The sequence below is a fragment of the Polyodon spathula genome, chromosome 19, assembly GCF_017654505.1.
Source record: "Polyodon spathula isolate WHYD16114869_AA chromosome 19, ASM1765450v1, whole genome shotgun sequence".
In the NCBI taxonomy this organism is placed as follows: domain Eukaryota; kingdom Metazoa; phylum Chordata; class Actinopteri; order Acipenseriformes; family Polyodontidae; genus Polyodon; species Polyodon spathula.
In genome coordinates this window covers 30,908,520-31,028,512 of record NC_054552.1, presented here as the reverse complement: position 1 = coordinate 31,028,512, position 119,993 = coordinate 30,908,520, and the positions used below count along the sequence as shown (strand labels likewise).

At 39.4% G+C, this 119,993-nt stretch overlaps 6 protein-coding genes, 1 long non-coding RNA gene and 1 other non-coding gene across 12 annotated transcripts; 5 read left to right on the top strand and 3 right to left on the bottom strand.

The window, feature by feature from the left end:
* The first annotated feature begins 11,581 nt into the window (after nucleotides 1-11,581).
* On the top strand, nucleotides 11,582-16,457 carry LOC121294800. Its single transcript, XM_041218893.1, has 5 exons — nucleotides 11,582-11,830; nucleotides 12,681-12,810; nucleotides 13,472-13,657; nucleotides 14,196-14,366; nucleotides 14,884-16,457. Exons 1-5 carry the CDS (start codon nucleotides 11,684-11,686, stop codon nucleotides 15,378-15,380), a joined length of 1,131 nt encoding a protein of 376 aa, XP_041074827.1. The 5' UTR covers nucleotides 11,582-11,683; the 3' UTR covers nucleotides 15,381-16,457.
* A 14,065-nt stretch (nucleotides 16,458-30,522) lies between these two features.
* On the bottom strand, nucleotides 30,523-33,506 carry LOC121294807 (cocaine- and amphetamine-regulated transcript protein-like). Its single transcript, XM_041218906.1, has 3 exons — nucleotides 33,184-33,506; nucleotides 32,545-32,625; nucleotides 30,523-30,958 (listed from the first exon to the last, which is right to left on the bottom strand). Exons 1-3 carry the CDS (start codon nucleotides 33,319-33,321, stop codon nucleotides 30,851-30,853), a joined length of 327 nt encoding a protein of 108 aa, XP_041074840.1. The 5' UTR covers nucleotides 33,322-33,506; the 3' UTR covers nucleotides 30,523-30,850.
* An 8,790-nt stretch (nucleotides 33,507-42,296) lies between these two features.
* Nucleotides 42,297-48,369, top strand: LOC121294798 (KH homology domain-containing protein 4-like). 4 transcript variants are annotated; one of them, XM_041218889.1, is made up of 14 exons: nucleotides 42,298-42,453; nucleotides 43,324-43,663; nucleotides 44,163-44,276; nucleotides 44,372-44,451; nucleotides 44,605-44,657; nucleotides 44,963-45,102; nucleotides 45,575-45,783; nucleotides 46,046-46,106; nucleotides 46,526-46,583; nucleotides 46,777-47,015; nucleotides 47,276-47,392; nucleotides 47,483-47,583; nucleotides 47,810-47,895; nucleotides 48,235-48,369. In XM_041218889.1, the coding sequence occupies exons 2-14, from the start codon at nucleotides 43,364-43,366 to the stop codon at nucleotides 48,366-48,368; spliced, it is 1,692 nt and encodes a 563-aa protein (XP_041074823.1). In that variant the 5' UTR covers nucleotides 42,298-42,453; nucleotides 43,324-43,363; the 3' UTR covers nucleotide 48,369. The 4 variants fall into 4 exon arrangements, with proteins under 4 accessions (XP_041074820.1, XP_041074823.1, XP_041074824.1 ...); XM_041218886.1 differs by having other exon boundaries at nucleotides 42,297-42,453; nucleotides 47,810-48,369; XM_041218890.1 differs by lacking the exon at nucleotides 48,235-48,369 and having other exon boundaries at nucleotides 42,299-42,453; nucleotides 47,517-47,583; nucleotides 47,810-47,859.
* Nucleotides 43,144-43,280, top strand: LOC121295150. The gene has a single exon (XR_005946870.1).
* A 789-nt stretch (nucleotides 48,370-49,158) lies between the features above and the next one.
* LOC121294550 (fibronectin type III and SPRY domain-containing protein 2-like) lies at nucleotides 49,159-51,051 on the bottom strand. The gene is made up of 4 exons (XM_041218336.1): nucleotides 51,040-51,051; nucleotides 50,305-50,543; nucleotides 49,756-49,932; nucleotides 49,159-49,504 (listed from the first exon to the last, which is right to left on the bottom strand). Exons 1-4 carry the CDS (start codon nucleotides 51,049-51,051, stop codon nucleotides 49,252-49,254), a joined length of 681 nt encoding a protein of 226 aa, XP_041074270.1. The 3' UTR covers nucleotides 49,159-49,251.
* Nucleotides 51,052-59,031: 7,980 nt separating this feature from the next.
* On the top strand, nucleotides 59,032-66,818 carry LOC121294797 (WASP homolog-associated protein with actin, membranes and microtubules-like). Of its 2 annotated transcripts, none has more exons than XM_041218885.1 (10): nucleotides 59,032-59,712; nucleotides 60,154-60,327; nucleotides 60,742-60,892; nucleotides 61,581-61,750; nucleotides 62,056-62,221; nucleotides 62,524-62,711; nucleotides 63,361-63,447; nucleotides 63,544-63,639; nucleotides 64,043-64,394; nucleotides 64,703-66,818. In XM_041218885.1, the coding sequence occupies exons 1-10, from the start codon at nucleotides 59,134-59,136 to the stop codon at nucleotides 65,002-65,004; spliced, it is 2,265 nt and encodes a 754-aa protein (XP_041074819.1). In that variant the 5' UTR covers nucleotides 59,032-59,133; the 3' UTR covers nucleotides 65,005-66,818. The 2 variants fall into 2 exon arrangements, with proteins under 2 accessions (XP_041074819.1, XP_041074818.1); XM_041218884.1 differs by having other exon boundaries at nucleotides 61,581-61,765.
* Nucleotides 66,819-69,193: 2,375 nt separating this feature from the next.
* On the bottom strand, nucleotides 69,194-102,906 carry LOC121294803 (homer protein homolog 2-like). The gene is made up of 9 exons (XM_041218898.1): nucleotides 102,436-102,906; nucleotides 88,641-88,797; nucleotides 80,180-80,311; nucleotides 79,730-79,822; nucleotides 78,158-78,297; nucleotides 77,457-77,613; nucleotides 76,544-76,654; nucleotides 73,597-73,677; nucleotides 69,194-72,024 (listed from the first exon to the last, which is right to left on the bottom strand). The coding sequence occupies exons 1-9, from the start codon at nucleotides 102,438-102,440 to the stop codon at nucleotides 71,836-71,838; spliced, it is 1,065 nt and encodes a 354-aa protein (XP_041074832.1). The 5' UTR covers nucleotides 102,441-102,906; the 3' UTR covers nucleotides 69,194-71,835.
* Nucleotides 102,907-104,074: 1,168 nt separating this feature from the next.
* Nucleotides 104,075-106,815, top strand: LOC121294808. The gene is made up of 3 exons (XR_005946827.1): nucleotides 104,075-104,181; nucleotides 105,502-105,672; nucleotides 105,913-106,815. It is a non-coding gene; the product is annotated as an uncharacterized LOC121294808 (long non-coding RNA).
* Nucleotides 106,816-119,993: the final 13,178 nt, after the last annotated feature.

The following is a 119,993-nucleotide window of genomic DNA, read 5'->3' as shown; positions in this document are numbered from 1 at the left end:
ATAATGTATTTCTAATCCCGCTGGTAATTCTCTAATCTTCGGGCTAAACCGCGAGACGTGCCCAATGTCATTCATTCGAGAATAGGACAAGAAAAATATGAACACCGTAACAACATGGCCTGTTGTTCATGGTTCCAGTTATATATCCTGAGTGATGTTTACATTGAAAACATTCACATGCCTTTGGGAGGTTGTTACCAGATATTGTATTATTGCTTGAAATGTAATTATGTTTTATATTCATTTAAAATAAAACATCACTTACATTAATAATTGAAATGGTATTATTGGAGCCTATTCCCTATTACATGTTGGGTGCAACTAAGGCGTGATTTATCAGTAAAACAGAAAGAAGTCGTAATGTTCGTTAATTGGCTATTTCTGAGTGGCCTAAAGGAAGGTTATGAAAAACAACACATTTGTAAAGTAAACGTATTAGCAAAAGTCGTAGAAACCAATTGTCCTTAATGTACGTTTGCAGTAAGCAATGACTTATCTAATCGGGTAAGTGATTAGCTTACTAGGAGTACGAAAGGATCGTTTGCATTCCCCTGTTTAAAAAGATCATTATATAGCCTGTGCCCAGCCTGGCAAACAGCACTGAAACGAGGAGGATCCGCTTTTACGCACGGAGAGTGTACAAATCACCGTGCATATTGACTTTACAAAACCACTAATGAAGGGGTTTCATATATGACCCACGCCATAAAGATGATTTCTATATCACTGAAATACATAAAGATATTAAGGAAAGATGTATTTACCCTAAAGCGCAATAAGCACCAATGTTGTGAAAGACACACAACGTTTGGGTCTTATAATGTGAGTTCTGGATTTCTTGTGGCTCTTTTTGTTAACACAAACAAATAGATTTTGGAGTGAATCATGAAAAAGCTGCATTTATATATATTTTTTTCTTCTCGGGGCTGTGTGTGTGTGTGTGTGTGTGTGTGTGTGTGTGTGTGTGTGTGTGTGATGGGGGTGTGTGTGTGATGGGGGCGTTTGCGCGCGCCTTATTTCGGATTAGTTTCTTCATGTTCATGTGTGGTGATGCAATATTTTCTGGGCAAATGCTAATTGGAAAAGGTTTTTCGTGCTTCGTATGAGAATTTAAATAAATCAGTAAATAAATTACAACTAGATTTAAAGGCATTGAAACACAGCAGCTTTAATTTAGTTTATTTCTTTGGAGTGATGGATTGAGTCTTTATAAAGAAACATGTGGCAGAAGGATTGCGCGTTAAAGATTCGCCCTAGATTGGTAGTTGAAAGATTTTTTAGCAGGATTTTTAATGCCTGTCTGGTCATCACGCTAGAGCCATTGGACAGGTTATTTTTCCTGACCCGGCAAACGGATTCCGATGTAATTCATCTTACCCTTTCCGCTCGTGAACAGGACAGCTCGCCATGTTATCAACAGCCAGGTTTTCTAATCGCATCTAATGGTAACCGGGCGAGGGAGTCTGCGTATATCTTCAGATAACTGCAGTGAAACACAGTCAATAGCATGTCAGACAATACCAAGCTGATATTAGAACAGTTCATAGGCGACCTGAATAAACATAGCCTACATATTTACTTTTCTCGCAATTTCGTTTTTAAATACATATGTCTTTTACGTCATAGTAATTATTATTACTATTATTATTATTATTATTATTATTATTATTATTATTATTATTATTATTAGTAGTAGTAGTAGCAGTAGTATTTCTGAAAGATTGTGTATTATAATTACATGAAGGTGTTAAGGAAACAGGATGGATTCAGCTCAAAAACATGATTTTCATATTTCAAATGGCGTTTGCAGGCACACACGGAGCGGTGGTGAAGGGTTGGGTTTTGACAGGGCACACTGTCTTCAGGCGGGTCAGAGACGTAGCAATGTATTGCAAGGAATAGTTACTGTTAATGCATTTGCTGTGCTTAACTGCACTTTGTTAGGCTTTTGAGTGGTGTACCGCAGTAAACTTTTTTAATGGTCCCGCCCCTGTCAGTCCTCCAGTCCCCGCTCTGTAACTCACCCAGACCGCCTATCGCACCGCGTCCTTCACTGACAGCACGCCAAGTGTAGGGAACCATAGCGCTGCCTTGGTAACAACAGCTCGGGGACAGAGACAGTTCTATTCATATTTCAAAATGTATTTCAGAGGCTAGAGCAAAAGAACAGTTGAACAAGAACGTAGGAATAATGAAATAAATGACTAGATTACAGTCTGACGTCATGCGGTGCCTTGCTACTTGCATCACAAAACACGAAACTATATAATATATATATATATATATATATATATATATATATATATATATATATATATATATATATATATTCCCAACCCGCCCATCCCCCCCCACCCGCTCACATTCTCTAACAGTGATTCTTGCTTAAATAAGTTCATTCTCTCTCTCTCTCTCTCTCTCTCTCTCTCTCTCTCTCTCTCTCTCTCTCTCTCTCTCTCTCTCTCTCTCTCTCTCTCTCTCTCTCTCTCCCAATGGAAATGTTTGAACTTACATGTGATAATGTGTTACGTGGGCAGCTAACCCCTTTCTCTGATGAATTTCCACTAATAAAAAGAATAATAGCTGACCTCCCATTGTTGCTTACGAATACTGTATTCTTAACCAGGACGCCGTTCATCACTGCAGAATAGTAGAATATTTAACTATTTAATAGAATCACCACAACCTGATCGCTTTATGTACCATTGTGACGAAATTACTTTAAATTTTAATTCAGCGAAGCACAGATACTGATCTCTGATCCCTAAAATGAATAAGAAGTTTCTGTAAGGTAACAGAGATAGTTAGGTATTTTTGTACCCATACACCTCGCCAGGTAAGTAACTCTGCAGTTGGTATCAAGTGCGTTCTCTCAGATCGGATGTCTGCACAGTTGCTCTTAAGGACTACCCACTTCTATTACAAGGTGAACAAGTCCAGACGTGCTCATTATGTTGTCCAGCGTTCAGAGCTGTAAGATATTTCTACAAGAATAATTGAGTTTATAAAAGGAAAGCAACTCCTGAAAAATATGTAATTTACCACATTTGTCATTGTGCCTGGAGGTGTCATGCTATCTTGTTTTTGTTTCCTTTTTAATTTTTGATACTCTTTTTTTCTGTGAATACATACCAAAAATTGATATTTTAATTGAAGAACTCAGCTATGACATATTGAAGCAATTCATTAAAAAAAACAGATTGCTTCTGCAGCAATGTGTGACGATTTATACAGAACAGGCTCTTGAACAGCCACAATGACAGATCTGCACGGCCGTTATTCTATCAACCGTTGATAGGATTCTAACTAGACCCCCACCTAGCATTAATCACTAGACCATACTGAATCCCAGTCTATTAGCTCTTAATGTTTGGCCACACGAATCCCCAGTCCCTCAGCACTAATCAATTGAACATACTAATTCCCAGTCCATTAGCTCTACCACTTAACCAGAAACCTGGTGTGTAAACTCATCATCACTTTTAGATATTACTGAGGCCACCAGGGGTTTAGAGCAAAGAAAAGTAACTGTTATCACAAAACCAGAGTGCTGAAACCATGAGTGCTGCATATACACAGGCACAGACACACACGAACACGCACACGCACACGCTACACGCATACTGAGGTGCGTCAATCAGGGTCTGGCATACCCTTTATCAGGTACTTAAATGTAATGCTGAAACTCGTCCTGTGAGTGAATGGAATTACTTTTTAAAAACACTCCTAGAGCCTGAAATGGAAGAGCCCTATTCCCAAAATCGAATTCTCAAATGGGTTATAAAGCATTTCCCAAATCCGTTTGTCAATAGCTCATCTGAGATAACTTCATGTTTTCAATCTTATGGAACCAACAACCATCTGTAACAGTTTCATGAATGTCAGATCTTTATTTATTCATCCAAATTTTTTGGTGTTTTCATTATTCGCTTTCAAAGTGAGATATATAGGTTGTAGACACAGCAACACACTCTACACATATGTATACAAGTGCACAACTGCAGACATACACACAGGTGCACACATGCACATGCATGCACTCCCAGGAGTGAACTAACACACACCTGTGACTTAGTGGAGTCTCTGTTGCTGGGAGTAGCAGCACACCTAGATGTAAGCACATGTTCATACAATATTCATTTTGTTTTCAGAAAAGCAATCTGTAAAATATATCATTTCCTCTGTGGATGCTTTAAACCTCATCTTATCAACCAGACTTCAATACCTAACCAGCTGGTACTGTTTTCTGTCTCTTCTTATTCTGTCCAGGATGCTGTCTAGCTCTCTCTTTGTCTTGTTTTTTGTTATTTGCACATTCATCCACTTGGATATAGTCACACTTTCACAGTTGAATAAAGCACAGTGATTCCAGTCATTATCCGTGTTTTCTTAAGCCGTTAGCATTCTCTATTATTGGAAACAGATTTTCAGTTGTGTGGCCATAGATGTGGAAATCTGTGCACAAAGGCTATAGAGTTATCTGTGCAGCAGCACAAGCAGAATTAAGATTACTGTTAGAGTCTAGCATCATCACGACCCACAAAACTTGAATAGAACCACGCAGATGCTTAGCTAAACATATGAAAGAAGGAATATATAGTAAATCCTTTGCAAAGAATCTTCAATGCATTGTCCTTTTTTTACGTACCTTTCTTTTACCCTTCTTGATTGCAGCGTTATATTGCTCTAGGGTCTGTATTGTGAAAACATTTCTATTTTAGAAACAGGTACTGTTTTAACTTACTGACTCTATTTGGGATTATCCATAGGGGTTTACATCTATTTATCTCTAAATTTATCTCTCTATCTATTTAAATTTATCTCTAACTGTCAATGTAAACTTTCTTGTTGCCAACCTTTCGATCCAGACCTTTAAAACTGACACATTTTCTTGGAATGTATTCAGAACAGCAGGGAGCCAACTGTTTTTTCTTTCATTTTTTTTTTAAATTGAGGATGATCTCCAACAACAGCAGGAATTGATCCCAAGACCTTCTCTGTAGCAAACAAGAGCCTTACTGCTTGAGTTGAAGGATCAGCCTCCATGATGCAGGTATTCACCTAACTCTGGATCTCCTCAAGGTTAAAATAAAGACACAAACCCAATCTGGAGTTCGAGAGCTTGTCAAAGAGTTATGTGTTCTGTTTAAGAGTTGTCAGCAATGAAATAATCCAAGATCCATTATAAATAATGTATTCTTCAGGAAAAAGCTATTTGTTATTCCAAAGCGTACTGAAGGGTGCATAAGATGGGTATGGAATTAAAAAAAGGAACCGTCGACAATTAACTAGAAAAGTTAAGTTTTAGTTATTGTTATTTATCTATAGTATGTGTTTATTATATCAACAGGGGGGAAGACATTAAGGCTGAAGAGATGATGCAGAGACCCTATTTCCACATTACAATTCACTGCAAATTGTATGGGTTTCTTATGTACATTAACAGATGTTGAAGTCATCAGCCACCTTACTAGGTTGTAAGATGCTCACATAAAATTAAGAAATACATTTTAATTCAATTATACTCCTGCTTGAAAGGCAGTGTGGTGAAGTGGTTAGAGCTGAGGGACTGGGAGGCAGTGTGGTGAAGTGGTTAGAGCTGAGGGACTGGGGGGCAGTGTGGTGAAGTGGTTAGAGCTGAGGGACTGGGAGGCAGTGTGGTGAAGTGGTTAGAGTTGAGAGACTGGGAGGCAGTTTGGTCTAGTAGATCTGAAGGCAATCCTTGTTCACCTGCATACACACTCAGCTTCACAGCTTCATAGATTAATGCTTTTCTTGAGGAGCTGCTGGAGCTTCCCTCAGTTTTGAGTTCGGAAAGCTAGTCAAGTCAGACAGTTGTAATCAATGATGATGCTTGGCTGGGTGAATTGCATCAGTTCCGAGGTAGGGAGGTGTACAGCATCATAGATTTACACTTGAAAGCCATGGGTTTGTAACTCATCTCTCCCAGGGGGGCACTGCTGAGATCCTTGTAATTATTATTGACTCAAGCCAGGACTTCACCTGCCTTAATTAACCTTTGTTTAAGTGTCTGTGCAGCACAAAGAGATGGGAATCCTTATTTTATGACATGGTCCGAAGAGAGACTGGAGAACAACAACCTCATGTAGCAGCAGATCATTTCATGAGTTTGATTCATATCAGGGTCATTTATCAGAAAACTATTAACACTAATTGCACACTACTGACTCCCCCCCCCCCCCCCCCCAAAGTGAAAAAAGAACCCCCCCCCAAAGTGAAAAAATAAGTGTTGCAGGAAGGAACGGTAATGGAGCTGCAGTAACTCACCTGCAGAGTGAGTGCAGTGGTTAGATGAAGTTAAACTGCCACTAAACCAAAGAAGAGATCGCTTTTTAACATCCCTCTAATACAATTGCAGTTGCCTAAGACACTGTAACAGCCTAATAGAAACTCAGAGCTCAGAGTCAAATGCACGATCTTGAAGTTTCACAGCCCTGTAGTCTGATTCTGCCAGATCTCAAAAGCAAAGCAAGGTCAGGCGAAGCTAGTACTTGTATAATGATTAGTTTTCAGAGTACAGTTCCATTTTTAACAGGTAAATCGATGGAACATCTTATTAATGTGGAAGCATCAATTATAATAGGCTTAAAATAATGTTTTTTTAAAAAAAAAGAATTTAGAAAATCCAATCCATACTGGCCATTCCAACACAGTACCCCAACGCCCTCCAAACATGTTTTAACTATCTTGTATAATTATTCAGTTCTGAAATAATGCTCTATTGTCGCTCTTGTACATTGTGGCATACAGTGGCTTATTGAGGACATGGAAAAAAATGCATTGTTATGCCTGGAGCCTGAGACAACTTATCTTGTGATCTCATAACGGTTTGAAATGTCGAGATCCTGAGATCATTTATCTTGTGATCTTATAACAGCATGAAATGTCGAGATCCTGAGATAAGCTTGTGAGCTGCAGGAACGTCTCACTTCCTTTATTAGTAAACCCAGATACTCTTCCCTTGAGTAGCAGCCACTAGACATGTTGTTCATTGGGGTGTTGACATGTGCATGTATTGTGGGGGTTCGATTCAGAGTCTCTGTTTAGCAGTAAAAGAACACCACGCACACACACACACACACACACACACACACACACACACAGCAGCAGAATCCCCTGTCATTTCTGATTGCTTTATTATTTTCACATACATTTCATTGTAAGTGTTGCCGACCACTGCATTGTTTTTTGCAATTAACTTATTTGGTGAAGCACACAATATGAAAGTGGTTTATGGCAGATCTGTTTGTTAATCGTCCCTGGCTTGTAAAGTGTAAAAGCTGCATCTATCTGTCTCAAGTCAATTTCAGTCACAATAAGATAGACAGCAGAGATAACTGCCATTGATACAGGTCAGACAGACAGCTAATCCTGTATTTGTGACAATACAAATCATAGGACAGTTTCCGATTACTTCATGGACCACTGGAGAATTCCTTCCCTAACTTCCCTAAGACAACCATTGAGGGGTGGTCACGTATCATCTCCAGATAAATTAAGTCCCATGGTGGCAATCAGTGCCATCCGACATGATGCACATGGTGCTGCACATTGCAATGTTTTCAAGCCACTCACAGCAGCACAGGCTGTCACATTACCGTATGGCATAACCATACCCAAAGAGTGCGATGGATGTGACATTGTGAGTTTCAGCGGTTGGAGGGATTGAAGTTGTTGTGTGGGAGAGCAGCCCTCCTCCTCCTCTTGTTATTTTACTGATCAGAAGCAGTGTCTTTTTTTCTCCTTCTCTCAGTGTGAAGGTGCTCTCTCAATCAACCCACCTCCCACCCCCTCACCCACCAGTTTTTCAGGGGGGGAGGGTATTAATTCTACTGACGGGTGCAAGAGTTCTTATTGATTCCATGTGGGCATCTGATTGAAGCCCTTTCTCCTCTGATATTTAGACGTTGTTTTCATTCTCCCAGCTCCCAGTAATAAAGGCTGAGCACATATACAAAACAGCAGCATCCAGTTACAGTAATAGCCGTGTATGCGATTGCTACAGATAGAGGTCAGCGGATTGCTGTTTAACGATTCTAAACTTGTCTTTGCAGGTATTAAAACGCAGAGTTCCAATTAGGCACAAGAAGCTCTGCAGATTGTTGAAAGGGGCATAAGCAATGTATCTGCCAATGCCAAAGAAGAAAGTCTAGCCGATATAAATGCATTCACCATTGCAGATAAGCGTGGGGACATCTCTGCATACAACCGCTGCTCAGTATGGCAATGCGGTTGATCAAAATAAAAAAAAAAAAACAAGCTGACTGCTGATTTAATTTCTTCATAAACTTATGCAGTTTGCTGCTGTGTAAATTACCCGACACTAATGTAAGTGTGTACAGCACTGTGCATGAAGAGGGGTTTTTGAGTAAATGTATATTGTAAATAGTGTGTATTTACAGTAATTAATTAATGAAATACCTGACACTCCTGGGAGAGCCTGCCTGCGTGATTACCAGGTGTGGAATCTGATCATCAAGTAGGTGTGTTCCAGCGGGGCGTCAGGTATAAACACGTTCTATTTATTCACCTCAGGGCTGCTGCAAAACCAAAGTCAACTGGGCTAAAGAAGCTGAAAGAAGCTTAGTGTGTGAGTGTGAGAGAGAGAGAGAGAGAGAGAGAGAGAGAGAGAGAGAGAGAGAGAGAGAGAGAGAGAGAGAGAGAGAGAGAGAGAGAGAGAGAGAGAGAGAGAGAGAGAGAGAGAGAGAGAGATATTATTATTGAACAGAGATTGCAGATCCCAGCAAAGTTGTGTTGTATGTGGTCCGTGCACTGTCATTGCTGGTAGTGTCACGTGAGCTGTTCAGTGTGTTGATATGTAAATAAATCCTGTTTGCTTGCAGGGCGTGTTAACTTCAACCTCCTTCTCGCTCTCCTGCCTGTCACCCAGCAGCGAATGCACCCATCCACACGGCTACTCTGTCACAAGCACATGTATCTTTCTGTATCTTTTAAGGGAGCTCCCTAATAAAAGCTGAATCTCAAAACAATAATTGTGTGAATATAGTAATTCTTACAGCTGTGTATAATAGTATTTAAAACAGGATTAATTTGTCTGACTTTTCTGCCCTTTGGTCCCACTGCAGTCAGATACGCGACTGACTACTGTACATGTCCAGCAGGTGGCATTCTTCAGATATTCTTATGGTTAGTTCTGGGTGTAATTGAAGGAGGTGGGGGGGGGTCACTCAAGTCCACAATTTAAATCATTGCCGTACTGCAGGTGTTTTTTTGCATGTGTAGAAAATAGTCTTGCCCCGGGTAAAACAAGAGAAGGTGTTACACTTACCGGTACTAATTAAGAACAGCACCATTAGAGTTCTACTTCACAGCTTATTAAACTGCCATTCTTTATCCCCTCTGTTTTTGAAATGAGTCACATTAATTGCATTTACAGTTGCTGTGAAGCTTGGTAATTTGTTATATGCAGACATGGTGCTTATGTGTTTTTCACGATGGTTATTCTGGGCTCCACAGAGGCAGTCCCATTTGCTTAGTAGAGTGTGTCTGGAACAGCCTTATATAACTCAGTCTAAATTAGAGGTAGGAATAAAACCACAGCTCCCTAATTATAACTTACTCAATTTCCTGGATGCTACCTTTTGATTAATTAGGAATTAGATCAGTGTAATTAGCCGATAATGAATTCCCTCTTCACTTACCGTTGAACATTTTTTTGTTCTACACTCCAGATATTAGTCGGAAACTAATCGGAGGCTTGTTTCCTGTTTTCCATTTATTAAAATCCTTTGCTGAGTTCTATTTGCACCAGGCATGAAAACTCACATACCCTGAGCACTGGAGAAAAGGTCCAGTTGCTTCAGCTGAAACACACTAATGATAAGGGCTGTGCCTGGTACTGTCATGGGTGTAAAGTCAAAACTCCCAGAATAGGGATTTTAAAAAAGAGCTTTGCATTTATCTAAAAGCCTGCATTTCACTGAGTTGCATAAATATTGTGTCTATTGAACAAATCTGTGCAAACACAATTAATTTGCAGGAGAGCCACAATGTTTTCAGGGCTAAATACACTTCTTAAAACAGATAACTGCTGGCTCCTTTACCACAAAATTACCGAGTTCTGAATACAGAACTGAGGAGTCAGGAGATATTTATTTTATTATAAATAATATAACAGCACAAGCTGATGATTCCAGACCCTGAAGTGATTTAGAAAGCAAAAGTATTATAGTTTTTTGTGAAGAGCAATATTTTCTATACTCTGTAGAGGTTCAGTACACTGAACTCAGTACTGGGACTGTGTGAGAGCCGACACTTTCAATGTATGACGCTCAGTACTGGAGATTTCAGAGACTGCACATTTATAATACAGTTCTGACCCATGGACCAAAACATCCAATGCAAAGAATGTCTATAATACGACTTGGCAAGCATTTTCTGTGCCCCATACATAGAAAAATTAAGCAAGCACAGCACAGCAATTAAGCTTGACAGGTGAAGATACCCAATTACACACAATGCATTTCTAAGCAACTAACACAGGTCATAGAAGACTCTGTATCTGTCGTCAATGTGTTAAATAGCATTAACTGTTTAATATGTCTTGCATTTGATTGTCAAGATATTATTAAAAGTGGAAAAAAACACAGACTGCTGCATTTTTTATATATTTTGTAATATTATATTATATTAAACAGTAGTGTGCACATTTATTAGAACACCACATTGCTTCTGTAGTTATCTGCATATGAAATCAAACCACTATCAAACTGAAAATATTGGAATATTGTCAAAATAGGCAAAGGAAATAAATCTAATAAATGTGCACAGTACTGTATTATATCATATGTGTTCATATATTACAGCTCTTTGAAAATAACTTGCAGGTGCCTATACAGCAGTCCAGCTTTCTCCAACCTTCCTGTAATAATGCCTCAATACCTTAACGTGTGTGATTGTATAAGACTCCTTGTGCCGAGGGAGGATTTTCAACAGGGAAGCAGAACTAATGAGAGTATCGGTGTGTTAGCAGAGCTGTAGCTGCCCAGAATCAAAGTCTTCTCTAATAAAGTCTGCTGTTGACACAATATTGAAATTGCTGGTTAATATTAAAACAAATGGAAAGTTAATATTTAAATCAGCCTGAAGTGTAAGTTGATTCATTACCCCCCCCCCCCCCCTTCAAGGCAGTTTTGATTTAGAAGACTCTAGAATTTATTGGGTTATGTAGCTGGGTTAGTGGTTATCCTTATAAAAGTTAACCAATCTACATTTATAATTTGAATGTTTACAGTGCTATTCCCCATGCTAACAGTATATAGTAATCATTTAATAATATTAAAGCACTGTTTTTGCAAGGTTTTGTATAACTGCGCATTAAGTCTAAAACTGCAATTGCCCTGCAGTTCAAAGAGTTAAAGTTGTGTTGCAGTGCAGTAGCTGCAGTTTAACTGTACTTTAGTTACTGTTTGAAATGTATCTCTGCATTCTCACTGCCACGTTTACAATATAGCTGATAGGCCTATCACCCTTATTTGCATGAGCACACATAAATACCTCCAACTTCCTTGTTGTGCTCAGCATTGCTTATCTAACTCACATCAGTGCAGAAACCTGGTTCAGCCTAACAAAGCAATCAGTGCTGACCCCCTGGCTCAACCTAATACAGCAATCAGTACTGACCCTCTGTCTGTGAGGAAACATGGATGTGTCCAAAATACGATGGAGCTCCACAGAATACTCTTTGAAAGAGTTTGTCTACAAATTCCAGGATTCCTTTCCTAAAATTGTCAAGGTGACAGAGGGCTTCTTGGGGAGACAAGAATTGGACAGCATCAGTTCCAGCACAGTAAGTGAGAACAACCCATGGAAATGTGTGTTATTGTACTGTACTAGGAGGCAGTGTGGGACTGGGAGGCAGTGTCGTGTAGAGATAAGAGCTGAGGGACTGGATGACAATCTGGTCATAAGACACTGGAATTTATTCAATAGAATCAGAGTTATATCCCCTTCAGTCACTGCGTGTATAATTGTACCATGTTTAGGGTCTGCCTAGCCCTTTAATTCTTTTTACTCGGGCGCTGTAAGAGAGCCCAATTCACCATTCGAAAGAGCAGACAGAGCTTTAAAACAAGGTCCTGTTCGTGGATTTTCCATGTTCCCTACATGTTGATGTTTCATTATCCACTGTCAGATGTGAGCCAGCCACTCTATAAGAAATGTTATAAACATTAAATATGGTTTTTTTCTAAAAAAAAATCTCTTTTTTTCTGTGGTTTTTGTTGTCTGTACTAAACAGGGCGAGTCTCAGGCTGTTTACCTTTTTGTCTTTATGGAAGCTAGTGTGTGCACATTCATGTCATGTACCTGTAACCTTTTCAGTTGTGAAAACAGTGCTGGAGAGTTTTAACCCATGCTGCATGCAATATTGAAAATAGCAACACAAAAAAAAACATTGCTTTGGACACGTAAATATATTTTTCATTATACATTTTTTTCACTTGTTTTCCATTGCTTTATATAGGGAAACAATGACATTCTCTTATGAGGCTATCATGCATTTGCATCTTCCATACTGTATATCCACATATAAAAACTAGAAGAGGGTTTTCTTTATTTGCCCCCTTTATGAGGTCGCCATGCATGAAAGGGGTAATGCTTTTTTATTAAGATACCAACCATTTGCTCACTTCTGACAGCTGCTGCGAGTGCACGCTCTGTACTCACAGGAAAGAGCTCTGGTGGAGAGCAAATCTGGGAAAGTCCTGTCTCTGCCCACCAAGCTGACCTCTATGACCTTCTTCATCATCAACCACAGTGGTGCCAGAGGTGAGCCAGTCATTTTCTTTGTCAGAGCAGTATGAGAAGGAGCTTCATTCATTTGGAGCTGCTGAAGGTGGCCTTCATACCAAATACAGGGTTGGCCTTATAATACTGAAGGTGGCTTTATCTTGTCGTCAATATGAGTAAATTGGCCTTAATTTTGAGGTGGCCTCATAGCGAGACTTTACTGTATTAATTATAGCCATTCCTGTGGGAATTCAAAGATATGGGTTTCCTATCAACTTCTCTCATTCTTTACAAGAGGAGACCCTTGTGCACTGCACAGCGCTCATTTACATATGAATATAATAAACTGCATGTGACTGGAGGGACTATATTGTCTTCATTGTGAGTTTCAAAGCTAATAGTATAGTTAAATTACATGGGGTATCAGAGGGTTCACAGAAATGTGATTTATGATGGCGTCATCCACGTTGACCTGGTGTTCCACATCTTATTCCTGTTATAGCCATTTATAGAATTCAGTTGTAACCCTATAAAGGGCAAGAAATTCATAATTAGGGCAGTGAGGTTTTGTTTTTCTTTGCTCCAGGGCAAATACAGGGATGAATCAATTTTACACAGATCAATTTTTGACCTATACCCCTCTGGGATGTTCCACAGCTGGGTCTTGCTTTGATCTCTGTTGTGTTTGTGTATCGTACAGAGGGGCCATTCACCCTGCTAGAGATCCTGAAAGCCTTTACCCTGCCAGTCAAGATCCAGCCCACGACTGCCCTCACCTTCCAAGAGTCAAGCAGCCACCACAGTCCTGGGCAGAATCTGGACTCTCTCACCTTCATACAATCCTACCAGGAGTCCTTCCTGCTGGGCCACTGCCTCAACAACAAAGGCAGGTCCTATTTCTGCAAGCACCTTTTTAAAATCTTTATTAAAGATATTTTCTTTATTTATTTATTTAACCAGGAGATTTACCATTGAGACAGAGGCCTTGTTTCCAAAGGGGTCATGGTCATGGTATAGGATTACAATGTATAAAAAGAAATGTACAATGTACAAACAACACTGTTCATGTTCAAACATGTTCAAACTTTATCAGCAGCACACTGATATCAAAGAACAGAGTAAATAATACATACCTATTTGTTAATGTGGACTGAAGGAGAAGCATTGTCAGGACTCCTTTAACATCCTTAACAATAAAGCACTCACAAGAAATGTTTCAACTACACTTCTAGCTGAAATATTTGCCAAAACAATTCTACCAATTTCTCTGCTGTTATTATTTTGAAATAGCCCCAGAAATGACATACCACCTGTAAACATTCTTGCAGCCCTCTGCTCATCAGATATCATTACAATACAAAATGAGTTGAAACAGTCCCAGGGTTTCTGCAGAAACTCTCTCAGCTTTGTGTCGTGCTTTTCAGGGACCCTGCTGGAGCAAGTGCCGCTGGTGCTTCCCATGTACATGAAACAGGTACGACTGGTGCTGGCCAAGGGATTGGAGGGAGAGAACGAGGAGCAGTGGGAAGCAACCTGCAACATTTACAATGACAGGATCAGAGAGCTGGGACACATGGATCACTTCATCTTCCAAGGTGCAGTCAGCGGCAGCGTATTTATCTGTCTGTTGCATAGCATTTAGAAATAATAAATTAAATTTAATAGTAAATGACAAACATTTCGACCACAAGTCTTATAGAAGACACAGAAAAAGACTTCTTGAGCCGTGTAGCTGCAAAAATGCCATCGCCCAAGTGCAGTTAACATGGCTGAGAAAGAATGGAAGTGCATCTTTACTAACTGCAGGGATAATCCACTACTGGCATGTCAAGCAGGGAATCGATAGCAACCAATTACCAGACAAATAGCCCACAGGAATACAGGCAACAACCAGCAATGCTGTCCTGCTAGCCTTTGTTTTATTTTTTAAAAGTAGACAAGTTTCTTGTTTTAGAGTCTTACTGTTTCACTTGGAATTTTGTAGGAGCATTTTACAGCTTCAGGGAATCGAACTGGAGTTCATCAGATTCCTCGATGTAAAATGATCCAAAAAATGATAACAGGGTATACCATTGCTATTCTGTTAAACCAAATCAGGCTGCTTTTTTTCAGGTATTACTCTGCTTGATAATAAGGATTTGATCGCTCCTCAGACCCTGTATGCAGAGATTGAGCCAATTTACATGGACTTGAAAAAGCAGGGTGATGCCTTTAATCTCCACTATTCGCTGGGTGAGCCAGTCTCTCCCCGCCAAGTCCCTGCCTGGCCGCTTACCTTAAAGCCACAGATCCCTGCCAAGCCCCAAGCCCTCCCCAAATCCATCAGCCCGCTCCAGGTACCTCAGTGCCGCACCTACCGCAGCCTGGCGGAGGTGCCTCAGGATCTTCACTCACTCAGCGTAAGGGAGGTGTGTGACTGCCTCCTGCTGTTGAATCTGGGGAGCTACATGCAGGCCTTTCGCCAGGAGCAGATAGATGGTGACTTGCTGTATGAGCTTGACCACATACACATGAGGAACACTCTGGGTATGAGCAGCCTGCACATCACCAAGCTGCTTCGCTTCAGACAGGGCTGGAGGCCCCGGGTGGGGCTGGACACAGATGTTTAAATGACTCACATCCACACTAGAAGCATATCTTTGAGTTTTTTTAGTTAGTGCGCAAATGAAATCACTTGCATGTTCATTTTGACACCCACACACACTGTACTGGTAAGTATCTAGCGCCGTGTATGAGAAGTGATCTTTCACTGTGATCTTTATGGGTGTTGCAGATACTGATTTATTTCCACCTGTCTCTTCTATCTGTAGAGTGGAGTTATCTTTCTTGATAATATCAAGATAATCACAATACAGTGGTAATGAGGCTGCCTATAGGCACAACAACTAATCATTGTTAGTGTGTTACCTGAGCAATTAACCTCTTGTAAGACAGTGCTTATATGTTTCTTTAGTTTGTTTTTCTGTTTTAATCGGTTCTATTTTCATTGTCTTTTGTTGTTTTTATTTGATTTGATAATGCTGTTGTCCGCCCACAAGACTTGCTTACATAAAACAGAACCTACTGGTATGAATAAGTATATGAAATAATACATGAAATAATGGGGATCAGCTGTGGAGCCATTTGTTTAAATTATCCAAAATATTTTTCTTTTTAGAAAAAAATAAATAATTAAAAAATTTAGACATATGTATTTTATACCTAGCCAAACAATTCCCATCGTTGTGTGTCAGATTCTAGTATATTGGTAACATTATGATTATGATAAATAAATACCACTATAGCTTGGCCAACATTGTAATATATAAAATAATAATGTTGATGAAACCTCTCTTTTGCTGTGCCACACGGTCCTTCTCTCCTGATAAGTGAACGTTCTGCCACACTCATCCAAGAGCTTCGGGAGGTGATTTGTCAGCAACTGCCCTGCGATATCGAGTCGTGACGTAGTGTGGGGCAGAATGTACCCTTCCTGAATGGGGCAACTGTAAGATACCCCTGCCCCGCTCCTGATTACGAACCCTGAGGTCATGCCGCACGAGTACAGAGACAACAGTGCGGTGGTGGCCATATGCAGGGCCGGCGTCCCAAACACCTCAAACAGTATCTCCATGGCCTTTACACGGTCCGTGGTGGGCGAGAGCGGGCCGTCTGTCAGCAGAAATGTTTTGCTGTGAGACTACCCTATCCTCAAAGAGCTGAAAAGCCATGCTATTCATGCCCCTTTGATATCTATCTATCTATCTATCTATCTATCTATCTATCTATCTATCTATCTATCTATCTATCTATCTATCTATCTATCTATCAGTATACACACACATATATATATATATATATATATATATATATATATATATATATATATATATATATATATATATATATATGTGATAGATAGATAGATAGATAGATATCAAAGGGGCATGAATAGCATGACTTTTCAGCTCTTTGAGGATAGGGTAGTCTCACAGCAAAACATTTCTGCTTCAAAGGTTCCCTAGGCAGCCCCACAACATTGGCCCAATGAGTGGTGCTCTCTGGGTCCCCCTTACAGACATCTCCACTTCCCAACTTAAGAATGGGGCTAGGGCATCTTTCAATGAAACAAGCACGTATCAAAAGCCTTTGCCTACTTCAAAGGTCTAGCTGCTACTTCTAAATACATTCACTCTTCTGCCCCAGTACAGGGTAGCAGACCTCTTTGGAAATTAGTGCTTTAAATAAACAGCCAGTGCCTGTGAAAGCTGGGCTGTCCCACCAGGTTGGATCATGGTCTTGGCTAGCTCTCCAGGTGTCCCTGTGCGTCATCATGATATAATTACGGGCCATAGAATGCCATCCCTGCCACTGCTGACAACCTTCTGTGCTGCCTCCATTTGTTCGAATGTCACCCACGTGTCTCTTAAAGCTTTAATTGTAATGTAGCGACGCCATAACAGGTTAACAACAACCTTTCTCAAATTACTGATGATGACTGTTTTTGTTTTTTTTCACTGCTGAATGCACGGGAAGCTCCTTGGTTATCTTCATCTCATATTATAGACCTCAGCAGAGCAAAAGGAATTCATGCCCTTGGGACAAACCTTTCTAAGCAAGGATCTGAGTGGAGCCGACAACAGTGATATTTAGAGCAAAGTTCTTTGTTGTTAGCCATGTTAAAATATAATAATAATAATAATAATAATAATAATAATATAATAATAATAATAATAATAATAATAATAATGCACATAAAACTAAATATGTTTGTAATGGGTTTAGACAGCTCTACATTTGAACAAAATGCTGTGGCTGACCTATAAATAAACTTTTAGAAAAAATATATTTGTTGCTTGAATTCTGTGCTCTCACTGCTGCCGTTTGCTCTAAACATCAGACCACTCAGCCTCCCAGTCTCACAGCTCTAACAACTAATCCACTCTACCTCCCAGACTCTCAGCTCTAACAACTAATCCACTCTGCCTCCCAGACCCTCAGCTCTAATAACTAACCCACACTGCCTCCCACTCTCACAGCTCTAACAACTAATCCACAGTGTCTCCCAGACCCTCAGCTCTAATAACTAACCCACACTGCCTCCCAGTCTCACAGCTCTAACAACTAACCCACACTGCCTCCCAGTCCCACATCTCTAACAACTAGATCACACTGCCTACCAGTACCACAGCTCTAACAACTAATCCACACTGCCTCCCAGTCTCACAGCTCTAACAACTAATCCACAGTGTCTCCCAGACCCTCAGCTCTAATAACTAACCCACACTGCCTCCCAGTCTCACAGCTCTAACAACTAATCCACACTGTCTACCAGTCTCACAGCTCTAACAACTAATCCACACTGCCTCCCAGTCTCACAGCTCTAACAACTAGATCACACTGCCTCCCAAACTCAGCTGTAATCATTAGACCATGCGGCCTCCACTAGAAAAATCCATTAGACCCTCATATCTAATCACTAGACCACATTGCTCTCAGTGCCTCAGCCTTAATCACTATATCACAATTCCTCCCATTCCCTCACCTGTAACCACTGGGACACACTGCCTCTCTGTCCTTCAATGGTGCAGTGTTGTTATATATAGGAACTTATATATAGGAAATCCTTGCCCTCAGTCCTTCATCTTCCACAAAGACTAAATTCATCACCGATCTGTAGACACTGAGTACATTTACACAGAAAGATGTTCTTCCACTAGGTTAACCAAAATGTCAGAAGTTGCTGTTTCCAAACGGTAAAAAAACCAAATAGAAGCTAGCAACCGCTGGCTTTAAAAAACTACCTGCACCTGCGATACCAGCTCGTATTTAATAAGACAGAACATTATCCTGACATTTCCATAAACTCGGCATACGATTGTTATTTGTGGAAACTGTAAAAGAGCGTAATTAATTTGGAGAACTGCTTGTACTCAGGATTATTAAAAACAAACAGTTTCAGATCTGTTTTTTTCTGAGGCTGCCCACGAGTGAAGGGAGATCTAATTATTGAAATGTCATTGACATACAGGATGAGAAGAAGAAAAAAAAGTGACGTATTTGTGAGGCTTATTTAATAAATGTTATTTTTAGTTATGCCAGTTTAATTCAGCCCACTAAATATCGGAATCTAGTGCTTAAGGTTGTACGTTTTGCATTGATTTGTGACATTTCAAATGTCACATTTAATATATGCACACTGCTATGAAAAAAAATATGATAACTGTTACAATTTATTTATCATAAGCAGGTACAGTACTCATATAGCATTAGCATTCTAGCTGAAGCATAAGATGGCAATTCATATCTCTATAACCATGTAGAAGTTAACACTGGAAATTTGACAAATAATTCATTAGTTTACTATGCTTTTCCCATGCTTATAACAAGTGTTTACTATCTGCTTGTAAGGGACCATATTTTTAGCATGCTTTACAATAAAAAACATATCAGAGATGTGCCATTGCTTTCAGTCCTTCATTTCTCAATGCTGTTATCAAGGCTATATCCCTTCTGTTTTCTGCTTAGATATAATCTTCATAGAACTAAGTGATGCGTTGCAGAATGCATTTATAAACATGCACATCTGTTATGACTAAATACATTATTTATAATGTAAAGGAGTAAATGGTCTTCATTAATAGTCTCTGGCAATCTTCATCATTCACTGATCTCTGAACTGCTTCTCTGCATGTTGACAGTGTTTGTAGCAGCACAGCTGCATTGAACAGAACTAACTACTTGGTAATTGGTACATTTTAATTAGTATGCATATGTGGTAAATTAGGCATTTGAAACCCAATTGGGAATTGCAGTTAGTTTAATATTAATAAATAGAAATTTGTGGCCACCAATGTGTTTATTATTTATACTAGGCCTGACAAGACTAATGCAGCGGTTATTTCCTTGCGTTAAGTGCATCCTGAGACTGATGTAAGGTTGTCTTATGGAATGCTTTGGTTTTACAACACATTATACTGTACTTGTGTTTGTTTCTCTACTATCTCTACGATGGGGTGAGATGTGATCCTGAGATGATAGTGTGTTGTGTAATAACAGGGACCATTTTTAACAGAAATAAATACGTTTAGACAATCCCCAGATATTGTATGTGACTTGAGGCAGCTGGCACACGTTATGTTTTACCGGAGCAGTCTGACTGGATAAATGATAAGCTCATATATAAGAAAGAAAAAAATAAACGGATTTATTGGGAACGGGATTCCTGTAAAAAAAATAAACAAAATAACAGAATTTTGCCATCGGGTGGCGATATGGACTACGGAATTAAAAAAAAAAAAAAAAAAAACTATTAAGGTAAATTATAACATCTTAAAGGGAAGTGATTTTAACCACAGTGCATCCCAGTATATTTGCAGCAGCTCCACTGCAAGCATCAGGGTTTGTCATGTCTTTGTGTTAGATAAAAATGATTACATTTACCATATAAACTGCATTAAGCCATTATATTCCAAAGCTGGATCGCCCTCTTTGGCAGAATGAATGGGTTAATATTGTATAAGACTGTAACAGAGGAAAGAATTGCTTTTGCACCCTGTTGCACAACCCCTTCTCGATGGTGATATAAATAAAACTCTGTTGGAGCAGAGCTCTCTGTAATCCCATTGAATCTTCCAGATAAGTGGACTTTGTAAAAATGCAGTATGCATATTCAGAGCTGAGGACAACATGAAAGTTTTGATATTGCCAAGGAAACATCCTTACCACTGATACCTGCTTATAGCAGCTGTAAGCAAACCCCAGGTCAGACTAATACCCATGGTGCTGTATAATGCAGTGAGATTTAGTGATATTCAGCTGCAGTAACCAATGTGAAGCTGTGAGGAGAACTGAAAGGGTTTCATTGTCTTATTCTGTTTGTGGTTTTCAGATTACATATATGATGCCTGAAGGTTTAAATAGAAAGGAACAGTAGATCGTTACATCATTAACTATGTAGTACATGGCATCACAAGCACATCAATATATTCCAATAGCAATAAGTGAGGGTAGTTGCCATGGCGTTAACAGCCTATAAGTACCTCCAAGTATGTTAAACATACCGAAATGTTTGGATGTTGGCTCTTTTGTGCAAAAACTATATACCTGTGTGTGTGTGTGTGTGTGTGTCTATATATATATATATATATATATATATATATATATATATATATATATATATATATATATATATATATATACATATTCAGTCTTTTTGTGTTTTATCTAAACTAAAACAAATCAATCCCTTGATTTGATAGTTTGTTAGGGAACAAGTTACCAGGTGGTTTACACTTTAATAATGTCTGGTCAGATAACTTTACGTGGTCGAGGTGTCACTCGTCCAAGGCCGTTAGAACGACGCGGCTGTTATTTTTAACTCCACTCCAACTCTTGCACTCCCACAACTGCTTTTCCAACCATTGATTGGCTTGACCTGACTGAGGCCAGGGGGTGACTGTATAATCGATCATTACTGTGCACTTCTGTTTACATATGTAATGCAGTGCACCACGGTGCTGTAAAAGAACATGCAAGCATGCTTGCAAATTCACTTTCTGGACAGTCACTAATTTACTGTATGTAGGTATTGTAAAGACAAGGCAATGATAGAATTACCCTCTACTGGAGAGTAGCATTGGAGCAATCTCATTTAATTCACCGCTAGGTTTTAATTTGGTAGAATGATCATCTATAACATTTTACTGAATAGTTCAGTTTTGTGATGTAGCATGTTATATCTCACTTTCGCCACAGGGTGGAAGTAGAATCCCATTGTCTTGGGAGATCAGCTTACTGCTCTGATTGAGCTACTGCTAGAAAGCAGCATATCTCTTACCTGTAGTTTTGATATGTTTTCATTCTGAATCAACACCAGATTACACAAAGTGATGGTCTTAACATTACAAACAGTTACGTGATTATGTGTCGGTCTGCAGGGTGAAAGTACAATTCTCTAAATAGATCAGAGGTCAGAGCGCTGGTCTGCAGTGTGGAAGGTAGTGGGTTTGAGTGGTTCATTGGTTAGAGTGCTGGGCTGCAGTGTGGAAGGCAGTGGGTTTGAGTGGCTCAGTGGTTAGAGTGCTGGGCTGCAGTGTGGAAGGCAGTGGGTTTGAGTGGCTCAGTGGTTAGAGTGCTGGGCTGCAGTGTGGAAGGTAGTGGGTTTGAGTGGCTCATTGGTTAGAGTGCTGGGCTGCAGTGTAGAACTCCTTTTACTTATGTAATATTTTCAAACAGTGATAAACCCCCTTATCCCATTCCTTCATTCCTTATGATTTGAGAGCGAGGTATTGTGGGTGGAGGCTTTAAGCATTTGTTCATACATTAAGGAGTTAATTAAAAAAAATGTAATCATTTGCTTCCGTGCCTCTCCCTTTAATCATTTTCACAGGTTACTGAGAGTCAGAATAAATAAAGCAGAGTGGAATTGATTGACTGAGCATCTCTTCATTTGTATTGCAAGAATGGGTCTCTGTATAAACAGAGAATTAACCCTTCGGGACTTGTCTGTTCCTTTTCATATTGGCAGAATCATAGGGAGCTTGGCTCCTGATCACCGCACAGCGTTTTATTATAAGCAGGTAATAAGAAAGCTGACCAAGTGCTTAATGACTTGTGCTTGGTGATCTGGAGCTCATTTGTTAAAGCAGAGGGACTGGGAGGAAGAGGGTCTAGTGGTTAGAGTAGGGGGAGTAGCAGGAAGTATGGACTAGTGGTTAGAGCTGGGCATATGGCTGGTAGTATAATTAAGTGTTTAAAGAAGCATTCACTAGTATTTTTCAGCACTCAAAATGATGTTAGCAGATTTACAAACAAGTCAGTAGCAAGGGAAGCCTGATACAGTAACTCTAAGCTCATCATGGCTTACAAATACAGAGTGGATGTTCCTCTTAATAAAATGAAGACTGCGGCTATGCCAACATTGTCTATTGGGAGTGTTTAGTGTCAGGCCAAAGATCGAGATTAAACTGAAGAACTGAATCAATATCTCAAGTCCTGTGAGCTAAAGAACTGGATTCCTTTCCTTTGCTTCTGCGCAGTAGCAATGTCTTCTGGGAAATGATTCTGCTGACACTTATTCAATCCAGCTGGGGTGGAGGCAGTAGTGGCGTTTTGAGTCATAAGCAATCGTGTGTCTAATTTAATAAACAAGAAGAACAAAAAAAATCAGTTTTCTCTGATAAACGTTCCGGCTTATCAAGTTGACAGATTTAAAATAAAACAGAACAAATTGCACTATAAATTCTATTATTAATTTACTTTTGGGGAGCAGCCTTTGAGAAATCTGAGACTTTGTGAAAGACTGGAATTGGCAAATATCTAATAAACTCTCAGGGGGGGAGTAATTACAGGTGCACACCCCTAGTGGTAATATTTATAGCTATTAAAGGAATTCTACCTTGAAACCCACAAGTAAAACACTCTTGTGACTTTAATCAACATGTCAAAAGTCCACAAGAGCATAAATGATGATAAGAGCACATAACATAACTTAGTAAAGATGCAACAGAATATGATGCAAATTGAAGGTATAAAGCATGCCTTTATACTGTACCCAGTGTACAGCCTCTGCATGAGGCACACTTACTCAGCTCTATGGAGGGAACAGACACAGGGTTTTAATTGAGGCTTCAGCAAATTAGATTGTCGCGGGTCGTGGAAGTAGATTTGTTGGTGAGATCTATAGTGGTCCAAAACTCCATCCAGGAGGCTGGAGGCGGATATTGAATTCATTAATAATTGAAAGACTCAGGAGAAGTGAAAAGTAATCAGTCTCTTTGGTGCAGACAGTCAATAACACCTGGATTAAGTGCAGCTTGTAAATGAGAACACACACAACACAAAGCAGTACCGGTACACGTACTACTGCTTAACTGCAGTGGACAGCAATGGCCAGAAGCTTTGCATCACCTAGAATTTTAGGATTGAGAGATCATTAAAAAAAAAAAAATAACTATACGAAAATAATTCTGATCTTTTGTTTAAAATCATGCAATCAAAGAAACTACAAAATGGTATTACACAAGTCTACCAGAAGCCATAATAGTAGTACGGTATTTCATGTTAGATTTCGAAATGTCACATTTTTCATTTTTTGTCAGTTTTTCAGTAAGTATATGAAAAACTGCAAAGCGGTATGTAATGCAATATGTTAACGTAACATCATTCAACGGGTTTCATTCGACTTTATGAAGCACAATTAGTTCATTCTATAGGGTGATGCCAAACTGTAGGTGCAACTGTACTATATTATCATTGCTGCTATTTCATTCTCAGTAATCAGAGCATAGATTAACAGTATTTGTCCCTGGAGAAACACTTCATACACTATAGCATAAAATCTTTGAAAGTTTGTTTACTTGTTTATAGCTAATCTATAACTGTCTGGGTCCTGCTGCAGCCCCAGATTTATCTGTTTCATTGAGACGGTGGGAGCCTATAGTGTCTCCAGTGGGACAGAACAGAGCTCCATCCATCGTTTTTATTACAGAACACCCCCAACCATCCCCTCTGCTCCCCTTTACATCGGCTCCGTTTCTCAGAGCTGTGTGATTGCATTCTAGAGAGAGAGATCTGGGGAGAGAAGCAGAGAGCAATAAACACTTAGACAGAGAGAGACACATGGGGCATGAGGATTGCATGCAGTGTGTGTGGGTTGGTAAATTGGTACATTCAGACAACAGTCTGTACTGCTCAGTATAACAGCATACAACAGCAAACCAGTCATTTTTCGGTTTACCAGTATGCCCATACTATGTACAGCTGTAGCCAAAAGTTTATCATCACCTAGAATTTTAGGATTGAGACCTAATTGAACATTTAAATAAACTACATAAATATAATTTAGATATTTTATTTAACATCATGGAATCATTGTCTGGTTTCGCTTGACCCTGCCATGTGCTCAGCTCATGGAATGACAGTAGCCAGCACTGTCTGTGCTGTGAGGCAGGCAAGCCGTTAGAGAGAGCAGCAGGGAGGCTGCCTGGCAGCTCCCTTGTGGTTCCACACAGCTCCCTTCGTCTTGAAATGTAACAAGAGCTTGTGTTATGCACGTCTCCTCGCCTCGTCAGGCTTATCCCCACCTCGGTATTCTGTCCAGACTGGGTGAACAGTAACCCAGGACGGTTCTCACCCAGTATTCTGTCCAGACAGAGTGAACTAATTGCTCACAGTGTTACAGTGTGCATGTTGGTAGATTTCTTATGGCAGCTTTTGATACTTTCAGATGTATAATACTCATAATAATAATAATAATAATAATAATAATAATAATAATAATAATAATAATAATAATTAAGGTTTAACCATTTCAACTTTCTTTTCTTCATCACCCACAGTTTGTTATAATCTTTATTGAAGAAAGGTGGGTGCAGTATTCATTATGTTTTTAGCCCATTTACAAAAGACATCAGTAATTATGGGAATGCACTACCGACATGAGACCTCAATTAGAACACAGTATTATACTAGCCTGGCCCTTATGGGTGAAAAGTGTGTTTATGGGCGTGGGTCTTGAATTGGCAATCGAATGTTCAAGCAGCATAAATCTATACAAATACTGTTACGTTAATATCAACACTTGAACCGTGTCTCTCCCGAAATAAGACTTTCATCTCATGAGCCGTAGGGGCAAGAAGGAACCATAAAGTTCAGCAGAGTTATGACATTATTATAGCATAAGCCATTACTATAATAATATATATATAATATATATATATCATATATATTATATATATATATAATATATAGTATGTATATATATGTATACATATATATATATATATATATATATATATGGTATATATATATATATATATATATATATATATATATATATATATATATATATATATATATATATATATACACATACATATATATATATATATATATATATATATATATAAAAATTTTACTATCCCCAATGAGATTTAGTTTGTGTATCATTAATGCCACATAAATGCATTTCTTCATTTGGATTAGCTGACAAAAACAATCTGATTATATTGTATATTATACAGGTTTAAATATCTCTGTAATCCAGCACAGTAATTGTTTGTTTCGTGGAAGAGTTTGAAACTTATGTAGTAAATGCAGCAAAATTTACTATAAAATCTGTAGTCTGAATGAACCGCAACATACCCAACATTTCCCTTACTAAATAACACTAAACCAGCTGCTACTGTACGGCCACAACGTTCAGAAAGGCTTGAATTAAAATCATAGACACTCTATAGCATATCAGTGCAATAGTGGCAAAATCACAAGCATTTCTGCTGTGGTTGTTTTCCATTTCCATTAGGCAGCACATCGGTCTGCTGTGCACAGCAACAGCTCTCTCTGCTCAACGCTAGTTCATCCCTTTTATCTCCCTCCTATGTGGCGCAGAAATGGGATTTTTAAAAGCTAGCAAATGAAAGCGTTGCTACTCTAATAAATAAAAGAGAAAGGCTGCTGATTCCCCCAGGGCTATCTTCCTCAATGATGTATGACTGCTGGCTAACACAAGTGTTCATTGACTTTATAACCCTGGGCCAATGAAAAGGTAAGCACTGTGAAATTAGACAATAAACACATATTTCTATTGATGTTTCATTTATTATATAGTGCCATTTTTGTTCCTGGTAGAAATACAATACGTGAGGCACTTACTCATTGCTGGGAATCTGAGAGACAGCAAAATCAATTCTGTATAGAGCTGGGGATCTGAAAATCATCAAATTAAAAACAAGGACAATTCAGATATTAGAATCAGCAATTTTTATATTGTAGTGAACTCTGTATTACAAAGTTGCTGCCACAAACACAAACATTATTTTTTAATACAGTAATAATAGATTGTATCCTCTGCCCTCAATGGAACTCTCTTTTTGTTTCCCTCTGGAAGGGTATACAGTGACACAGCTATCAATTACATTTCATTAGTTCAATATTTACAATGTTATTGCAGTCGCAGTTCCTGCTGCCTCAAGGACAGTGTTCTAACGAGGGTGGGGGTCGTGTGTCCAGCTCTCAATGAATGCTTCTGTCAGACTGTCCCTGCAGTGTGCAATGGGGGGGTGATTCAGGGTATGATAGTGGTGATTCAGGGTATTGTCTTTACTAAGAACATTAAACATCACATGAACACATAGTGACAGCTCCAGCCTCCACTTGGGCAGATTCAAAGTTCTTCAAATTCCCAAAACTCCTGAAATGTAAAGTGGGATCACAGAAGCCGAGATCGTCAGACTCAGAGTGACTCAGTCTTTGAGCTTGAAGAGTCTACACAGCTGCTCCAATCTTGCTTTGTTTTTATTCACTCTCTAAGAAACATGTTGGCATCATCCAGGCCTTGAGAAAGAAATCAGCTTCATTGTGCTTTTACTGTTCAGGCTGCTTGCACAGTTTTGCAGTGCATTGTCCATAACCATAACTCACTGACCACCATTCGTAACGGAGACCAGGCAATCAGATCTGTTCTTGCTCTCTTAATGAATGTGCTTTTTAGTTTTTTCGTAAACGTACTATTATGTGTAATTAGTTTCAATGCTATTATTATCTGACAGCTGCAGCAGACAATGGTTACAACAAAAGTACAATCCACACAGGTTGAAAGCCATTAAAGACCTTGCTTGCATAATTTCCTTTCTAATTTGCAAATAGCAAAATGCAGGAGATGTAGCAGCATCTATAACATTATAAAAGACTAGATTCTGTACTTTTAAATGAGATCCCCTCCCCCAGTAGGGGACAATGGTGTGGTAATAAGGGACAGACCTTGATGGAACAAATAGCCTTTCCTCATTCCAAAATGTGAAATGTTTTTATACTAACACAGCAACAAGATCTGGATCTTTATACAATACAAATGTCACTATTTTGAAAAAGGTTTTACACAGGCAGGTGTGCTTAAGGAGAGTGCTATACTGTACATTCTAGAACCCTTCAATAATTCTAACCTCAGTGTCCACCCTCACTGCTATAAGCCACATTTTCAACTCAGGTCTAAAGATGGATAGCTCATGGTGGCACATGGAGTTCAGGGCCGCCTGTCAGACTCCCCCAGTTTCCGTACACTTCATTTCCCAGACACCCATGAGAAGTGCATTATTGTTGATGAGCTAGTCTGGTAACTCTACCCTGCGTAGGTTGAAAGGATTGCTGACACTCACTGGCAGGTGATTCAACAAGTGACAGGAAACCAGCCTCCAGAGTGCTGATAGTTCACACCTGCCAGCGACCTGCTCCCGACCCGCACCACCCCTTCAATGAGCTCAGTGTTCAGTTTAAAAGCAAGGTGTCCAGCATCCAATCAGAGCTCTTGCAGCTTAGGAAGAAAGCACAGGCTGAGAGCATTGTGATTGGATGACTAATGCTCTTGGGGTTTATATTTCCTAGTACAGTAGCACAATTAATAAACACTTTCTGAAACTGGTTTTCATCATCTATATGCTTATTTTGTAATGTATTTTTTTTATTGATAACAATGAAGTCCCAGAAGAGGCAATGGTTTGACTCTAGTGTAAAATGATTAGTAATCTTTGGTGGTTTCTTTATAGAAATACATTTTACTTGGTTCAGGCAAGGCTGGTATTTCAAACTAAACTGCAAATAAATGAATGGTACTTCATTAAAAATGAGTTTGCTCTTTGATCACCTGAACAGTATGTATTGTTTAATATTTCATACATTCATGAGGAATCTTGGGTCGAATGTGTATTTATGACTAACATAAGTAGCAATGTACTTGTATAACAAATTACAATTGAATGAATTAATAAAATGTGTATTTCACAAATGCTTATATTAAACCATGATCCGGTTATGAATTCATCATTACTCAATGTTTACTTCATATTAATGTAATATTAATTAAGGGATCAATTAGGAAATTATCTGTTACATTGTTATTGTTGGACTAACGTTATTATATGGTGTTCCATCCTCATAATGACACAATTGTGGGCTAAGTGCATGGTATAAAATAGATATTCTAGGTGGAAGTGATTGTAAATAACAGGGAACGTGCAAAACACAATGCTGGAAAGAACTGAAAAGAGGTGACGTGAGTACAGCTGCTTTAATACAGTGTACAGTTTTAGCACTGTAGCCCCTAAGGAAAAGTCCACATGTTCCTGATCAATACATACTTACCTTTAAGTTTAGTAGGAATTCTACAAACTCGAGATACAGTAAGCTGTTTTTGTAATCTGTAATGTATTGTAAGCCCAGAGCAAGCGCTTTTCACCAGAACTAAAGCATACTATTTATGAAGGAGAACACTCAAAAGAATTCTCCACAGGAAGATGTAACCAGGAGCCACAGCGTGGAACACAATAAGTGTGATCTTTCAGAACACACGTGCCTGCACATTCTAGTTATTGCCGGGGTTGGAGTCAGGCCAGCCCAGTGCATCCACATAGTCTTCAGTTAGCTCAGTTGGAGAAAATAAAGCAGCACTATCAATCAATGTCATGTTGCCCTGAGTCAGTTTCTGGGGCTGTGGAATCAGAATCTCCCAATCATTATAACGGAACGCATATTGCAGGAACTGCTGTCCTTTATAGAAAAGTTAGAAATATACTGAAGCATTCCAGTGGGCACAGGTGTTCCTAAGCAGGCGTGAGGATTGACAGGGCATGAACCTGGAACCCTGTGTATAATGACAGGATTGACAGGGCATGAACCTGGAACCCTGTGTATAATGACAGGATTGACAGGGCATGAACCTGGAACCCTGTGTATAATGACAGGATTGACAGGGCATGAACCTGCTACCGTGTATATTGTGAGGATTGACAGGACATGAACCTGGAACCTTGTGTATAATGACAGGATTGACAGGGCATGAACCTGCTACCGTGTATATTGTGAGGATTGGCAGGACATGAACCTGGAACCTTGTGTATAATGACAGGATTGACAGGGCATGAACCTGCTACCGTGTATATTGTGAGGATTGACAGGACATGAACCAGGAACCCTGTGTATAGCTAACCCAGATTTGTACAAAACAGCCAGACACATTTACTTGAGGTGCATGTCCTCATTTGCAGCACAGTTGTTCTTGTGCCTCTTATCCCAAAAGAAGCATAACGATTATAGGAGCTCAGCATTACCAGCCATGGCAGCGGCAATGGATTTGAAACCAGCATTGAGCACTGACCCTGCAGCACTGCTGCACTGGATTAGGGTTAGGGTTAGGATTTGAGATTCCATTGGGATGTCAAAATATAAATGCTGAATAATTTCAGTTTGAGAACTGTTAAAGAATGTACAATGTATGTTGGTAAACCCTCAATGTTTTTCATTTATACTAGTTCTGCAAGACAGATCCTAAAGCCCCATCTTTAAAACCCATATGATCCATCCCTGGAATTCATTGACTCCAGAAATTACTTCCCTATTAGAGTGCTAGGGATGTGTCACCAAAACAGCCCTTTTATGCACTAGTATTGACAGTTCAGTGGGCATTTGTATGTGTTTAATCATCTATACAGTATTGACACTGAATTAACTTTTGAAGAATATCTATTGGAAACAACTTGACAGGTTTTGATTAAACTACATTTAGGCACTAATTACTGTTGTGTTACTTAGAGACATGTTTTCTGTTATGCTGCTGTTTAAATGTGCAAGATTTCCTTTTCATTACTGTATTACTGTAAAGTCAGTTTTGTTTTTCACTTGCATAAGGTATGATATTTATATCAAATCCCAGTCACTAAAACAATCTTATATTATAAAATGAAACATCAAGATATGACATCATGACATCAAGATGTGAGCTCAACAACACATTTATTTGCCAGATGGTAAATGTACATTCAATTGCAGATGCATACATATATATTTATTATTTTTTGCTATAAAATGCATGTCTGGAATTCGTGTGGATGGTCAATAGCCCCTTTTTCCACTAAACATAAAATACTTCTGGAATGTAAAAGGGGTGCAAGCATTAACACATATCATATTTATCAGAATTGCGGTGTCTAGGTGTTTTATTTGGGACGGGGTGGTGACTGGTGCTGTCCGGCAGTGTGACGGGACACTCTTCGCTGCCCCTCAGCTCTGGTGGCCGATCATAGCTGCCGGGGTGAAGGGGGGGTCTTTAGATGCATTTGAGGAGGAAGGAGTTGCAGGTGCTCCCTCTGGCACAGTCACACAGCTTTCCAATCCTGGGACCCTGCTTCACTGCACACCGGTCTCCCACATCACACTGCAGAGAGAGGAGGAAGAAGATAACCTCCAGAGCAGGTAATGAAACCGGTGTATATCAGGATTCATTATAACATCATATAAAGAGGGGAATCATTTTTATCTGGTCAAAGTTATTACAAGTTACAATGCAGTGTGTAGGTTCCCCTATAAATCAACCAAATTGCATTAAGGAAGGAAAGGAAATGTGCAAATGTTTGGTATCAGAAAGGTGCCCCTTCCCTTTTTGAACAGGTGTGTTTAATTGTGGTCTTTAATTTGCAGATGGTATTGCTTTCCAGAGCACATAGAAGATCGAAGATCCCAACCTCTAACTTTGGAAGAGTGGAAGATGAACATGGCGGCTCAGAGCATTTGCATATAGCTTCACCCATACAGTTTCAACAAATTAACAAGTGTGCTTCTGAGGAGAAGAAACAACTGACACTGTAATTACCATGGTGCCAACCTCTGGCTGTCTCTGAAGCTCGCCTAATTAAGATGGTGCAAGGGGAGACCATGCAGTCATTCTATATTGAGGAGACTGCTCCCTCTAATTAACATTATTATCCATTACATCGCTGCATTACATTGCTGGCTTGACACAGGGCTGCTCGCTCCTGACCTGTAGACTTTAACGAGCGCCATTAATTGGAATCACCAGCCTGCAAGTGCTGTGCTGTGAACTCCCCTGTTCATTGAAGAGGTTTGCTTTCATAATTGCTTGACGCTTATGCCTTGTTCAAATGAACTGAATCCCAAATGAAAATGTAATGTTGTAAAGTGCGCTAATGCTGTGACTTAGAGACTACCGTGTAGTAGACAGTTGCTAATCATTTAAATAGCGGAAGGGTTTATCACGTTATCACCTTTTAACTGATTACTATGGATCACTTTTCTTTCACATTTCAGCCATGTATAATAAGAAAAAACCCTATTGGCTCTTTATGGAGATAGCAGTGGTAATTGTTTGTTTAGTTTCTGTTAAGGAATGATATTGCAAAATGTAACCAGGAGGACAATGGTTAAGTACATTGCAATCGATGTAAGACGTTTGGTTGGAACTGGCGTTCAGCCGACTAAACCGGTCCCATAGTGAGGTGGGAAGAGCACCTCTGAGTTGCCCTCAGTGTCTAATCAAGAATGATAGAAAAGGGCATGTTCATTTACTGAAGGTGTGTGTGTTTCGGTACACTGGCAGCCTGTATATGTTAGCTCGCTCTATGTAAGTGCCTGCTGCAAAACGGGAAGCCGCAACAGCAGGATTCTTCTCCTCTTACTTTTGATTCATTTCCATATCTTTTTTTTTTTTCAAATTGAAATGCGAGTATGTATTTATTTATCGGCCAAAACGAAGTGCTGATTCTGGCAACCTATTTTCAATGGGACTGTTGCAATATCAGATCAAGTAAAAATAACAAAACACATTTATAATTTGCATAATATATAACTCTCGCGCGCACTTCTAGAACCCCGACCAGATGGCTATGGCAAGAACCGAGGCACGAAATTCTGACTTACAGAGAACTTGCAACAGGTCTAAACGAGTATTATCTCTCGTACAAAACTGGTATAGAATCCAGAGGGTACCGTTTTTAAGGAACTTACCAGTGGGATGGTTCCAGCTTTCTTCTCATATGATGGGAATCTGCTCTGGAATTTTCCTACAAGTTCTTCCATTGCTTCTACCTGTGAAGTACCACATAGCAAAATCGCTAAAGAACTGTTTGATTTATTTTTTTTAATGGAAATAATGTATTCTGTCTGTAAAACAAGTGGAGCTTCTGTATATCTACGATTCTTTAGCAATTAGGATCTGATTATTGTTTTCTTGTTTCGTTGTTAAAAATTGAAATACAATGTTCCCGTATTAAACGAGACGCGCCAAAGTGGGGTTTACGTTGTTCAAACCAGTCAAACATTATCACGAAGTTCTTCAAAGTAATATAGTATGTGGGCAAAAAATAAATGAATACACAGTTAGGTTGTTAAATCAAACACAAATCAAATAATGCTCCAGTTTTTAAAAAAATTGTGCCATTAAAAAAAAAAAAAAAGCAAGCCTTGCAAATCATATTTATCTGCATATAAACCCAACTACCATCTGTAACTCCACTAACAAACTATGAAAATTGATACTTCATATCTTTAAGATTCCAATCATATTAATTAGTATTTTTAAACAAAGAAGAAAAGTGGTGGCTGGGTATTTTTTAACTTTTAAGGAGACACCCGCCATGCACTTACCAGTTCTTTCTCGGAGGATGAAGGGGATTTCTTTACAGTGTACTCCTCGGCGGACACCTCCCGGGATGACTGCCCCTGGCACAGGGCTAGGGAGAGGCTGGCACACAGCAGAGCGAGCAACATTCCGGAGCTCTCCATGGTTCTGACCCGAGTGTTGCTGGAAACTGGCTGTGGTGTTGCCCGACGCTGCGGCGGGTTGTGTCGGAGCAGGTCTGAGCGGATTCACAGTTCGAGCAGCAGTTTAGAACTCGTGGAGCTCGATTGAGAATGATCTGTATACACAGCTCTGTAGAACCAAAGTTTTCTTCTGTGTGTCTGTTCAGCACCGACTACCCTTTTATAAGAGGTTAGCCACGCCTACAGCGTGGTCAGCTCAGATGCCTGGAGAAGAGGAAATAAAAGAAATTGATGAAAGTTACCGTCGGACTTTTTGACTTATTGCACGTCTTTCCTATTATTTATTGAGCAAGGAAATACTCCAGACATAAGCTTTGATTAATTACATCATTTCATCTGTACAACCTCTCTGGGTGTAATATACTTCATTACTTATAGTTGTTTTTGCGCGAATATTGGCTAAACTAAATACGGGGGGGGGAGGTGGGAGGAGGGGGGTTTGTAAAATCAAAGACAAACTACTACTGCTACCACCACCACCACCACTGATGACTACTGAACCTACTACTTATATTACTTATATTATGTTTATATATTGGATTTGATATTATTATTATTATATTATTACTAATATAATACTACTAAAATATAAATAATAGAATATAATAAACTATGGCACAAAAAGCAAATCGTTTTAGCAAAAACGAGATTCATAATCAAGACACTCTTAGGGAAGTTGACAAGTGTCAGTGACCAACGAGCCACAGGTTTCGTCACATCACAGGTTCTAAGTATTGCTGCTATGTAGCCCTAGCCTCGGTGTCTAAGACTTACAAATGCAGAGGGTTCTTTTATTCTCTATGCCGTTTATTGCTGTATACAGTTTAATTGGCAACACTAACGTTGTGACATATCGCTTCACTAGATTATACTGCAATACAGCTTTGTCCTGCTAGATGTAAAATACCAAGGCTCTTAGATTTATATGTATACGTTTTATACTTTCATTCTTCCATCTGGGATAGTAAATAATTGACAGTGCGTGCTTTCGACTATGTGTGTGTCAATGGGATTTGAACCTTAACCACATACCCAAAATAAGAACGTTTATTAAACACGCGTGTGTAAAACACGCAGTCTGCAATGGCTTAAGAGAGTCCTTACTCTATCTGCAACTGTTGGCTTTTGTTGTATGTTTAAGCATGTATCTTGGTCAAATTTTGCGCAGTGGCTATGCAGCCATTTCAAATCGGCCCTTTACGACCGCTGTCGCACCTTAACTCTCTCAAGTCTTATTCTTTTATATGGTGGTCCTCGTGTAATATTCAACACAAATCAGCTTAAAGCTGGCTGCGTTCTTGCCTCTGGGAGTTTTTACAGCTTCCACAGCAAGCTCAAGTAAGGAAAATAACAGCTTAGGGACTGAAGCACTTAAAATATTTACTTATCTTTTTAAAGGGCTGCGCGGCTTTCCTTATCTTTCCTATTATCCACTGTAGTATGCAAGGATGACAGCCTCGGCTAAGCAAGTAAATGAGCTCTTATGGTGACAGCAACAAACAATTAAAACAGTAGATCTCTCAAAGCAACTGCTACAACCAAGCCCAATTAGCATCACACACAGGGTGCAATGCTGAATTGGTCTTCACTTGTGTTACTAATTGACTGGCATCTTCAAACAGATCCAGTTACAGTACTGGCATGCAGGTGCTATTGCTTTACCAGAGCGATTGTGTGGAATAATGCATTTTCTTCCATTTTGGTTTCATTTGGTCTTTTGCTACCCATGGCCAGGGTGTCTGGCAGCAAAGTGGAAAAACTAGATTCTTCCAAAGAGACCAAACATCAAGCTCAAGTTCAAGCTCAAGTTCAAACCCTTTATTGGCACGACAAGCTGAACAAGCATTGCCAAAGATACAATGCATACGAGACGACCAAAGGACAGACTAGAAATAAACAGAAGAATATTTGTCTCATCTATTGTCTGGCCTTGTGGCAGGATGCTACAAACTGCAGCTATTACTGCTCCCTCTCTCCTTTCCCTCGGAAAGACCTGCATTTTCTCCTCTTGACTCTGGAGCAGAAAGCCCTCGATTCTGTTTGCCAGCCTGAGGGAGCTTCACTCTCTCATCTCTCTGTGTTACTGTTTCTGTGGCACCCTTCTGCTTTATAGGTTTTTTAATACTGCTGTAGGTCACAATTCTTCTCTCATAATGAAAGCAAGAGCAACACACTGCTGTGTTTGTATAGGGCTCATATGTGGTGCCTGTCTACTATCTCTTCCCACTTACATTACGCCTAGTTTCACTCTCTCTCTTGATCAGAATGACTATCATATTCTTATTCCAGAGAACTTTGCTGTTGATCTCAAACAAATAATATTTATTTAGCTACCAACCAGAATCCCCAGTCCCTCAGCTCTAAGCACTGGACCAAATAGTGTCCCAGTCCATTAGCTCTAACTACTAGACCATTCTGCCTCCCAGTCCCTCAGCTCTAAACACTAGACCACACTGCTTCTCTGTCCCTCAGCTCTAAACACTAGAGGACACTGCTTTCCAGTCCTCAGTTCTATACACTTGGTCACACTCTACTAAGAACTAAAACCGAAAATGCTTATTGAAAAGAAACAGCCGAACAAGACATTAATGCCCATGAAGAGATACTTAAAAAAAAACATCTTCCTCTTTGCTGTAGATTCATTTGACTATATATTCACTTTAGGCTGTGTGTTGTTCACTGGTCTGGCACACATGCCACTCACTCATAGGCTTTATGATGGCGAGGAGATGGTGAAGAGCAGTGCTGTAAATGGCCCATTTTCAATTGTTTTTTATTTTTAAAAAACTTTCATTTGCAACTCTGACTGTTTCTTTTGTTTTCCTTCCCTGGATCTGTGCATGAAACCAGTTTTCAGTTCTTCATGTCGGTTCGGATGCCTGGCATTACTCTGCATATAAGCACTTTGGACTGTACCCAGCCAATGTACTGCATTCTCTTGATTTGTATGCATATATTTAGAGGGACTGGGTGAAGAGAGACATCGCAATAGTCTCCAAGTTAGCAGACCGAACCTCAGAGTCATTAATTAAATTAAAGGTTATGTCAATATCCACCAAAAGAGTGACACAATATCCGCTTGCATAAAAATACAGACTCCCTTTAGCTCTTTCAGCAATGCAAACCCATTCACAGGCTCCAGGAAAGACCATTTATAAGATGAGAGCAGCAAACTAATCTATTGCACGAATGTGAATGTGCATTGTTTACTGCACTTTCGATTTACTTAGTGGGTTAACTCAGAACTGTAAGCTTTGTTTTTATGCATCATTTTACACAGATATGGATTGCTCACAATATGTGCAATTTCTAAAATCCCATAGCAAATACCTACCTGTCTTTGAGCCTTGTACGAAAACATCATTCGGTCACTTTTAACGATTTTCTGTCCTGGCCATACTTATTGATTGGAATTCAGTAAATGTTCTGTTTGCAACAAATTTGATTAAATTTAATTTTGAAAACATTTTGTTCTTAGACATTGTAATAAATGCAGTCTGGGGAGAAAAGACACAGCAGAATACATAGCTGGTGTTACAGAAAACAATTAGTAAAAATAAAGAAATAAATAAATAATCCCACTGCTGAAAAGCATTAATTATTCGCCTTTAATTTTATACAAAAAGATGAATCTCAGCAGATTAATTACAGTAACCAGTGCCATAGGAATCTGATCTGTCACCCACGCTCTAGAATGCTTTTAGGCCTTGCCTGATGCTGAAGACTTGCACTTCATTCTGTGACGATCTGTAGGTCAGATAATGACCATTGCACATTGCTCACTGAACAGCAGACTAACCTTTACTGGAACTGTGCCGAATTCACATGTGTCACAACTACAAGGGATTGAAGATACATTGAGTTTTATAATGACCTTTGAACCAAAGAAAGCACCAGAGACTCATAGATTGCTTAATGACCAAATTGGCCATACAGCTGTTGAGAATATGTGCAGAAGTAGGTTCATCGGGGCTAGTGCAAAGGTCCATGAAAAGAACTTTAGAGGTTCTAGGGACTTCCCTCTGCTGAACCCCCTCTCATTCTAACTAGTTAACACTCACTAGTTAGCCAGTCTGCCCAGTAGAGTCCAATGGCTCAGTAATCTCAGATTGACAGGCAGGGTTAATAACTCCCAGAGGAGTTGAAGAAAGTGGACCTAAGGAACATGACAAGTTACTTGACCCCAGGCATTAAAAACAAACAAAAACTGCAGGCCTATTCAAACTGATCAGCTATTAAAGGAACCGCTTCTATAGTTCAATAGGGCATTTCAACGACCGTCTTCAAAACTCCTTGGGGGCATTAAAAAAAAGAAAGAAAAAACATTGCGAGTTCAGAGACAGAGGGAGAGAGAGACAGAGAGAGAGGGGAGAGAGAGGGAGAGAGAGGGAGAGAGAGGGAGAGAGAGAGATGGAGATAGATAGTGCTGTGATGTAATTCTCACCTACGCTGCTGGTTCCTGGATTAATAGCACAGCCAGCACGACTCCAGATTGCTAATCATCCATACTGAATGGGGTTTTTCTTTTTGTTTCCCATGTAGAATTTAAAGCTCAAATGCAATGTTTTTCATATGGGGGCTTGACAGATATTACTCCACTACATATGTTTCCTGATGGAACATTTCACTCTTACATCAGAGATAGTATACCCCAGTCCTACTGTATATCCTTTCTATTATTTCACCAGTTCGGTCAACTCATACCCACAGGACAGTATGCAATACAATTCAACAAGTGCCCTTGCTAATTCATCGCCTTCACTGAAGTCATCACCTTTTATGTGACATCAAAATGAGATTGTGTCATAATGATGGTGGTGGTCCTGCCCCATATTGAGGCCAGCATAGTACCAAGAAGCCGGGCTGGCTGTCTGCAATGTCTTGATTGATTTTCTTTTGTCTCCCTGGCGTGATCTTGAAGAGCAATTGCTCTCCCCAGTTCATTAACTGACATTCAGACTGGATCATTTCACTTCACATTAATGCACTCTTATTCTTAATAACTTAAAACACTGACGAGTGAATCACTACAAATAAAATGTTTTAGTCTGAATTATTGTGGTTCCCAGTTTTGAAGAGCTTAGCATCTGGAGGAAGCTCAATAGTTACAGTGCTGGGCTGCAGTGTGGAATTGAATGGGTTTGAGTGGCTCAGTGATGAGAACGCTGGGCTGCAGTGTGGAACTGAATGGGTTTGAGTGGCTCAGTGATGAGAACGCTGGGCTGCAGTGTGGAACTGAATGGGTTTGAGTGGCTCGGTGATGAGAATGCTGGGCTGCAGTGTGGAACTGAATGGGTTTGAGTGGCTCAGTGATGAGAACGCTGGGCTGCAGTGTGGAACTGAATGGGTTTGAGTGGCTCAGTGATGAGAATGCTGGGCTGCAGTGTGGAATTGAATGGGTTTGAGTGGCTCAGTGATGAGAACGCTGGGCTGCAGTGTGGAATTGAATGGGTTTGAGTGGCTCAGTGATGAGAACGCTGGGCTGCAGTGTGGAATTGAATGGGTTTGAGTGGCTCAGTGATGAGAACGCTGGGCTGCAGTGTGGAATTGAATGGGTTTGAGTGGCTCAGTGATGAGAACGCTGGGCTGCAGTGTGGAATTGAATGGGTTTGAGTGGCTCAGTGATGAGAACGCTGGGCTGCAGTGTGGAACTGAATGGGTTTGAGTGGCTCAGTGATGAGAACGCTGGGCTGCAGTGTGGAACTGAATGGGTTTGAGTGGCTCAGTGATGAGAACGCTGGGCTGCAGTGTGGAACTGAATGGGTTTGAGTGGCTCAGTGATGAGAATGCCGGGCTGCAGTGTGGAATTGAATGGGTTTGAGTGGCTCAGTGATGAGAACGCTGGGCTGCAGTGTGGAATTGAATGGGTTTGAGTGGCTCAGTGATGAGAACGCTGGGCTGCAGTGTGGAACTGAATGGGTTTGAGTGGCTCAGTGATGAGAACGCTGGGCTGCAGTGTGGAACTGAATGGGTTTGAGTGGCTCAGTGATGAGAACGCTGGGCTGCAGTGTGGAACTGAATGGGTTTGAGTGGCTCAGTGATGAGAACGCTGGGCTGCAGTGTGGAATTGAATGGGTTTGAGTGGCTCAGTGATGAGAATGCTGGGCTGCAGTGTGGAATTGAATGGGTTTGAGTGGCTCAATGATGAGAACGCTGGGCTGCAGTGTGGAATTGAATGGGTTTGAGTGGCTCAGTGATGAGAATGCTGGGCTGCAGTGTGGAATTGAATGGGTTTGAGTGGCTCAGTGATGAGAACGCTGGGCTGCAGTGTGGAATTGAATGGGTTTGAGTGGCTCAATGATGAGAATGCTGGGAGGCAGTGTGGAATTGAATGGGTTTGAGTGGCTCAGTGATGAGAATGCCAGGCTGCAGTGTGGAATTGAATGGGTTTGAGTGGCTCAGTGATGAGAACGCTGGGCTGCAGTGTGGAATTGAATGGGTTTGAGTGGCTCAGTGATGAGAACGCTGGGCTGCAGTGTGGAACTGAATGGGTTTGAGTGGCTCAGTGATGAGAACGCTGGGCTGCAGTGTGGAATTGAATGGGTTTGAGTGGCTCAGTGATGAGAACGCTGGGCTGCAGTGTGGAATTGAATGGGTTTGAGTGGCTCAATGATGAGAACGCTGGGCTGCAGTGTGGAATTGAATGGGTTTGAGTGGCTCAGTGATGAGAACGCTGGGCTGCAGTGTGGAACTGAATGGGTTTGAGTGGATCAATGATGAGAACGCTGGGCTGCAGTGTGGAATTGAATGGGTTTGAGTGGCTCAGTGATGAGAACGCTGGGCTGCAGTGTGGAATTGAATGGGTTTGAGTGGCTCAGTGATGAGAACGCTGGGCTGCAGTGTGGAATTGAATGGGTTTGAGTGGCTCAGTGATGAGAATGCTGGGCTGCAGTGTGGAATTGAATGGGTTTGAGTGGCTCAGTGATGAGAACGCTGGGAGGCAGTGTGGAACTGAATGGGTTTGAGTGGCTCAGTGATGAGAATGCTGGGAGGCAGTGTGGAATTGAATGGGTTTGAGTGGCTCAGTGATGAGAATGCCAGGCTGCAGTGTGGAATTGAATGGGTTTGAGTGGCTCAGTAATGGAGCCTCGCACAAGGGACTGCAGGTTTTAATGAAGATCAGAGGTGGACACAAGGAGACTGCCTGTCAGTGAGACCCACCTAATTACCGGACTGATGTCTGCAAGCATGATCTTCACAAACAACCAGAGATATGCATGAGGCCGCGAGAGAACGTAGGCATATTTTCTGTTATAATTAAAGAGCAATAGCAGCCTCAGAACCTCAATAAGTACACTGCATTTACAGACCCAGCCAAGCACCTCAATATGTCCCTTGTCTGTAATTAACTGTTTGCTACATGCTGTGTGCGGTCAAGAAAGAAAGAGACAGAGAGCTTGAGTCCCTCCCCATTCACAGGTACTGAAACCTTCCCTGAGCTTTGCCTGCCCCATTCAGAGTTCAGTCTCCAATGCTCTCTGCATCGCCTTTCTGAGAAATAGAAAAAACGCATTAGCAGCATATGCATCTTCTTGTACAGATATAATATCAAAACCGATCTCTTGGTATTGTTAAGAGGCAGTTATCTGGTAAAGGGGACAAAAGGTACAAAAATGAATTTCCTGCCTGGAGGGGTCCCTGAGCTGGCTGCTGGCTGGCTGGGCTGTAGAGTGAGATCTGATTTGTTAATTGGGGCCCGGCTCAATCGTCAATAGCAATTACATCCTTGGACTTGGCAAATGATTTAATGCCCCTTCCCGCCTACCCTGGATTGATTTGCTTGCGGATTTGTTTTAACACTATTGATTGGAAAGGTGTTTTTGTTATCTAAGGGAAGAATGCAAATCTTGACTTTCTGAATAATCCACTGCTTCGAATAGTCTGTGTTACAGTGGACTGTGAATAAATTCATTTAAATATTGTGTTTTCCCCCCCATGTTTTAATATGGCAGCCAAGCACCCCGTATCTGTGATACGTCTCTACCTGCTGGACACACACTGCCATGTCTGGGAGGATGTGCTTTCAATGTTTTCATTCTCATTTTAACATTCTGCTTTTACAGAATGAGCGTTAACTACAGTACTCCCACCCGCACATTCATTGCATTGTTTGTTTGCATAAAAGCCGCTCTTGTGACTCCCTTCCTCAAAAGCAAAAGAGCAGGGATTGTTTGTTATTTTTGCCACAATAAAATATCCATTTCATCCAAGTATGCAATGCCTCCACCTGCTGGACAGAGATTGCAATGTCAAGTGGATCTTTCTGTATCAGAAGGACAGCCATGTTAATGTCAGTTAAAAAAGAAAACAAGTGCTAATTACATATTAAACATTTCTGCATATGCAGCAGTGTGTGTTCAAGATATTATTCGTTATTAAAAATGCCACTCCTAATTTACTGATACTTTAAACATTAACGCTGCCACCTCGAAGCTTGGTAGGCTAGTGCTTAAAGAAAAAGACTTCCTACCAGGTGGTCCCTGGTTCAAATCCCTGGTCAGCCACTGACTCATTGCGTGTGACACTGAGCAAGTCACTTCACCTCCTTGTGTTCCGTCCTTTGGATGGGAAGTAAAACCGAGGCCCTATTGTAATGACTCTGCAGCTGTTGATGCACGGTTCACACCCTGGTAAATCGTCTGCTAAATGTAATTAATAATAATAATCCCCTGATTATTATTTCCAGTTTTTGTCGCTAACTTGGTTATATCGAGGGTTTTAATGAGCCAGCTGAACTGTACCTCGATTGTTTATATAGCTATTGAATGTCATCTAGCAACAGTTTTCAATAGCTATGTTTCTGTAAGACGAACACAGTTCTACCGAACTTGCGAATCTTACTCAGCAAATTAGTTTGGTTGCGAGTCCGGATTTCAACTGTAGAGGGCGCTATCATTCTAAAGCGTGCTTTGTATTTTACGTCAGAAAAGACGGTGTGCCCATCCAGGCATCATACATTGATGGCAGGAGTTTCGAAGGCGGAAGTTGGCTGATCAAGTTATCTTTTTTATTTTGTCTGTAGTTTGATTTTTTTTTTTTATTTAAATACAGTTTTATTTACAAAAAAACACACAAGAACAAATGGCGTCTGGCGTAAGTCGTTTGTGTTTGAAAATGAAACCACAACTGTTTACAGACAACTGGCAGGCCGAATCCAAGTAGATCCGGTATTTTTGGATATCCACACTTGCATGCTTTTTACAGTAAAGACTGGCAAACGTTGCAATATTTTAATGATTAAATAATCGCGAAAAGAATGTACGGATTAGGGTTCAAACAGTAATTTATTTAAATGTTGGTGGATGCTGGATGCGGTTAGATCAAGACATTGGTTACGAAATGCTTAGGCCCAGGCTTGTCTTGCGGTGTTAAGACAGACGGCGCCGCGTTTTTTGTAATGTATTTATTTATTTTTATTATAGAGATTGCGTTTTATATATAATGTTTTAAAAACTACTTGGATAACTGAACGGGTTTTTTTTTTTTGCCGAGACCGTTTACCAACGTCTTGTAGGCCTTTCTCGTTAATTTAAAAGTTGTAATTGGTGACATGGGTATTTCTCCTGCTGAAACTGGTCGTTTTCAGCTCGATGTGATGTTGACAATTAGCCAAACATTTCATAGTACAGTGTATGCCCTAAATGTAGCGCTTGTAAGCGTTTAGCCGTGTTATACGTGGTTGTCTTTTTCCCTATGGAGCACAATGTGATGGTCTCATAACAGGTGTGTGATTTATATATGTGCGGTATATAGTTGAACATTTCTGGCACGCTGTTTCTCTTTCTGGAGGACTAAGAAAGTGGTACCGATGAAGTGAACTGGTTCTGCTGATACTATCCTCCTATATTAAAATGTAGAGCCCAGAACAGGTCAATTTGCTTTCCACTGTAGTGTTTGACCTACTTGTTCTACAAACAGTGTTATACTCACATTGTCTTACAAGAAGTGTGTTTGTCTTTTTAGGTGTCTTGTTGAATGGGATCAGCCAAGTACTACAGCAGGCATGCTCCAAGGCTTTGCTCGAAGCTTTTCACATGCAGGTTCATTGCCAGTCGGTTCCTTGCAGTCTATAAGCACACATGCTTATTTGCCCAATAACCTGGGGAATTTGGGAACAGCCGTGTCATTGCCCAGTAACATGGACAGAGCATTGTCGACAGCCCCAGTCCCGAATACTTCAGTAGGGGGGAACAGCTCCTCGCAAAGTGGTGCAGTGGAGGCAGCCACTGCAATGGCAGCCAAGATTAATGCTATGCTGTTGGCCAAGGGGAAGCTGAAAACACCACAGACACTGCCAGAAAAGGTAATGTATGCAAGGATGGACACTTTGAGATGCTGTAATACCTGGTGAGGGGAAAATGTATCATTAAATTAAACAAAGCAGATGCACAGCTTTAGAAACATTTTACCATAAATAGCATTTAAGAAGAGCTTTGTCCCTGTACAGAAAGGGATTCATTGTGTCAGAATATAATATACAAGCACAAAATAACTGGCAATGAATTTTTCCTTTTTATACCAGTTTATTGTAATGATGGTTCACATGCAAATGAATAAATACAGGGAAGAGGTGTTCTGTTGTCCTGGTATCTATGAAGTTTTACAGGATCTGCTGATGCTACCCCCTATATTAGAATGTTGAGACAGGTCTTTATACTTTGAAATGTAGGTTGATTTACTCTACAAACTGCCTACTTTTGTATTAATAAAGAAAAGGTGATTGTGTTCTTGGCATTGTGTGGTGTTTGAATATTATGGTTTTCAGTTGAATCTGTAATAAATATTTTAAACGTTTATTTCAGAACCTACAGGTCGGAACAGTTTTCAACACTGATAACTTGGTTACAGAATTGGACATTAATGACGTCCCAGTAAACTGCAGAAACTTCCTGACAAAAGGACAGACTCAGGATAAAGTAAGTAGATGTAAAGAATGTGGTGGCATTTGGGAATGAATGTAACTTTTTTTTCTTGCCATTGTGTCACTAAAGCTATGTCTCTTTCATGATAGATACACCAGTACAGTGGCGCTACTGTCTCAACAAAAGGTTACTACATGACCAACGCAGAAAAAGCACATGCCAAAGGAACGTATGTATCTTTATATAAATATATATTTAACAGTGGCGCGTGTGTCATATTTTGCTGTCTTAAATGTCTTTTCATGTAACTGTTGTTCACTAGATGCCTGCAGTGTTTTTTATCCATGCCAGGGGAGACTAATGTGCTTTCTTTTGTTTTTAGGGACAGGCCTTTGTATTTGCATGTTCAAGGCAAGACGCAGGAAGAGGTTAACAGTAAGTTTTGTTCATAACGGTGAAGCACTTGCTGGACTAGTTAGTGAAAGCTTAGGCTGTACAGCAGCAGCTGGCTCGGTAGTTTCTAGACTTTTTTGCAAACGATACATCTTCATTGTTCTGTTTCTAGACTGTACTGTTACAACTCCTATGTGACACTGGAAAGTGACAAAATGGCTTCTATGCAAACCGCATGGACCACATGCTCTGTTTATTTGTGCTTGCTGCTGTGTTGACTTCTTTTATCCTTCCTTTACCCCAGTGTTTAAAATGTATTGGTGTAACCAGGATTTGTTTTTTTGCAGAGGCAGTGGTCTGCATTAAGGAAATCATTTCAGAAGATGTCTTGAGAACTACATTAGCGCAGCCACAAGCTGTTGCACCCGCTGTTCCCATCTATAACCAGCCAAGCAAGCCTGCTGCACATGCCCACTCTCATGCAGGGGTAGGTTTTTAGATCACCGTTGATCCAGTGTGGATTTCTTGCTGTACTGCGTGACTGTTTACATGCTCAGTTATGTGTATATTATCTAATCTTTGGAGGTTAAAAAGTGAAGCTAGTGAAGAATCAGCATCTTTCACTGATACCCACCTCCTAGAGCAATCCAGCAGTGAGAACACCCTGCCCTTGAGCAATAGGGTTAGGGTTTACTGCTCCTGCTGACACTTTTAAATAAGATTACTTAGTTACCATTACTTGACTATAAAAATCACTTTTCATTGTCTAGTTGAATGGGGTTGTTATGTTCAGTCATAGACTGAAACTCTGTTAAGGCAGGTAGAGCTTAGTTTATTGTAGTCTGAACCCACTTAAGGAAAACCTTTATTTGATTGGATGAAATTGTGCTTAAATTAAATAGGCTTATAAACATAACATGGAAGTGCACTTGAGACCTAAAAATTGTCTCTTCTTTCAGCATTTTGTGCATGCAAAACTGTTTGTAGGTTTGCACCAGATTGTGCCCTCTTTCAACATTAATGAGAAAATTGAAGGTCCTGGTGGTTCCTACTTGCACCACATTCAGACTGAGACTGGCGCTAGAGTGTTCCTTAGAGGGAAAGGCTCTGGGTATATCGAGCAGGCGTCGAGACGGGAGTCTTTTGAGCCCTTGTACCTGTACATCAGGTAGGCTGGTCTGTTTGTAGGAATTCTTTACTGTAACTTTGAGTTATATGGATTTAGAATGGGGTGTGGAGTTTCTTCAAAATGGTTTACAGTTTGTTGGGCCAGTTGACATCTTTAACTGCCCAGTGTCTGAAATGCATGATTCAGTGGTTAACTTCTGCATTTAAAATGAATATTAAAATAGTTAACTTCAAACTGTGCAATCTGTAGGCACTTTTTTCATGTCTAATTGTTTCTGGATTTCATTTATTTGTTTGTTTAGCCATCCAACAGCAGTAGGTTTGGAAGCAGCAAAGAAGCTCTGTGAAAGCTTGTTAGAAACGGTAAGTTTTACATTTATTGAAGTTAGAAAATGAAGTGACAGTAATGCTTCCTAATCGTTCTGTAGCTATTGGAGGTTAAAGAAAGTGAAGCTGGCGAAGAATCAGCATCTTTCACTGATACCCACCTCCTAGAGCAATCCAGCAGTGAGAACAATCTGCCCTTGAGCACTGGGCTGGGGTGGACTGCACCTGCTGACATTATCCAACTGCTATATTTTCCCAAATATATTGGCTTTATTTTTCACTGCTGGGGATCCATATTCCTGCTGGGTAATATAATGGTGGCCAGCATCCATACATATGTTTCACTACAATCTGTACATGTGGGTTATAGAGATCTTGCTGATGGTTCTAATTTTGTGCTTGCGGCCATAGCGGAGGATGAGTGAAGTTCCGTGCTTGTTTTGTTATTTTAATAGGTGCGGTCAGAACATTCCAGGCTGCTTTCAATGTATACTGCAGGGGGATCATCACAAGGTAAGCTTTGAAATGTTATTGAGGGAGAAAACCCTTAAATTAAAAAAATGCATTAATTCCATTTTAAATATACCTACATACTGAGGCAGGAGAGCCTTGGACAATATCATTAATGCCAGCTTTTACTTTTTGTGTGTGTGTTTCTGTGGGGTTCTGTTTGTTTTTGATGAGAGTTTTTATACTTGTATTTCAGCTTACCCATCTTCCCTGGGATACCCTCCTAGTAACAGTTATTGTAGCCAGTCATCCTGGTATAATTACTCATCCACTGGTTACATGGGAGACTATTCTGCATATCCAGCATCCAGTGGTTATTGGAGTAGTTCAAATGGTCCGCACAGTCACTCTAACATTTCATCAACCCCTCAATCTTCCCAGGCAATGGTTCAGTATCCAGTGTGTCCAAGGAAGCAGCGTTCTTATCTAACGCAGGTAGATTTCTGTATTTCTTTTAATGAATGCGTTTCAGTCCTGGTTACTAAATGCAGTCTTCACACTTCAGACGTCTTGCGAAACATTAAGGGAACATCCTGGAACGGTGTTCTGCATATACAACGTTCCACTAACCTAGATTCATTATGAAATAACTGGACCAGTGTGGACTTGTACAGATAGTCTTGCCTTACAAATGTGTATTTTGTATTATGTGAGAGAAAGCTCAAATGAATGCCTGTTCTTCACTGTCTCTCTAGGACACTCCAACTAGTTACTGCCCCTCTTCAGATGTGTCCTCTTCCAGCCCACCACGACCAAGCAGTCCAAAAAGACACTTCTCGGACAAAATCAGTGAAGCAACTTCTGGATGCCAGGTTGAGACACTTTACATTTTTAGATGTATTTTTATTCCTAATGGTGCTGTCTTTTGTAGTATCAATTTAACCTGTAATTTTTGCTCTTAGCATGGGCCCATTCACCCCAATAATTTTACTTCAGACACTACTGCGAAGACAGAAAAGATGTCCTCTACAAGCAAGAATGGAGACGGCAAAGAATTGGAAAGGTTTGTAGTTTTGTGACACTGAGCTCACTGTTACATTTTATTTGAATTAACTAGATGTGTACAGTGCATGCATGCAGTGGATCAGATCCTTAATGGCCACACTGTGTGTTGAGTACCAGATGGCCTTGCAATTTTTGTGCAAGACCAGTCTGTTTTATTAAGCGTGAAAAACAGGGTGGTTTTAGGATTTAATGGATTAAAGTTGTTTTCTCTTGTTCCTGTGCAGGTTGTTGATGCCCCCGCCCCCTCCACCAACAACTGGAATAACACGCAAAAGGCAAAGGACACAGGGTCATTCCAAGGCTACACTTGGTATGCATTTCTATAATCAAACGCATTCATTTTTGTCTTTTTTTTTTTTCCCTCCCTTCAAAGTCAATGGCTTTATAACTGTTATCTATGAGAAATTAAACTTCAGAGAATTGGAGAACAACCCTCCACTGGAAACTAACCCTTGTTTTTCTTGTACATGTTTCTCTTCTTTCCCCTTTGTGTTCTCTTCACATGTGCTTCTTCTGGACCTGCCTGTCATGGATGCTGATATTTCATATTCCATGAATGACTGCTGGCTGTGGATTGAACACTTTCTGCGACTAATGTGCTGTTTGGGGCACCTGTATGGTCTTTTCTTTCTGCTTTTGCTTTTTACAGGTAGCCGAGATCCAGCTGCTTTCTTGAAGAAGCAGAAAACTGGTGGGGATGACAGTGGGTTAGTCCCTTATAGTGGGGACTCTTCTGATGAAGAGGAAGACCGCTTTCTTGTCAGTAAGATGCCTTTCCAGTAAATTTCTACTCTTCAAGAAGCGGATGTTGGAAGATATCTTTACACCAATAGTGAGGCATGGCTCTTTATACTAGGAATAAGTAAATCCTGTTAATTTCAGTTTTTCCTTTCTTTAACCTGTAGGCTTTTATAAAGTGGTGTTGATTTATTTTCTTGTAAAGTAGTACCCCCCGTCCTCTCTCCCTCCTTTTATTTTTGTTTTTGGCAGATCACAACCGTATTTAAAGTGCACAAACACTTTTGTCTTAATTCTTTGTCCCTTCTGTGCTGTGGTTTTCAATGAAACAATATCGTTACATGAAATAACTAAGCTTGTTCCTATGGAATATTGTAATAAAAGTTAACAATTTTTGTGTGTTTTGAACTTCTTTTTATTTTGAGTGCTGTTAAAAGGTAATCTTATTTGGGTTTTCAGTTGTGTAAAGAAAGCTTGGGATTTGGACACTGGAGGTAGCCTTTACCTAGCTTTCTGTTGCCAGGATAAAACATTGGTTACAATGCAGAATGCATATCAAATGTGTAAAGCATGTCTATGATGTCAGATGCTGAATAAATGCTTTTATTTGCAAAATCTTTACAAGTATAGTAATTCAGAAAAATCCGGTCACATTCTTGATAACAGATGTTTTTCAAAGGCATTTGAAAGCTGAAATCATGTTGATGGTAAATAATAAATTACAAAGGGGCAAACATTTTACATTGCAAGTTATAAGGTTGCTGCATTAAAGTAAGCTAATGTGATAAAGTAGGCATTTATGCCGTAAGTATTGGCTTTGCTATGTTCATCACATTACATCATACAAGACTGGCTAGAGCATTTTGGAAATTTGAGTTAGCTAGTATTAAATATCCTGTTTAAATGCGTCACTCTCCAATGAGCCTGTTCATGAGAATGTAATGTATTCAGGAGCTTCAATGCCATTGTGCACGGTCAGAGCGCCAGGCTTCTCTAATGCAAAACAAGGGTGTACGTAGTGCAGAAAGTGACACTTGTATGTGTAGATATGCTGTGAAAGCTCTGTGTTAAAAAACGCAAGTTTCCCTGTTTCGTAGTCTAGAGACACTCCAATGCGCTTCGGGTGCATTGTAATTCGGATATCTGGAGTTGATCCATTGTGCAAAAATTCATATTTGTGCCTGGGGGAGGGGGGGGATATAAATAAGTGGCAATATAGACCATTGTGTGCTTTCCAACTGATGTCACAAAGCAGGATCCAGGAAGCTGACCTGTCAGGTAGTTTTAGTAAAGTAACCATTTAGACTAATTTCACAACATGTAATCTGGTATGGTATCTAGTTTATTCAATATGTAACAATAGTTCACTTTTAGTGTGCCCATATGTTTACTGGTTTAATAGTCTGTGGCAGTCTTGCTTCTTGTGGCTTACCTTGATGGTGTCGTGACGTGCCTCATGCACCAGGAGGTGTTGTTTGCACCAAGGTATCCATTTCTCTGTGTGTCTTCGTATGCCACCCCGATCCGGTATTCTGTCTGTTCTTCCACTTCTAATTCCCAATAATGCTTCCCTCTAATTGGTATTAGCTCTCCCATTATGGCCACACATCTGCAAAAAAATTAATATGTTTCCAGGAAGAATTGTCACATATCCCTGGCCTCTGATTAATCGAGCTAATGAAGGCTATACTCTTGCACCTGATTGATTCATTTGTATTCCAGCTACTGTGAATGGTCATGTAATTTGTCTTTATGCACTGTTATGAATGTGTTTACTTGTGTTACTGAAATAGCTTTTTTTGTTTTTAACAGTAATATTAAACAATTATTGTGGGTGGGATAGTAAAATAGGTCGCTTGTCTTGCCGTCCTGGAGCCAGTGCCATTGTCATGAGCACTAAATTCACCAAAATTAGAAAAATAAAGAAGAAACAATATACTGTCTGAGATCTATAATGATTGTTACCTTTGAGCTAGCCTACCTGGAGAACGCGTTATCACTGAAGGTGATGTCATTTAATTCTGTATATTCATCCCCATAGAACATGAATGTAAATCCGTCCTCTGAAATGGCAAGGGAGGAGTGTGCAGTTTCCTCATTCAGATGGAACAAGGTGCCTGGGATTTGAAGGTACAAAAGACAAGAGTGTAAGATGGGAATTTGTACCTGCAGGTGACGGCCAAAAATGAAATATTTAGGGTATTTTGAGAACGCAGCAAACTAAATGCTAGCTTAATGGTTACTCGATGGTGTGTTACGAGCGTCTTTAACCAAACGGGCTGTCGAGCAATCTTTCCAAACCTTTCTTCTAGTCCTAGCATGCACCATGCAATAAGCTGTGTTTGAAATAATTTAGTTTGAAATATCAGATCATTAAAAGCAGACAGCAGCCAAGTCTACCAATTGGCAAACAACCAAGGGAAGAAAGTGCATAGCATTGGGCTACTGTAATGCAGATCTGTTTTACATACAGAAGTACAGTATTTAGTAAAGCAAAAAAAAAAAAAATCACCTGTTGTATAAATGATGACAGAGTCACTTCTTTCACTGGGTCCACCTATATTAACAGCTCTTACATAGATTAGGTAGCTCTGTCCTGACAGCAACTGAATTATTGATTCATATGTAGGGATTCCAACTATGGATCTGAAAGATTGGAAAATTAATTGCTTATGTACCAAAGATGAAGAAAAAATGAACATGTAAACATGCTGACCGGTGGAGCCATGCTGCACCAGTTCTATAAATAGAATTACTGCAATCTGATATTACAGCTATGCTCTGAATGCATTCCTGTCCACATAAGAACTAAAAGTGATCTCCAAAAACACCCCGAAGCATGGTGGCTAGCAGCTCAGCAGGAGAGGGGATTCATTAGAATGTTTCACTTAAAGGAGCACACATTTCAAACAACACTGCTGGTACCGAATGACTTCCTGTACTCCAGTCTGGGTGCAATCAGACCATGCAGGCTGGAGCACAGGAAACGGTTCGGTACCAAGAAGCAGCACTAATACTGACGTACTGTATTTGAAAAATCAGGTTCCAGAAGTGAAAAAAAAAAAAAAAGCAAAGAATCAAAATATCTTTGGCACAATTAAATCATAATTTGCATTTTTTTTAAAGGGAAGAAACTACATTTTATCTTGGTTATGACTTGAGATGATTACTGTATATATCCCAGTTCCAGTAATAACTCTGCCTGGGATTATTTGCGACAGAGTGGAGTATTCTTGCAATTGTAAAACTCTATTAAAAAGGCAGCTGCATGTACTTTATTGCACGTCCGGTCACCGTATTGTTTCTTTATTGCTTTTTTAGTACTTTCAATACATACTCTGTGACAGCTGTCTCGCTCCTCTCTCTGCTTATTTCGCAGAGTTCCACTGTGTAAGTGTCCACTGGGTTTGTATTACCCGACTCCCAGCGAATTAATGCTGCGCTCAGACAGCTTCTGCACACTTTCTTCTTGATAACCGGAGGTGACGGCAATAGAGAGAAACAAGCGCACCAGCCATTATAAGAACAAACAAAACAATAACGATAAAAAGTTCAAAGATTAATTTACTAAGGGGGTTTCTTTGAGAACAGAGCAGTAAATCTATTGCTATTTTCATGACATGGTAAAAAACCAACATAATGCATGCTCTTACGTTGTTGAGAGTTGGAGTAAAAATAAAACAATGTAACCTGTGAAGCACTGAACTATCTTAAAAAACACGTACCAGTCATGTAGACTGCTCTTTCACTGGCAGGGCTGATGCCAGTGGTGTTCAATGCAGTCACCCAGAACTCGTACTGTGTGTTCGGAACTAAATTCAACACAGTGCAGTATGTTTCTTTCACCTTAACCATCGATGCTGGGAATAAATACAAATGTTCCCATCATATCACATTTTAAACCGTTATTTATATATTTATTATATCCAGACTGGGTTTGCAATGGAAAAGCCAGAGGAGGAAAGCACAATTCCATCAATACTATTTCAGTATATCACAACAATAATGCCCCCTGCCCATGGCTTCCCGATGGTAAGCCTCTACACTTATCTGCCTTGAAAGGCCAACGAATGTAGTAATGTTGTCTAGTGTAAGCTTTAATGAATAATCTGTTGCAGGAGTTTCCCGACTGAGGATCTGTTCTTTACAGCTAACCCGTACCAGTATTGTACAGGATCTGGGATGAAAAAAAGAAACACAAGTGTTACCGTCTTGCTCTTCATTCTCTTCTGCTGTGGTGCCTTCCAGCACAGGATTGTAATAAAGCTCATAATACTCCACAGTGTCGTCCGAGAACAAGCTCCAGCACACCCGCACTGAAGTACTGGTGGCTGAATTCGGAGTCTGGGGGTTTATCACTGGAGCAGATGGGGCTGTAAAGTGAGAGAACTTTTTTAATTAACCACGTGTGGCACCTTTTATTAACAATAAGCACAGTTGCTTTTCTTTGTGTAACACAATTAGCTGCTCGAACCCTGCTAGAATACATGGCGTGGAATATTAGCTCATTGGTGACTGGTAACATCGAAACACTTTTTGCACTGAGGTGTGGTGTGTAATCCTGAAATAGTTTCAGAATGGTTTGTAAAATGAGTTTGTTAACCAGTTGATGCTGTTGCAGCTGTGGTTACTCAAGAAACGATTTCATTCTGCCCAGGGGCTATCAGTGTTCTTACAAGGGACAGTCTGTTCCAGTTCCCTACAACAAGATTTCTGGTGTTCATGTACATATCTCTTTAAGAAAGCATGCCTGATTTTAGCAAAGTGCAATGTGCATATCTATACCATCAATATGAAATATGGATGGTGTGTTTGAGCAATCCTTGATATGAAATGTAATTACTTTGATGAATTTACTCAGAAATGCTGGAAAATTGTTATGAATGGCACAACTAATGAAGATTGAATCGAAGGAACCGATGTGAAGCTTTAATCTTTCAGAGGAGCTCTGAATTAAACGTCTTCTGACGGCTTGTCACATTAAACATTGTATTGCAAATAATTTCTTGTGGAATGCAGAAAGAACACCCCTGGCATTGAATTTCTGCAAAAGCTGCCAGCTTGGCTGTTTAGATCTTGCTGTGCTTGCTGCTGGAGGGATAAGAACGTGACTCTTCACAGACTCTCAACACTAGAGGAACGTTTACTAAGTCATACAAGGTCAAGGCCGTTTCTCCCATCGGATTCACAAACACCCTGACAGCAGACAAAGGAGAGGGGCTGGTCACTCATTACTGTTCAAATTACTTCACACCTGACTTCAGCTTTAGCAATTACAGGGATATACATTTGGAATTAGTCAGATGAACTGCAATGTTAGGCTGGTGTCACTAGTTCAGGAAAGTCACCAGATTCTTGCTGTAGCTCATACTGTGGAAAGTGCAAAGCTTAGGGACATATTTAACTCCTACTGTTTTTAAACAAGAATAACAATGTTAAGGGTTAGAAAATGAGAAGAAAATACTTTGAGTGTTTAAGAGAAGTCGGATTATATTACTCAGCTGTTTGGTTCTAGTTTTGTAAAATGGCCAGCGTTTTATAACCCTATAAAAAGGAATAAATTAGTAAAGACTGGAGTAAACGCTTTGAACATATGGTCCGTACTGACTTCAATTTAACCCAGTAGGGCAGTCTTTGGGGCAGACATGATGTGCATAATAGTGCTTCTGATCTGAAAAAAAAAAACGTCCATACAGTTAATCATTCTACCAGGTGAAGGTAAATTAAAGCTAACCTGGAACAATGTTAATGGAATCCATCATCTGCCTGACATCAGAAAAATCAATAGCATCATTTTCAAATTCCAAGGATGCTGATAACTTGAGGTCTGGATCGGAGGCAGTGTATTCTTCTGTCCTATTATTTTTTAAATATACAATTGTTAGACCTAACACAACACAAGTGCACTGCACAACATGCAAAGACAGAGATTCAGCATGCTATAGTGTAAAATCAATTTACAAAACACAGAATCCTACCCAAGTAAAAAGCTGATTAAAAAGATCAATTCCTACGGTTATCACATAAAGCACAATATCAGAATAAAACACACACACACACACATAAATGTTAATGCTTTTATCAGGCTTTACGGTCTTTAAGTTAAGGATGAATTATGCTGGCAGGACAACTCTCATCTTAGTAACAGAATCAAACAGCCCTTTGATCCAGTCAACTTACATGCACTGTAGAATTTCTTATGAGGGTTTCTGGCCCTTGTTATGCTTGTCTGTTTCCATCAGTAACAAGCAGGGAGCTGTATAAATGCCTTATCATTTCATGTCTGTGTTATGTTATGATGTTAATAGTAATAGGAAGAAGAGCCTAAAGTAAATTGCATAGACAAGAATGCCCTTCTGTTACCTCTCAACAGTGGGTACAGCAACCTGTAACCAGAAAAGCAAACTAATTGGTTAAATTATTACTGGGAGTAGTGCAGCTTTCAGTCCTGGCGGGACCTCAGGTCTTGCCTTATCTTGTCGCTGCTGTATGTTAACATATAGAGTATGCCACTGGAAATCACACTGGAATCTCATGGTCTCTAATGTATAAATATATGTCCTGTTCTCATGTATACTCAATGAAGGAGTTTCTTCTTCAGCTTGACAAAAATAATTCAGGACTGAAAGGGTTAAGTAAATATCAATTACATTTTACTGTTAAGCGAATGCAAAAGCAAAAAGGGGATCAAGTCAGAGGTCTTATTTCTTATTGGTGCATGTCCAGTAGGCCATGCTCATATGCTTTGAGCATCTCCGAAGTCACATCAGTAACCCGTTTCTAGTTGGCGCTACTGTTTGGCTCAGTTGCATGGCTACAAACTTTGACCTTTACCCAACATCCACACACAAGCACCCACCTTGGTTAGGCCTCCCAGATGTCCTATGTTTGAAGCAAGCACCAAATGAGCTGCAAGAATTCTGATTTACAATACTGTAGACACTTATCAAATCCGTTCTTTGTAATGTAATTCTTACAAACCACGTGGAATTTGAACATTGAAGACACATCTACGATAACTAAGTTCAATTCACCCACAGATTTGAATAAGAACAAATGCTTCAATCATCATATAAGTTACTGCCTGTTATTATTGTTATACAAACAGGAGTACAAACTTTTCAACAGCAACATACTTCTATACCTGAAGGAAGGCAAGTTTGTCTTCATTTCTGCAAATCTCCTGAGCAGCTTCTAACAGATCCTTTGAAATATCCAGGGTTTTCCCACAGTTCACCAGCTGGCTATACAATTTCTCCAGTTTTTGTTTTTTTTCGTCCTCCAGTCCCGAGGTTTTTTACTCATATCTCTGGGTGAGTGTCTGAATGACCTCATTATAATGCTGCTCCAAGTTCTGTTGTCTCCCAAAATTTTCCTGAAGGAGCATAAGAGTTTCATATAATTCACCAAGCACAGCCAGGACAAGGGCTTCAGTAGCTACTAAGAAATACCGTGCATTTCAATGAAATCTACTAATACATAATACTTAATAACATCAATTCTAGAAATACTAAAAGTAAATAAATACAATTAGTAACTTGCATACAGAAAGTAAAAATAATAATAAAAAAAATATATAATAATAATAAGTAAAATAATATTGCAATTAGTTATTACCTCAACAGTGATGAAAATCTCTTCCAAGTGGCTTGCAAAATTTTCCATTTGGGCTATCTGTTCTTCTAACTTGCACATAGTTTTATGAATTTCAACCTAAAAAAAATGAAGAGCACAAAAAGTGTATACAACACAGCATTAATAGCATACAATACTCTCCATCAGTAGTATGACACAAAATAAATATGGGTCTAATTTTAGTTTCGTCCAAGTTTCTTTTTAGTCCTTCTAAGAAATCTGTGTCCAAATACTGGAGGAATAAATAAAACCTCACCTTAGTGTCTTCTGCGGCGATTGACAGTTTAGTGACTTGATGATCCTTGTGAGTCCCGAACACCTTGTCAAAGGCTCTGATTGCGATTCTACACTCCATGCAGAATACATCTCTCCACCTGCCTGTGCTCCTGGCTGCTCCTCCTCCACGTCATGCGTGTGCTCGCTCGCTGTAAACCAGTCTTCAGGGTTGTCCGTATCCATGGTAACATCTTCTTGGGTTTTTGCAAAGAAGCCGACAAACTCCCCAATATGAGTATCTCCACGGGAAGCCTTCATCGGCTGTGAAACTTCCTCCTTCCACTCCTCCTCCTCGAAAGCCTCTTCACTATATTGTCTTACTCCAACGTGCTGCTCGTGTGATTGGGGCTCGACCTCCTTTGAGTGATAACAAGGCTGGTGAGTTTCCATCGAACCGCCTTCATCGACCGCAGGTGTTTTATGAATGCTGCCTCTCTTCTCCCCAGCACCTCTGTCCTTGGGTTCACCCTTGACAGGCTCTTCACCCCAAGTCTTGAAGTTTTGGATGGCAGGCTCCTGTTTCTGCGTAACCATCACAAAGGGTTCCTGGGTTTGAAACCCCATTTCCATATCCTCCTTGTCGTCCCAGATCCCGTACTGCCTTGTCATCTCGCTCACTTCGGCTGTGTAAAGATCATACTCTTCCTCCTCCATTCTCGGGCGGCTTTCGTTGGATTCCTCCATCGCTTCAAACTGCTCATCCTCTGTCCTGCTGGAAGGCAGCTCCTCGGTGAAGATATCCAGTCTTTCCTGTGACTCGTAGAGGTCCATGTTGTAGAAGCTGAGCCCTTCAGGCCCTATGTCTAGGTGTGCTGTGGGGACCTGTGTTTCTGCAGAGGCCTTACTCAGGGTCCCCTCATCTGTGCTGAACAAATACTCTTTGGTGGTCTCATCCAGCATCACTGGGAAGGAACTGGGAGGGATGGCTTCCACGTCTTCGTCTGACATGATGATAAATACCCCAGATCAGGAGCGATGTCAACACAAGTAGTTTTTTCCTCAGTCCTGACTGAGTCCTGAATATAAAGTGTTGTTTTAAATTTATGTACCTGCACGCACAGCAGAGGGAAGTACAGTATAGAGAGGGTATACAACCATTCAAAAGTAAAATCTATGTGTCAGGGAAGGAATAAACACAGAGGGGTGGAAAAGAGGAAGGTAAGTCATCATGAACCCAAACATTAAATCTACCTGCAGGCTGGGGTCATTTCTAGCATTTAAAATGAGTTTAAATATATAAAACTACTTATTCAGTTATAAAGTAAATGACATTCTGCAAAACACTGTACTGCACACACTAATTCAATCTTACCCACAAAACGTTCTCTGCAGTTTTACTGTTATTTTGGGTTGCAACTTGGATGCTTAGAGGATATAACTCTTATGATACTATTGTATATACATGGCCATATGCTATTTTACAATGAAGGAAATGAAGACTCACAGGCCCATTATTTGTAACCATTAAATTAGAGTCTTTTGAGTTTTCTTTAGCTCTAGGTTTCAAAGTAAACATTTGCAGTTGGTCATGCATGTACTATTAAATCATACGGTTTTCAGCAATGTTCCTGTTTAGCTAAATCACCCTTTAAAGTTTAAACCATATACAATCAATAATAGCTCAAATGTATCATACACGAAACTTCACTTTACCTTATAATGAAGACGCTGGTTTTGCAGCCAGCCCCCTGAACATTTGCAGTCAGCACAGTTGAAGGACTATTTAAAGTAAACTTAGCTCGAGACCTCCTCTCCCTTGCAATTCCTGATGTGGCAGCAGTAAATGACAGCTGCTGACAGATATAGAGGCAGCTCTCGATATCATCAGCCAAACCTTGCTTCTCTACACTATTCTCAGCTATCACTGACCATAATGTCACACTTCGAGAGTCCTGCAAACGGCTGGTGGAAAAATATTGGAAACAAAGGTTTACAAAGTAATAGAAGAAATGCATGGCACCGAAATCACACAGAGATAGGGGCACAAAGTATTGTGTCTAGCACCGATCCTGCCAGCTTCCAGCTATTTATTAAGCAAAATACTTTTATTAAATAAACAGCTGGGGATCTGAATGCTGCTTATATGTTTATATAATCTATTACTGTTCCATTTGAATACTAATACTGCGATTACTACTACTAATAATAATAATCTTATTGTTTGTACCAGAATTACATGTTCTTTTGTTTTACCTGACTGTATAATAACAGTGAATTTTTAAATAGTGTCATGGTGAGTTTTTTACAATATATTTCGTGCCAGTGAACTGATTGTTTTTTTAAAAGCTTGTCATATGCAGTGTAATTTGTCTGGTATCTTGCAGTTATGCAGACAGGTGTTGCAGTTAGAAACCAGTGGGTACGATAAGGTATATGTATATATTTTGTAAAAGCAACAACGGCATTTTTTTTTCTTAATTAATAGTAGGATTGTGTTGTCCTGCTTTTAACAATGTGCTTGCACTAAAACCCTACAGAAAAAAAAAACTATTCTACAGGATTTGTGTCCATTTTTCTTCAGAAAATTATTTACAAGGGAAATCTATTAATATTCTATAGAAATCTGACTAAAGAAATTATATTGCAACATGCTGCTATCTATTACCTATAACTGCTGTACACTGCAGACGGCATCCTAATTGATTCAACGAATAGCTAGCAGGTGTTTGGTATGACTAAACTGATATTGCTGTTCAAGTTTAGCTTTGTTTAAAACGAAACAGAAATTGTGGATGAAAAAAAAAATTCTGGTCACACGGTTAATGAGTCATGGGGGGGGGGGGGAACCGGTAGAGCTCTGACGTCATAGTAATGGAGGCCTGTGTAAACAGAAGGAATACTGATGTTCTCCTTTGAGGAAAAAACACAACAAAACAACTTCCTCTCTCGTTTTCGGTAAATGATGACAATGGACTGCGAACGAGTGGACAGTCTAGACGGCTGGGTAGCCATCAGACCCAACGTCTTTGAAGAAAACGAGAAGTTCAAGTTAGGCTTTATCGTGGAGTGGAATGTAATCGAAAGCAAGTTTGCTGTCACTTGTCATAATCGGACGCTGCAGAGGCAGCAGAAAAAGAGCGAGCTCTCAGGACTGGACACGCAAACCAGCTGGGCCGGACTGTTTTCGGTTTGTGATTTAAAAAACGTTCACAGGCAGTTGACCGGTGTCAACGACGTGCTGCAGCAATGTTTCCCCAGCCTGAGCGAGTTTGAAGGAGGAAATATTTGGGATGTTTTATTCCTGACCAGGGCAGCTGGTAACAGCGCAGAAAACCCAGTCAGGGACTTGGACTCACCCTGCAGGCAATTGGAGAAATACTTCAACGCAGCTATTGATGTCTGCGGTGGGAAAATCGTGCTGGACTGTCTGTTTGCGCAGGATGACAGGGACGTGGAGGAATACTTCGAGAACCTCCACGAGTTTAAACAGAAGAGTTTGGAGGAGCAGGTGGCGAGAACTAAAGAAGATCTGAGACAGGTAAGTAAGCCCACGAGAGAGACTCCGCAGTTCTCTAATATCATTTGCATATCATTAGTTACACATAATGTCATCACGGATAATACGAATTTGTATGATCATCTAACCGTGTGTACAGGAAATTAATACAATAATAATAAAATATATATATGCTTTTAGATGTTTAAAAAAGTGTGTAACAAGAAGTTACAATTTCAGTTGTGTTGTCTTCACACTGGTATAGATGTTGCTTCAGAACACCTGTTTTTTTTGTTTTTTGTTTTTTGTTTTTTTTCCAATGTTCCTTCCTGCTGTTCCTCCCCAGGCCTCCTGTGTGCTCTACCAGTATCCTGTAATTAAAAAAAAAAAGTATTGTGTTAAGTTAGTTTGTTTTAAAAAAAAAAAAAAAAAAAAAAAAAAAAAAACTAAATGTTTGAAGTATTAAAAGTTCTTCTCTTGCAGATAATCCGTTGCCATAAAACTGCTGACAAGATGGTTGCCCTGTTAAAGATTTATGAAGAAGAAGATAAGGCTTACCAGGAATTAGTTACCGTGGCAACACAGTTTTACCAGTACCTGCTGCAACCCTTCAGAGACATGAGGGAACTAGCAATGCTGTATAAAATGGAGATCCTGGTAAAAACTACTGTTAATACTGAGTGAATACTGCAACATTTAATTAATGTAGTGCAAACCAGGGATCAAACAGTGGTTGCTTTATCACCAGATATAGTGTATTCAAGGACTGCTTATTAATCTCGAGTACTGTGTTTACTATGAGGCTGGATAGTAACCTGAAATACTTGCACAGTGGATTTTAAACGCACATAAAGTGAGCAAGTATCCATCATGTTTTTTTTTTTTTTGCCCCCCCCCCCCTTTTTTTTTTTAAATTGTCAATACTGAAATATCTATATCTCCTTTTGATTTTAACCAGTGACCTATGGGAACAAGATCTATAGGAGTCATTATTGCGGATAGTTGTTCTGTATAGAAATTGTAACAATATGTTTAGAAATTAAAACTAATGGGTGATCCACGCTCTTTCAGAAATCCTTGGAATTTGATGACCTGGGTCCAAAAAGAATAGGAGCTCTGCAGAAGGAAGCTGACGAGTGGAGGAAACGAGCCGAGGATGCTGTCTGCTCTATTCAGGACATCACTGCCAACTACTTTGTAGAAACCTCTAAGGCACTTGCAGGTATAAAATATGACCTGATGTCACAAGGCAGCATCACTTTTCAGCTGTGTAATTCAGTTTCATTTTTGCTACTGAAACAGTAGCGAAGCTCGCGTACTGATCAAAACATTAGGCTATACGGTCGGTGCGCAAAATCCTTCCAGAAAAAGTCTTTCTTTTTTAGAATCCAGTCATCATTTCAGATTTTATTCAGAGTTATTTACAGAGCTGGCTAATCCAAGTGGATAATGTTTCTCCCCAGTCGATTCACTTTATTTATTTAAGTCAGTGCCACACTTCACAAATGTTCTTTAAGACTGTCAAATATATATATATATATATATATTATATATATATATATATATATATATATATATATATATATTATTGGACAGCATTACTCTGAAAGTTTTTTGTATATGTGCCAGTTCTTAAAAAAGCTCTCAGGCAAATGCATAGTCCCTAGTGTGGACTGGTTTGCAATCTGCGTTATAAGCTTTTCTAAGTTGGAAAAGATGAAAATAAGTGTACAGCTACAATAAGGATGTGTTTATTTTTTCTTTTTTAGCCCAGGTGAAGGTACAGCGCCCCATAACGTTTTTTTGTAATGGTTGATAATTCTTACTAAATAAGCCCATGTTGAACATATGGTTCGCGTCATCTCTTGTGTAAAGTGTCTTAATGTAAAGTGCCTTCTTACTGTCTGTAGGGATGCACAAGCAGATGGTTGAGGATAAGAAGAGGTTTGGCCAGGCGTCCTGGGCCTCTGCTGCCCCCAGACTGGAAAAGGTGAAATTCATGTTGGCCAAGGAGACGTTGCAGCACATGAGAGCCAAGGACATGTGCCTGAACCGCAAGAAAGCAGACATCAAGAATAGTGTAAGGACACAACTGGTAAACGCAATGCCAGAGTGAGCATGAGTTTGAATTACATGCGTCAGTTCTTCCAGCTATGAAACATGAAAATAATGCACCTGACTAGGGCTGTACTGAGTGCGCAGATATCTTAAAAAGATAATTTGACAGATTTAATGTTGGGCATAGTGTTCTTTAACCTGTCTGGAATTGACAGGAGTTGCATGAAGTCACCAGGAAATAAACCTTTTCATTTGCGATTTTTAAAAAGGTGTTATGAAGTTAGCCTTGCCTGCAGTATTTCTCAACGTGTGCTTTTGCTGTCCCAGATGGAAAGTCTTGCTGATCAAAAGGACAGCATGGAGACCGTCGATAAATTGGAAATGCAGTATTACGAGGCACAGCTGGAGTTATATGACGTGAAGTTTGAGATTTTGAAGAATGAAGAGATGCTGTTACTGGCTCAGTTAGACACTGTACGGAGACAGATTAAAGGTAATAAAAGCCGTTATACTGAAACAAAACGGGTCTAAAAAAGGATTACTTGAAAAGGCTGCAGTAAACTTGGTTTGGTAGTCGGAATAATTCCTTTTACAATTATTTCCAGGCAGCTGGTTTGCATGGTCTCACAATGTAATCTGTTTTTTGGAAAATGCTAAGTGCAAACTGTAATTGCAGTTTCTGGGCATGCAATTAGTAGTTTGCTGTTATGTGCCTGGTTTAATATATTGTGTAGTGGTGAACTGTTTAAACAGTGTTTAATTTATTCAGTTGATGAGATCTCGCTGGTGTTGCAGAGATGAAAGAGGAGGTTGTGTATTATGACACATGTGAGAATCTGGATGAGCTGCTCACAGCTGAGCAGACTGGGGGACTGAGAGACACAACCTCGTCGGAAATGAAGACTCTGCATCAACGCCTTCAGCAGCTGGAGGCCCAGAGAGGAGGCATCTGCTCAAAGAGGGCCTATCTAAGGAACAAGAAGGTACTGCAAACACTTGGCTAGGAAATCTGCACAAATTAATAAACTGAGCTTCAGTACAGTAGAGAAGCGCTTAGACCAGGGGCTTCTCTCAACAAAAAAAACAAAAACAAACAGAAGCAGGGCAACTATGTGACTGCTAACACATGAGCGTGTTACCTTCACATTGGGGCATGTTTTGTTTAGTTTTATTTATTCCAGTCTTTAAATAACTCCATATTCAACCATTAAGTGCCAAATTAATTTTTCATTTTGAAAAAAATCAGAACACAAGCTGTATTTTATGTAATTTGATACATTGCATTTAGACTTAACATTTGCGGTTAACAAAATTAGAGTAAGTAACAGTATTGCTAAAACGAGAAAATTAAAATAACACATAGATGCCAGTTAAAATTCTCCAAAATATTACAAAGTAGACTGTCATCCAATGAGGCCAATGGTACTTAATGGGTTAATGTTTTTTATGAATAAAAAAAAAAAAAATATGATTAGAATTATAGTTTAGTTATATTGTTTGGCTTTCTCCTTTTAAAGAAAATAATTGAGCAATGGGACTTATTTCTAGTTTTTTGTGTTGGAAATCTGAAAGGAAGCATAATAGGAACGTGTGCTGGTTGCTGGAGTCACAGTGAAGCTTTCTTTGTTAAAGGATCAGTGTGTGGAGGCCCATCAGCTCAAGCACAGGCAGGCAAAAGACAGCACAGTGCGCTTCCAACAGCACCACAGCATTCAGATGGTGAGTAGCTGCTGAACACAGGTAGGGACTGGCAATGCCCGCTAATGCTGCCACTGCAGAGCTGCTTCGAGTGATTCTGTTTATTCTGTGTTCTAGAAAAGAGAGCAGAATAGGAACGAGGACAGGAAGAAGAAGGAGTGGGTGGACCAGGAACGGCAGAAGACATTGCATAGACTGAAGGCCTTTAGAGAGGTGACTGCATCTTTTAATGTGTGCAGCGTTTTAAGATCGAAAATAAACTGTATAGTAATTAGAAATATGTAAATACTCAAATAGTATACAAGGCATTCCAGTGATAGATTTTAAATTCACTTTTATATATTTTTTGTATTTTATTTATATGCATTGTAGTTCACCTGCAAATCTTATTTGATAGCCTGTTTCTGAAATTGATTTAAAAACTCTTACTACTCTTTGTACATATGCAGCCAGCTTCCCAAGTCATTCTTGTTAATCGTGGAATGAAAATTCTTACCCTTCAAATACCCTTGATACCCTTCAAAACAGTACTACTCAAATTGCAACTGTTCACAGTCTAGTCCATGCACATGGCATATTCTAACTCTTGTTCCTTATTCCCTTTGCCCTGTTTCAGAAATGCCCAGCAAGTCTTGTGTTAAAGGCACCCTGTTCCCAAGCAGCAGCCACAAAAATCACAAAGAAACCCAAGAAAAACAAGGGTGGCCAGAATAAGCAGAATGACATCCCCGTTCAGATCTTCCTCCCACCCGGCTCTCCTCCCCAGCCAGGAGAGAGTGAGAGGGTGCCGAGCCAAGCCTCTCCTCCTCTCTCTCCCCCTCCTCCTCCTCCCCCCCTCCCTCCGCCGCCCCCACTCCCTCCTGCTCTCTCCACACCCTCACACCTACAGCCCGACGGGCCTCGACCCCTCATCTGTGAAAGACCGCAAGCGCCCGACTCGGCGAGAAATTCTCTGAAACAAAACATAGGTAAAATATCAATATTCATGATACAGACACCTGGAATGTGGCAGAAGATATTTAAATTGCACATGTCTTATTACCAAGTGTGTCTGTAATTGTGCTCTGCTCACATTTTGTTTTCTGTGACAAAAGTGCTTCTTAACTGGTAATGAATTAGGAGGCTATTTGTCATTCCTGCATTCTTAGATTGAAGTTATCACTTAGACATTATCCTCACCATTTAAAAAATATTATGCTTCAGTAAAATCAACTCTTAAGCGAGTGTTAATCACAGCTTTAAAATCAATTTTGTTAAATCTGCCCCCCCCCCAAAGGTTCAATGGATGAGGTTTTGGCCTCTTTGAAGCGAGGCCAGATCTTACTGAGGAAAGTAGAGCAGCCTGACCAAGCAGCCACCAACAGACCTGCAGACATCCGAGACAGCATCTTATCAGCCATCAGACACGGAGTCGCTCTGAAGAAGATAAAGCATGTGCCTAACGGGGACACAAACAAGCAGTCAGGGAACGAGCTGGAGCGCAGTATCAAAGCAGCCATGCAGAGGATGAAAAAAGTTTCCTCCAATTCGGACGACGTGGACAGAGGGGACTGCCAGTCAGGAGAGTGGGACAGCTAGGCACCCAGCTGCCCAGGACTGACAGACTGACAGACAGGAATCACGAGGAATTGCTATTGTGAGAAGAACGAGTTGGTGAATTTATTTTTTCTTCTTTTTCTTTTCTTTTTTTTTTATTCCACAAATTTCTCTGGCTTGAAACATCTACTTGACCTTTTTGTTTTGAAGTGTCATTTAATATGTCTTTTTAAAACTGATACCAGAGCACTGGAAATGTGATTTTCTGGGATGTTAGACAAAAATGTCGAGGTGTAACATATAAACCCACATACATTCAAAGGTAAAACACCTGGCTGGGCTTTATTATTATAAAATGCTTGATGCAAGTATAGTCAAATATTTGTTTATGTAGCTAATACATAAAGTGAACGGTGCATTTGTGCGCACTGCCAAATAAACTACAGAAATGTAGACATCAGTTATGGGAAAAAACATATAAACAAGGCTATGATTTATATTTATATGAAGTAGTTTATTTAATGCTCCAAGAATCAAGCATTATAAAAAGCTAGAACTGACACATAAAACAAGTGTATGAGTGACTCGTCAGACACTTGCAATTGAAGAAGATCAATAGCCACACATCTTGCACTGATAGAGCCGTGCACTTTTTTGTTTTTTAAATGGTTGCATTTTCAACCATTTATAAAAAGTGCCTTGAATGCCTTCTATGCTGCTGAATTAATGACTGAGTAGAAGTTATGCATTTGAATAGTTCAGTTGTAAAGGAAGAAAAAAAAGACCTATCAAGTCTTTGCTGTCCCTTCTTTGGGGTTTGCTGCTTTGCATGGCCTCAGAACCCCCTCGGATAGAGATGTCGTGCTTGTGTTGACAGGCTCATATGCAGTGGAAGATGATTCAGAGCACGGCCACTACATTCTTTTTTGTTTTTCAGATATTCTTTGTTTTTAAGCAAGTTCTTGTTCACAACTTAACAGGCTAGCACATGACTCAAAACCTTCGAACACCAGTAATGAAATTGTTTAAATAGAAGTCCCATTGATTTAGGCAGGCCGTACCACTGTTGCAAATGTCCAGCTTTCTGTAAGCAGCCTTGTTTATTGGAATTGCCATCCTGTGGGTGCAGAAACTACAGCAGTTATTTATTTCTAAATATAAAACTATCCCTTAAGCATGCCTGCAATTGAAACCATTCAGCACAGGTATTTATTTGTAGCTTCTAACAGAACACCAAAGCCATGAACCTAATGTAAACAACAGGATTATTCTTTGATTTATCTACAGGCCCCCCATATTACATTGTATGGTAATGCTTGCAGATGGCTGGTTTAGAACCTGTGTTATGTAAGTGAATGGAACTTGATTTTCTTCATCTGTTTATTGTCTAAGCACTGTATTTAAGTTGAGTGGTAACGTGTTACAGGAATACCTTTTTGAGTGTAACAAGATATAATAACACCGTGGTCATACTGTCAATAAATACGAAGTTGTTATTTAACATGACAGATATCCTGACATTGCTTTGAAGGCCACATGCATATATTTTATATAATATATTCTCTATATATTATTATTGTCAAGCTGGGTAGCAAATGAGTTCTTGCCCATATGTTAGTACACGTTTTAAATATTATTTAATAACTCCAATAAACAAACCTTATCAAAAGACATTTGCACCCTTTACAGTAAATCGACTACAGTTTATTTACAGTAGACTCAGACCGGATCCTATTCCAGTCAGTCCAGAGTACTGATCATAATTTATACCATACTAAAAATGACTTGTCTTTATGTTATGTTTAATGCATTATATTTCATCACACATCTGTAATAAATTTGAATCAAACCCGGAATTGTGGTGTTTGATTTCATAATTGTAGGTCAGCTGGATTTCAGAGTCTACTGTACTCATCTTTTCTGATTATTTAATTGCTCATTGGTATTGTACCGATTTGTATCACATGTTTATTCTATTGCAGGGGTGGCCAATCCTGGTCCTGGAGATCCACAATCCTGCAGGTTTTCTGGGTCTCTTTAACTCATCAATGGCCAAAGACCTAGGAAACATGTTAGTGTTGACCAGTTAAGAAAACAATTGGGTGGAACAAAAACCAGAAGACCCTGCAGATCTCCAGGACCAGGATTGGCCACCCCGCTATTGTATTGAAAAGAGGTAGATTCTTCTCTAAACAATGTCTAGCTGTGACCACAAGAGGGTGCCTGGAGGTTGCTGAAGCAGTGATGAACAATAGAGCATTCACTTCACAAGGTAAGAAAGCGTTTTTTCAATTTATAACGCCAGGTTTAAAATTATATAAAGTGTTGTGCAAGCAGAATATTGACTTTACTAGACCTCGATGCAGCCAAAACATGATTATTTGTTTATTTAGCAGACGCCTTTATCCAAGGTGACTTGCAGATATTAGGGTTTGTCAACTATGCATCAGCTGCAGAGTTATTTACAACAACATCTCACCGTGAAAGACAGAGCACAAGGAGGTTAAGTGACTTGCTCTGGGTCACACAGTGAGTTAGTGAGTGAGCTGGAATTTGAACCAGGGACCTCCTTGTTACAAGTCCTTTTCTTTAACCACTGGTCCACACTGCCTCCTATAATATGATAAACATTTTATTAAAATAACAAATGTAATAGATTTACAGTGATGCATTGGTGTGGTCTTTCCTGATGTACATTGCAATACATTGGAACAGCCTTAAAGGGACAGGGACTGATCTACCATCTTCTGTCCCCTTTGTGAGTTGATGAGAAGTGTGCTGCAGTAGTCAGCGGGTGTAGAATTTCATCTTGTGCACTAAATGCATTAAAAATGTAAAATCGCCACTACGATTTTAACATGTCCTTATTTCTAAGAAAACATGACCTCATGTAACATAGTTAGTTACCATGCTAAAAAATAACAAGCTCTCTAAAAATATCATGTTGAGGCAGGTTGCGGTCATAAATTATTGAGGTTAATAGTTCTTATTCTTTTAAAACAGTCAGTGATACAGTAATTATTAGTTTAGCACGGTTTTATAACACTTTGCATACATAATGTCCCTTTTGGCCTGGTGGCAGATTTTATTTCACTGTCATTACACATTTGCAAAAGCTTTGTGCCTTGGGCAATGTGAGGGACACCTCTAGAAAAAGGACCCTAAGCACAGATCAAACCATTAAAGCAAATAGAAATCCCAGCAACCAGGGTTGCCATGGAAACAGAACTGCTCTGTGGTGGTAGCCTACAGTAACATCTCTGCAACACATTCTTAATTATATTTTACCAACTCACCCACTCAACACAATGACAGACTGTGCAGGTTTGACAGAGCTCTGTACTACCGGACTAACCTAGAAATTTTTTATTTTTTTTCGTTCTCCTTGTGCGCGTCAATTGCCATTTGTAGTAGAAATACCTGTGCTTTTCCTGCGTTTGCAGAATTGTTTTCCATTTAACTTTTTGTTGGGTAAAATGATTTGAAATGATTGATGTGGTACGCAGAGTGCTGTGTTGGAGATGGTGCAACTCACTCTTCCCCCTAGAGGGTCTCAACTGAGGTCGAGTCATGAACAGGTCAAGGTTGCATGGTGGCTCTTAGCTGAATTTCATACCACAGGCAGTTCTGACAGCAATGCATGGGAATGGATAAGGTGCTGTATACCCATTCATCAATAGAGGGGTCAGGTACTAGAGTTAAGAACAGGGACCCCACACATCACCCCTAGCCTGTCCAGTTACCAGATCCCCACTCTCTACTGCTGCTGACCCCACAGGGTAAAACTGAGCAGCGTCTCCAGGCAAGGTGACCACAATCTGTGTGTGTGCGCTCGCACACACACACACCATGCAATAAAATGTGTCAGTTTGACTTAGGGGCAGGAGTCTCAGGGCACGCACACAAACATCTTTACATTATCCTGTAAGTCTATAATATTGCTTATGTGCTGTGGAAGTGAAATCAATAGTCAGACTAAGTGGAGATCAAGTTTCCAAGGCAACATGCTTTTCTATTACAGGCATTTAAACAGGAAATAAAGAAGCACTACATTTCTCTGCAGTGAGCAGTAGCAAGAAAGACAGAACACAAGAGTCAGTCTCTCTTCCTAATTTCTGGTTCAGTTGAAAATAGCTTAATTGAAGGGGATGCCAGCCCCATTCTTCTAAGCTCTGGGAGTATTCCTGTAATCAGGATTAGTGCAGCTATTCTGGACACACCCAGCTTGATTTCATGATATAAAATCATTCTGGGATCATTAGATCTAGCTGGTGAACGAGGTTCTATTACTGTCAAGGCTCAGTTGCAAGCTGGCAAGGTTCATGACAGCTGTTTTCAGAGCATACTGTTGGATTGATGCTGCACATTTGAATTCAATAATTTTAATCCTCGCTGTTCAGAGAGAATTTCACTAATTAAAAGAACAGGTCCGCAGTGGTGAAACTTCTCACGTAGAAAAGAAAAAGAAACAAGACGCCAACTTTTAATGAAACTATATTTTAACAATAACTAAGTCTATATGATACAGTAAAATCAGATATAAATCACAAAGTTACATAAGGGTTCCTTTTCATAAGGGAGGAAGGAAAAGGTTTTCAGTGTACTCAAGTTGTAGTGTGAGAGAAGACCCAGATAAACAGTCAACACTTAAACTGATTTCAGCGCTTGGAGGAGATGCGGATATATTCATATTTGGGACAGCAGGATGATAAAGTGGTCCATCTGTAGTAAACACTAGCTTCATCGTGTCAGAAATAGATTTGAAACGGGATACAAAATGTACATTTACAAGCAAAGTAGTGTTTCCCACAAATGTAACACCTACAATGAGTATTCTTTCCAGTTTACCCAACTGTATTATTCTCATCATTACTAAGACACAGGCTAATCATGTAGGATATACTATCCCACTGTAGATATAGTAGATAGTTTTAATGTTCATCATTTTCAGGGAGCAGTAGGATTTTACATGTGGGAGAAAACATTCTGTGCTGCCTTTCGCTGTGAACTGAACAAAGATAAATCCTTCAAAACATGTTATAGTTGCAAACTAAGCAATAGTTAACAGTAAGCAACCCAGCTACCCAGGGCCAACCATGTTTGATATTTAAAGAATGGTCCTCAATGATAAGGCTATGCATTTGTTCTTAGGTCAGTTTTAACCAGCTCTATTCAACTGCAGGCACCGGCATCAAAAGTGGTTTCAGTTAACAACCAACCTTCATTAGCAGGACTGATCAAGGTCCCTGGCTTCTGTTTTTCCATTGATAAAGTTTGAAACTCTAAAGTCCAGCATTAAGACAAAAAAAAAAAAAAAAAGAGGAAAGAAGCACATTCTTTACAGGTTAAAACTACTCATTAAAATAAATAATTGCAGTAAAATTCTTCATCATCAGTGAATGCAAAGCCCTTCCGGTGCATTGCGCGCACACCTTCATCCAGTCCCGGGACCTCTTATTGGGTCGCTTTGCTTTTAACACAGACCCCCATGTTAATTAAAACAGGCCCAGCCATTCCTGTCTTATGCACATACAATCCTGCAAAATGTGCTTTCAAAGCACCTGTGATCATTAACCACGGCATCCTGACAACTTCCACCCCCTTTCATTTCAAAGAAACTGCCACTACGCATGTCTGTGAAACTCGTTCTAAGTCTCTGATCTAAAACAGTAGGCATAATAATAGCTTCCAGAGAGTTCATGAAGGCATCAGTATTCAAATGTGTATGTCCCTGTACCTATTGTTTTTATTTATCAATGGCTTCTCTATTGTAAGGGGTTATTCAGCCTAACCTACTATTGCATGAAAGAGCCAACTTCCCAATGTTTAACATACCTTTGTCAAGGAAAAGTGTATTTGAAAAAAAAAAAAAAAAACACTGGAGATATGCTTCGGATGCCATGGTAACTACAATCTACAGTCTATCTAAATCTATGAATGTGCTTGTGATGTCATTTACTACATAGTTAATGATGTACTTTTATTTTCTATTTAAACCTTCAGGCATGGTATTGAGTCTATTTATCCTTATATTTTCCTAATATATAGCTCAAAATTGCTAATGACCTTCTATTAAAAAAACTAAGGAACCAGAATATAAAATTGTCGCTATATAATATAGTATCTCAACTCTGTACATACATATATTTCCTCTGACCCATCATAATCCGTTAAGCATTTGGGAGCTTTAGGCATAAAATGTGTGCTGCCTTCAAACAAAATAAAAAATATTCTGCATCTAACAGGCAACGAGAAAAATATCAAAAGATCTCTTTGCTTAGTATTAGAAAACGCTGTCGTTCTCCTGGAAGAGAGGGTATTTTTCCAGTACTGAGGCACTTTGCAACACTGTGCAGTTAATGTATGTGCATATCATAGTAGAAACTGTCTTAGAGCTCACCTGAGATCATAAACATATAAACTGCTGCCAATGACTTAGAATTGACCTCGTTTTCTCCTAACAATATCCAACACCGTGATATTCACTCAGAGCAGTCCACCAGAAAGAGGTTCCTGTGGGGGCCGGTTATAATCTTGGTTCTCATTGTTGCTCCAGCCCTTACAAAGAAAAAAATATCTAATTTTTCTCCCCCCCCTTGCAACTTAACTGCATATACCTTGAAGCATCCCAGATTCATCAGACATAATCTGCCACCACCAGTTCGTCGCACCCCAAAGACTTCAGCAAGCAGCACGTTAGTTTCAAACACAATGAACTCAGAACTTCTACACAAGAAGATGCACACAAGTGAAACATTCTAGTCCTACGTTTTGTTTTGTCTTGTGAAACACAGGTGGGAAGCAGTGTCACCAAAAACTGCAGGCCCTGAATGGTTTGTTTTGCTTCCGAAATCCTGATTGGCTCGTGGCTTGTCAGTTATCTACTCCCAGTTTGGACAGCCCTTGTCTGAACTCGTGCAGTTCATCAATCTTTCCGTCTAGAACATCCATGAACCGCTTGAGCTCTGACTTCAGCATGCTCTGTTTGAGCTCGCTCTCGCCAATGTCCGCTTGCAGCGTTTCCATTCTCTTTCCCATCTCTTCATTTTTCAATTCAGCCGTCTACAACAACAACAACACAAAGCAAATAATAACAATATACAGCAGCTTAGGACTTGACATTTACACACAGTGAATTGCATTGCCAACTATTTTTTTTATGAAATCTTCATGTCAGCGACAGTACCCTGATATAATTAGTCACCGGTCAAATGAATCATAATTCTCATTTCCTTTGTGTTTTCAATAACAAAGCACCTTGCAAGATGCTGAATTCTAAACATGTAAACACAAGAACCCTGTAATATTTGTAGGTTCAAAGAATGACCCAAGTATAAATCAGCAGTGTTGCCAGAAGAGGCAAGAACCAAGCCACACAAATCTACTTGATTCATAGTCTCTTGGAATCTTCTGGCTCACATACGGAACTCAATCTGCTTAAAGCCACATTCCGACTTGGAAATAACTTGATTAGGAGGGATCTGCTTGCTGGGTTACCATAATACAGAAGCAGTTGAAAATACGCTATTGTTGCCTTTGCAATTTCCTTTGGTATACACGCTGTACGTCAGAAACCTGATGAGGGATAATTGCACTTCGGTGATGGAATGAAAAAAAAAAGGGGGAATAATCGCATTACTTTGCCTTTGCATGTGTGTGTAATTTACTAGGACAATATAATAATTCCAAAAACATCACTGTACTTTACAGTGCTTTACAGTACTTACTAGAATCAAGCATCACATTCAATTTAAACTGCCAGAATGTCACTGGGCAATCATGTCTTACTTGCCATGACAAATAGACGTCACCGTCCCGGTCACCGATCTCAGGCTGCTATTTAAAGCAATGAGGTGTCAGATCTTGATAACTCAAATAAAAATAGCTAAAGGTCTTTCAGTTCTTGAAGGGGGTTGAGGGATAAGTAAAACCTTTATATGCATCTAACAAAAAGGGATGGGCCTATAAATGCTAAAAATATTGCATAACAAAATAAACTGTAGGCACACATTTAGCTTATACTGAAAGATCTTGAAGGTTTTATTATGGCTACATATCCCACCAACTTAGGGAGCAAAAAAGAGGAGCCGACTCTAAGCTTTACTTTCCTTCCTTTACATTTCTTGATATGATTAGGAACATACTGTATTGTGCCCTACTTTGAAAAAGGTGCCAATGTAAAGTTTCAGAGGACCACTCCAAACAATAATGTAACTGTTTCATTCTGCAGCCGAGCTGCCTCTTCAGGGGTGGAAATAAGACTCCTATTGCAAAGCCATTTCATCCACTGGGAGTCTTATTTCCATCCCTGCTCTAGCTAGTTTTATACAATTACCGCTACTGTGTTTCTCTCACACAAATGCCCTTCCTTTGAAAACGTGGCTGCCTTCTGTGTGAAAGGGATAGCCAGTGTAAATCTGTCCAGCTAAAACCAAAACTCCCATTCAGGTGACCGTGCCAGAATGTTAAATGTTTCACACTAAACTCTGGAATGAGGCTGAGAAGAGTCGCACACATAACACCCCCCGCGTAAAATGTTAATGGTATTTTCTCAGCTGAGTGGCATATGATTGTTCACAATGGCTTGCCCTGTTTTGGCAGTGTGCAATACTGTCTTTTTTTTCTTCACTGTACCTGTAGTTTCTGAGTCATCGACTCACATTCCTCCATGAGCTGGGGGATGATTTCTGCTTGCTTTCTCAGGTTTTCCAGCTCCTGCACAAACACAACAGGACCATATCAACAGTCAGCCATTTTTTAAATGATGTTAAATGAGGAGCTTTTTTATGAAGTCATTTTTTTTTTTTAAACAAAAAGGTTACTTAAAGAACCAGAGAAAGAAAAGCTTGGAAGTTCAAACCTGACCTTTCCTTCGACTCATTATAGCAATTGCACAGCAACAACAATATTTTGATAGGCTTTATCCGAAGTGTCAGAATTAGAAAAAAGAAAAACATGTTCATGTTGAAAAGCCTCAAATCAATAGAATTGATGAGCTGCTAAATGTACGTTAACACTTTCACACCAGCTCTGTAACAATAGCACTTTGTTTTCAGTTTTACAAAAGGCTAAATGCTTTGTCAGAGTCACCCCGAGTTAAGCCTTGTGCCAAAAATCGCAGCATTCGTTCAGTCAAGGCAGGGATTCAATTATGTTGTCAGTGAGCAGTCATAAACACTGCGACACTGCCATTACTCATGGCTCGGCACCAATTGAAACTATAGAAACTAAAGGGATTATTATTGCTGGTAAGAGACGTAGAAGAAAAAACAAAAGAAAAACGTTTCCCAAAAAAATAAATAAATAAATAAATAAATCATCCGAGAGTTGAAAATGATGAGATGAAAAAAGGCTAATGTCTTTAGATTACAGCGAACTCCAGATATTAAAATGTAATAATTAACCTGCCTTGCAGGGCCACATGTTGGTTTGTTTTGACAAATACCTCCAGTTAGTATGAATGGCTCAGGCTTTACTTGCAGTAAGACTGATCCCCCTCCCCAACTCAGGTGGTCCTTATTTGCTATGTAATCAATGATAAAGCAAGGCATTGCATTAGGTCTTATTCACTGCACATTAATGGGCTCCAAAAATATCAGCTCCCCTCCGTGCTGCTGCTTCCGTTTCAAAACGTTAGTAATTATAATAATGATGATGCAATCAGTCAGTCCAGTAAAGAGGCGCTTCAGAGTTTACTTACAGAAAAGAACAGCTGAGAGAAGCAGCATTTCATATTGAGCAGCAGGAAATACTGCTGCAGGAGGAGGCTGATAACAGGCAGTTAGCAAGCAAGCAGCTGCTTGGAGACGAGAATAAGGCAGCTGTCAGCTGCAGGGAGGGTCCGATTGACCAGTGAAGGCTGGAATCAGCACGGCAAGTGGAGGGTTAAGCAAAGATTGCAAATAAAATAGAGGTCTCCAAGCGGAGTGACATCTACATACTGTCAGTGGATAGGAGGCAAAAAGAAATTTATCACTTATATTTGGATAAAATTCACTAGATATGATCGAAAAATAAAATTCACTAGATGTGATCGAAGATGCTGCAAAATTATCTGTCGATCTTGGGCAGGTGTTGTGACTCTTGGTCTCCCAGTTGGTGCCCTTTCATTGACAGAGTGTTTTTGGTTATACCATCTCATCAGGTTTGAAATTGCTGGCTGTGAGCAGCCAAGACGGCGAGCCACAGTACTCTGCCCTAGTCCAGCCTCCAACATGCAGATTTCGCTGCTCTCTTGACAGACGTGTCATAGTGTTGTTTGTTTGTTTTTTTCTTTGAGTTTCTTATTGCTTTTATTCAAGCCTGCAATTCAACAGCTGAAACCACTCAATATCCAGTGTCCAATCACCTGCTCACTAATTAGGTGATTAAGTGCATATGCTTCAGTCATAGTCACTCAAGCTTGTCATGGTCAAGGATGAATGATCGGGCTACTAAAAACAAATAAAAAACATTTAGTCAATGTCCATCATTTATATACCTTTTTTTTTTTTTTTTTTTGAAAATAAACGTTATAATAATGATGTATCTTTTGATGCTCGGTATGTATATATATATATATATATATATATATATATATATATATATATATATATATATATATATATATATGAAATGTGAAGCTTGAGAAGCCACAATGTGAGTCATGTTTGAAATGCAGTTTTATCTGCAGTTGCTGTCCTCCACTAGCATTCCTTTCACATGCACAGTTATTTATTAGAACACCTCAGGAGGCTCATAGTATGTTACATTATATATAAATTAAATTCTAAAATTATTCCCAATTTAAAAAGTTTAAAAGAAAAGAAAAACCAGCCATTAGGGATACTACTGCGAAGTGATGTACAAAAAACCTGCCTTAATTCACTTCATCATTAGGATTAATTGTTCCCATTGACATAAATAGTAAGATTTATGGTATTCAAGAATTTCCTTGTGGGCTAAGCCAACACATTATTACGCAGGTTCAATCAAAAACGCGGCATAAAAAATAAAAATAAATGTAAATAAATATGCTGAGTTGGGGGATTGTGCAAGCAGGACACAAGCAACTCAGTCCATGTTCAATTGCACCCACATGCTGACTTAAAAGAATGTGTAGTAAGCAACAAATCAATAGTTTCATTTTACTTTTTAACGTAATCAGTTCCCTGGGGGGTGACTAAGGTACAGTTCATTAGAGGTAGATTCTTTACCGCTAGATAAATATGTCATCTATGCACAAACAGTCATTTTCATCTTTTAATGACCTCTCTTTGTGGAGAGGCATACATCACAGAACCAGCACACTGTCACTTTGCAAACATGGCAGACCAGTTTACCAAAACTCTTTCTTTCTTTTCTTTTATTAGAATCCGCTTAAGGAAATATATTGTTAAAGATGAAGCAGCTATTAAAAAGGTAGATTGTCATCATGTTTTAACCAATATGTTATGAATGTGTGGTATTTACATTCTTAAAATAAAAAAAGATGAAATAGAAAAATGCTAAACACACGTATTTACAGGAGGAGGTAAAGACACTGAGAGAAAGGCCTCCAGTTTGAGTGGGTCCTGCCTGGCTTCACTGCAGGTTCACCTACCAGGTCTTTCTCTTGAATATCAGCCTTCAGCTCTTCCACTCTCAGGCTCAGTTTTGCATTGTTCTCTTTCTGGAGGTCTGCTTCTTCGCACTGTGCTTCTAGCTCTGCAATCTGTGGAGGACACGGCCGTGTGGCACGTGGTCAACAAGAGAGCGCGGAATGGAAGGTCAGTTGGATTTACAGGAACACGGCACATTTTACAACAAACATATTTACCGGTATCTTAACACATATTCCTTTAGAACGTGTTAAAATACTGTTATCATGCAAACAAAGCAGCTGAAGCCATGTATCCCGTCCCTTATTTAAATAGTGCACAGTTCTGTGGGCCCGATTGCCATTCAGAATACCACGATTTTAATGAATCATTTCTGTCTGGATTGGAAATGAGTGCATAGAAGCCAGTAGTGTCACAATATTCGAATATCTTCAGCTGCTTTGTCTGCATGATAACATTCTCTTGTTTCTTCATTTATTTTCAGTTATTGCAATTCTACTCGTATGTAAAATACACACTGACATCAACAGCAAGAGAACCACCTCTATACATCACATTTTGTGCAGATTTATTAAAGGCCTGCATTAATAACAGTGGTTTTGAATGGGACTGCATTGGAAAATGTGCTGAAGTGAAAACAGATCAAGCCCTATGCAAGGAACAAGCAGTGAGTTATTGGAAATAGATGATTCAACACACAAAGTGGGTAAATGCCCTTGGAGTTTTCTTGGTGTTTATTTGAAAGCTAGTTCTTCTTGAAACACTGAAAAATGAACCACTGGCAAGAAATGCATGCAGCTCTGCATCTGACACTGAAATTAGACTTGCTGCTAAGCCTCATTAAACACACTGCTTCACGATTACGGAAGCAGTCCGTTTTCAAACTTTAATAAACCAGCGCTGGGCTGCTCTGACCTTTATCCTGAGATGATCGCTCTCTTCTTTACATGCTGCTACTTGTTTTTTCCACTGTTCTACATTAGTTGCAGACTCCTCCAGGGAGTCGATTAGGCGAGCATTGCTGTCCCTCAGGGTCTGAAGTTCTGTCTCCCATTTCTTAGCGTTGGTCGTGCTGGAAAGGCAGGTTTAAAAATCACACATGAGAACAACTAAGTGAATTATTCAGCTTTGAAAAATCAGTATTCCCCTAAAGCTAAACATTCACAAAGCTTCATAAGCAACTAAAAAAAAAGCATTGTGCAGTTATTTACAACATGCAGACTGTAGAAGATTTTGAAGAAGAACATGCAGACTGTAGAAGATTTTGAAGAAGAACATGCAGACTGTAGAAGATTTTGAAATACTGAACTGTAAAACACTTGGTATAAAGAAAAACATCACTATTTACAGAATTATTAGATTGCATTCACTAAATCTGCAGAAACATTTTAACCTACTAAATATATGGCTGATTGAGGACAGCCACAAAAAATGGGGTTCAACTGACAATCATGCACTTCTCTGCATCGCATCTGCTTCCCATCTGGAAATTAAAACCATGCAGCAGATCTTGAACAGACGCACAGGCCAAGCTGTCATACAGTGCCGAGCCCAAACCAGGCAGGCGATGGCAGGTATTCCTGGAATGTGTGTGTACATGTTCAAGAATGCATTACCCCTGTGCCACAGCAGACTTCAACCTGTCATTCTCGCTCTTCAGGTGTGCCTCTACAGGGCCAGCATGACAAGCCTTCTCGTCATCGGTGCCATTAATACTGGATGGCTGTGTGGAGGTTGGAGTCTCATGCCCAGATTCCTGCCAAAGCAGAGCGAAACTGAAGTTCAGAACAAGCACAGTGATGGCTGCCAGCACCGGCAACATCACCTTACTCGAACAAACTTCTCTAGGGGGGCAATCCAGCCTGTTTTTGTTGTTGTAAAATTTGAATTTCATGCATTAAATTAAATCATTAATTAATTAATGATTGCACTCAATGTCTGAATTCTGTCATGTAACTCCACTGGATTGTTATTGATACACTGTTGCATACCCTGAGACTGTATCTCTCGCATCTAGCGAAATCCGTCAGACACAATTTAGCAGTCAAACAATTAAAAGTTTACGCGGTCAGACAAATCTTAACAGAGGCTTATTGATTACGAAACATGAGAGAGAGAGAGATTGTATTGGTATTGCATTCTCCTTGGATAATCAAGCTGAACATTTTATCATCATAAGAGTCACCATCCATTTCTCACGTCAGATGCTGTTACTAAAACAACCCCAGAACGGCGTGCCATGGCAATCGAGTCCTTCTGTTCACTGGAGCGGCCCCATGCTGACTGCCCAGCTGATTGATATTGCATTGTCTTTGGCAAATGGCCTCAAAGTTTGTTCTAAAAAGTTTAGCATCCGATGACAAGCCATGGTCAGATTAGGAGTCTGAATAATGTACCCTCATTTTGCTTCTACAAGATCATTTCTGGGTTTTTTTAAATACATTTTTAAATTTTAAATCTAGTTCAATCTGGGCAGAAAGGTTTTTCAATAACACGCCTGGATTAAGTTGTCTTGTCATTAAAGTTAATGAGCTTCATTTGCATAACCTTGATTTTGTTCAACGTATAATGATCCTCTACTCATCCCTACCCTTCAGATAATAGGAGAGGCCACCGCTGGCAGATCAAGAGCATTGGAGTCACTCCTCTTGCAGTGTGGGACAAAACAACAGGGGTGTAGCTGTCTCCACTGTCACAGGACAGCACTTGTACTTTACTGCCTTCAATCAACTACATTTACAAAGCTGCTCACACTTTTGCCAGTGATCTGTCACAGTTATCACCCCTCCCTTCAACCAAGGCCTTCGTTTCAGTGCTTTATAAATAATTCAATTAGACCCTACTCTCTTACCCTTCCAAATAGAGGGTTCATGCAACACTTGCACAGCTCTGTCAGAAGTCCTGTCGCTGCATGCTCTGTACAGCTGTCAGTCTGTGTCTTAAACTAGCACTGCATGGCGGTGGAAGTTGCATGAATGTCGTCTGTGACCTCATCGGCTACTTCCCTTACCCCGTCTCTCTATTTCTAACCTGGAGGGATTGTATTACGGACTGGAGAGACTCTCCTCTGTATATGGCACTGTCCTTCAACCACCCCGCTCCCCTTACACTGCAGAATATACAGTACAGTGCAGCACTGTGCCCGTACTGTCCATTCAGCTTGTATTCCTACACAGTAAACTCCTTACCTGGGAATGATTGCTGGAGGCCTCTGTTTTCTCTTGAGATTTGTCTCTTGCTAGTTTCGCCGCTTCTTTAACTTCCTGGAATTTTTCCGCAAACTACTCAAAAAAAAAACCAAAAACATTTACATAAATTAAAAACTCAAAGAAAATTGGGTTAATGGGTTATTAACATTTTATGGATGTGCTGGGAGTAGAATACACCCTGAGGAACACAAATGAGTCCATGATGTTCTTTATAAAACTGTGGATTGTAAGTTTGTCTAAGTGTTGTGCACATTAGATTGTTACAAGGTCCTACAGCACACTGTGGCACAGGCTCTGCGATACAGCTGAACTAGGCAGGCAACTGAAACACGTTTGTCTTATCAGGTCACTGGTATCATCTAGTTCTACTTTACAACTGATAATCGACTCAGAAGAAGCGAGTCTCTTGGCACAAACCTTTTATCTTACCTTTGCCAGCTGCTGCTCAGATGAAAAGCCCAGGCCGAAGACGGTATTCGCTCTGCTGTCCGCCCATTGGCCAAACTTCTGGGAAGTCTTTGTGAAGGTCATGTTGGGGGTGATTGTGCTGTTAATGATGACCTGTGAATGAAACTGGTTGTGTTCACAGAGCAGCACTATGAAAACACACAAGCGGGACTAAAGGAATGCCATTCTGGCTTTCAGTAGTGAGTGCCACTATTCGGCCCTGGGCAGAACCATGGCGGAAGCACTGAAGAACAGCATGTATAATACCTGATTTATATATCAAGAAAGCAAAGCCGCTTTTGACAGTGAAATAACCAATGCACTTAAGCAAGGTTACCAAGCTGCTTTTTTTTTTTTCAATTTTGGTAAATCTCCATTCCTGAGTAAGTCTAACAGAGTTTTTACGAGAAGGAATCTTTTGTCGTTGGCTGTACCTGGCCTATTTAAATGACTGATCCACAGGTTTCACTTCATGGACGACGGACACCTTTTTGTTTTGAAGCCTGATCTTCTCTGGTTTAAAGACGTGATATTGAAAACGCAAAGCAGCTTTAATTTTAAACACGTAAAACCATGTTCTAGTTGGATGGTTCCAAGCTGTGATTCATAGGATGCCCCTATAGCGTTTGTGCATTGCTGCTAGATCCCCCAAGCTTTACAATGCATTGTTTTTGTGTGCGCTGTATACAGATCTATAGAGAAGCTGCATTAGTTAGTTGTGAACACTGCAGAGTTTTACAGCACCGCAAACCCTGGTGCTGTCAGATGAGCTGGATTGCTGAAGAGCTTTACTTTGAATAGAAATTGCCTGCGGCGGAACGGCACTGTGATATGCAAATTACCCAACAATTAAGTACAAGACAGGTTAATTAAAATACTACATGCGCTGTATCTGAAGTGATGGTTGAAACTATGAATTATAGTCACCATGTATTTCACTGGAACACAGGTACAGAATCTCGTATCCTCTTCTTAGCTTGACTCCCTCCCTTTCTATTCTTGAAGCCTTTCAAAACCTCCATACACAAGATGGGGAGTGTCAGTGCAGTAATACGTACCATTGCAGAACATTAACCTTTTGTCAAACCATACGCAGTGGGTACTGCTCATGCAGATGAATCTACTGTAAGATTACAAAGAAACAATGGCAGACAACCTAATTACATCCCTTACTTTAAAACACACACTTAGTACTAGCTAACTAACGTCAAGTGCGTTTGTACTACTGGAAGATATAATTCTCTACCCATTAGCCAATGTAAAAATGTGAATAAAGAGGCTTGTGTAGATGTTAGGCTCCCGAGCCCTTGACTTGGTGTGAGGACTCCTGAGTAGAAAGTAGGGGTTCTGTTAGGGGATGGGGCTAGGCAATGCAAAATATCCACTATCCATCCCAATCCAATGGGATCATACTTTCAAGGGATATCCTTGTCAAAGCACACTACTGCTGAGGTTACTTTAATTGTAAACAGCAATCAGTTGATTGGTTTTTAAGGCAACAGTATTTGGGTCAGATTGAGGAACAATGTCAATGAAGCAGTACTCTGTATGATACGGTAGAGAGTATAACCCTTAAAAGAGATTTTTACATTTTGCTTTTAATGGGATTCCTGGGTGTTTTCATAACTGTATCAAATCATCCGGCTCCGCTTGATTAACTATGCAGCTGTTTCTGACTTCAAAGGCATTGTCGGGTTTAATAAAAGAAGGATTGTGCAAAACAGTCTTTTTGTTGATCGGTCGTTGATCTGTCGAGCTCAGTATTGACATTAAAACAAAGTATTTTTAGCACATCAGCAAACATGTTAAACAATCGAGGTCAACACTAGACCAACTGGCTTAACTTTTTTTTTCTACTATCCAATCAACAGATGGAGCTTGGGCTACTACCTCTGAATAGAGCTTTATTTATAGCAAACAAACCCTGCAATGGACACTGCAAGACAACCGACAACAGCAAGTTAAGCATCTGAGCCAAATACTGCACAATATTTTTGTCTTGGTGTACAGGATTGCTTACTGTGCTTGAAACCAAGCTGTCTTTACAGTGACAGCTCCGACTGTAAGCTCAGCAGATATCATCCGGTGGAATAAAGACTGGATAACTCAGAATCTGACTTGCGTCCTCATGGTTTAGAATAGTAACACTTTAAAACCCACCTCAAGTAACCATACAGAAACAGTACCCCTATTCCATTGCAAGGTGTTGTTAGGCAAACCGTTTAAGAAAATGAAATTGTTTCAGTAAACTTCACTTTGTTATACTGTATATCTTCCCTAGATATCTGTACCCATGTGCCGTTGTTGAAAGGGTTATAAGCTACAATAATCAATCAATAATATGGGTCGAAAAGTGAGGGGAATCACTGAAAAAATAAATCCTGAACCATATTATTATTATTATTATTATTTATTATTATTATTATTATTATTATTATTACTTGCAGATCTGTGATTGTTACATCAACAGCCAGTAGTCTCTGGATTATTAATATCACTCTCATCATCATCATCATGGGTAATGCATGTCACTTCAAGTTATATAAATTAAGTTGGATAGTCATCACATATCATTGGCCATGGCAGGGCACATTTCTATTACACTTGAAGATCTTTCTGAAAACTACTAGATTAGTTTTAGTTTTTTGTTTTATTACAGCTGATTCCTGTCCTCTGGTTCGAGGTCCAGTTTCACCTCTCAGGCACGTGGTGTATAATAGGCTAATCAAGAGGGAAGCCTTGAATTCAAAGGTATAATCCACCCCACGAAGGCAACCCTCCAAGCCTTATGTCATAATCCACTGACTCGAGACTCTGTATCCTCTGTGCTTTCCTCTCCGAGCAGTTTACAGTCTTAAAGGCTTGCTGATGCAGGTAACATGCAGGTGCAATTTAATGAGCAGCAGCAGCAGCCTACACGTTGTGAAATCTTACAGCAGAGCAAACTTCACTTCGTGCAATAAAGAGAAGCCTTTCACTACAATCCGTTTCTGAGTCACCGGAGAAAGAAAAGCTTTCGAAAGTTCAAACCTGACTTTGCCTTTGACTCTTTGTAATCAGAGTGTCCCAGTGTGTGAATGCAGAGCAACAAAACAATTCTAGGCTTTATTCTAAGTTTTAGAATTAAAATAATGAAATACAAACCAAATGGGAGATTAGTGTAGGAAAGCAATAGCCATCATGAAAAAACAATACATTTCAAGCATTAATAATTAATTATATATATATATATATATATATATATATATATATATATATATATATATATATATATATATATATATATATATATACTTCTGAAATTATGTATGTCCCTCAAATATATCCCTAAAGCTAACGGTAATCGAATTGGGCTCTTCTAACTAGATTAAACTTCACAGTGCAATATACACTGTTTTTCAATAATAAAAAGCACACCATGATCGAAGCTGCAAATCTTCCAAGCTACTAGCCACTACTTCTGTAAAATTATCCCTATAAAATTTCCTTTAAACAAAACAAACAATTAACAAATAAAGACCTTGGTGCTCTTTAACAGCCACTAAAAAGACAGCAGTGCCATAATTCAAATGACATTCTAGTTTCTGTAGCTCAGGGGTCATGGCATTACAGAAAAGAAACAACACAATAGGAAGGTTCATTTTTTTTCATGCATGCACTGTACAGGCCAGTCCTATTGCTGCTGGAATGGATTGTCTGCCCAATGCAGAGATGGTTTATATAGTTATATAGCACAGGTTTCGTTTAGGCCTCTTAGCAATAGCATCTCTGTTATGAGGTACACCGCTTAACTGCAATTGTTAGTTTACAATACAGGACATTTAGATTTTTAATAGCCTTGACACCTTTTCCATTACTGGTGCTGCAAAGTCACATTGCGCTGAGCAAGAGCACACAGCACTGTAGAACACCAGGATCTGTGTTCCATAGGTATCTACTCATTATACCTGGACATCTGTAATGCTGTTTTTTTCTTGTTTATACCCTGCACCCCAATAGTATGTGCACAGTATATACAAAAAAAGAAAAAAAAAACATCAGGCTTTTGCTGACGTAAGTCAAGTCTGCACTGTTAATAACTGTCCTGGGACCACTTGCAATACCTTTAGTAATACAGCAGAATAATAAATTAGTAACAAACTGTCTTTAAAGCATGGAAATGGCTTTGTTTTCTCCGGTAGGTGATCTAATGAGTAGAAGGTTGGGGACCAGGAATCAAAAAGCCTGACTGCTCAAAATCTGCACTGAACCAAAGCCACTGCTATCTTAGAAATAGGTTTGTTTGTTTTTTAATTGAACATCACATGGGTGTACGGATTCGTGTTTTGATTTAAAAGGTGATCCAGTAATAATGTTCTACACATCCAGGGGTTTTACAGTGCTACCAGGTGCAGAAATGGGTTGACAAACACTAGTAATGACACAGTGTGACATTCCTGGAAAAATACACTCGACTCTGTCCTTGTCATTCACTTTTTCAAATCGCTTAAAAGCTTAAAATAAGAACTTGCCAGCAAACTGGGACGGGTTGCAGTGAAGTGAAATGTCAGTTCTGATTAACGCTGCTCTACGCTGTTATTCGGTGGTCTGCAGGTTGATATTCAGAGCCTGAATCTTGTGTTTTGTTCTGCTGTTCTAGGCTGCATGGACACAGTGCCAGCTACAGTGGGAGACTGAAGAATACCTGAGAAAGTGGTTTACATGCCTACATCACATATAACACAATTCAAGATTTCCCATTGTCTTCCAGGGCTGGTTTGTGAGAGATAAGCCGAATCATTTGGGGCAGCAGAGCAACAGAAAGCAGCCTGCTCAGCTGGGAAGCCAGGCATCATCTTCCCTACAGGCAGCCAGAACAGCGAGTGGGAAGCGGGAAGTGTGCCAAAACAGAACAGCAGGATGCAGAGTCACAGGCCCCTGGCAATGCCACTAACAATAACAGCACTGCTGTGCTCGGCTCTTAAGGGAGCAGTTTCAGTTACAATACAGAGGTATCGCTTCCCGCTCGCTCCAAACCCAAATCCCTCCTCTTTGGTCCTTAGCCATTCTGCCTTTGTTTGCAGTCCTCTCCCCAGCCATTCGAGGTTAGTTATCCAGCGGTGAATTTTCAAAGATGAATGAAACCAATGTGACAGCATGAAACTACAGAATAAAGCAAAATCGCAAACTTGATATTGGCAGCTGAAGAATATTGAAGAGTCAACACCAAGGGAATTCATACAAAAGTCTAAAAAGCTCATGGTATCAGCAGTTAAACAGCAAGAAAAAAACCACACTAACGTTCAGGTGGCATCAATGAACAATGAATCCACAGATTCATCAGCTCTGATGGAGTCCATTAACATTGTTATTCTCAAAAGAGATGCAGTATTGCACATTAAAGACAAGTTAACATAAGCCATAAATGCATTATTCTCCAAAACATTTTCATTAAACCTTCAAAGAGTAGAAAAGGAACAGTATGAAAGTAGCCAAGCTCTTTTAACGTTAACATCCTTTCAGTCCTCTCATTATCGTGCTTTTACTTCTGCACTGAAAGCAATTTCTGTCTGGAATGTTCCTAAAGTTCTAAAGAATCCCCAAGAGTCCTAAAGTTCTAAAGAATCCAAAATGGCTCCTTATTAAAAACAGCAAGGTTTAGTATGTGTGCACTACAGCAGTTTAATAAGTGCCTGCAGTTCATTTCACAGAATGCAGGCAGCAGCATGCCTTCAGTCACAATATGGAGATTGCTAGAATAGGGTACAACTGGCGTTCGCAGGTTAGTTGCATGACTTCTCCCATTTTTGGTTGTCCTCTTGGTCAGTTTACTGTGCACAGCTGACCCTGCCTCTCATGCTGCAATATGTCTTCTTGGAAGGCAAGTAAGACAGATACCTGTATTTAAATATCAATTAGCCCATTTAATAAGAATTTTACATTTCCTTTGGAAGACAGCACGCGGTCTATTTTAATAATCTAAATCGTGACAGATCTAAACACCGTCACTCTTTGCATTAACACAGATAAGGGTTTCGTCCCAGGGTTATTTATAGACCCACCCATTGACATCACTGCATACAACAAAGATACAGCAGTGAAAAGGTTTTTGAAGAACGCATTGCAGGGTGGCGTTATAACGATTGTAAAGATACGGTAATGTTTAGATAATTAAGATAAGCCCACACGTATTCATGACAACATAAAATGCCAAGAAATGTTTGCAAATCTAGCGTTGTGACAGGCTGAGTTGGAATACATTACTTATAACTGCTTACATCAGCCCTCGCTGGCAAAAACAAAACAGCACATTAATGTAGTGTGGAGGCTGCTGACGACCTTCCTGACTTTCAACCTCCGGTAAGGAGAGACACTGCTCCTAGTTACACTCCCTTTCTGACAGCGCTATACACTTTCTCTGTGCCGATAGGCTGCCAGGACATTTTAAAATACAGCTGGAGGTCGTTGGGTGCCAGCTTCCCAGCATTAAAAAGTTTAAGAAGGTGGATAAAGCCTTTTTTTCAGGAAACGAAATCGAAGAACAAGCAGGTGTCCCTCCAAGCTCACAGCAGATGTAGCACAGATTACATGCCGGCAGACCTCCAAATCTGCACGATTGCATGCCTAGTAAGGGGCCTGCTGTGTTGGTTGGTGAGTTATTTTTTCCCCACGGCTAATCCTGTCCTAGGTAAGAGTGTGAAAGTTGCTGATGTCGTGTTTCCCCCTTTCCTGGCACAGCTTGAGGCAACAAAGTGGCAACCTGAGAGTCAAGTTCCTGCTGCCAAGGCAGTGGCTGGACCTAATGAGCCGAAGACTCCCTTACCTTTGTTTTAGACAGCAAGTTAGCCTGTAATTATCATAGTTTTATTGTACTTCACTGTCACAAGGATACAAAAAATAATAACGCTCAAAAGCAATGGCAGAAACGAATAACCTTTTTTTTTTTCCTACTTTGTTCAGTGATAAATATTTGGAAAATATGTAACTAAAACCTTCATTCATTGGTCCTGCTTGTAAGACACAAAGCAGAGCAAGGAATCTTCAAAGACTGCACTCTTTGAGAACCAGAACATGTTCGATATATCCTCTTCAGACTCCCAACAAGAAAGACCATTAAAATCCAAACGACAGCCTCAAAATCTGTTGCGTTGCTTAGCAGATGCAGAGCTTGATCTCCGAATTCAGCTTTTCTAGTTAGGTTCTACTTTCTTTAACATGCATTGTGATTATTAAACAAACACAATATCCCAGGAAAGCACAGAGAGTGCTGTAGTGACGTCACTCATGAGGATGGTAGTAGACAAGGTATCTGTACAATCAACCTCTGTATGATGTGGACAAAATGGAATTACTGTCAAACTTTCATTCCCAGGCATATCACCCTTTTACCAGAACAAGAGAACGACCGTTTTTAAAGCAGCTCTTCATCAAATACATGAAATACTTAAATACCTTACAAGATCAGAAGCCCAGAACTGTAATCCTTTTTTTATAACCACAAGAGAAATTTTGAGAAAAATGCTAATTTAAAGAATTTTAAATTAATTATGGAGGGATAAAGCATTTGGGTTAATTGCAGTGTGCCACAGTCTGCAGCTCAAATTCCAGTTAAAATCAGTTACAGACTAACAGGGTAGGTTTTAGCATACATCAATATTAAATATAAAAAACTGATATATATTACAATATCTAAAAAAAAACAAAAACAACAAACAACCCTATCAGTCTGCATACCTACTGCAGACTGAAGATTTTATTTTTTCAAGGATTTACATTTAGTGACTTTTCTGTTGTTTGCACTGATGGCATGTGCTAATACCGTACTGTATATGATATAGAATACAACTGCAATAGGTTATAATCACCCAACACTGACTGACGTTTGTACCACAGGCTACTTTCTAAGAACTTAATTTTAAGCAACAGCTGGTGGAAGCTAATAGTTTCCATGGAAACACAACATGTAAACAGAGGAGGTCAGGCAGAAGGATAAGAGAAATCATCTCAAATAAGCTCTCTCTGTTTTTCAATGAAAGTAATTAACATACTGTATGTAGTAGAACAGCAATACTGCCCTGAGTGTTGTGACCAGTGTTCATTTCCCTATAGCTGAGGGGATTACAATTTTACAGACATTAAATAGAATTTACCACCTTTTCCTACAGCATTTACTTATCTACTGCACATTTCTTTGATTATGTTCACACACATATCACTGAATAGTCGGGTTGCGGGGATACATGCAGAGCAAACTGTCTATGTCTTAAAGACAGTTATAAAATCAAAATAGCCTATATTATGCTGATGGATACAGTTAATAATATATAGTTTTATATATATCTATATATATATATATATATATATAATATATATATATATATATATATATATATATATATATAATCTGATCCAAACACCAGCTTGTGCTTCACTGCAATGAACACGTTAACCTGGAAACACATACCTTGGAGCCATCGACACTGATAATCCGATAGCTGTTCCGCGTGCTGTCATAGAAGTATGACACCGTGACGGCCTGCTTGCTAGCAGGAACCCAGTTCTTCTTGGTGGAGGGGTCAATCTGGAAGACATGGGCTCTGGTGGTGAAGATGGGCTGCTCCCTGGCATGGGGGAAGGAGAGGAGAAATGAAGCCATGAGTTTGAGACAGGTGATACACTACAGAGGAGAAACCCTTTTTATGTGGCATTGTAGAGAGAGCATGCCTGACCTCTGACAGATATATAAACAGTTCTGTACATTACAAACAAAAACAAAAAAACAGCCAGAGCTAAATTTACTTTGCGAGTCAGCTTTACAGCATTCTGTCCGCAATCTCTTGTCCTATTCCTGGTCATACCATGTGACACCAGGCTGCTCTGGGTTACCAGCCATGGTCTCAGAAGTGCTAATAGAGTTTTATTATCCACAGCAATCCAGTACCATTAGCACATCAGCGCCGCCTTACTCTCAAAGTGGCATGTGTAGTTTCAGAGATAAATAAAACAGCATTCGGTTCAAAGTGCAATCAGTGAATGAAAGGGTACGCATGTTCTTCACCTGCGTTCTTGCACTTCAGGCACACCATTAGGGTCATGATGTCAAGTCAATTTGAACTGAATATACATCAGCCATATTAAAGTCTATGATTAAAACACACATACAATCATACATTTACTCTCTGTAGCACTTTGCATATTGCTATTCTTAACTAACAGGAGATGTCTTTGCTAACAGGAGGAGGCTGCGGTACCCGTTAGGCTTCCCTTAAGCTGCTGTCTGCAGATGTTGAGGTCACAGAGGGTTCACAAGTCATTTGTCATTCTTTTCACATACAACCATCTTTTTCTACAGAGACTGTAGTATCATAACATGTATCGGGCAGTAGCACTCTGAGCTTTGGCACAATGGCTCTGCCAATAATCCTGACCCAATGAACCCTTCACAGTGTCTCAGTGTGTTCAGACTAACCCTTCACAGTGTGTCTCAGTGTGTTCAGACTAACCCTTCACAGTGTGTCTCAGTGTGTTCAGACTAACCCTTCACAGTGTGTCTCAGTGTGTTCAGACTAACCCTTCACAGTGTGTCTCAGTGTGTTCAGACTAACCCTTCACAGTGTGTCTCAGTGTGTTCAGACTAACCCTTCACAGTGTGTCTCAGTGTGTTCAGACTAACCCTTCACAGTGTGTCTCAGTGTGTTCAGACTAACCCTTCACAGTGTGTCTCAGTGTGTTCAGACTAACCCTTCACAGTGTGTCTCAGTGTGTTCAGACTAACCCTTCACAGTGTGTCTCAGTGTGTTCAGACTAACCCTTCACAGTGTGTCTCAGTGTGTTCAGACTAACCCTTCACAGTGTGTCTCAGTGTGTTCAGACTAACCCTTCACAGTGTGTCTCGGTGTGTTCAGACTAACCCTTCACAGTGTGTCTTCAGTGTGTTCAGACTAACCCTTCACAGTGTGTCTCAGTGTGTTCAGACTAACCCTTCACAGTGTGTCTTCAGTGTGTTCAGACTAACCCTTCACAGTGTGTCTTCAGTGTGTTCAGACTAACCCTTCACAGTGTGTCTTCAGTGTGTTCAGACCTCCATTTTGTGGATTTTGAAGGTTAACACAGCACACTTGCACAGGCAGCAGCATATGGGCTTGACAAGTGGAGCTCGGGTTTTATCTCATCTCCAGCAGGGACATTGGGTTTGCACTGTCTCTCTTCCCCGGGGACACTTTGTTCTAACTTCTCCACATGGTGTCTTTTTTTTCAGAATCATTACTAGACAGAGCCAACACCTGGCAATTAATAAGCCTTTGAACTCTGGAGCCAAAGATTCAAGACAAACATTTGAATTATCTTTATAAAAATAAACAATATTACAAGTAAATAAAAAATAAAAGATTCGCAGAACTATAACTTGTGCTTTATTTATGCCTTTTTTGTTAAAATGTTAAAAGGTTGGCTTGGTGAACTCAAGGTTTGTTCTGTTCAAATTGTTAATGCTTACCTTGAGCAAATCTTAGAATGCAGCACAACAGTACAAGGTAAAGGTTCTTGGATGCAAGCCATGTGGTCATCCTATACGTAACAGTTCAACATCTCTAGCAATAAAAAAAAAAAGCCTCCAGCTGTGCTAACATTCAGCCAAACCCACGTGGATTGATGGTATGTATTCAATTGTATTTAATCAAGTCTGATCTCTTGGGTATTGTTGCAGATATAAAATCTAGGATTTAAAAATATAAAACAGAAATATTTAGTATGTACATTTATTTCAGTCTTTCGCTGTTCAAAAACAGCATATATAGACTGGTCACATTTTCAGACGTAATGTACAGTTCTTATTAAGCGCACAAAACAAGTGTTTATTTTGGATGACTCCATCCTGTCGTGTCACTTTGAACGATCTAATAAACATACTGGCATTGTTCTACCCAACACGATGCGCTACAAACAAGCTCAGGCAGGACTGAAACGCCGGCAGGCCGAGGACATCACATAACAGCGACTGTGCTCCATGTCTATACTCTTTGAAGAGCAGCATACTGGTATAGGAAGACCTTCAGAACATGTGCTTTCAAATCAATAGGAAATCAAGCAACACAAGCTAACAGACTTCACCACTAGAACAGTAGCCAATACACTGTAATTAAAGCTACTTTTACCCTAACATTAATCGTTTGGCCAATTTGTAAAGTCTGAAATCTAAATACACAGAAGTATCTCTTTAAAAAGCAAAGTTTACTCTTACAGCTCGAGTTCTTTTTCTCATATCCTCATTAAAAGAAATGCATTTATAATATGATATAAGGCTGCTACTTCTGTTATTCTGCTTGATAACAATATTTATAATATGATATGTGGCTGCTATTGTTATTCTGTGCGATGACAGTGGTTCTCAATTTCTTTTCACCGTTTCAGGCTTTGTTATGATCTGAAAGGAGTTGAGTGAATTAAATACATCTTGGCATTTAAGGTAGTGCTACTTATTAATCTTCTTTTAAGTTGTCACATCTGAGCTCAGGTTTCCTAAAGCCGTGGGATCGACATGCAACTAATACAACCCATAATAATGCCTCGACTGCATTGGGAGCCTTAGCTGTTATACTGAACAACACCTCCCGGAAATCGCCCTCGAACACCCACACTACATGTATAATACTAACATCAACAAGAATATCTGTGGATACAGAGAACCACAGCGCTGGAGCAGAGGGTTAATAAAAAGGTCAACTCCATTCGAGTCTGGGATACTGTACACAGAAAAGGAGAGATTTTGATGCATTCAGATACAATAACAACAAGAACTACTAGCCATTATTCTTCCAGGATTGTTCTATTAGTCAGACCCACATCAGGCATCCTGAACTGGTTAGAAGCTGTGTCGAGGCAGTGGATCACCACACCTCTCCTGAACTGAAAGAGGCACACATTGGCTGCTTTTAAGACTTTGGTTGCTTCTGAAAAAACGCAACAAATGCTTGTCCAAAGTGAAGGTAAAAATGGAATGCAATTGCAAGACTTGATTTGTTTATTTATTTAACCAGGAGATTTACCCATTGAAACCGAGGCCTCATTTACAAGGGGGTCCTAGTTATGGTTTTTGCTTTGGTCGGTGGTTTATTTATTTATTTTTATTTATATGCCGCCACCTTGACCAGGTCTCCTAGAAAAAGGAGATTTTGATTTCAATGGGACTTTGTTGGTTAAATAAAAGGTAAATAAAATAAAGTTTGTAAAAAGACTGTAAAGATCATCATTACGAATTCCCAATCCCCCATACTATAAACCAAACATGAAATCCTAGCCAAAAATCAGTTACCCAGTATCCTTATACTGTGACCTGGCACACCATGATTCCCATGTTTGACAAATACAAACACAAATTATCCCTGTCTCATTATTACAATACAGACTTCATACTAGATGCTGGAGCACACAAATACAGTAACGATGCTCAGACATTATGCAGCACACTTGGATATGAGGCTCTGCTGATAAAACAGCTGAGCAGACCCCTAAGATAGCACACTTCAGAGAGTACAGTATAGCAGGCTTGATGTGACTGTGATCGTAGGATTTGAGCCAATAAAAAAAAGACAATAAATACACATTTATAAGCCATTGTGACTCTCCCATAAAAGACAGTCCTGGAATTTGACAGCAAACATCAAATGATTAAAACAGCAGCATTGCATCTAACAGCAGAGACGGGCAGATTTCCTGGGATTTGATAATGCTAATCCGAATTTGGCATTCAACCCAGATCTTCAGAATTCCACGCAAGATGCAGTAGCGGTACTCAAATAAAGAGGGACAAAAATAGAGAATGAAAAATGAGTTTCTGAGCTCTCAAAATATTTGATCGATTTTTGTTTTTCAAAATACACACAATATAAATATTTTTCTACAGAACACAACATTCGTTTGCAGATTTAAAAACTACTTAGTAAAAAAAAAAAAATTAATAATTTAAAAAAATGCAGATATCTTTAACCACTCCAGTGAAGTTTAATGATATGAAGCGCCGCCTCTTCACCTCTGCCCCCTCACCCTCTCGCCCCCTTAACTTGAATTGGAAATGTAAATAATGTATCAGGGAGTGGGTGGGTGTTATCCTCTGCAGACTAGATTTTCCCGGATTCTTTTTTTGCAGGAATGGCTAGGTGGGTGGATGAATACATTCACTGTGTAGTTTGCAGATTTTTTTTATTCCCCCTTTCGGCTAAACTGCAAGCTTACTCTCACACACCATTCTCATAATAGATAAAGCCTAATCACAGTTGCACACATTACCTAGTAAATAATTAATCAGAGAAAAACAAACCTGTGCATTCCATGCAGTGTATTTTTTTTTTTCAGATAGGGAAGCTCTTGCCAACTGAAATAGACTGTGGGAGGTCGTTACCCCCTGAGAACACAGTTTCAGGTGGATAATGGTCTGCATGAGTAAGCCTGAAATGCCCCACTCCCTGGTGCACCTTCAATCCCCATCAAACTGTCTTTTACAGGTGCACAGCAAAAAAAAAAAAAAAAAAAAAATCCTTGTTGCCATATCTTTGTGAGCTTTTATAAAACAACGATTAGAGCCGATCATTTCCAGCTGATCACATCATGAAGTGGAATTCAACTGGAAAGTTGTGCATTCCAGATACCCACTTCTGAATGTTTTACCTGGATTTCTCTTACTTGCTTTTGTAGTTTTTGAACATGCTGTTCAGCCCACCCATACGTGCCTTTGAGCTCTGTTTGAGAGCGTTTTGAGTTCTTTGTTGAAAGAGGCTATGTTATTAAACACTTCACACACATCATTGGCGGTGGCTACAGCACATTCAAAGTATCCAACAGAAGGCACATGGTTAAAGGCTATTTCTACCAACGCTACCAGGTGTATTATTTAACCAGGTTGTTTTATTTAAAAAGTATCTACCTGCAAGTTTCATTCATCTGGATTTCAGACAGTAACACAAAACCCGGTGCATTGTGTTTGTCACCGTGGCTTCCAGACACGATCTGCATTCTCAGCAGCATCTTTTCTTATTGTTTTTTATAGAATCCAAAACAGCACCATAACTCAAGCCTGACCTTTCAGATACCCACATACCTCTGACTAAATGAGTGCCAAGAGGATTGCATTACTCAACTCCAGGATCACATGAATGCTGGGTATTCTAAATGATTATCAGCTAATGATGCAGTTAGGATTCAACAGAGGATCGCTTTATATTCACAGCATATGGTTTATTTTTTTCTTTTTCTCAGGACTGTTGTTATAATGTATTTTGGGTGGCATCACAACCTAATCCTTTTTTTTTTTTTTTTTTTTTTAAAGACCGCTAAACCTACCTCTATAGTAAAGTCATTCTACCTGCTATGAAAGGTTATTCTGACATTAAATTAATTCCAATCTCCTTTAGAATTTAGGTGTCTAAAGAATGCTGGGCTCTCTGAAAAAGTCACTGCTATAATACTGCATAATAATAATAATAATAATAATAATAATCTTTATTTTTATATAGCGCCTTTCATAGTGGACCACCATCACAAAGTACTTCACAAGATACAAGATACAAGAGTAGGGTGTGTGAACTATGCATCAGTTGCCAAGTCACTTACAACAACTTCTCACCTGAAAGATGGAGCACAAGGAGGTTGAGTGGTTAAGTGGCTGCTTAGGGTCACACAATGAGTGAAAATAATAATAATAATAATAAAAATATTGTAGCTCACACCCGCAATTGACTTTTAAAAGTATCTATTGGTAGGCATTAAATAAATCCATTCATTGACATGTTGATTTCAAAACTAGAAAAGCTGTCCTTCCCTCACTTTTACAACCAAGTACCAATCAATAGCAACTTCCACACTGAGTGCTTCAAAGCCAATTGGAAGTGGATTTTCATCTCATCCGGGATGCTGGCATTTTTACTGCCGTACCGAGGCTGTAAACTGACAATGACAACATTATAATATTATCGTCGATGTCAGTTTACAGACAAGGAACAGCACTACCATGGTAATGGGAAATTGATTGGTAAATGATTGTATAGGTGAGGGAAGGACAGCTTTACTTGTTTTGAAATCAACACAGTAATGAGTGGATTTATTTAATACCTGCCAATAAATACTTCTTAAAGGAATTTACAAGTGTCAGCACAGCCCTAAAATATACTCCAGAAATAGTCTTATTTTAATGATTTAAATGCCTATATAGAGATCCAGCACCACCTAGAACAATCAACTGAATAGACCTCATGAACTGTTCAGAAATGTGTTTCCATTTTATTATGATTCCTTGCCCAATCACATCCAAGGGTTCACAAGGCATAAATCTGCTTGGATACATTCCATTATCCATCTTGGTACTCGCTACAAACGTAATCAGCATGGAAGAGCCAGCAACACAGCTTGAGTCAAATGACCTCAAAACTGTTATCTTGCACACGTGTGTGCTGTGTATGATCTGATTGACACTTACTATTCCTTGGTAGCGCTTCTCTTTAATCATTTGGTCTTTTACCAAATTTTTTACAACTCCCAAAATTGACCTTTTCCAAACCAGTTGACCGGCGTGCAACTGCCACTTCTGACACACACTGCAGCTGTCACACAGGTCTACAGTTATGAAGGATTTACGTTTATGAAAGCAGGGGGAGTGGTAAAAATTGTAGATGAGTTGTTATTGACTTTCTGTAACTAATAGAACTGGAATCATGTATATTTCTATCTGCAGTCCCTACTTTAAACAGAAAACAACATCACTGCACAGGGACTGTGAAACATAATGGCCATGACTTGCTTCTGTTCAACCGATTTCATTTAGCATTAATAGTTCCTATCTATACCGGAGTACTAGTTTTGCTCCCTGTATGAGAAAGGTGAAATTAAAGGTCTGTTTATGAAGGCTCAAGACCTGCTGTATTTCTGTTTCAGCAGCACAGTTTATACCTTACTCAGTAACTTGACCCTGAAGTCAGTCCAACCTACGTCAAAGGTCTCCCACAGTCTATTGATGACACTTCGTTTAACGGTGGGACAATGGCCTCTGTGACTTACTTAGTTTGTGAGACACAGATCAGGTCAGCAGACATTCACAAAAAATATATATTCTGGCCATTCTAAAATGTGCTTCACATGGGCAGTGGTGTGAGGGAAATACTTTTATGTCATAATAATCGATACACCATCATGATCACTTAAACCTATATTTACCCCACTATTTTTATTATCAGAATCCCTAAATACAATAAAAAATGTGTTGAAAAGAGGTCAAAGTAAGAAGAGATTTATTAGACTGATCTACAGTATTGAAAATAAAACTGATGTCTGCTACTATTGCTTTACCCTTTCCATTCTGTATCGATGGCCAGCAAAGAACCGATAATTATTCAACAAGCTGCAAATCAATGTAAACTTCAAAAGCAGACTTCAAAAGCAGGAACCATTGTTCCTTTACATTATACAGTAAAGCCTAAAACAGCTGTCATCGTGTTTGACCTTCCAGTTTCTGCAAGACAAGGTTTAAACGTGTGCCCAGCCTAACATGTCTAGATAATAATCCATCAGCCAAGCATCTGGTCATACCTTTTCCTAAGCAGGATACGAATGAATGCTGACAGGATCAGCTCTAAAATGCATTGCTGGAATGTTGTCTTTATTCTTAAAGGGGGGGTCATTCGTTCTTCCTCATATTTTACCAGCATCATTACTGTATATTCCAGGTTTGTCTTGCAAATGTGCAAAATATTTCCTCACGGAGAAAGGCAGAAGCAGCACTTGTTGTTCCCCTGTTGTGTGGTAGAGTTCAATGAGACTTTCTGGATGCGAGATCAGTAGGTTTAAAAAGCTAAGGGGATGTGACACTGCTTTATCACACACTTCAATGACTGTGCCACCCTATGTGAATGAACAGAGAGCGTATATGTTCCACTCTGCTCGATAAGCTGTACACAAAACTAGGGCACAAGATGCATACATTAGCAAATACTTATGAAGTGTGCAGATCCACACACAATTAAAGCTAAACTCACCCTCAACAAAAAGGAATTGTACTAATGAGCACTGTGGCAATGACAATGGTATAGCCATTCACTGCTGAATGCTGCAGCTGAACCAGGCACTACCCTTCCATAGGGCAGGCTGCATTAAAGGAATTCTGATGGCGAATTCTAATTCTCAGACTGTGCATTGAAGACAGTGACCCAGAACACAAACTCTACATAACAGGCATTCATTGTTTGGTTCAGGCCAAAGGTCAGGGATATATAGGCTATGGTGTAGCTGCTGCATACAGTAGAATATTTCTAGCTGACACCAACTGGTCTTCTTCTGTCAGTATATTGCCATAATTATTGGCACAATTAGGTATCAAATTGGACACCAGTGACCAAATCATGGAAGTGATAATTGGTACAACATAAATACATTCATAATTAAAATGACTAACTAGATAGTATTCATTAATTAATATTTCAAGATCGACATAATAGATAGAAATGGCAGATTAATGACAATGCGAGAGGTATTTAAAACAGCATATTACATTTCCCAAAACTGGCATATAAATGTACTACAGTTAATTAAATAGTTAATTAACACATCCCAAACTGATGCATGCTGATACTTGATAAAGCAACAGTTCTTGTCAGCTGGGATCAGAACCGTCTTTCATGAAGGGTTAAACCGGGCAACTTAACACTTAAGGATCAGCTAATGGGTTTTCCTTTGCTTAGCTTTTTTTAAACAAACTGTATACAAGTTTCGCTGAGGAACAGAATCACATGGGCCACACTTTCAAAAGCATGCGCTAGCAGTAATGCAGTAATCATGATCAGAGCTTTGTCTTCTTTTAAAACTGTAATACAATATATTTAAGGAATTAAAGTGGAACACTACAATACAAACTTATAATCAGGTTTACATTTAGAAATCACGCTTGATAAAAGTGAACACAAAGAAAATCACCAAAAACTGCTGATTAAATGCAAGAAAAATCAGTGGGCAGGCTGCTTCTCAGCACTGTTGTCTTTTCAGTTACAACCATGAAGCTGTATCGTTAAAATCAATATAAATCAGGTCATTTAAATTCCAAAATAAACTCACTTCTAAACCCTCGAACCTCTGGTTTGGGTCATGTGTCTTTGTTATTATTCATCACTCCAGTTAGAGGGTTCCTGTGCAGTAGGGGTGGGGAGGGTTGTCCCTTTTTTTCTGTGGGTCGTCCCAGTTTTGAGGAAGGTGTCCTGGGAATTTAATATGCCTTCCTGGGACAGTAAATGCTAGGACCATACACTGAACTCAAGTTAGAGAAACCAGGATACAATGTTACTGCAACAGATGCACAATATGAATTGGTTACCATGGTAGTAATATTATCAATGTTTCCTATGAGGTGAAAATATCATTTCTAAAGAGAGTTTACTCTTATAACAACCCCCTCCCCCTTCCGTTCAGAGATCTGCTTTTTCTGTGGCAACCGAGCTGCATTGTGTGTTGTATTCACAACAGCAGAACACACACACATAACATAAAGAATGAGGACATGGTGAAGGCTGGGATTTTTTTTTTTTTTTAAATCAAGCTCTGAAGTCCTTGTTTACAAAACACAACTTCCTAAAAGACAATTGTATTGCTACAGCCAGGCTTTTTTTATGAGTGAAACATGGCGGATTGCTAATTCCATTACCTCTGATTGCATCTGTATATTCCATATTTATCTCATTCAAATAAAATCCATATTGTTTAATTGATATTGCCTGCACTAACCAATCACATGGCTAATGGGCCAGAAAACATTACTGCTTTATATTCTCAGCTTTTTCGGTCCTGAAAGGACTTTTTTTCATGTGCTGTTTTTGTAAATTGCTTTTTTTCAAATTATGGATTCAAAAGAACTTGTTTTGAAAATAGCCTGTCACCATAAAAAGATAAAATGGTCCACAGTTCAAAGTGAAGGAATATATTTATGTATTAGTTTGCTTTCTGACACACACACACATATATATATATATATATATATATATATATATATATATATATATATATATATATATATATATATATATATGTATGCTTGCAGAGGAAGCCAATGCCAGCTGGCTGTGCTCCCCACCATCTGGCCCTGTGATTTGCGAAGGTGATTGGTCCGCCTCATTCATTTATCAATCTTTAACCATGAATATTTTCTCACAACCCCTGTAGTCTTTCACTCTTCATCATGACTGGAAACAGAAACAAAATGCATGCTGCTCACTGCTGCAACTGCAAGGTGCAACGGCTGCTACTGCACGAGTACTACACTGCAAGGTGCAACGGCTGCTACTGCATGAGTACTACACTGCAAGGTGCAACGGCTGCTACTGCACGAGTACTAGACTGCAAGGTGCAACGGCTGCTACTGCACGAGTACTAGACTGCAAGGTGCAACGGCTGCTACTGCACGAGTACTAGACTGCAAGGTGCAACGGCTGCTACTGCACGAGTACTAGACTGCAAGGTGCAACGGCTGCTACTGCACGAGTACTAGACTGCAAGGTGCAACGGCTGCTACTGCACGAGTACTAGATTGCAAGGTGCAACGCCTGCTACTGCACGAGTACTAGACTGCAAGGGGCAACGCCTGCTACTGCACGAGTACTAGACTGCAATGTGGGTACCGCTTCCTCTCAAAGTAAATTAAGCAACACTGAACCCTGATCTCCTTAAGGCATTAAACTCACCTGCTTTAAGATTAGTATCCGGAAGCCTTTGCTGTCTGTGGTCTTTGTTTAAGGTCTTCTTGGTTCTGTACTGTATGAACTGGTCACAGTACAGCTCTGCTCTGAGTAACACTGTTTTGTGACATACTGTAAAGAATTCTAATACTGAACCGTTAACACTGCTGTGTAACAGTGGCTTATACCCCACTTTATCATGAGGGTGTTTTGATAAAATTCCACACAAAGATAAAACAGAGTGCTGTAAAAAAAACAATTCTGCTTAACAGGATCAAAGCTATTTATAGTGGGTTATACAGAAAGAGACTGAACCATACAATTGGCTATATATAGCTTTTTGTGTCATAGATTAGGCTACTTACTGTATAATGAAAAAGAACACACAGTATTACAACTTTACAACTTTTAAGCAACTACTGGTAGGAGCTTCAAAAGTAAGTTTTTTTCACCTTGCAATTTAACTTAAAAGTTTAGCACTGTATTTTCGCTTGGTATTTTTGCAGTTTCCCCATGCTTTCCCCGTAATTCAACTCTGCATTTTCTATAGTTCACCCTGGTTTGGCATGTTTATTAATTTGCTTTACCATATCTTGCTATTCTTTACATTGCTTACCTATGCTTTACCATGTTTTCACTGTGCTTTATTACACATTGCTATGCTTTAACTGTGGGAAACTTTTATAAGGGGAACATCACCAGTCGAAGTATTCTTGCAGTAAATCCTTATAGTAGATCTGTCTGTAAATTATTGCAAAGCCATGATTCACAATTAAGAATGCGACTTCAGTATTATGTGCTAAACACAGTTTAAGATACATTGTTTGAATTATGTAACACTGAGGAATGTTTAGCCCTTTCAGATGTATCTGTTTGAAGGTTATTCATACATTGAATACCTAAATCTGGTCAAATCTGGTCTCGATTCCTGAAGTAATGTAAGAAAGTCTAGAATTTCAACATACCCTCACCCGAGCGTTCTCTTGCTCATGCACGACCACTGTTCACTGTAATCCACACATTTGAACTGCAAAGAGCGCATGACATGCACCTTTGAGTAATATGAATTTAAACTGACAGGCTACCCAGCATTTGAGACTCCTAAAGTCATCCAATCGACTGAGCCAGACTTAGAACAAAGTAAGTTAGACTTCAGGTCAATGTAAGCATTCCCAACGCTCAATCTTCTAAAAGCAGTGATAGTATGTGTAAGCAGGGGGCTTATACAAATCGCTTTAAGTGACTCAGTTTCCCCAGAGCTGTGCAATCAATTTTATCACAGCCCATAATAACAAAAATGTAGCTGTTTGCCTATGTATGTAGTTCAATATAGCCCGTGACATATCACAATGATGCACTGCACACAAACCTTGTAGTTCTGGTTCATTATCCCCATAAACGAGTCACATCCCATGCCAGGTTAATGGCATCAAACATATTCTAAAAACCCCAGTTCTCAGAAATTGCCATAGGATTGTACCTTTACTATGTAATCTACATGAAACCTTATGAAACTGATGTTATGCCCGGTTTGTGACTGTACCTGTACAGTGTATGCAACACACACACACACACACACACACACACACCCGGTTCCACAGCAGAGAAACAGCAGTCATTGAATTAACAGCTGTTACACGTTTTTTGTTTATATATATATATATATATATATATATATATATATATATATATATATATATATATATATATATATATATATATATATATAAATTAGTAGTAGTTGTTACTGGTTATCAATTTTACCTCAATGTAAATTATAATTTTAAATGCGTATTCGAAATACACATTGTACCGCAGATAAAAACATTTCCTTTATATGTACAAATCCCTAAATTACTGACCAAGACGAGAAACTCAGAAGCGCATTGCCCGGCGCTATAGGGCGTGTTGTTACAGGGTGAATATCATGATAACAGCTTTAATAACCTCCCTGACTTACAGTAGCCATTTAAAAGTTCACACATTGCGTGCTTTAAAGAAAGGCGAGAATGCCCAGTAGCCTGCGTAATGCAGGATAATATCAATACTGTACGCACAGACATTATCACATTCCCTCGAAACTGGAATTTGACCTTGTTCTGCAAAGGTTGAAGTTTCTCATAAATAAAACGCACCAAAAGTGACTCGTTGATATTCACAACTTTATATGTTGAACAGTTAAAATACGTTTATTTAAGATATCTCCAATTCACTTTAAATAAGTGCATTGCCGGTGACAAGCATGAAATAAGATACGACTAGTATCGAATGAATCGATAGACTGTTTTCCCCAAGGAAGTTTAATAATATGGATTTTAACTTATTAAATGAGTAGGTCATGGATAAAATGTAGCCTGTGGTCCTGGTAATGCGCATTAGCTATCACAGTAGGAACTGAGAGCGCACTGCTATAATCCTTTAAAACAGTGATTTTTTTTTATCTTATTTTTGTTAACAGATATAAATAAAAACATGTAAAGGTTATATCAATACAAACTGTCCAAACAACACGAGTTAGAAGTCCGAATGAAGCAAGCTCGTGTCAAATTTGTTACTCACCCCATTTCCCGGACTTTTTGGACAAACCTCCAGCTTCCAATTTTATCCCAGAAACGAACTTTCCTTGTCCTCTTTAGGCAGAGCTAAAGCAATTGGTAAACTTAACATGCAATATTCTCCCTTTTGGTATAATTAGCTCTTATTTTTGTCCATATCAGGCCCCAGCTTCAAGTAGCCTAGCCAGCAATACTATCGCTACGGCTGAAATATGAGAGTCTGACTCACTCGGCTCTCACACAGGCACCGAGAAGCTTAATTTCCCCCTTTATCAAGCCTCCCCGCTTCTCTCCACAGACGTGCTTTCCCAAGCCATTTCGCAATATGTTTTATGAAGATGACGAAAAAGTGAAGAAATGTTTTTGGAGCGTTGCTAGAAACGTGCAAGCTTGTAATGTAGTTTGTTTTATTTCTCTCTCCTTAGTTAGCATCGTTCCTTGATGTGCTTATATTACCAGTGAAGCTCTAAACTGCAGCAGCGACACTGCGCGGATGACACCTGCTTTCCATAGAAACCTCCCACATACAGCAATACTCTTCGGAGTGACACGGGACATCTCCGACAAGGCTGGAGCCGAAGCACTTCACACCGAGCTGTTATGGAATAGACAATATAACATAAGTTGTCAGCAATATTGTGTAGGGTACATATACAGGAAGGAAACAAGCTACAGAATCGCTGTTTTAAACATATTTTAAACGCTGCGTTATTGTGCCCTGCTAAAGTGTAAAGCCCATATATGTATTCTGAAAATCTGAAAATCTGTATTGCAATAAGCTTTAAAAGAACATGTCAAAACGACACACTTATTTTTAAAACTTTTTTTTTAGCTACATCCTCTTTAAGTGTGCCTTTCTGAATTGAATCCAAGCTTACTAATCTGAAAAGTGAATATAGACCTATATGGTAGTGAATGTCTATTCCCAGTTAATAAAATGCAATCTATGGCAGTGTTTCAATTGAAATGGTATATCAGTTGGTCATGTCCAGTAGACTCAATATTTATTGTTACAAAGCCTATAGTATTGCCAAGGGCTTTTCTATAAAAGCCGTTCTAGACACAGTAAGACTAATGTTATTTAATATTGATAAACATTGACCCAATTTCTCCAAACCTCCGTTTATGTGCTTCCAAGATTGCTACTCTTGTGCTCCAAAGCTGATCTCAGAGGTTATGTATATTTTAATTTCGGGTCAGGCATCAGTTTAACATCTGCATTCCCAAAGTCTTCATTTTCTCAGACTCGATCGGTTTACAAGTATGAAGTGTTCTTGACTTGTGCAGCTGTCCAAGCTAATATTTTGACGGTCTTGTTTGCCCTTGTAGATTTTGCGAGAAATTGGACTGGTCATATTATAATGCGATTTTTAATTTAAACGTCACTACAAGATTGTTTTGTTTTTTTGTACACCAACTTTGATTAAGTTGGCGAAATTTACAACACAACTGAAATCTAATGCTCTTGAATAATTTAAACTATTGTGGTTCATGTGATAGAAAGAAAATGCCTTCAAAAGAAGATGAATACGGTAGGCTGCCAGATTTTAATAGAGAGATTGACTGCGCAGTGATTAAATAAACAGCAAAAGTAACTTAGGAACTCATATTCTCCGGTACCTTGAGTTCCTGCAGCACTAGAGGAAAATATACACTGTAGCACTTCAGTAAACGACGTTACGGCCGGACCCATACAAACGGAGTGCTGTGTTTCCGCGATAAAAAGGACGTTTTTTTGACACTTTTTCAAGTAAGTAACATAATCCAGCAATAGCATAATCGGTGCTATAACCGCTAATTTATTTTTATATCGTTTTCCTGTAGGTATGATTACTTTGCCGGTGTCGATATCCTTTTTTTAAATTTAAAGTGTGCACAATATTGTTTCTATTTACGAATTTAAATATATATAAAAATACAAAAATAAGTTCAAAACGGCTGTGGTCATTTCGCTGCTAAGTCCCTATCCGGGTAAGATTCACTTATAACGACAATAATATCGGAAGTTGCTCCACATGGTAAAATTGACGTTTTAGAATTGGAAAGGCGAGGGCATTTTTATCGTCAAAGGACAGACCTGTGCAAATGAAAATCTGGGTTGGGTCTGTGTTTTGCAACTCCAAATTGTTTTTAGTCATTTGTCTGGCGCCTAGAATACTGTATTAATATTGTAATCTCCTTACCTTGTGCTGCTGTATTCATGGATAAAAGGTGAAGCGTTTCACCCATATAACTGGGGTCTTAGTTGCTGTGCTTTAGTCCGTTGTAGGTTTTTTTTTTTTGTACAGGTGTACCAAGTTGTCTATTACAGATTATAAATATTACATTTGCTTTATAAACTACAGTTTTGTTAATGAGTGGTTGATTTAATCCTGGTCTGGCAGCCTTTGGCTTTGAGCATGCATCTGTATTAAATAGACTGACAGATTTTGCTTTGGGCGGTGTGTACAGTCAGGGCTGTCATGCAGCACTGTACACCAAGGTTATTGTGTAAAATAATCAGTTCCTCTGTAAATTCCTCTTGTTTTGTACTGAACCTTAGAAAACATATGCCTCATTATAGAGTGGAAACCTATACATTGAATCATGAAATGACAAGCCACCAAAGACTGACCAGTTGTGGCTGCTTAAGTATTCAAGGTGTATTGGAAAAAGTAAAATCTCTTCCTAAAATTAACTGGCTGGTAAGAGCAGGTCAAAACTTTCTATAGCTACAAAATATACACATACCTGCAATTAGTGCTATCCTATTGGCCTCATAGTTGGATTTTAAGAGCACTGGTCTAATTGTGTTTTATACATTTTGAGCAAAATAAAGATTCACCAATTAAAATATGATGTGGATGATATACAAAATAAATGTATCATTAATTTCCAAATTGCTCTCTACTTTCTGTCTGTAGTCTTTCATTTTCATATATATATATATATATATATATATATATATATATATATATATATACACACACACACACACACACACACACACACACACACACACAGAACCCTAATGTGCAGAAAAAAATCCCCAATTGTATCTCCTGTTTGTACTATCTTCTTTTAATTTCAGAATGTCTACCAGTTCAGATTCTTCAGTAAATTATGAGGATAAATTTCCCCATCCCTTTTCTGCTGATGACAAGGAATACGAGGAATACCTCCAGCGTCCGATAGACCCTCCCCCTATTGCTGAAGAGTGGAGAGGCAGAGGAGGTGGCCACCAGAGGGGCAGAGATCACCGGTACTGATCTGTTGAATGTGTTCCACAGCAGCTTATAACTTCTAATAACATTAAACTAGCCCCACCTCCTCCCCTTTAATGCAATGGAAACGCAGTGTAAACTGTGCTTGATCTCTTGGTACAGCTCAGATATAGGAGAGATGCTTTCAATAAATATACCTTCAGCTCTTATTGGTTTTACAGTTGAATTTGCTATGCAAGTTAAGGCACAGTGTATTTCACAGATTGTTTTTCTTGCAGGTCACATGCCTACAGGCCATACAGAGGGAGAGACAGTGGGAGGAACTGGTCAAACGATAACCGATACAACCAGCAGTGGCAGGACAGGGGTTGGGGTCACAGTCGCCAACAATATCAGCAACAAGGACAGTCTAGTTCTTATGGACACCAAGGATATAATTCATACAATCAAAGACCTTCCAGCAACCGTTATTAAAGACGCTTTCCACCTGCCACATTACATGCTGTCACACATCCCAGATAGTCATTCTTCCTTTATGTTAAGTGAAAATGGTTGCAAGGAGATTCTTTTTTACTATCTGTGCTTAATGCAGAGATTTAGATTATTTTTGACTGAAGGCTATGTTTTAACCTTTTAAGTTTTTGCAGAATTGTTACAGTAGGGATACACTTGGCTCCATAGAGGAGCTGTAGTGGGAGGAAAAGGTTGCCTGACTAGATGTTTTGCTGAAAGGGTGGAGTGGGGAGGGATCAGGTCAAAAGCCCTTTGTTCAGTTACTGGTTTTCCTTGTTGTTTTTTTTTTTTTTTTTTTTTTTAAGGTCAGGTTTTTCCTTACTAAGCCTTTGGTTCAAATTCTGAGACCTTAATTATTTTGCTCTGCAACAACAAAGTAAATCTCTTCTTTTTTACTTCCTAGCGAAAAGTATGATTTGCATAATTGTAAGGCTTATTTTTTTAAATTTTTAAATTTTTAATTTTTCCTCCCTATAGATTGATATCCATAAGTAATGAATTTTGGACTATTTTCCAAGCGTTTTTCCTCCATTCTTTTAAAGAGAGAAAAAAAAATCAAGTTAGGGTTGCAAAAAAGGGAACACGAAGCCTATTACTTGATTGTTTTGGGTTTAGTTTTGTAAAATTAACAGGTGTTTTACATTTTAATTTATTAAATGGTTCGAAAACATGGCCTATTGTATTGAAAATTAAGTTGCAGACAATTGTGTTTGTAAATGGTTTTGTTTTTCGTCAGGACGAAATCTTGAATTATATTTAGTACTTTTTTGTATGCTGTTCACATTTTATGGCATTATGTGATGTGTTAAAAAAGCCTATTAAAATGAATTAAATATTAAACATTAAATATTTGAAAAATTACTGGCTGTAGAAATATGTTAAGCATACAAATCGAAAAAAAATACATCACTTATGAAGTTACATTAAAGTTCTACCACAAATGTAAAATAGAACTGTCTATGTAGAGAATGGTGATTATTGACCAGTCAATATATTTACAACAGTATGCTCCATATTTTGATTAAGTGAAGTAGAACTTGAAAGTAACAAGCAGGGTAAGTTCCAGGACTCGGTTTGTGTCTGTGTTGTTTGTTGCAACTGCAGGTCTGTAACATTCATATTTTTAATTAACTGTTTAGAACTTTTAGAAATAATGGTGCAGATTCCATTTTGGTGTAAAGGCGCTGACAAATCTGACCCAGAATGCAGAAAAATGAGAAAATAAATTATACAGTGCATGCTCAGTACACAGGCTTTGTCTTAGTAACCAGCTTCCATTGTGTAACTGCATTGTCTGTGCCTCCAACCATTACCAAATGCTCTCCATCACTCAGAAGTCTCACTGCTGCTGTACCAGTACCACAGCTGTGTGTGTCATATTCTCCATTACTGTACAGGACTGGGTAATGGAGTATTTTTCCAGACTCCAATGCCACAGCCATACAAGAGGAGGAAAAATGACGTTTCATTAAACAGGTCTCCCTTGAGCATGAAATAAATTAAGTGCCCCATCACTCCCTGCACACAGGTATAAGTGATTACTTTCTCCATTTGGTTTGCCAGCCACTGTCAGAGCCAGCACTCTGCTGGAGTGGCCCACAGTAACTAAGTTGTCGCATAGTACGACATCAGTGGAAAGAGAAGTTAAAATTGCAGATTCTGCCTGGAGAGTTGAGCCATTCCCTGTGCCAATAAGAGTGTCTCCTATGACTGCCGCTTGGTGTACCCCTCCTTATGATATGGGCACCTGTAGAGAACATGTACAAAACTACAGTATACGGTATTAGCACGGCATTAAATTGTGTAATGTTTGGATGAAAACATTCTGAAGCAAAATGCCAAAAAAATGGAGAAACGCCTCTTGAAATGTATCCTTTATTTAACCAAGTTTTGTTTCCAATATTGTGCCATTAGCAATCTACAGTAGCTTCAAAGCCTGTGTGGTAAATATTCATGAGTAAAGAACTGTGGGTCAGATTTTCTTGTTCCCTGGCGTGGCATTAGCAAGCTTGTTTTACCAACTTTAGTAAAGTTCTCTGAGAAACATCGTTGCTCTTAAGAACATTCTAACTTCCTATGTTGATTAATCTGAACATACAGTTGATAAATATGGGTCCACGTCATGTTTATTATGTATGCTTCTGTAAGTGTGTTTGACCATAAAAAACCACAAGCATCTGCTAACAAAAATTGCCTTCAAAAGACCACAGCATTCAAGCCTCTTACTCGAGTGTCACACTAGAACGTTCTCGTCTCTGGCAGTAGTGATGAGCATGTTTTTATGGAGGGAGACAGAGAGAATTGTGGCCTTGTGCATGTTTGATTAAATGAGAAATGATGATACAACGCTCTGGCCAAATATAGACGCTTCCATTTGAATCGCCTAAAATAAAAATAATAAAACATTTGTTAAAAGTATTTCTGTGTTGTTTTGAAACCTTCATATTTGTGAAAAGAATTTTGATTTATATACCTGCGGATAATCTTACTAACCTATAATGAGATCTCCCCTGCTGTTATATCTCAAGCAAGTAATATATTAAGGTCTTAACTGTCTCTGATAATCTGCTTTCTAATGCTGTACAATCCTCCCAGTCTCTCTTTCAATTCTCCACCATAGCAGATGTTCTTTTCCGGCGATTACCAAGCATTCTTGGTTGGTCACCCCCAAATCGTACATTCGTAATCTTTTTCACATTTGGCTACCATGCTAACTGTGGTTGTCAACAGCCGCCAAACGGTTCTGAGAGTAAGAAAAGCCTATACAGACAACTGAGGTAGTAAAGATATTCTCTCCAATCACATGCAAGGTCCTTAAGGATCGCGAGTGCCACAATCTGATGTGTGCCTGTCCCATGATTGTCCATTCTCTTTCGCTTTGCCCTGTTGCATAGTTAGTTAACTGGTGCTTGGATTAATATACAGTCATATTCATTTAGGACAATCACTGATTTATTGTGCTCCTCCACGTAGCATCCTAGCACAAAGGTCTGAGTCACTTGCGCCGATTGCTGTCAATATCATTCCTCTCATCTTCCAAGGCACTTGCCTGCTGATTGACATTTAAATGTGAAAGACTGAGGTGTGACTGACTCACAGCTGAATCAAGCTTTGCAGCTTTCCGCAGTGGTATTATATTGAGACATTCTTTCATCTAAACACACCCTATCTGCAGATCAACATCCCTGGTGTTATCACAGCGGTTTTACAACACACAAAGTCAACCTCATATGAATATGAAGGGCTTTGAGAAGTTAGCAAAATAACATTACCTTGTGATCTTAGCCGTATGTTCACAGTAATGTTTCTGGGTCCTTTGTGCAGTGTTGTATACGCCTTATAAAGTGCACCAGCTCACCAGCCTTGGTGGGAAAGATATTATTACGACAATCAATTTCACTGTAACCATATGTGCAGAGAGATAGGGCTGCAACACTATTATGCAGTGGTTTAATACTGTAAACAGATAGTGGAAGATTACTGTGAATCCAGTATGCACAGGCAGGAGGATATTCTTCTATAATTAATCAGCATTGGTTATCTGAAAGGGGTTTACTGTGTGCATTAACTATGCATGTAATCATATATTATACAATATATTATACAAAATACAGGCACATGTATATTTCCATTTCAATGTTCAGTGTAGCAGAATAAAGTAATAAGGAATAAATCTAGCATCTGGATCTAATGTGGATGGGTTCTGCTGTGTGGGTGAAAAGAGACAAGATAAATAAAATAACTGCACTAATGCTTGCATTAAAACAAATTTAAAAATTAAAAGTAGGTGATCTCCAAACTCTCAAAGCGGTTTTGAGTGCCTCATGCATTTGTCGGGTGCAGAGCGTTCACTACTTACACCCACTCCAGCTGCAGTTTCGAATGTGGGGGTGCATTGAGCCAGGGCCCTGGGTGCTGGAACTGCTCTGGGATGCAATAGGTTAACAAACTGCCATTGACTTTGGCTTCCGCTGACTCTACTCCAGAGTAATCAACAGTGAAGAACGAGAAGGGCATTCTTTGACACTCACGCTCAGCATGCCTGCTGCAGTCATCACAATTATCAATTTAAATGAAACGAACTTTCTTAACGCTAACAGTGTGCTCAAGGAAATGCAGACAGATTTATACTAATCACGAACGTTAGCCAGCACAGCAGAAGAAAGTTATGAAAACAACAAGCCCTCTCCATGCATCTTCCTGGTCCACTGCCACCACAAGAATGCAAAATTAGCAAAGGCAGTATTTGAATCCATCTAAAACTGAAAAGTGCTGTTTTAAAGCTTCTGGCTTCAGTTGTTTTGTTCAGTTATTCAAGAAACCATATCTGGTACTGGCTGACAAGAGATTGCTCATTTCCATTTCAAATACAGTCCCGCCTACACTAGCACTTTGGAACAGACGGTTTAATTCTATAAGTTCCACTACAAGATTTTTTTTATGTCTGGTTTAAATCTACATACTATCCTTTTACATGTTGGCCATATACCAAGGAATGCACACAATTCAAACCAAAACTGAATAAAAGTAAAGTCTTTTTTTTTTCTTATACAGTATGATTGGGTGTGTTGGATGGATATTTGTTTGAAAGTTTGCGACTCTTGTGAAATACTTTATTTAGAAATGTGTATGCACCCTCACAATGGCGGATTGTTTCAAACAATCCTCCCAAAACACTGAACACACCCACCCACTGGCTATTAACAGATCTATGAGCATAATTATTTAAGAGTGTAAGGCAAATGCTCCTCTAACTTTTACTGACTGCATTTGGATGTTGTAGCTAGCTATCACCTGCCCCGTTAATGACCTTACTGGCAATGGCATTGTGGTAAACATGTTTGAAATAAAGTACTAAATCAATACAATTGAACATGACTTTCAGGGCTATTGTGGAATCCTGAATATCTTGAGCTGGTCTCAGTGCTCACCAAACATGGCTTCAGATCAGCGATCAATCTACAAACTACAAACAGATAACATGACATTTCTTCTGCCCTTTCAGAACCTGGGCAGCAGCAACCAACCCGCAGCACTGTCAGGTGTTCTAACAGCAGTGCATGTAACCTTTGCATTTTTAACATTTGTAATTGAAGCTGTTATATACTGAATCTAAGTCGTATCCAAATAAATTACAACTTGAATAAAGCCGGACAGTTCTGTAGTCTTCCAAATGGCAGTTTTTAAAAACGCGGGGGACGGGACGGGACGACGACACTGAGTGACTTTGAGTCTGAATCCTAAATGTCAAGCCAGGGCTGCAGACTTCCACTTGCGGCTCAATCTCTCTCACTAAGCTATGGTGGTAAAACCTGATATCATTTCACTTCTGCTCTCCTCCCCACAGCTCTGAAGCAGAGGATGATCTATATCTGATGCCACACAAGCAGCTCAGCTGACTGGCTAACCTGCAAGGGTGGTTCTGCATTTTGAATGAAAAATAAATAAATAAACCTTAGTCAAGGGAACTTGTGTTTGAAAACAAACAGTGTAGGATTTTGATGCCATGGCAACTGCACACCTATTCAAATCCATTAGCGTGTTTGTGATGTCACTTGCTACATAGTTAATGATAGTTAGTAACGATCTTCTGTTTCTTTCTATTTAAACCTTCAGGCATCCTGGTATTGAGTCTGTTTATCAATTTATTTTCCTTTATTCTTCTGTATCATTTGTGCACATAGCCATGTACTGTTTTTTCTGTGATGTAAGATCTTTCTAGTTTTCTAGTGGCTTCCACAAGGGCTGTAATATTACATAATGTTACAAATAACATCCCTATCAATAGTAAATATCCCCAAAACAATGATGTTGTTTAGGTATAATAAAATACTCATCACTCTCCCAAAAAAAGAACTATTTGCTACCTCTAACTGCCTTGCATAGACACTATTCGGTTTATACCTCATCACAATTTACAGTCGCTATTGCACCCGGTAACATGTTTTGGAGAAGTAATTTGGTGATAATGCTGGAAATTAAAGGAGATAAATTATAATTCCCTTTTTTCATTTTTTTTTTTGTAATGTAACAGAAAACCATAAAAGAAGACAGACTTGTAATAAAAACATTTCCACATTCACGACCGCAGCATTATTCACAGCATGACATCTAAAAACACCGGGCTTGTCAACTTCCATTCCCCTCTTAACCTGCCAATGAACCGCATCCCTTTCTTAAGAGGATAAATTGGCTTATTACAAAGGATAAATTGAAAGTGACGTTTAATAAACCATCCCAGAGAGAGGGGGGGTCGGGTACAGAAAACAAGAAAGCCTTCAAGTCGAACACCAGTTCGTCTGCACGGTTCATTACCAGCAGTGCAATCAATTGGATTCCTCCTGCACTGTGCTCCTGCTACACTTGGGTGCTCTCTCTGTAATGACAGGATGCAGGATCCATGTGGGTGGCACAGTAGAACCAATGTGCTGCCTTCTAGTACGCTGCTCATATTCCATGATACACAGGAGGCTCATACTGTATATACCCCACTGTACACAGTTCAATAGGCAACATTCGGGATATCAGCAGCCAGTCGGCAGAGAGTGGGGACAGTATTGGGCAGTGGGTCATATCTTTATTTAAGGTGATAAACTTTAATTGCTGTGCTTACTGTTTGTAATTGCATGGCTACTGTTTAACTACAGATTACAGGTCCTTTCCTTATAAAAGTTTCCCATGAAAATAAATCTGCAGTGTCCCACCTGCTGTGCAGGCTCCTCCAGTTCAGTTCTGTGTGGCTCGCCTGTGTCAGCTCCACATCCAGCACTATCTAATCTGTCAGCCTGGTAACTCCCTACCAAAGCTGCCTTCAGGGATTTGAAGAATTCAAAACCATTTTAACTGCTTTTTGGTACTAGAAACTGAATCTAAATCTAGAAAGCATGAAAAAAAAAAACCCAACACAAAGCAAGTAAAACCTTAAACGTGGGGCTCCAGTGATTAAATACAGTGTCTCTGCTGAGTTTTTTTCTTCTTCTGTGTTGTTGCAGAGTACAGGGAAGGTAATAAGACTAACAAGACCACTGCATAGCCGTTTGACCCTGGTTTTACTATGAGTTTAAAAACATACAGCTGAGCTTGTTACCTATACACTGTGCAATCAAGCACATATTAAAACCTGGAATGGGTGAAACTGCTATGCAATAGGAGTCTTATTTCCATCTGTGGAGTACTGCATTTTTTTAAATACATAATTATCCTGATGTCTAAAGATGCCGTACTGTCCGTTATTATAAAGACCAGAACAAAGCAGTCAAACTCAACAAACTAGGTCGCTATTACCAATTGGTTTAAACCTATTTGCCTATAATAGAATGTAGGCAACAACATTCCTTTCTTTGGTTTCCTAATGTCTATCAGTTTTACAAGAACACTTGCAGAGCAGCTGCATTCTCTAGCAAAGTGGCATTTAAGGAAATGATTGGAACCTGTTATTGAGTTATTTCTGGTAACTTTATAAAAAAAATGTCACACCCACTGTGTCACACAGCACCATTTTATTATGCCAGCCCATCCCAAAACAATAAAGAAACTGCAGAGCATAAGGAAAAGAAAGAAGAGGTGTGAAAACAATTCAGCTGTGCCAACCCTTTTATGTTTATTTAATGCAGACAGCTGTCAGTTAAAAATAAATAAAAGGAAAAATGACAAGTAGCGTTTGTGAATACCAATGTGAAACATCTCTGCCTGGATTACTGAGTAAGCACATAAATCATAGCATTTCAAAAGAAGCGCTCCACACACTTCCAGAATCAAATGTTCATTAATATTTCAAGAGCTCCGTGAAAGGTCAACAGCTTTTTACTTCCCTTTAAGGGTGTTATACAACTAAGTAGTCCTGAAGGTCAGGATCATTAAAACATCTCCTATAATTATATCACTGTGTCCTGCTGGTAGCTATTGTACACAGACGTCTACGTGAATCACAGCTATGTTAGATATTTGCTTCACTAAGGGGCTTTTTAAGGTAAGCTTCAAGTACATATTTGTTCATACATAACAATATTAAAAGGTAACCCCTTAAAGTACACACTAGGAATGGAGTGACTCAAATATCACAGGTAAAACTGAACATTTGTATGACCAGATCCAGCCTGTCAGTAAATTTTAAATCCTGTTTCGTGCACCACATTGCAAAAATAAGAAAGCTTGCATCATTTTATTTGTGGGACACATATGTCCCTTGTACCTTAAAGGGTTAAAAACAGTGATGTTTGCATTGGCTTTCACTAGTTCTAGCTATACAGTAGCATATCAAAAACATGCATGGGGAAGTTTGCAAGTGCATTACCACCAGATATCCTGATCAATCCAGTTCTGCCATCGTTTGAAACTGAACAGTTGGTTTGGAGTTTTGTGTTTGTGAAGCTTGGGAGTGACTCGAATAGAGACTGCAAACAACGGCGAGATGAACTCCCAGTACAGTACGCATGCACAGCTTTTTAAAGTGCACTAACCCTATTTCTGTAGTGTGGTCTTGTTGTCTCTCCTGATCAAACACAATTCAGAAAAGACAAAGCATTGCTGAGCTTCTCAAACGTATATGCAGTGGCCATACACCACCCAAAGAGCTTGAGTTCAATCTTCCGCTCAAACTGCCATGCCAGGATATGAGATCAAGCACGGTGAGGGCTGATCAGTCTGTTCTGAGGTGGGCGTCGCTCACAGACAAGCTTGTGCAATTTCATTCCTGCTTCTCTAACCAGAGATATCCCTATGAAGGGCTGTGGCAGGCTGGCGAGTGGAAAGAGGCCCAGAGACAGACTGCAGTTCAAAAAAGTAACTATTTTATTATAAATAAACACACACAAAAATGAAAGGGCACAAGGGCCAAAACAAAACAATTTAAACACAAAGAAAGACAAAAAGCAAAACTTACAAAAATAACAATTTCCAGGCTGGGCAATGCCTTTACTGGATTCAAACTTTCCAAAATGTAGAATTGCATGGTTTAAAAACTGAAGAGGGGGTCACACAAAGTCTTTGAAGACAGCTCAGCAATTCGACAGCTCAGTTTAAGTGCGCAGTGCATCTCATCAAAATAGGATTTTGTTCTGTCTATCTGGAATATTGGAAGTCACTTAATTCACTGTACTCAGTGCTACAGTGGAGGATTACCAAATTATCTGCACATTCTGCAGCAGCTTTCCCACAGACTGTTATCAGAGCTCTGCATACAGTACATTTTCAACTTGGACAGGCTCCAGAGCTCAAGCTTACAGCAAGGCAGGCAACTAAAGATAATGACTAATCAGAGCCAGTTTGGAAGTTATTTTGTAGTTGTGAAACAGCTGCAGCAGCTAAAATGAAAGTATGTCTTCAAAACATTAACCTGACTATTGAAACTACCCTGGCGGGGGTCTGAGGTGTTATACAAATTACTGCGAGGGACTGAGAAACATGGAATAACAGATACCATGGATACAGTACACAGAAACAGACAACGATTACAAGCGAAGACTAAAGAACACGTGACATGACATTATTTGCTGAAGAACAGAAACATTTAGCCTTGATGAATCTATTAGTGTCAGCTGCACAATGGGGAGTTTGTCAGTCTGGGGTCACCTAGTTTGGGTGCTGTGGAGCCCTGAGGAAAAGGGAAGCAATTACATCTACAAATTAACAGTAGCTGGTAAAACATATCAAAGGACTTTGCAGGTAAAACCCTAATAGCCGATTCACTTTTCAGCTGCAGGTCTTTAATGAAAAAGGCTGTCAAAACAAACAAAAAATAACATGAGCAGGGATAGAAACAAGACTCCCACTGCATAGCAGTTTGATCCATTCCTGGTTTTACTATGAGTTTAATAAAAATGGACCTGAGCTTGTAACCTATGTACTGCGGCTAATCAAGTTCATAGTAAAACCTGGAACGGGTCAAACTGCTATGCAATCATATTTCCATCCCTGTGATTGTGAAAAATAAACAAAACAAGACAATGTCCTCAAACATAAAACATAAATGAAATTTGTAAAGTTATTTAAATTAAAAACAGTAGCGTAATTAACATTAATTATTGCGACTTAAAACAATGAGGGGTCCATTTACTAAAGTGTTGCGTCTCGCAAACAAGACGGAAGTCAAGGGTGAAATGTATTAAACAAGCCCAATGCTGTTAACGACTTTTTTAGGGAATGCTTTGCTTCAACACTTTTTCATTGCGGTTCAACCTTAGATGAATATGTAATTATGGTGTTCCTGCATAAATTTGCAAAAATGGGTTGGATCGTGCAAATGAGGGTTCTCAAATATTATAATGAGATGTACTAAAGCTGTAGCAATTGAGCCACTCACAATTTCATCAAGTTGTTAAGAACCTTTGAAAGCATGCTTTAAATTAGTAAACCTTTAAAAGGAAGTATGAAAAACCCTATCCCCTAACAATGGCTGCTGTGATTGCAGCAAGAATTAGACCTTGTCCAGCAAGAACGAATGATTTGTAGGATGAGAAGAGAAAGGGTATTTCCTACCCGCATTACCCTCTTCGGTTTTAATGAAGACCAAATTAAGCACGGGTCCACTCTCATTCAGTTAGTTCCTCTTACAGCACGATAACGAGATCTCGCTGTGGTGTTTATCATGGTAATAATTCATTTCCTAAGCCTCCTTGTATGAGGTACAGATCTGAAAACCTGTCCTGCACACATGGGGGCTTTCTCACAGTAGAACAATTACTTGCTGTAAAGAACTTATCATAACGCCTTCAAACTCTATTATAGCACCAGAATCTGGGAATACATCATAGCAGCGGAATACATCCATAGTATTGCTCATACTTAATTATGAAGCAGAGTGATGATTGATTATTTTTAATAACTTTAAATTGAGGGATACGTTTTCAGGATGATGATAATAATACAAAGAACAACGTTTAAAACTAATGAATGCATGTTTCACCATTACGTTTTACTTCAGTGTAGTGCAACACGAAGCTTGTGGTAAAATCCAACTTTTTAATTTCCTTTTGCTGTGACTGGCAGCCATTAAGCCATTAAAATCGGTTCTCAAGCCTGTTCCGTTTCTGATTATAGCAGATTTAAAAACTTACTGGACAAGGTCAGCTGTAATCAGTTTTTCTACTGTCACGTCTGCATGCTTGGTGCTTTAGGAGTTTTTCTTGAAAGATCTGCTTTTTTATTCTCCGTCCTGACAGTTTCTTGTTCACCTACATTTTTCAAACAGCATTTTGTTTAAAAAACACAAAGCCCAGTACTGTGCAACTCAAATTCGTTTCCATCGTGTCTGATTTCTTGTTTTCGTTTTCTTTTTCAGATATATGCATTTTTTTTTTTTTTAAACACAAGTAAAATGTATAATAAAAACAACAAACAAACATATTTCTGGAATATACAGAATAAATGAGACCACTTAGAACCTACGAAGGTGTGACCAAAACGAGTAAACGCGCAGTCTGGTGTTTGTATTTTTATAGTATTATGGTTACAATGGTTAAGTGTTGATTTCATACAATGGCTCGTCAATGCAGAGCGTGAAGGAGGCATTTGATCACATTCCATCACTAGTGGTTCAGTGAGCATGTCTTATAGAAGCTACCACAGAAATATCAGATTTTAGACTAACTGCTGAGTATCATGTCACTAAGAACCATATGAAAATGTCTTCCTCAGACTAAATGTGAACTATTGCTAAAAAAAAAGAATCCAGCTTATTGGATGTAACTGCTCTCTGTGGGTGGTGAAAAATAAAAAAATAAAAAAATCTTTCCAGAGTGTATTTTTTATTAATGTGGTGATAATGCTGTGCTTGCCATTTATGGACCATTAATGGAGGGGCTGTGATTGCAGCTGTTCAGGGACATTAAAGTCAGTGAAGCCCTGGTGAGTAGTCTTGCATCAGGAGCGGGTTCTGCACAGCTTTCCAGTGTCCCTGTAGCTCCCTCTAGTGCAGCAGCAAGGAAATGCAGAAAATCAGGCCGGCTGAAACTGGCTTTTTAATTAGTTTTTTTTAAATTGAGTTTCATATCTTATATATATATATGAATACTCTGCATACTATCTCGACCTGTAACATAATGTGTGTACGTCATTCATTCATAGCTATAAAACACTCGCACAGATTACAGCCCACTGAATCCTTGTCAGGTGGTATCGAAGTATATTGGTAGTTTGGCTTGGATCCATTCCATCCACTAGCTCTGTTTCAGCCATTCCAGACAGCTCATGTCAAATGGACATTGAGTCTCTATGAACATCACTGCCATTACTGAAGCACCTGCAGGGTAGGAATCATTTATCAGTTTCTCGTTGCTTCGTTGTTGTCATTCTCTTAAGGATGGTAGCCAACAGCAAGGGGGCAAGAGGATCAGATAACGATTGTAAACAAGAATAATGAATACATTTAAGCCTTCCTGTTTTGCAGACCCATAAGGCACATAGAGGAGAATTTGTAAATGATAACATTAAACCACAGGATGAATGCTAATGTTTAAAATTTTCCACTGAAATTATTGCCAGTTAAGATCTACTTGACTTTCTCCAGCTCCCTTAGCTATTTTAACTGATATTCCTCAACAGCATTCATAATCAATTGTAGAGCAATCACAAATACAATTATTGATGGGTTATGTACACAAGGCCTCATAACAGATATGGATTGCCTGTCCAGGTTGCCATGGTGCTCGAGTCCCATTTTCAACGCTGAGAGGTGTTGGCGGTCACAGGGGCAGCAGGAGGTCCTGCAGCTGCTCATCCAGATTCCTATTCTCACTTTTCCACAAAATGCAGAACAAGTTTCCAATATCTTTATTCTGAATATGTGAATAATTTGGCAATACAGAAGTAACTCGTTTGCTTTGCTGGATATGGTTTAAATCATTGGAATGATCTGAGCTGTGAAACAGATCCATGCTCGATCTAACAGCACATAAGAATATGCAAGTCTAGTTTCAATTGTCATGTGCTATACGAAACTCACATGCTGATTTTTAGCCAGACAGGTTCATATTAAAAAAAAAAAAAAAAAAAAAAAAAAACCCTAGCTAAGGACTTTGGTACAAGCACAATCATTGATATTAATGAAACAGCTTTAAATAACATATAACCTCACTTACAGTTACAATATTACTGTGTGTATGAACCCCAGAGTTATCATTGATCCTTTAAAATCCAGATCCCTTTGAAGATTTTACAAACCTAACTGCAGGTCCCAAATATTACAATACTCAAGTAACTTGCTTTATGTAATTATCTGCGTGTATTCATCTTTTCCCTTTTCATCAGCTTTTCATCTATTTTACTAAAATGATTTCATGATGAGTTAGGTCATTTCTCAAGGGTCAAAGGGACTGTATGAATGGTTACTGTATCACTCATACAGTAAAATTCTATCTTCCAACAGTGGTCTGTTTCCATGGATATGGTTTTTTGCCCAGCTGGCAGGTCAACCAATCTGAAATGTGGCATGATCGCCCTCTAATCCTCTTAGCTGTTGGCAGCTTCCTTTTTCAGTCTCTCCAGAACCTCTTCTGGACTTACAGACGCTGAAAGCTTCACTACTTTCTCTCGAGATTTGCAGCCCTGTTTTCAAAGGAGAACAATTAAATGCAATTAGTATGTTTGCTCATGCGCAAAATAAGAATGCGTGCACTGTCAGCAATTTACAAAAAATTATCTTTTTAAAGAAAGTCCATGCACCCAAAAAGTTTCCCTTTTAGGTTCACGGCTTTATTTAATATGAACAGTGAGCACTGAACACTGCTTGCCCTTCCAAGTGCTTTTGGAGCTGCAGACACCTGTAGGGGTCCTTAAGATGAATATTAGAAGCGCATCTTATCCAGGGTTACTTGACTTTTCTTCAGTTCCAGGACCCTGGAGAGATACC

What these genes read in the sequence shown, in the direction of transcription:
- LOC121294800 (XM_041218893.1), top strand. Translation starts at nt 11,684, where the DNA reads ATGGATGTGTCCAAAATACGATGGAGCTCCACAGAATACTCTTTGAAA. An exon ending in ACAGCATCAGTTCCAGCACA is followed by an intron (nt 11,831 to 12,680) that starts GTAAGTGAGAAC and finishes CACTTCTGACAG; the next exon opens with CTGCTGCGAGTGCACGCTCT. An exon ending in CCACTGCCTCAACAACAAAG is followed by an intron (nt 13,658 to 14,195) that starts GCAGGTCCTATT and finishes CGTGCTTTTCAG; the next exon opens with GGACCCTGCTGGAGCAAGTG.
- LOC121294807 (XM_041218906.1), bottom strand. Translation starts at nt 33,321, where the DNA reads ATGGAGAGCTCCGGAATGTTGCTCGCTCTGCTGTGTGCCAGCCTCTCC. An exon ending in CATCCTCCGAGAAAGAACTG is followed by an intron (nt 32,626 to 33,183) that starts GTAAGTGCATGG and finishes GGTACTTCACAG; the next exon opens with GTAGAAGCAATGGAAGAACT. An exon ending in AAGCTGGAACCATCCCACTG is followed by an intron (nt 30,959 to 32,544) that starts GTAAGTTCCTTA and finishes CTCTCTCTGCAG; the next exon opens with TGTGATGTGGGAGACCGGTG.
- LOC121294798 (XM_041218886.1), top strand. Translation starts at nt 43,364, where the DNA reads ATGCTCCAAGGCTTTGCTCGAAGCTTTTCACATGCAGGTTCATTGCCA. An exon ending in AAGGACAGACTCAGGATAAA is followed by an intron (nt 44,277 to 44,371) that starts GTAAGTAGATGT and finishes CTTTCATGATAG; the next exon opens with ATACACCAGTACAGTGGCGC. An exon ending in GTGAAAGCTTGTTAGAAACG is followed by an intron (nt 46,107 to 46,525) that starts GTAAGTTTTACA and finishes TTATTTTAATAG; the next exon opens with GTGCGGTCAGAACATTCCAG.
- LOC121294550 (XM_041218336.1), bottom strand. An exon ending in AGTGATAACGCGTTCTCCAG is followed by an intron (nt 49,933 to 50,304) that starts GTAGGCTAGCTC and finishes ATTTTTTTGCAG; the next exon opens with ATGTGTGGCCATAATGGGAG. An exon ending in CACGTCACGACACCATCAAG is followed by an intron (nt 49,505 to 49,755) that starts GTAAGCCACAAG and finishes CCCCTCCCCCAG; the next exon opens with GCACAAATATGAATTTTTGC.
- LOC121294797 (XM_041218884.1), top strand. Translation starts at nt 59,134, where the DNA reads ATGATGACAATGGACTGCGAACGAGTGGACAGTCTAGACGGCTGGGTA. An exon ending in TGTATAAAATGGAGATCCTG is followed by an intron (nt 60,328 to 60,741) that starts GTAAAAACTACT and finishes ACGCTCTTTCAG; the next exon opens with AAATCCTTGGAATTTGATGA. An exon ending in ATAGTGTAAGGACACAACTG is followed by an intron (nt 61,766 to 62,055) that starts GTAAACGCAATG and finishes TTGCTGTCCCAG; the next exon opens with ATGGAAAGTCTTGCTGATCA.
- LOC121294803 (XM_041218898.1), bottom strand. An exon ending in CTGAGCAGCAGCTGGCAAAG is followed by an intron (nt 79,823 to 80,179) that starts GTAAGATAAAAG and finishes TTTTTTGAGTAG; the next exon opens with TTTGCGGAAAAATTCCAGGA. An exon ending in CGATGACTCAGAAACTACAG is followed by an intron (nt 72,025 to 73,596) that starts GTACAGTGAAGA and finishes TTGTTGTTGTAG; the next exon opens with ACGGCTGAATTGAAAAATGA.